Source organism: Oncorhynchus tshawytscha, linkage group LG08 (genome assembly GCF_018296145.1).
Source record: "Oncorhynchus tshawytscha isolate Ot180627B linkage group LG08, Otsh_v2.0, whole genome shotgun sequence".
NCBI lineage: Eukaryota > Metazoa > Chordata > Actinopteri > Salmoniformes > Salmonidae > Oncorhynchus > Oncorhynchus tshawytscha.
Genome location: NC_056436.1, coordinates 48,711,406 through 48,855,584, shown reverse-complemented (window position 1 = coordinate 48,855,584; position 144,179 = coordinate 48,711,406). Strand labels below are relative to the sequence as shown.

General features: G+C 42.9%; 1 protein-coding gene across 7 annotated transcripts; it reads left to right on the top strand.

The window, feature by feature from the left end:
* The first annotated feature begins 40,682 nt into the window (after positions 1 to 40,682).
* On the top strand, positions 40,683 to 118,289 carry LOC112256387 (protocadherin-19). Of its 7 annotated transcripts, none has more exons than XM_024429611.2 (5): positions 40,683 to 43,968; positions 47,657 to 47,771; positions 87,073 to 87,128; positions 89,292 to 89,464; positions 115,646 to 118,289. In XM_024429611.2, exons 1-5 carry the CDS (start codon positions 41,822 to 41,824, stop codon positions 116,227 to 116,229), a joined length of 3,075 nt encoding a protein of 1,024 aa, XP_024285379.1. In that variant the 5' UTR covers positions 40,683 to 41,821; the 3' UTR covers positions 116,230 to 118,289. The 7 variants fall into 7 exon arrangements, with proteins under 7 accessions (XP_024285379.1, XP_042181525.1, XP_024285377.1 ...); XM_042325591.1 differs by having other exon boundaries at positions 89,292 to 89,476; XM_024429609.2 differs by having other exon boundaries at positions 47,657 to 47,993.
* Positions 118,290 to 144,179: the final 25,890 nt, after the last annotated feature.

Genomic DNA, 144,179 nt, shown 5'->3' with positions numbered 1-144,179 from the left:
TTTGACCGGCAACCCCCAGAAAGGAGTGGTACAAAACGTGCAACCCACGCGCTCGCGTGCAAACACGAACATGCGCACACATTCCCCTGTCATTACAGTCATAAACAGTGATGCATTTTCAAAGGACAAGATATGCTACAGAATTATGCTGCCTTTTACACCTGCATTTGGAGTTGAAAGTCATTCATTTTAAGAGCCAATATCAACTTGGGATATTGTGTATAATGTCACTTCTCTGGAGTGCAGAGAAAGCAAAATCATACTGGGTACTTGTAGCGGAGGTTGCAGGATCGTATGGAAAGCATGTTCTGTCTACGTGGCACCATCACGTTGGAGGATAGTCTGCCTGCAGAGTGCTCGTTGCCAGCCAGGTAGCCCTGTTCTTCCTTACAAATATCCTAATACATTTGCCAGAATGTTACATCTTCATCCCATAATATTGAAGCAAGTGCAATGTTACAGCTGCTTAACTTTAGACATATATTCAGTAGCCACCCAAACTAGGCCAATCTGAAATATGAAAATTAGCAATGAAATAGCCAGGCAGCTTATTGCTCTGGCAAAGATGAGTCAGTAAGTAATAGAGTAATAGATTGCTAAACTGTATTTAATATGGATGAGAAACATAGGCCTACTCTGTTTTTGCCAGGCAAAACTGGAGGTTGTGAAATAATAATAACTGGAGGTCACTGATCTGTATATGCGAACACGCCAATGCTGATGAATGGTCAACAATCAAGACGAGCAGCTTTTTCGTTTTTTCGCACTGATGAGAATTTGACGACGAGTTGCGGGCAGAACAACAATGTCAAAAACATTTTGGGAGGAAATTATACCACCACCGAAAAGGACACTTTGGAGGATGGAAGGTCAAAGGGGCATGTGCTCTGTACAGGTCCAGCCCTATCTGTGCACATGCCTGCCTTTGCCCTGTTGGGTGTATGTCTCTGGCTATTGAAGCCTTGAGTTGTCGCTTGAGCTCCGGAGTTTCTAATACTTGTACACTACAATTGCGTCAGTAGTGCACTGTAAAGGTAATAGTGTGCTATTTGGGATACAGCCTAGGGCCTGCCTGGACATATTCCCCTCAGGCTATCATCACACTTAAGTGAAGCGTCGTCTAGAACCCGCAGCTCTGCCGGAGAAAACTGCCAGTGGTGAAGCTTCCCCAGTACCTAGCCCTCGGGGCCAATAATTCTCTTTGAAGGTTTGCCTGACAATTTGCTAAGCAGTTTGTAGCTCAACCTCAATTCACTGAACTGGGAGTTTTACTGACAATCATTCCATGCACAAACAGCTGGAGATGCTTGCCATCGTCCATTTATGTCTGTCTATAGGAAGACAGGCGTGCTTACACTCACACAAAGAGCTGTGTTTTGTGTATAGATTTTCAGATTACAATTAACATGGCCAAGGATTGAAACCTCAGGGGCCAGTAGAGTAAGGATTGGCTTCAGGTGACCTTGAGAGGCATCCATTTAATAATACATGGCATAATGATCAAAACAAGGTGGAAGCAAGTATACGCCTGGGAAGGCATGAAACAGGGACCGACTCAAGCTTGGCTCCAACTAGTGCCTGTCTGTTTCTTTTTGGGTAACCCAGATTTAACACATCACACACATTAATCACTCTGCCAAGTGGAAAAATTATAAGTGTGTGTCCGCCTTCGCTATAAGCCAGACCCACACGTATATACCACAGGCATTTACTCACAGCAGCTGATGCTCATGATAGGGAAGGAGAAACTATGCAAACCAGTCCATCTCTGTCTGATGTAAAATGTTCTCCTTTCCTCGTCAGCTTAGAAACATTTTAATGAAGGATGTCATTCATCAAGTCATCTGGATAGTCATTCTATGAATATTTGATTCATAACAAATCAGTTACAGTGCGATACACTCACTTACACTGACATGAGATGACGCATAATAAATAGAGTGTGTGTGTGTTTGCCCACATTCACACACACAGGCACACACGCACGATTGTGCATGCTCTCACATACAAATAAGTGTGTGTGTGTGTATCTCTTTCAGCAAAATAATCGCTCGTAAAGGGCACAATTTCCCAGTGGATTGAAAATCATAATTTCATATTTTCTCTCGCCTTTTTCTCTCTCACAGTGAATAATTCCCAATTAACCTGTAATTGATTGTAATAAACGAAATTGCCTCTCAGCGCTAGACTGAGAAATAGGTGAGTGGGAACTGCTGAATATTCAAAAGATAAGCAATGGATCAAAGACCACTTTTAATTCACCACAACTGATTTGAATAATTAAAATAGCATTAAGATTTCACGGTACTGGTGAATTAGATGTCCTTGGTGGAGTTTGAATACTATTGATAAACACACTCACAGTCCATCCCTATAGAATTGCTTGTAGTACATTTGCTATGGAGTGGCTGCAGTTCTGGATTTTCTGTAAACCCGAGTAGCTCCTGTTTTAAAAAACAGTTTTCTGTGCAGGATATTCTCTCCCATAGCTGCTGTACACTACGATGCCTATGTAGCTGCTGTACACTACGCTGCCTACGTAGCTGCTGCTCAGTGCCTTTGTCTGTTGTAGCCTGCACAATTCATGTTGTACACAAAGGACATGTTCAAACTATATAGTGGTGATTGGGTGAAATCACAGGGGATGCCAAGCCAGGAAAAAAAAAGCCATAATACTGTATGTTGTGATAGTAGTAATGTGTTGTGATAATTGCGTTAATTGCTCTACAACCTGTTAGTTCATATGCCTTGCCACCGTAATATATAAGCCTAAGGCCAAGACAATAAGAAGACACAGCGGCAGAATAAATTCAAACACACCTTTATTTCAGCACAATACCGAAGAGCAACATCTGTCCGTTGGAGTTCACAAAGCATATTGCATGTAAAAATCATTTACATGACCTACAGCATGGTCAATCAAGTTAATGTTTCCAACATTTTGGGACTATTAAACAACTACTGATTAAGAACACCGGAGAGTTACCCCAAGTCGCTAAGAAAACTTCCTCCACTATTCCAGCACCATTTCATCTTCAACATTTCAACATCATCAAATCACCTATGCTTAGTCTAATATAGTGACAACTAAAAGATACCAAAAACAATTTAGTCCAGTCAACATGAGCTAAATATCATGTGGCTGTCCATTGTATTGATTTCTGTGTGTGTGTTTTAAGTAGAGAAAAAATGTTGACTCATCCTACGTGTAAGGAAATGCCAATCCCATCCTCCTATCTTTCCTATCATACAGTACATCATTTTAGTTTTAGTTGTCCTAGGCTACCTGGCTAAAATACTTGCTCGCTAGCCTAACTTCCTTTCATGTGCAACGATGGGCCAGCTAGTTAACATAAACCTACTACATCTAGCTACATGTTGAACTTCTAGTCTCTCAGGCCTGGGGCACAATGTGTGAATTATAGTTGGATCAGAATCGCGGTTATAATCATTGGCCAATATGGCGTATTATGTAAAACCAGAATTCCAAATCCCTATCTCCATCCATGGATAATTTAGGAAAGAGACAGTTTTTCCTAGCTAGCCACCGGAGGACAACGAGATTCAACAATTAGTTTTTTTCTGTCAATGATGTTTGGCTTTTAATGTGATGTGATTGGTGTGAAGCCAAATTAAATAGTTAAACCTCAATTAAATAGTAGCTTTGCTTAACCTAGCCATAGCTCAAAATGACAGTAACAGGGTAGAACTCCAACCGTTACTCTGTGCCAAGCCATTTTAACCCACTAGAGAGAAGGCAAGAGTGGGGTTGACACTTTTTTTTGGTGCACCAGGACCATTCACAGTTGAGCTCACTCAGTGCTGATTGGCTACTATTATTAATTATTTTTTTATCAAGTGAGACCAAATGCTTGCTGGCTTCCCTTGCCTTCAATAGTCTACAACTGCAGCCCGCAATTCGGGGCATTCCTTGCGTGTGGGCATTCCTGCATTGCAGGAACTTCCCCTCCTCGAGTATCCCAACAGTTCCTTCATGAATACCCCCCCTCCCCCTTGAACATCTTCATGCTTGTGTGATCCTTTTGAATGTGGGTCAAAAGGGGATTAAAAGAATTATCTGAGTTTTTTCACCACCGCCTGCTGTGTACCGGAGTCCTCTTTGCTAGCTAGCGGCAGACAGTGTCCTTCGCACCCGCCTGCCAAACATCTGCCCTCACCATCATTAACAGAACTGCAGGAAAACAGTGCCCGACAGCTAGCTTACTCGTTAGTTCAAATACGGAGTCGCCCCTGCCTCTCACCTGCTGTGTACCCAAGAAAACCGTGTCCAACAGGTCGGGCCAAGGACAATGTCTACCGGTCACCCCCGCATCCCGCTAATATACAGCAGGCGGAAGGCTGGGGCAACATATTCTTTATCCCCTTACACTTGTGTCTGTAAGGTAGTACTTTTGGAATTGTTAGCTAGATTACTTGTTGGTTATTACTGCATTGGTTATTACTGCATTGTCGGAACTAGAAGCACAAGCATTTCGCTACACTCGCATTAACATCTGCTAACCATGTGTATGTGACAAATAAAATTTGATTTGATTTGCTAACTGGGTGGCTTGTTAGTTAGCAACACTGTGTGCTAGCTTACTCGTTAGTTAGCAACACTGTGTGCTAGCTTGCTCGTTAGCTAGCACACAGTGTCGCTCCTGCCTACTGTGAACCGGAGAAAACCATGCCCGACAGGCGGTGGCGAAGGACACGGTCTACCAGTGTCGCCCCCACCTATTGCTAGCTACTGCAGTCGGGGGCGACACTGTGTGCTAGCGACACTGTGTGTTAGTTAGCTTGCTAGCAGTACTAGCAAACGGTGTCGTCCCTGCCTCCCTCCTGCTGTTTACCTGAGTCATCCTTAGGAGTAGCTGGCAAAGCTAGCACACAGTGTCCTTTGTTCCCACCTGCCCTCGCCGTCATTAACAGAACTGCTGGAAAACAGTGCCCGACAGGAAGAACACTCTACCGGTGTGTACTAGCTGTAGCTAGTTACCGTTGTCGTCTTCTGTGGAGTTTATCAGCGAACATTATGGTGCATTACCGTCATCTACTGAAATGGAGCGCCCCTGCCTCCCGCCTATTTAATGGAGTCATAGCTTAAAAATGGAACAGTAGAAGTACAAAGAAGGGTTCCTGCAGATGCATGAATGCCCACATGCAGGAACACCCTGAATTGCGGGCTGCAGTTGCACCCTTTTCGTCACATCCAATGCTACCGGAGGAAACAATATCATACTCTTTTTGACCAAACAGCATCAGATATCGATCAGAAGTCCCATAGGGCAGTGCACAATTGGCCCAGCATCGCCCGGGTTAGAGGAAGGTTTGGCCGGGGTAGGCCGTCATTGTAAATAAGAATTTGTTCTTCACTGACTTGCCTAGTTAAATAAAGGTTAAATAAATCAAAATAAAAAGATAGATGGGCTACACATACAGCGACAGAGGGGCACTGTTTCGTTCGCTCCGGTGAGATACATTCAGCCTCTTGTGACTTGAAGGAAAATTATGAAACACAAAAAGATAAATGATTATAATTTTTTTGTGAAATTTTAGGACAAGCCCGGCTTTCCTTGGCACCTATGAATACACACCACTGTAGGCTAGGCATAAGTGCGATTTTGTGTTATACACGAAGAAAGACATGATCAAAATGCTTGTACGAACTCTCAGATCGTTTTTTGTCCCACTGCAAAACTCAAGTGGGGAGTTACATGCAGTTATCTAGGCAGCATATCAAACACAAGCAAGACACAAACAAGCAGTCTAATTAGCGATTTAATGTTATTTTTTCGTCATTATTGCAAACATTGGCTAAGCACGAGGCAGACAGGCAAACAAAGTAGTAATGCTCTCATTCAGAAACTCTGGGTAGTGGCTACGATATGGCAGCAACTACAAAGATTAGCCGACATCATCACACAAAATGCTGATTGTTTTTGCTCAAATGTAATGGTGAAGGGACTGCGTCCTGCTTGTGCAACTGCAATATCCATTACGACAGAGAAGGTTGTCGCCTTCATAATGGCCTTGAATGTTTGTTCAAATCGCTGCTGGGTTTTTATTTCAGCTGTCCAGAAGTATGAGGCATAGACCTTGGCTACATCATCAAGTGTGAGCAGCAGCTACATTAAAAAAACGTGTGTGTGTAAAAGAACACCTGCACAAAATGTGATCTGGATCTGTAGCTTTGAGAAAGAGGTCTCCAGAGTGGTGGGGGGAGGAAACTCTGTTCACAACCAAGGCCTATTTTCGAACATAGGCTCCAATTCAATTAATTATAATGTTTATGTTTATGCTATATTGGATGTTAACCACGTTTGAACTGACACGCCCCACAAGCTGTTCATCTAGCGCACTTTGTCATTGGATACTGACTCGAAACCACCTGTCCTTACAATACAGAGTAAAGTAAACAGCCTATATCTGCTAGTTGTTGAATGGGGACTTACTCTTTCAAAAGTACTCTAAACTAGCTATTATCTTGGGAGACAAACTATATGCTCGTTTATATATATTTTTTTCTATGGGAGGCTCTCTGGACTAATTATGTAATACAAAACACATAAGAGAGTTCCAAGGTGACATGAAACGTGAGTCAATTCTTCATCGAGGAAGGCCTAATTAATTAGGATGTCAAATTCAAGGAGCGCCCTCACTTAAATGTTTCTTCTTAATTGGGGAATCATTTGGAAGTCAGAGAGGCGTTGGATCGCAGGTAATGAAAATTGACACCTGTTATTACCTTGACAACCTCTTCACAACCACAACATGAGTGGCTCTTTATTGACGGCTGGTGGTGACCTTCTGTAGGGTCACCTGGACTCCTGTGTTCGCTTTGAGGTCACAGAGTTCAGAATAATAGTGACTTGGTCCCACCTCTGCTTTGTTTGTCCTCAAGCATTTTTTACTGTTATTTGGCATGTTTTGTTGCTTGACAAGAACATGTGGTAGCTAACTAGCTTGTTCGTTGTATACAAACAAATTAGTGAATGTGCTAGAAAGCTGTGGCTTGCAACATTTGTGATTTGTTTGTTCACATGAAGTGTGGAGCTGCCAACCCTTGTCATATGAGGAAGCTGTAAAGTCTCAAAGTAACATTTTGCTTGGTTGCAATGTATCTTGTTTAAATGCAGTGCCAAACATTGGGGTGCTGGAAACAAGCAGGGATGATGAGTGCAATCTAGATGAGATAGTCGATGTATCAGCAGTGGGCACAGAAAATCGGAGAGGACTTCACTTTATCCATGTGAACTCAAGGAACCTGCTGCCAAAAGTAGACAAATTAAAACTCCTCGCTTCCAACACATGGGCTAGTTGCTGTGACTGAGACATGGCTCAATAGGTTAATTGAGGACAATGAGGTTGAGCTACCGGGTTATAGCATTCATAGATTTGACCCAAACCAACACGGTGGCGGCGTGTGTGTTTTTGCTAGGAACAATGGGCATTTTAACCCTTGTTCAGATCTGAAAATGGATGGTCTTGAGGTTGCATGGATAGATATACTTCTTCCAAAATGTCGTCCTATACTTGTTGGTGTGTGATATCGGCCTCCTAAGTCAAATAATTTACATGATTTACTTCAATTGAATTGCTGTGATCACAATGTATTTGCAGATAGGGAATGTATTCTGCTTGGCAGGTTTAAATACAAATGTGCAGTTAACACCTAAGAAAAGTACACTAGTAAATGCCCTGTATAACTTGAATCAGTTAATTGGACTAAAACAACTGATTGTTGAGCCAACCTGGGTGTGTATTGACAGCAAATCAACTTTGGATTTGATTAGTGTATCAGACCAAGAGAACGTCTGTCAGTCAGGAGTCTTAAATATTGTTTTTGTGATCATATGGTAACCTACTGTACCCGTAAGAAATCCAAAATGCTACTTGAGCCAGGTAATAACTACACGAAGGGATGGTCTATGAAACAATACTCAAATAAACGTTTTGTAGAAGTACTTGGAATTTAAAATTGGTCTCATGTATTAAACTATGATGGTGTTGATCAAGCTGGGTATCTTTTTAAAGATCTGTTTCTGTCTGCACGCGACTCTGGCTCAGATGAAACAAATTTGAATCAAACGGCGGTCAGGGAAATGGATCACTTCCGAGATCTCAGACCTCATAAAGAAAAGGGATCGCTACCTGGCCAAATTAAGAAGGACAAATCTAAAACAAGATTATGATGGTTATATTAACTGTAGAAACCAGGCAAGATACAAAATGGATAAGGCCAAATCCCAACCTTACATAGGTGCTGTGAATGAAAATGTATATCAGCCTCATAAACTGTAGAAAATGTAGCATTGCATTATAACAATTTTTGTTTTACTGCTATAGCCTATTCTCTGGTTAAGAAGTTACCAACCTGCTCTGGACACTATGGCCAGTCCTTCATTAAGAACTTTTAGCATAGCAAAGGTATCAAATTATTTGTTTGAGCTGTGCATGGTAACAGAGGACAAAGTTTCCAATATACTATGCTCAATGAGCACAAACCAAACAAACAAAGCAATTGGATAACCTTCCTGCAAGATTCATAAAGGATAGTGCTTGTGTCACTGCTAAAATGATAACGCACACTGAAAACATTTCTATTGGTAGTGGTACATTTCCCAATTATCTCAAAACAGCCCGGGTGGTTCCGCTCCACAAGAAGAGCAGTAAAACAAATGTAGAAAACTACAGGCCTGTGTCGATCCTCAGAACCTCATCCAAAGATGTTGAAAGATTAGTTTTAATCAACTTGAGGGATGCCTTCTCGAGCACAAACTTCTTTATGAACTCCAATCTGGCTTCATAACAACTCATTCCACTGATACTTGCCATATCCACCTTTTTTACCACATCAAGCATGAAAGTGAGAAGGGGATCTGTACAGGTAAGGTCATTTTAGACTTGCAAAAAGCTCTTGACACTGTGGAACATGATATTCTCCTGAAGAAACTGAAATGCTTGGGTCTAAATGATGTAGCAGTAAATTGGTTTAGGTCTTATCTGACCAACAGAACACAAGTATGTAATGTTGGTGATGTCCTGTCAGAGGCCAAATAAAGAGTACCGCAGGGATCAATTTTAGGGCCTCTTATTTTTTTATATACGTTAATGAAATGCCAGATACAGTAAAGTGCAAACTCCTGCTTTATGCTGATGACTCAGGCATACTGGTATTAGGGAAGGATATAGTTTACATAGAGGAGACCCTAAGTAAGGAATTGCATTTAGTTAGAGATTGGTTAACTGACAATAACTTGTCGCTACATTTGGGAAAAACTGATTCGATTTTGTTTGGAACAAAACATAGATTGCTTAGGGCTGACAAGATAAAGGTAAACTGTGCAGTCAAGGAGATTTAATCTAAAACAAGTGTAACTTATCTTGGTGTGTCCCTAAATCAATCCCTTTCTGGAGACCTGATTGCTGCTAAAATTGTTTCTAAAATGGCAAACAAATTTAAATGTTTATATTGTAACACTAGATATTTTAACTTTGATTCATTGTCATTTTGATTATGCCTGCTCTGCTTGGTATAGTGTGCAATCAAAAAAGCTTAAAGAGAATGCAGGTCATGCAAAATAATGTTATCCGGTATGTGCTGAATGTCGCCCCTAGGACCACACATAGGGGTACAGGAATTCCCGGTGGGCTTGTTGCCTTTGGAGTCCAGAATAGACCAACTTAAACCTAATCATATATTTTACATCTTAAATGATCGTGCAACAGGTTACATGAAAAACCACATTGATATGGTCTACAACCAACACAGTCACAATACCAGAGCTAGTGTTATGTCTTGTAAATTCCCAAGAGTAAACAGTAATGTGAAGAGTACGTTTTTCTATACAGGCATTTGTATACCGAATAGCCTCCCCCTTGAGATCAAGCAAATAAAAAGTAAAATTAGCTTTAAAAAGCAGGCAACGGTCTTCATTTGGACAAGTTTGTCTGAGTAAAAGAAGCCACTCCACTGCCCCTTGTGCCCCCTACTGCTGGTCAGGTGTATTTATTTGAAGGATCGGTATGATGTGCAATTAATAGATTGTTTTAATGTGAAATTAATATGGTTGATTTTTAAGATTAGGGAAAAGTGCAGTGACTACTGCAAACTTTTTACGATGTCAATAAATTTGGGTATTTTGTCTTGCCTTTTAATCATTATATGTGTTATTGTTTTTACCAGAGGGCCACTTGGGAAACAAGTGTTATAATGAATACTTTCAAGTGATATCCTCTGGGTCCACATTGTACATGTCTGTTACCCAAATTAAATTAAATTAATAAAAGCTAAACAACTACCTAGCTAGGACTCATTTTGAGGCTTTAAAAGTGTTGTTACACTATGATTTTGAACATTCAAAGAAACTGGGAAACGTCCATGGCGGGCATTGTTGGCATCTTAGCTTGCTCCATAACTAGGAAACATGAGCACCACCACCAATCAGCCTACACCACTGCACATACACCCGTCGTTACTATGACAGCCAACATAGCCTTGTCAGTAAATGACTGCTGTCTGAACACACGTGTCCGATGGTCACTTTTAACTTGCTGTTTGGGTAGTCGAAAATGGATTTGAGCATTGAGACCTGCCGTGTGAACAAGGAAAAATAATCATTATTTTGCAAGGTGGCAGGTTAGGAAACTTGATAAGGGTTAAGCGTGAGTGGATTGAAAATGCAGGCACACATCCGTTTCCATACACTAATCTTCATAGTGCCCACTCCTAATACGTTTTTATATCTCTCTTGCCGAGGTGAAATATCAGATTAATGTCCCGGCTTTGAGTATATCATATTACATTCTTATCTAACATTGAGGGACTGACTGAGTAGTGGGGTTGAATTGCAGGGGATGGGCACAAGCATCAACTTTGGCAAGTTGGTCGTTCTTTAGGAATATTGAAAATGACAGTTTGTCTCTACAAAATTGTTTTTTCATATCCTGTGATTTGCTGGCATCGGGTGGATTATGTTTCCACACATACCTTGTTTACAATGCTGTTGACAGAAATCATTCCCTTCCCACCACTGAGGTGGCAGTTAGGAATGAATCACTCTCCATTTGTGTGCACATATTGTAGTTTTCCAATGCGCTCTGCGGTAGAAGCGTTCAAGGTACGGCCAATCAGGGAGCCCACCATGCTACGCTAGCCAATTAGCCATCCCCCTGAATATATGGCAGGCAGGGTTGGAGAGTAACTGATTACTTCTTGGATTACCTTAAATTCAGAAAGTTTTTTTATGAATTTTTGACACCTTTGTTTTCACAATGATAGGGGAGAGTGGGGTAAATTGAGCCAAAGGGTTAGTTGAGCCATCCTTTGTTTCTGGGAAACCATACACAAAACAATTAATCATGATACCAAATATTTAGGAAGAGGTCATGATTTCATGGTGTCTGAAGGAAGAAACCACGTAAATAGTGGTAAGCAAGTTAGGTCCAAAAAACTGTACAAAAAAATACTGTAGGTTTTGCGATACTTGTATCTTAACCAAAGTACTGTAGATAGTTTTGTACATAAGTTGGGGTCTCTATAAGCTACAATATGCGGTCCTAAACCTAGCATGAAAGTGCATCCTTGTAGCAGTGTGGTCTAATATAGTCAAAATGTCTGCCTTGAGGTAAGTTGAGCCATTGGCCACCACATCCCATACAAATTATGATTGCATTTTGTCCTTTTTATGCATATTATGCATAGTATTTATGCATTTATGTGTCATGCATATAAACTCATTTTTATTGTTACAGAGAAGACATCATGCCAAGTGTCTACAAAAGTAAAACAAGTAGGGACCCCACCCCTTTAAGATTCAATTAAGTGATAGAAGGGAATAAGTCCATTTGATCAACAACAAGGGATGAACAAATAAACTGAATTACATAGAGGTACATTGATGCAAAAGAGAGGCTATGATAGAGTAGCAGACGCACACAAGGTCTTATCTAATGACATGGACTTTGATATTGCTAAACATATCAATCATCTTGCGAACCAGTTTCCTGGGCTTAGTAGCCTCAAATGCAGAGAACTTGCCTGCGAATTGGTACATCAAACAAATATCCCTGGCCCGGACAACTGGTCAAGAAATGGAAGGGTAAGTGATATTGATCAGAGAGATCTACAGATAACTGCCAAAATAATAGAAACACTTCCGTAAATGAAGGATACAAAGTACATTGAAAGCAGATGCTTTCACACAGGGGTGGTTCCTGAGTTAATCAAGCTGTTAACATCCCACCATGCTTCGGGTCGTGTATAAAATGCTGGGCAGGCCATTATTGTGGCTGCCATGGCTATTCCCCCACAGGATGACAATGCCCCCATTCACACGGCATGGGTGGTCACTGAATGGTTTGATGAGAATGAAAAGGATGTAAACCATGGCCGTCTCAGTCACCAGATCTCAACCCAATTGAACACAATTGATTTTGGTGGTGCCCCTTTTCCACTACTATCATCATCAAAACACCAAATGCTTGAATTTCTCATGAAATAATGGTATTACGTAACTCCAATAGTTCCAGACACTTGTATAATCTTTGCCAAGGTGCATCGAAGCTGTTCTGGCTCGTGGTAGCACTTTACGTTGGTGTTTCCTTTTATTTTGGTTACCTGTATTTCTTATTACTTTAACTAAACTTTGACCTACAGTCACAGGACACCATCAACCACTTACCCCAAGGTGGCTCAACTTACCGTGTCTCAAAGCTCAATTTACCCTATTCCTTTGTTTTAAAAACTGCTATGTTTACATTAATTCTGATTATTTCCAGGGATAAACAACACCCTGAAATATATGTAGATATATTTGTTATAAATAATACTATATTTCCCTTGAAGTAGTGATGCTGAATGTAAAAAAAAAGAAGCTCAACATACCCCACTCTCATCAATCCAATTCAGCATTGAAAAAAAAGGTGCAAGTTTGTTCCACAAGTTAAGACACCACTATGATCACACACACAACGCATTTGATGGATCCTTTTTGTCTTCTTCTAATCCCTCTTAAGGGGAAAGTAATCAGATCATGTTACTGAGTTTGGGTAATCCAAAAGTTATGTTACTGATTACAATGTTGAACAGGTAACTAGTAACTGTAATGGATTACATGTAGAAAGTAACCTACTGTGCCCAGCCCTGATGGCGGCTACGTTTGTACCATATCTGACACAGGGAGGGATGCCTGCATGCGGAATCTCTGCATTACACATTGACCATATACACACAGATAGACACATGCTCACAAGTGTACACACACACTGATGCGTGCATCTAGGCCTAAACACAAACAGTACACAACACACACACAGTTTGGTGATCCATCTTCCACAGCTTTATAGGCTTTGGAAAGGTAGCATTTTGAGCAGAGGGAGTACAGATACAAACATCTGGCAAATAGGCCACGGAGCTCTTCATCGGGCACCTCGTCATCTTTGATGTTCACGGCTCCTCCTCCATAGCTAGGTTGGATTGTCCACTACTGAAATGTAGCGCCCAACTGGGTGATGCTTTCAACGACTATAAAAACAAGTCAAAGTCAAAAACACATGTTCACGTGTGAAATAGCTGTTTTCACACATTGAGCTTAAATCTCACAAGTGGAACCATATTTTCACATGTACTGTATTAAATTTAGACTTCACATGTTGACACAACCTTTTCACGTGTCAATTGCAGTTTCACATATAAAATGTGCATTTTCACATGCTAATCTTTCACATGTGAAAATCTCCCTTTCACATATGGAATTGCAAAATCACATAAATCAACCACGTCAAAAACAATTATCTAATTTGCCAGTCCATAGGTGAAACCTTCACATTTGATTGTTTTTCACTTGAACGTCCAATTCCACAAGTGAAAGTGAAAATGAAATTAGCAGTTTCACATGTAAGATAACTCCACATTTACTTCAATGTTTGTAAAATAGTGAATGTAAACAAACACGGTATAGCCTAAAAACATGATTAAAACTATAATTTTGATATCATGGATGGTCAGTCCTTGCATACATATTGTAGTCTATGGGTTTGAGAGTGGTTGCATTTCTCCAGCCCCATCCCTCAGCTTTGTCTCAAAACTGTGGCAGGTTAATGTTGGTTAATGTTAATATTTCAATTAAGGATTGCTGCTTTAAACAACTTTAATAGAGTAATAGTGTTGTTACTTTACAATGTGTGCAAAACATTAATAACACTTTCCTAATATTGAATTGCACCCCCGCCCTCAGAACAGCCTCAATTTCGTTGGGGCATGGACTCTACAAGGCGTCGAAAGCATTCGACAGGGATGCTGGCCCATGTTGACTCCAATGCTTCCCATAATTGTGTTAAGTTGGCTGAATGTCCTTTGGGTGGCGGACCATTCTTCATGCACAAAAGAAACTGTTGGGCGTGAAAAACCCAGCAGCGTTGCAGTTCTTGACACAAACCGGTGCACTTGGCACCTACTACCATACACTGTTCAAAGGCACTGAAATCTTTGTCTTGCCCATTCACTCTCTGAATGGCACACATACACAAACCATGTCTCAATTGTCTCGTCCTCTTGATCTACATGGTTAGAAATGGATTTTACTGGTGACATCAATAAGGGATCATAGCTTTCACCTTGATTCACCTGGTCAGTCTATGCCATGGAAAGAGCAGAAGTAATTAATGTTTTGTACACTTAGTGGTGCAATCCTCTAGTGAGTGAGTTACTTTTGTACTATTAATTAAACACAAGAAAAACTTCTGAAGTCGAGAACAAAATGCTCAGTATTGCAAACAAACATGATGCTATTGAAAGCAAGCAAACCCAGAAGTTTTGATAGCAAAACAAAATATTGCAAGGAAATCATTTTTAAATGCGAGAGCAAATTAATTGTAAATGGATGCAAAAATGTAATTTCGTGATACATTTTTATGATAATGTATTTTTTTGGTTATGTTATCATGGCCTTTGCCTTCGCTGCCTTTTTTCCAGTTGAAATGTTTGGCACATTGATTCCAGCAACATAGAACCCTGCATCCCATTGCTGGTTAGCCTCTGAAGCTAACCAGCGTTGATCCTGGTCGTTCCCTGGATAGAAGACCAGATGTAGCTGAAAGATATTAATATTTTTTTCACTTGTGGGTGTTGTTTTTTCCACAAAGGAAAGACACCTGAAAAATTGACATGTGAAACTTCACGTTTCCGCAAACCACCTGTCTGACTCGTTAAACTTTCCCATGTGAATGTATTTTTTTTAACCTAAGAACAAAAGCTCACACCTTGTGTTTTTTTCACATGTTTTTTTCATGTGGTTTTTGTGTAAGGGTAGGACCACCACACCTCAGCAGTAGTCCAGAAAAGCCCCCTACGAGGCGAGCCTCTGCATCCTCTCACATCCTCTCACACCGCAGTCCACTTCCCTCTAGGAACCAGAGCAGGTGCCCAAAAAGCCAATGCTGTTTATCTTGAGTTCCTGCATCATACAAATCGAATTAGCTAGCCAAGTCAAAACATAACTAACTAAATTTGACTTATTACTCACAGCCGTTCCCACAAAAATTCACAATTCCTTTGTTAGGGCCTAGATTCAATTTACACGTACCGTCTTTCCCCTGAATTTCTCCTCACACTTTTATGGAAGCAATTTTTTATTTTTACAACAGTTAATAATGAGAAATAAGATGCCGTACGGTGTCTATCAATGATTTTGTCCCCACGGCGGATTCTCAAAGGCCATGAAAACACGGAAAGTGTGTCTCTACTGAATACTGCATCATGTACATTATGCCGGGATCGCTATACTCGAGTGTACTCCTTTTTGCTCCTACGCCAAAATATCACAATCATTATTTATCTCACACGACTTCATGTGGGCTACTTTACAATGTCTCTGCACCTGTTTCAGAGTCCATTGATAAAACATTACTGTACATTTCCATGTCCTCTGTGAGAAAAAGACACATGCAAATAGACATTACACAAAACAATGAATGCATCCACTGGGTTTACACACCAGGAATACAATGTATTTTCAAATCTGGTAAATCCACAGGGTTTCGATAAAGAAAGACCCCCTTAAGATGTGCCTTGCTCCTGAGTCCTGTCTTATGTGAAGGGAAGATATCAGGGCTGAGGCAGAGTAGAGGAGAAAAGCAAAGGAGTATTCGCAGGATCTATGACCAAGGTCACCCGCGCGTCACCTCTGTGGCTTACGAGTGTGCGGGCGGTTGCTAGTTGCGCCGGTCTCCACCTTTACAAGCGTTCCATCATACTATACAGAGCAGTCAGCTGTCACGCCCTGACCATAGAGAGCCCTTGGATTCTCTATAGTGGTTTAGGTCAGGATGTGACTACGGGGGTGTTCTAGAATGTGTATTTCTTTGTTGGTGGTTTGTGTGGTTCCCAATTAGAGACAGCTGGTAATCGTTGCCTCTAATTGGGGATCATATGAAGGTAGGCTTTTTTCCCACCTGCATTTGTGGGATATTGTTTGTGTTAGGGCACTACGACGTCACCTTCTTTGTTGTTTTGTTTCTAGTTTCACTTTGTATTAAAAAGATGTGGAAGTCAGTGCCCGCTGAGCCTTGGTCCGCTCATTTTGAAGAACGTGACATCAGCTTAGCATCCTGACAGCGGCATAAATGTGTATTGAGTGGCTGCAGGGGAGAGGCCATAGGGGAACAGTTGTTTCCATTCGGGTTAAATTGCCCATTGGCCAAACTTAATGAGGTGGCTAGTGAGGAAGTGGATGGGGGCCGTGGACTTAACTCATGTGTTGCAGGCACACACAACCCTGTATGTGATAAAGCTCATTCACTTCCATAATGAAATAGATTTTTTTGTAGTGTGTTTGTCTTGTGTGGATGTCCATGAGAATACACAATTTCTTAGTGTTTGCAATACAAATATACTTTAATGCAAACCCAATTGTGGTTTGTGGGTTGATATTGCTTATCATTTGGGGTGGAAATCATTAACAGCCCTTGTGATCCACTGAGATGTAAACAAACTACTTCATATTAAATTGGCATGAAGCAGAGCAGTCAACAATGTCCTTGCTTACCTCCCAGCCCTGCCTGCTACAGTTCTGTTATGTGCAGACAGCCAGCCTAACCTGTATATTTTGGAACTGTGCCAAAGCCAAAAAACTGTGAAACAAAAACAGTGAGCAAAAGATTTGAGAGCTGCCGTCTGCTTAAAAGAAACGCTTACAGTGGCTATATAAACACAGCCTGACTTGAATAGTTCTCATAAATGACTGGAATTGCAAATGCATGTGACTATCGGGGAGAATGCAAATCCCAATAAGGTTTAAGCCTATCGTAGAGCATCCTTTACAGAGAGAGAGTGACAGAGAGAAAGGAGTATTGGAGTGTGGGTCCCTCTCTCTCAAGTCTCCAGTGTTACTCTAGCCTAGGTTATGTGGCTAGTGGTGAGGGGAAATTACCCATGAACGAAACAACTGCTTACACATGGAGAATTATTCTTCCCTGCCTCCACGAATGGGGCCACTGGATTGTGAAATGCTGTGATACTGCCCCGCTCTCCCCGGTCCCTCAGAGTTTAGTAAACATTAGCTGACACATGGGGCAAGGAATCCTCATAGCCCTGGGGATCACAGGAGGTTGGTGGGCTCGTGGTAATGGCTAGAGTGGAATGGTATCAAATACATAAATCACATGATTTTGGTGCCATTCCACTGCCGAGGAAAGCTTTCCTCCTGGCTCAATATGCAGTGCTGCTACTGACTACCTGTCGAGGCTCGATTTTTTAATTTATTTTACCTTTATTTAACCAGGTAGGCTATTTGAGAACAAGTTCTCATTTAGAACTGTGACCTGGCCAACATAAAGCAAAGCAGTGCGACACAAACAACCACACAGAGGTACACATGGAATAGAGAAAGTTTATATACATTGTGTGCAAATGGCATGAGGTAAGGCAATAAATAGGCCATAGTAGCGAAATGACACTATGGCAAATTAAACACTTGGGTGATAGATGAGCAGAAGATGAGTGTGCGAGTAGCGGTACTGGTGTGCAAAGGAGAAAAATAAATAACAATATGGCGATGAGGTAGTTGGATGGGCTATTTACAGATTGGCTATGTACAGGTGCAGTGATCTGTGAGCTGCTTAAAGCTAGTGAGGGAGAAATGAGTCTCCAGCTTCAGTGATTTTTGCAGTTCGTTCCAGTCATTGGTAGCAGAGAACTGGAAGGAAAGACGTCCGAAGGAGGAATTGGCTTTGGGGGGTGACCAGTGAAATATACCTGCTGGAGCGCGTGCTGTGTGTGGGTGCTCCTATGGTGCCCAGTGAGCTGAGATAAGGCGGGGCTTTACATAGCAACGACTTATAGATGACCTGGAGCCAGTGGATTTGGTGACGGATATGAAGTGAGGGCCAGCCAACGAGAATATACAGGTCGCAGTGGTGGGTAGTATATGGAGCTTTGTTATTTAGTTGTTATTGATAGAGTCGAAAGCCTTGGCCAGGTCGATGGATACAGTCTCTTATCGATGGCGGTTATGATGTCATTTAGGACCTTGAGCGTGGCTGAGGTACACCCATGACCAGCTCTGAAACAGGATTGCACAGCGGAGAAGGTACGGTGGGAATCGAAATGGTTAGAGATATGTTTGTTAACTTGGTTTTTGAAGACCTTAGAAAGGAAGTGTAGGATAGATAGATAGGTCTGTAGCAGTTTGGGTCTAGAGTGTCTCTAGGGGGATGGCCGTGGCAGCTTTCCAATCTTTGGGGATCTCAGACAATACGAAAGAGAGTTTGAACAAACTAGTAATAGGGTTGCAACAATTTCGGTGGATAATTTTAGGAAAAAAGGCTCCAAATTGTCTAGCCCTGCTGATTTGTAGGATCCAGATATTGCAGCTATTTCAGAACATCAGCTATCTTGATTTAGGTGAAGGAGAAATGGGGAGGCTTGGGCAGGTTGCAGTGAGGGGTGCAGGGCTGTTGACCGGGGTAGGGTTAGCCAGGTGGAAAGCATTGCCAGCCGTAGAAAAATGCTTATTGAAATTATCGCGGATTTATCGGTGGTGACAGTGGTTCCTAGCCTTAGTGCAGTGGGCAGCTGGGAGGAGGTGTTCTCATTCTCCATGGACTTTACAGTGTCTCAGAACCTTTTGGAGTTAGTGCTACAGAATGCAAATTTCTGATTGAAAAAGCGACTGTTTGCTTTCCTAACTGCCTATGTATATTGGTTCCTAACTTCCCTGAAAAGTTGCATATCGCGACGCTATTCGATGCTAATGCAGTACACCACAGGATGTTTTTGTGCTGGTCAGGGGCAGTCAGGTCTGGAGTGAACCAAGGGCTATATCTGTACCTGGTTCTAGATATTTTTGAATGGGGCATGCTCATTTAAGATGGTGAGGAAAGCACATTTAAAGAATAACCAGGCAATATCATTCCAGGATACCCAGGCCAGGTCGATTAGAAAGGCTTGCTCGCTGAAGTGTTTTTAGGGAGCGTTTGACAGTGACGTGGGGTGGTCGCTTGAGCACAGACCCATTACGGCCGCGATTGCTGAGATCCTGGTTGAAGACAACAGAGGTGTATTTGGAGGGCAGGTTGTTTAGGATGATATCTATGAGGGTGCCCATGTTTACGGATTTGGGGTTGTACCTGGTGGGTTAATTGATCATTTGTGTGAGATTGAGAGCATCAAGCTTAGATTGTAGGACTGTCGGGGTGTTAAGCATGTCCCAGTTTAGGTCACCTAACAGCACGAGCTCTGGAGATAGATGGGGGGCAATCAATTCGGATATAGTGTCCAGGGCACAGCTGGGGGCAGAAGGTGGTCTATAGCAAGCGGCAAGAGACTTATTTCTGAAGAGGTGGAATTTAAAAAGTAGAAGCTCAAATTGTTTGGGCACAGACCTGGATAGTAAGACAGAACTCTGCAGGCTATCCCTGCAGTAGATTGCAACTCCGCCCCCTTTGGCAGTTCTGTCTTGTCGGAAAATGTTGTAGTTAGGGATGGAAATTTCAGGGTGTTTGGTGGTCTTCCAGGATTCAGACACTGCTAGGACATCTGGGTTGGCAGAGTGTGCTAGGGCAGTGAATAATCAAACTTAGGGAGGAGGCTTCTAATGTTAACATGCATGAAACCAAGGCTTTTACGGTTACAGAAGTCAACAAATGAGAGCGCCTAGGGAATGGGAGTGGAGCTAGGCACTGCAGGGCCTGGATTAACCTCCTCATCACCAAAGGAACAGAGGAGTAGTAGGATAAGGGTACGGCTAAAGGCTAAAAGAACTGGCCGTCTAGTACGTTCAGAACAGAGAGTAAAAGGATCAGTTTTCTGGGCACGGTAGAATAGATTCAAGGCATAATGTACAGACAAAGGTATGGTAGGATGTGAATACAGTGGGGGTAAACCTGTGCATAGAGTGACGATGAAAGAGGTATTGTCTCTAGAAATATCATTTAAACCAGGTGATGTCACGTGGAACTAAAGTGTTAACTAAGGCAGGGCTAGAGGCTCTACAGTGAAATAAGGCAATAATTACTAACCAAAACAGCAATAGACAAGGCATATTGATGTTAAGGTGAGGCATGCGTAGCCAAGTGATCCTGTGAGTGGCTTCAGGCAGCTAGCGGGCCGGGGATAGCAAGCTAGCAGAAGGGCCTTTGAGGGACGTTGCGACAGAAATAAGTCTGTTGTGGCCCCCTCGTTCTGTGACATCGGCCGATGGATCAGTAGGGCTCCATGTGGTAAACCAGGCCCATTGACAAACTTGGTATAGTGGCCAAAGAATTTGTTCCCAATGGCCTCTTAAGCTAACAGTTCGATGTGCTCTAGACAGCTAGCAGTCTTGCAGATGGGCCTAGCAAGGCCCAGACTAATTGGTTCTTGCTTCGGGACAGAGACGTTAGCCAGGAGTGGCCACTCGGATAGCAGCTAGCTAGCCAAGTGATCATAGGAGTCCTGTGAGTGGCTTCAGGCAGCTAGCGGGCCAGCGCTAGCAAGCTAGCGAAGGGCCTTTGAGGGACATTGCGATGGAAGAAAGTCTGTTGTGGTCCCCTCGTTCTGTGACATCGGCAGATCAACAGGTCTCAGTGTGGTAAACCAGGCCAATTGGCAAAATAGGTATAGTGACCAAAGATTTTGTCCGATGGGCCTCTTAAGCTAGCGAGCCACGCCTACCAGGCTAGCGGGTGGGCATACAGGGGAAGTCGCGACAGAGGAGTTGAAAAGAACCCTCGACCGGAATTACCTCGGCAGTCCAGTCGTGATGGGTCGGCAGGGGTCCAGGTATTGTAGCCCAGATATTGTAGCCCAATGAGTGGCTGATGGGCCTCTACGGCTAGCCGGGAGATGGGCCTAGCAATGGCTAACTGACTACTAACTAGTAGACGAAGAGTTTATTTCCAAGATGCTATATCCACCAATTTTTCACATTTGTATTATTTTCACTAAAAATCAATCCTAGTGGGTACGTTCATGTGTGTGTAATATATAACTGTTCTCAGATGTTTTTATTAATAGAGTTTAGATGTGTATTTAAATGATTGTTTTTTTGCAAAACACTATATATCCATCGTCTAAATTCAGGAGAGAACACTTTAACTAGTTGCATTGAATGCAGCTCCCTAGCAACTCAACAAGTACAAGCTGTTACTAATTGCCAATCATCCTCCACACCTGTTTGCAACACTTCAACTAGTTGTCTTGAATGCAGCTCCACAACAAGCATCAGCTGCAAGTTGTTGCTTATAAGCCTCCACGCCTGTCCTCACTCTCCTGAGCACCACTGCCGCCCTACTTTAACCTGTCCAAATTAACATTCCTCCTCTTTGTTCTGCAATGCATGTTGCGTTGCACGGCACTGTGTGCTACGAGTCTTATCAAGGTTTGTAGCCCATCTTTTGTCATTTAGGTTCTTCCAAGCTTCTCCTGTGGGGATTGTCATCACCACAGAAGCCTAACAACCACAGCCTGACAATGATGTCTACTTGAGATTCCAAGCCAAACTCTACAAAATCAACCCCCTGGGTCCTTTATCAGCAGCCATCATTCAGTCCATCCTCATTCTCACATCCATTCCATTTCCTCAATAAATATTCTAAACCCATTTCAATGTCTAGTCCTTAAACATGGGAATGGTATATTTGATTGTGATATGTGGTTGTCTCAACTAGCTATCTCAATGCACTAACTGTAAGTTGCTCTGGATAAGAGCATCTTCTAAATGTAATATTTACATACAGATCTCATTTTACTGTATTGATTCATTAACTATGTTTTATGTCATAAATGTAGTTACATTTGACTGTAAAACCTAGCAGTACTACTTATTTCTCTGAGGCAGATATACAGTACCAGTTTGGACACACCTAATCATTCCAGGTTTTTAATTTTTACTATTGTCTTCACTATTATTCTACATGTAGAAATAACACATATGGAATCATGTAGTAACCCCAAAACTGTAAAACAAATCAAAATATATTTTATATGAGATTCTTCAAAGTGACCACCCTTTGCCTTGACAGCTTTGCACACTTTTGGCATTCTCTCAACCAGATTCATGAGGTAGTCACCTGGAATGCATTTCAATTAACAGGTGTGTCTTGTTAGTTAATTTGTGGAATTTCTTTCCTTAACGCATTTGAGCCAGTCAGTTGTGTTGTGACAAGGTAGGGGTGGCATACAGAAGATGGTCTTTTACCAAATAGGGCTAAGTCCATATTATGGTGAGAACAGCTCAAATAGGTAAAGAGAAATGACAGTCCATCATTACTTTAAGACATACACCACAAGATGAGTCAATGCGGAAAATTTCAAGAACGCTTAAAGTTTCTTCGAGTACAGTCGCAAAAACCATCAAGCGCTCTGGGCCTCCCGGATGGCGCAGTGGTCTAAGGCACTGCATCACAGTGCTAGCTGTGCCAGCAGAGATTCTGGGTTCGAGCACAGGCTCTGTTGCAGCCGGCCCCGACTGGGAGGCCCATGGGGCGGCACACAATTGGCCCAGCATCATCCGCGTTAGGGAGGTTTTGGCCGGCAGGGATATCCTTGTCTCATCACGAACTAGCGACTCCTGTGGTTGGCCGGGTGCAGTGTACGCTGACCAGGTCGCCAGGTGTACGGTGTTTCCACCGACACATTGGTGCGGCTGTCTTCCGGGTTGGATGTGCATTGTGTCAAGAATCAGTGCGGCTTGGTTGGGTTGTGTTTCGTAGGACGCATGGCTCTCGACCTTCGCCTCTCCCGAGTCCATACGGGAGTTGCAGCGATGAGACAAGACTGTAACTACTACCAATTGGGGAGAAAAAACAAAAAAACATCAAGAGCTATGATGAAACTGGCTCTCATGAGGACCGCCACAGGAAAACCAGAGTTACCTCTGCTGCAGAGGATACGTCCAGTTACTGTACCAGCCCAAATAAATGCTTCATAGAGTTCAAGTAACAGAATCACCTCAACATCAACTGTTCAGAGGAGACTGGGTGAATTAGGTCTTCATGATCGAATTGTTGCAAAGAAAACACTGCTAAAGGACATCAATAATAAGAAGAGACTTGCATGGGCCAAGAAACACGAGCAATGGACATTAGACCGGTGGAAATCTGTCCTTTGGTTCCAACCACCATGCCTTCGTGAGACCCAGAGTAGGTGAACGGATGATCTCTGCATGTGTGGCTCCCACTGTGAAGCATGGATGAGGAGGTGTGATGGTGTGGGGGTGCTTTGCTGGTGACACTGTCTGTGATTTATTTAGAATTCAAGGCACACTTAACCATTATGGCAACAACAGCATTCTGCAGCGATACATCATCCCATCTGGTTTTCGCTTAGTGGGACTATCGTTTATTTTTCAATAGGACAATGACCCAGCACACCTCCAGACTGTGTGATGGCTATTTGACCAAGAGAAGGAGAATGATACATCAGATAACCTGACCTCAACCCAATTGAGATGGTTTGGGATGTGGAGGAAAAGCAGCCATCAAGTGCTCAGCATATGTGGGAACTCCTTCAAGACTGTTTGAAAAGCATTCCAGGTGAAGCTGGTTGAGAGAATGCCAAGAGTGTGCAAAGCTGTCATCAAGGCAAAGGGTGGCTCAAATATAACACTTCTTTGGTTACTAAATGATTCCATATGTATTTTTTCATTGTTTTGATATCTTCACTATTATTCTAAAATGTACAAAACAATATAAATAAAGAAAAGCCCTTGAATGAGTTGGTGTGTCCAAACCTTTGACTGGTACTATATATAGCGTTAATATATATTAGTCTCTCTGAAATGAAACCATCAAGTGATGTCATTGAACAACCCCATGCCATGATTAGATAGTGAAAATACACACCAATCTCTGACAATAAAAGCAAATTTACCAATATTTCTAAAAAATGAATGCTTATGTTCCTATCTCCAACAGTGCTGTTACGTGCCTCCTAAGAAGAGGTAGGTACAGGAGTCAGGAGCAGGAGAGCAAGGAAGTCCCAGTAGCACAATGTTTATTTGAAAGTCCTAACAGAACAACAACAGGTGGGGAAACACACCCAACGAAGTCGTCACACACAGGGAAATATCGTAACACACGGAGGAGAAACCTCTACTCCTAATTACAGTCCAACGGTACAACGACCGTGAGAAAAAAAACTGTGGCGCAAACCCCTAACAGATCAAACAACAGCAAAATAATCCCGCACAAAGCATAGCAGGCAGCGGAGGTTAATAAACCCACCGAAATTAACTAATAGGACACAGGTGTAAACAAAACAGACATATACACAAATGAAAAAGAAAAATGGATCGGTGGCAGCTTGTATGCCGGCAACGATGACCGCCGAGCACCGCCCGAACAGGGAGAGGAGCCACCTTCGGTGGAAGTCGTGACACGTGCAGTAATAACAGACAATACATACAAATCCCAAAAATGTACAGAAAGGAAGTAAGAAATATAGAAATATTAAAACGAGCAACGTCAGAGTCCAGAAAATGGGGATTATGTGAATAGAAAATGTGTGTACAGCAGTAGTTTTATAGTACAGGCCTTGACTAAAATACAGTATAGACATGAAGTGGGTAAAACAGTATGTAAACATTAGTAAATTGACCAGTGTTCAATGACTATGTACATAGGGCAACAGTCTCTAAGGTGCAGGGTTGAGTACCGCATGGTAGCAATCTAGAAACAGTGACTGAAGTTCAGGGAAGGGAACTGGGTGGAGTCCGGCTAGTGGTGACTGTTTAACCGTCTGATGGCCTGGAGATAGAAGCTGTTTTTCATTCCCAGCTTTGATGCACATGTACTGTCTCCGCCTTCTAGATGGTAGTGGGGATAGCAGCCCGTGGCTCGGGTGGCTGAGGTCCTTGATTATCTTCTTGGCCTTCCTGTGACACTGTAGAGCAGGCAGTGTGCCCCCGATGATGCGTTGGGCTGTATGCACCAGCCTCTGGAGAGCCTTGTGGTAGTGGGCGGTGCAGTTGCCCTACCAGGTGGTGATACCCGACAGGATGCTCTCAATGGTGCATCTGTAGAAGTTTGTGAGGGTCTTAGGGGCCAAGCCAAATTTCTTCAGCCTCCTGGGGTTGAACATGCGCTGTTGAGCCTTCTTCAATACACTGTATGTGTGGCTGGATCATTTCAGGTTGCCGTCACTCTGCACGTCGAGGAACTTGATGCTTTTTACCCTCTCCACTGTCGCCCCGTCAACGTGGATGGGGCGTGCTTCCTCTGCTGTTTCCTGAAGTCCACGATCTACTTCTTCATTTTGTTGATGTTGAGGGAGAGGATATTTTCCTGCCATCACTCTGCCAGAGCCCTCACCTCCTCCCTATAGGCTGTCTCATCGTAGTTGGTAGTCAGGCCTCCACTGGAGAGTTGTCTGCAAACAGGATGATTGAGTTGGAGACGTGCATGGCCACATAGTAATGGGTGAGCAGGGCGAACAAGAGAAGGCTGAGCATGCACTCTTGTGGGGCCCCTGTGTTGAGGATCAGTGTAGTGGAGGAATTGTTGACTACCTTCACCACCTGAGGACGGCAGTCCAGGACCCAGTAGTGGTGTAAAGTACCTCAGTAAAAGTACTACTTAAGTCGTTTTCTTGGGGTATCTGTACTTTACTTTACTATTTATATTTTCAAAAATCTATACTTTTACTTCACTACACTTCTCTGCATTACTAAAGTAAATAATGTACTTTTTACTCCGTACATTGTCCCTAACAAACAAAAGTACTCCTTAGATTTGAATGCTTAGCAGAACAGGAAAATGGTCCAATTCACACACTTAACCAGAGAACATCCCTGGTCATCCCTACTGACTGATCTGGCGGACTCACAAAAAAAGGCTTTGTTTGTAAATTATGTCTGAGTGTGCCCGTCTATCCGTAAAAAATTAAGAAAATTGTTTGATACTTAAGTATATTTAAAACCAAATACGTTTAGTCTTCTACTCAAGTAATATTTTACTGGGTGACTTTCCTATTTACTTGAGTCATTTTCTATCTTTACTTTTACTCAGGTTTGACAATTTGATACTTTTTTAACCTCTGAGACTCAGGGCCTGAGTTTAGTGATGAGCTTAGAGGCTACTATGGTGTTGAAGGCTGAGCTGTAGTTGATGAACAGCATTCTTACATGTCCAGACGGGATAGGGCCGTGTGTAGTATGATGGCAACTGCCCTATCGGTTAACGAGCCTCTCAAAGCACTCAAAGGGATAGGGAGAGATTGAATATGTCAGTAAACACTCCAGCCAGCTGGTCTGCACATGCTCTGAGGGCATGAGTAGGGATGCCGTCTGGGCCGGCAGCCTTGCGAGGGTTAACACGCTTAAATGTCTTACTCACGTCGGCCACGGAGAACGAGAGCGTCGGCGGTACTGTGTTTTCCTCAGATAATGAAGCCAGTAGGAATGGGACCCAGCAATTTCCAGAGGGCCCAAAACCAGGGAGATGGGTATTAGTGAGTTTAGCCATTTAGAAAATGCCTCAAGGATGCCGAGCATCACACCGTGGGCGTACTAAAATGCGACTGGGAGAGAAAACGGGATAAAGAGGTAGAACAATCTAGCAGAGCAGGGTTGACTTTGTGGCATTCTGACCTATTTTTGAACTATGCATGCAAAAATGGGATGTTTGCCTCTTTTTAACGTATCAAATACAGTCATTGTATCTGCTTTACCTCATCTGGCCTGGCCATATACATCCCCATGCAAACAGAAATTAGGTCAAGGATGCAATTGCAGTGGAGATAAAACTGTGTGGACCATATGAGTTCAGACCGAAGCATACGTATATTAGAGCTAAGCTGAGCCCCGACACATCTAAAAAAAACAATGATATAACATACAATCTGGCCACCCCAGACTTTTTCAATATACTGCATGTGCAATTAGGTTACACTAAACAGAATGCCATGCCTTTCATATGCTATTTCCTTAATCCCCCAGCACTTCAAGGGAGGAAAAATGGGTCTCCCAAGGAAAGCAATCTCCCCGTATCCTCCTGTTTTCTACACCTCAGATATCTGCAAAGGGAACTGCCACCTTTTCGGGTTGCTCCCTAAACCACCTTTTAATCGCCAGCTGCATTTCAGGGGGCAAATTTCCATACTAATTTCTTTCTTCTCTCCTCACTTACCTTAATTCCGGCGCCGGGTGCCAGGCTAGCAGACGTGTGTGTCTTTCTATCCAATGGCGAAAGACTAATTGCATTCTGGGATACACGCTCGGAATTCAGAATGTCAGGGAAACGCAGGCGGCATCTCTGCAGGCAGACGACATACAACATAGGGACAATTAATAACCCTCCTTCAGGGAAGACAAAATGGGACTGTCCAGCCCTCCCAAAGACTGCAGTGCTGCTGGGGCTAATGCTGTTACGAGGCCAAGTTAGCAGACCTGTGCCAATCATAGCAGCGCAAACAATCCCCACCAGCGCCACTGAATGCTAAGCCAGATCAGTCTCTGGGGATAAAATAAAATGACATTATTTTCTGTGTGCTCACACACACATCTCCCATAACCAATACTCTGTGAACCATCCATTATTGCCATAGTGTGGGAGGTCTACATTGCTTAGAGCACCAATAGGCTCTTAGCAGAGAAGTGAAGATGCGTGGTTGGTTCATAAGGTGCTGTAGAAATAAACAGGGGTTCCGATTCATCCTGCCTTACGGAGCCTGTCAGAAGTGTACATTCGAGCCCTGCTGGAGTCCGACGTCAAAGGTGATGAAGTGAAACATTTAAACCTGGCACAATCATAGCGCATTACCGCCTAGCCCGGTGGCACATTACGGAAAGCAATAAATACGAGGGCCTACTCGCGACCGCATTTATCAAAAGTGCTAAACATATGTGTGGCCCAAAAGCGGGGGGCGTGGGCCCCCCCACACTTGTGTTAACCACAGTGCTGTGGACAGTGGAAAGGTGAAAGTTCATCATTCATCAGAGGTATTATGAGGCAATAAAATATCAACAAAGCTTTTCCCTGGTTTCCACTCTCAATATTTCGCTAACAATCCCCGGTGTCAAAGAGAAAGGGGGGGTGGGGGTTATCCCCTGTCACTATAACCTCTTGTCCTCCTGATAAACCACACAATAGCCAACTGAGACTAGGGAGGGATTTAGAGTATTACTGGGGATGTAAATCAGCCACAGCAGCTGCTCATGAACTAGATATTTAGATATTAGATTAGATAGAGACAGATTTAGGGAGGAAAATAAACACAGTCAATGTGTTTCTCAGACTTAAGTCCCCCGGTGCCGTAAATACATATCAATTCACAAACACACTTACACATGCTGGCGGATATAGCCACTACACAGTATACTTTGCTCTTGTACTGTAGTTAGGCTCATGTCAATGACCTCTTTATCCTTCATTTCCTGTCTATGGCCTTTAACTTGTGTGGCCTTTAAATGAACCATTAGCTCATGGATCAGTACAGATACATAGAGAGACTATAATAGTATCTACCTTCCATAGATTTAAGAATAATGCAATATTATGAAATGTATCTCTATGCTACCAACATCCGCCTTTCTGCATCTAAGAGGAACACAATTGATAGCGGAGCGCTAATTTGTCTTGACTGGAAAAAAGCTGTAAACACACCCGAGGGGATGCGGAGATAAGCGCTCTCGTGGTGGGTCGTGGAGATGCTATCAGACAGAGAGGCATGCCCCACCCAGGCCTGATTCTGTTTTAGGTGTTACCATGCTCCATGTTACCCAATTAATCAGGGAGGGTGACATTGAATACACACACAGAGCACAAAGCTAATTGAATTGTGCGTGCACCAGGTGTTCAACGCACCCTATATGACTATAGAACCGGGTTGTTGTGCATTCAGGATGTTGTGTTTGTGTGGCTTTCTTTTCAGGTGCCGTGTCCCTCACAACAAAGCCTACTGATTTTGCACATAGGGGTAATCTGATCAAAATCTAAATCTCTGGGACTGCATTGTGTGTGTGATTGGGCCTATTGTGCTAAATGCTACGGAACCGGTTGGAGGAATGCAAAATATCAAGGTTCAAATACACAGGCAAAGCAATAACATGAGGTCTATTCAGGGCTAGCAGACATCAATAGGGCAACTCATTCTGAGTTGGGTCCTGATTCATGGCATTATTGACCTGCACTGCAAACAATGAAATCTAAGCCAGACGAAATATCTTATATTGAGTGATATTTCACTTAAAATGTGTTCGTTGTTTTTTTCTTACCAAGCTAAATGATCTAATGTCAACGGCAGATCAATTTAGGTTATTTTAACCTAATTATCATCTAACGCATAAATATTCTGACGAATCATGCACAAATAGAACATATTTCTCTTAAACATGTTTCATTTCAGAAGCAAATAGATTTTTTCGGTGACTAATTATTAACTGCTTATATATTGACAAACCAGATACAGTATTTAATCATGGAAGCGTTTGATGACCAGGAACCCTACCAACCCTCCTGGACATTTCAAACACACCGACTCAGCAATATTTCTTTATTCATTTGCATCCCATTCCCATACAAATCCCATCTGCACATAATTCCCATCCAGTGCCAAAACAATAGGGGATAGAGGGGATAACATTTGGGTCATTAAACCTGCGAGAGCACGGTTCCAGAAATCCTTTACATATTTGATAAGAGAAACATCCAAATCAAACGGAAATGCAAATGTGCTGGTTGCCGTGCCAATGACGGGCAGAGAAAGCCACATTGTGTGTCAACGCCAGCCATTCACTGGGTATTAGACGTCATTTCAACATATAGTTTTGATGTACATTTGGCGGAGATGTCAACTAAGATGAGTTCAAAGTAAAAAATAATAATAATAATGTATTACATGGAAACAATGCTGACGCAACCAGCTTTTGCCCAGTGGGATGGGATGTTAACAAACACCTGGATAATAGGGAATAAGGTTCAAAGAGCAGAAAGGGATTGCATCACATACAGTGGGGCAAAAAAGTATTTAGTCAGCCACCAATTGTGCAAGTTCTCCCACTTAAAAAGATGAGAGGCCTGTAATTTTCATCATAGGTACACTTCAACTATGACAGACAAAATGAGAAAAAAAATCCATAAAATCACATTGTAGGATTTTTAATGAATGTATTTGCAAATCATGGTGGAAAATAAGTATTTGGTCAATAACAAAAGTTTATCTCAATACTTTGTTATATACCCTTTGTTGGCAATGACAGAGGTCAAACGTTTTCTGTAAATCTTCACAAGGTTTTCACACACTGTTGCTGGTATTTTGGCCCATTCCTCCATGCAGATCTCCTCTAGAGCAGTGATGTTTTGGGGCTGTTGCTGGGCAACACAGACTTTCAACTCCCTCCAAAGATTTTCTATGGGGTTGAGATCTGGAGACTGGCTAGGTCACTCCAGGACCTTGAAATGCTTCTTACGAAGCCACTCCTTCGTGCCCGGGCGGTGTGTTTGGGATCATTGTCATGCTGAAAGACCCAGCCACGTTTCATCTTCAATGCCCTTGCTGATGGAAGGAGGTTTCCACTCAAAATCTCACGATACATGGCCCCATTCATTCTTTCTTTTACACGGATCAGTCGTCCTGGTCCCTTTGCAGAAAAACAGCCCCAAAGCATGATGTTTCCACCCCATGCTTCACAGCAGGTATGGTTTTCTTTTGGATGCAACTCAGCATTCTTTGTCCTCCAAACACGACGAGTTGAGTTTTTAACAAAAAGTTATATTTTGGTTTCATCTGACCAAATGACATTCGGTAGAATGTTCTTCTGGATCATCCAAATGCTCTCTAGCAAACTTCAGACGGGCCTGGACATGTACTGGCTTAAGCAGGGGGACACGTCTGGCACTGCAGGATTTGAGTCCCTGGCGGCGTAGTGTGTTACTGATGGTAGGCTTTGTTACTTTGGTCCCAGCTCTCTGCAGGTCATTCACTAGGTTCCCCCCGTGTGGTTCTGGGATTTTTGCTCACCATTCTTGTGATCATTTTGATCCCACGGGGTGAGATCTTGCGTGGAGCCCCAGTTCGAGGGAGATTATCAGTGGTCTTGTATGTCTTCTATTTCCTAATAATTGCTCCCACAGTTGATTTCTTCAAACCAAGCTGCTTACCTATTGAAGATTCAGACTTCCCAGCGTGGTGCTGGTCTACAATTTTGTTTCTGGTGTCCTTTGACAGCTCTTTGGTCTTGGCCATAGTGGAGTTTGGAGTGTGACTGTTTGAGGTTGTGGACAGGTGTCTTTTATACTGAAACAAGTTCAAACAGGTGCCATTAATACAGGTAACGGGTGGAGGACAGAGGAGCCTCTTAAAGAAGAAGTTACAGGTCTGTGAGAGCCAGAAATCTTGCTTGTTTGTAGGTGACCAAATACTTGTTTTCCACCATAATTTGCAAATAAATTCATTAAAAATCCTACAATGTGATTTTCTGGAGAAGAAAAAATCTCATTTTGTCTGTCATAGTTGAAGTGTACCTATGATGAAAAGTACATATTTTTAAGTGGGAGAACTTGCACAATTGATGGCTGACTAAATTATTTTTTGACCCACTGTATACTACTATACTAATATAATAGTCACATGCCATCAAATACAAATACATCCATTTCATTCCCACCCTGAGTGCTACACAGAGAAGTGAGAGAAGGGTGGTATTACAGTTGAGTGAGGGACACCAAGCGAAGATGAACTCCCTGTGCCTTTCATCATCAACGAGCTTCCATCCAGACCATGGCTTATTGTCAACCTCATAATACAAAAAAACATCATAAAATTGACAAAGGACAACATCCCAGTTATAGTGACATATTGAGAAGAAAAAAAAATATTTTGTTATCTAACTGGATTCTGTGGCAAAACAACATCACTGTTCTGCTGACATACACTGAGTATACCTAACATTAGGAACACCTTCCTAATATTGAATTGCACCACCCCACCCCCATTTTGCCCTCAGAACAGGCACAATTCTTCGGGGCGTGGACTGTTGAGTGAAAATCTTTTGACTTGCCCATTCACCCTCTGAATGGCACACATACACAATCCATGTCTCAATTGTCTCAAGTTTTAAAATCGTTTTTTAACCTGTCTCCTCCATTTCACCCACACTGATTGAAGTGGATTTAATAAGTGACATCAATAAGGGATCATAGCTTTCACCTGGATTCACCTGGTCAGTCTATGTCATGGAAAGACAGGTGTTCTTAATGTTTCGTGTTTATAGTTTCTGACTGGAATCCACCTAGCAGTGCTTCTAAGGCTGTGGCAAACCAACAACATGCTTGGTTATATTAGCATAAGAAAAAAAACATTGTTATCCAACTTATACCAGTGCTTTTAGTACTGTGCCCACTGATAAAAAAAGAGTAGAGGACATATTAACGGATGTATCATCACAGTCGCCATAGCGTGGAGTGGAAGGCATAACATTATTCATGGACAGGGCCCGTAGACAGAATAAGCCTGTCACTTCCTTTGCCTTCAGCATCTGGCCAGGGCAGTGAGGGGGAATACATTTCTCGCTATGCCGTGTGGTTGAAGACTAATAATAAGGTCGTTCTAAAAGCCAAAACAAGCACAACCATCTTGCTCGTTCCGAATCAACGCTCCATTGTCGGTCTCTGTCTTCCGCTAGCTACCTGTAAGGCGTGTGTCTGAGTGCAGGCCAAGCTTCAGCGGGCAGACCGGCATGGACAGGTGGGGTGGGCTGTGCAGCGAGGGGTGACAATAGTGCCAACGCAACGTCAGAGGGACTCAGCTATTCCTTTCGAACCAAGCAGCAGGGACAGAGGAGTCCGACTACAGAAGCGTGTGCCATGCAGACATGCCTTGGTGGAGAGAAAAATATTGAGAGAGACAAAATCAATCATTCTCTCTGTACTTTGAACTGTGGAGGTTCAAGTCTTCTGGGCAAAAAAAGTATAAATATGCTCCCCTTCACCCTAACTAGCCTAGCTTTTGCTACCATCTGTCCATCGCCATACTCCTCCACAGTGCCGCACTTCACATAGGGTTAGAAAGAGGTGATAACAGTGCAGAGAGCAACAAACAAATGTCAGCAATGGTGGTACACTATAAAAGTACAAAGAAAAACTTCTGAGCTGCCTCAAACACTTCCAACCCTTTGAGAAGGACCGTAACAGCCTTTGTCATCTCTGATTAGCAACTTTTCTTCTCCCCGACTTCAAAGCATCTAGGTGCAGTCAAGTCTCTGCATTTTCTGACAGCGAGCCATCTCATCTCCCCACTTCAGTCTATCGTCACAGCAGAACCCGTCTGACTGTCTCAGTCTCCGCACAACAGCAAGTGTGCCTCGGTCCCATTTCTGTTCCATTAAAAAGAATAGAGCCAAGATAGATTAAAACCCAATTTCGTATACATCACTACATATCGCAAGCTCAACAAAACCCTTGTCGTCTGTCTGTCAAAGGTAGAGCACATTTGTAAGTATGATAGAGAGAGTACACATTTCTAAATGTGTTTTTTAATACAACAGAGAGAGACAAATACCTATAGCTATCTCTATGAAAGCCTGAATGGGACTCAAGGTATGTATTCCAATCTATTATTAGCACAAATTAATTAAATCTAGGTGTGCGTCATGACTCATAGGTAAACAGAACCCAGGACCATCAGGTATGGTTCCTTTAACTGCAAACAAGTAACACCCCCCCACGTGCACTGTAGGGGTGTGCCAACTGTGCTCCACATGTGGTCCAATATCTGTGGCTGTGGAGAAACATATTTTCATGGCCACTTTGTTCATGAGAGCTGAAGGTTTCTGGGTAATTATACTTTGAAACAATAAAAAGTCATACTAATAATGAAGGGAGAAGTAGCCTAGTCAATCACCATCATCTCCTCTTAGATGATAGACAAGGATATACAGTAGATTAGTAGATTAGTGTCTGAAATCAAAATATTGCTTTGACCAAATTATACAGATAAAATGACAACGATACTTAGCATAGAAAATGTAAACAGTTATGTTTACAACCACTAAAAAAGCACTCAAATCATTTAAAATCAAAAGGACAAACAAATGAATGTAATTTGTCCAGTAGTCTCCTCCCCTCTATTACTCATCACCTATGTTATATGCCACCACTTTCATGGAGACAGAGTGGCTAGCCTACTGAAATTATTGATTTGTTTCCCTTCCACTCTCCTATGACATAGCAACTTTGTTTATCAACCTGTGCACAATTTCAAATGGAATATTATACAGTATAAAATCCTCTGGCTGATTTGCAGACCTTTACTATGCAACATGTTTTAAATAAAAGCCTTGAGTAAAAAGCCCCACCATCACCGATGGTTGTTTTAATTCCCTGTCCATTAAAAATGTATTGTATCTAGCTTCAGAATCCACCCAGTGTCTTGTAAAAGCACCAGCAACTGGGTGGTTTGGGTGGTTTGAGCCCTGAATGCTGATTGGCTGACAGATTGGCTGACAGCCATTGTAGATGAGACCGTATACCACGGGTATGGCAAAACATGTATTTTTACTGCTCTAATTACGTTGGAAACCAGTTTATAATAGCAATAAGGCACCTTGGGGGGGTTTTGGTATATGTCCAATATGCTACGACTAAGGGCTATATCCAGGCACTCAGGGTTGCATCATTTCTAAGAACAGCCCTTAGCCATCATGGTCACAAAGAGTGATTATTGGTCGTCTTAATCAAATCTACTTTGAAACAAAAGTATACACCTGTCACAGGCTGGCTCAATGAGGGGACGCGAACAAAAGGTATAGGCCAATCAAAAAGGTTCTTTATTTAAAAAAAAAACTTAACTTTAAACCAAGAAAAAGGAATGAGGCGTGAAAGTATCATAAAGTGGGATGTATGTAAAGTGCAGGGATGCGTGAATCTGTGTGTGTGAATATGACTGAGTGAAAACTAAGTAAAACTACAAAAGAACAAACAAAACAGGATCATACCTGGAGGAGCAGAGAGAGAGAGACGAGTGGTTAGTGAAACAGTTTAAATACCCTGGTAGCCCAGGTGGCTACAATCACTAACGACCCTCCTCTGCCTGCAGGAGGAACCGCCCCTGCAATGCCGTGACACACCTCACACAAAAGGTTATGGGCTTGAGAAAAGAAGACACCTGTAACATGTCAGCTGTATGTATTGAAGTGTACTAAATTTAGAGTTTGCATCCCAAAATTACACTTTATATGCATCACAGAAGACTGAAATATAAAGAAAATAGTTTGACATAGGAATACTGGGTTTTACTTGTTGTTTTTTGTCAATAATCTTTATTAATTATGAAACATATTAATAACATGCCACCCTTGAGGCCAAATAGGTCATTTTTGGTGATTGACTGCAGGAAAGGGCTACTAACCTGCATAGTAAGTTGGTATGGACTCACTGTGTGCAATAATAGTGTTTAACATGATTTTGTAATGACTACCTCATCTCTGTACCCAACACGTACAATTATCTGTAAGGTCCCTCAGTCGAGCAGTGACTTTCAAACACAGATTCAACCACAAGGACCAGGGAAGTTGTTCAATGCCTTGCAAAGGGCACCCATTGATAGGGTAATTGATGGCAACAAAAAAAATATTTAAAAGCAGACATTGAATATCCCTTTGAGCATGGTGAAGGTATTAGTTACACTTTGGATTGTGTATCCATACACCGTCAATACAAAGATACAGACATCCTTCCTAACTCAGTTGACGGAGAGGAAGAAATCGCTCAGGGATTTCACCATGAGGCCAACGGTGACTATAAAACATTTGAAGAGTTTAATGACTGTGATATCAGAAAATAGAGGATGGATCAACAACATTGTAGTTACACCACAATACTAACCCAATTGACAGAGTGAAATAAGGAAGCCTGTTCAGAATAAAACTATTACAAAACATGCATCCTGTTTGCAATAAGGAACAAAAGTAAAACTGCAAAAAATGTGGAAAATAAATTAACTTTATGTCCTGAATAGAAAGCGTTATGTTTTGGGCAAATCCAACACAACTCATCACTGAGTACCACTCTTCCTATTTTCAAGCATGGGGGAGGCTGCATCATCGTATGGGTATGCTTATCATCGGCAAGGACTAGGGAGTTTTGAGGATAAAAAGAAAGTGCTAAGCACAGACAAAATCCTAGAGGAAAACCTGGTTCAGTCTGCTTTCCTACAGACGCTGGTAGACACATTCACCTTTCAGCAGGAAAATAACCTAAAACACAAGGCCAAATATACAGTTGAATATATATACGCTTTTGTTGGAGTCATTAAAACTCGTTTTTCATCCACTCCACTCAAGGCCTACCTTCAAAGTCAGTGCCTCCTTGCTTGACATCTTGGGAAAATCAAAATAAATCAGCCAAGACCTCAGAAAATAATTGTAGACCTCCACAAGTCTGGTTCATCCTTGGGAGCAATTTCCAAATGCCTGAAGGTACCACGTTCATCTGTACAAACAATAGTACGAAAGTATAAACACCATGGTACGATGCAGCCGTACCTATATCTATATCCACAGTAAAATGAGTCCTATATTGACATAACCTGAAAGGCTGCTCAGCAAGGAAGAAGCCACTGCTCCAAAACCGCTATAAAAAAGACAGACTTCGGTTTGCAACTGCACATGGGGACAAAGATCGTACTTTTTGGAGAAATGTCCTCTGGTCTGATGAAACAAAAATAGAACTGTTTGGCCATAGAGCCATTGGAGGAAAAAGGGGGAGGCTTGCAAGACGAAGACCACAATCCCAACTGTGAAGCACGGGGGTGGCAGCATCATGTTGTGGGGTTGCTTTGCTGCAGGAGGGACTGGTGCACTTCACAAAATAGATGGCGTCATGAGGAGGAAAATTATGTGGATATGTTGAAGCAACATCTCAAAACATCAGTCAGGAAGTTAAAGCTTGGTCCTCAAATGGGTCTTCCAATTGGACAATGACCGCAAGCATACTTCCAAATTTGTGGCAAAATGGCTTAAGGACAACAAAGTCAGGGTATTGGATTGGCCATCAAAAAGCCCTGACCTCAATCCTATAGAAAATTTGTGGACAGAACTGAAAAAGCATGTGCGAGCAAGGAGGCCTACAAACCTGACTCAGTTACACCAGCTCTGTCAGGAGGAATGGGTCAAAATTCACCAAACTTATTGTGGGAAGCTTGTGGAAGGCTACCCAAAACGTTTTACCCAAGTAAAACAATCTAAAGGCAATTCTACCAAATACTAATCGAGTGCATGTAAACTTCTGACCCACAGGGAAGGTGATGAAAGAAATAAAAGCTGAAATAAATCATTTTCTCTACTATTATTCTGACATTTCACATTCTTAAAATAAAGTGGTGATCCTAACTGACCTAAGAAAAGCATTTTTTACAAGGATTAAATGTCAGGAATTGTGAAAAACTCAGTTTAAATGTATTTGGCTAAGGTGTATGTAAACTTCCAACATCAACCGTACACTGCAGTTGCTTACCAAGACCACATGGAATGTTCCTGAGTGGCCTAGTTACAGTTGATTTAAATAGTCTAGAAAATCTATGGCAAGATTTTAAAATGGCTGTCTAGCAATGATCAACAACCAACTTGACAGAGGTTAAATCATTTTTTTTCATAATAATGTTCAAATATTGTACAATTCAGGTGTGCAAAACGCTTACAAACGTACCCAGAAAGACTAACAGCTGTAATCCCTGCAAAAGGTGATGAAAACATGTATTGGCTCAGGAGTGTGAATACTTATGTATTTTACAGTAGATATTACCGTATTATATTTTTTTTATTAATTTGCTAACTTTTCTAAAAAATAAGTTTTCACTTTGTCATTGCGAGGTAATGTGTCTAGATGGGTGAGAAAAACAATTTATTTAATCCATTTTGAATTCAGGCTGTAACACAACACATTGTTGGAATAAGTCAATGGGTCTGAATGCTTTCTGAAGGTACTTTTTTCAGAAAGCTTGTTTTGCTTATCAAGACTAAAAGAGAAGAGAGTAGCCTACAGTTGGTGGTTTTGTTGTGTAAAATAACTCAAAATCAAAAATAAAATCTATCCATCAAGCACTTTCAATATCCACATAATGTTACACATCCATAGGGATTAGTGTGTTAGTAGAGCCTCTTTTTTTCACATGACTGTGAAAGGTACTGTGATTCGTACTGTGTTTCACATCCAACCAGTGTTTTGGCAACTTCCACAATGGAATGTACATCCTGTAATTCGAATATAACAGTTATCTCACTCTGGAATCGGATGGCTGTTTGAGGTTTGAGAATAATAAATATGAAAATAAATGTAAAATAGCCACAACTGTTAGGGTGTGTTGTATTCCAGAAATATGGTATAATAGTTTTTTGATGTTTGGCTATTTTTAATTTTCAGAACATCTCAAGTAAGATATGAGGAATACAAAACATGTCTTTTCAAGCATAACTTATGGACAAATATGGCGATGACGACAAAACAATAAACACCTGTAGGCCTTATACAAACAATAAATGAAACAAATTACCTCCAAACTGATTAAAACACTGAAAAGCAAAATAACCGTATATCTCAGAGCAAGTTGGTCTGCGACAATGAGAAAATTATGCAGCAATTTAACAATGGGCAAAATGTTTGACATACATGTAGTTGGGTCAATGTCAATAACTGAACCAAGCAGCAAAAGGACGCTAGGTGTCACCCTTGTGACTTTGAAACCTGTTAGCACTCGATATGGCCTGGGTTGTCTGCAACCATGTTTACTGGAGGGGAGGAGTGAGCTGAGGAGTGAGAAGGCAGCAAAACACACGAGGGACAAATATGCCTTACAACAGGCATGCAGGGCCTGCCTCTACCCCCCCACACACACACACACATATATAAAAAATATATATATATATATATTGGCTGCATGACCAATTCAAGTAAATATCCTACATTTTTGTCAACGGATAGCACGCAGTCTATCGTATCCTCAAACAAATTGTCATTTCACGAATAAGACCTGGCCAATTTGTATAGACATGATGCAAACAAAAATATGTGTGCTTTCTGTGCTGTTAATACAACAATCAACTACATTTCCACGGAATGACGTGGGAAGTTATATTGCTGTTTGCACCCAAAGGCAGATCGAAGTAGCCTAGTCTTATCAGAGATATACTGACATAAAACATAAAAAGTGTTCCTTTCAGGAGACCGAAGGACTGCAGTATCATAAACAATAATTGCAAATGATTTTAATTAGAGCATGCCATGTTGCTACATCAAAGCAATCGCATTGTTTTGTTGGCCTAATTATACATTTTAGTGACCATGTCATTTTATTCACATCTAAGGAATGCAGTGTAGTGTGTGTGTGTGTGTGTGTGTGCGCGTGCGTGCGTGCGTGTGGCGCGCGCTCTGACAGAGGGGGAGTTCGCAGGCTGCAACTAGAAGCACATTTGTTTCATTGTCCGGCAATACAGACACGATGTTCCACAACATGACACTTATCCTCATTATATTGTTAACAAATTGTCCTCGTTTTACATGGCAAACTACACCTACCTGATTCTCAAGAAAGGTTCGTGTTACATTTCGCGCATCTAACGCAGTCTGAAGCCGCCAATAATGAACCGCTTTACAGCGTTTCATGATCAAGTCTATCCACTTTAACAAAATAGGCTACAATAAGCTATATGCTACGTCCATTATGTAAATAAAGCTTATATCTTGATGTCATCAGCAATCACGTGTAAATCAAATATTATTTCGATACATAAAGTCATAGCATCATTGAAGGATTGGACTCAGATCCCAATAGAAAATGCCGCTGCATTTTGGCAAAGCCTCAATTACACACCGGTATTTCAAAAGAAAGCATGTAAACACTCCGATTGCATTGAAATGACAAGAAACACAAAGAGAACCTGAAATATTAAATATAGTAAACATACCAAGAGGTCTACCCGTTATATATATGTGCGTGTCTGTGTTAGTTAATTAGAACTACGGTACTAGGCTTGGATCCTGTTCAATCTCTTTAAATACATAATAAACATCGAGTGATAAGTAAACAAATGTAGCCTATTTATATCAACACTACTTAACCCATTCCATCTACAGCTGTACAAGTGTGCAGGTAGTCGGCCGAGTTTTCGTTGCTGTAGTTTGCCCCACCCACCAGCAAATCCAAACCTCCTGTGTAACCTCTGATTGGTTGAGGGGATTGCGGGTCCTGAGACTGAGCGCTCGGCGCTGAGCTGTGCATTGGGGCAGTGTGTACTGTTGATGCGAGCGGAGCCGGGAGCGCGTATTGGAGTCAACTAGCAGCCTACTGACAACGAGTGGTGCTTTTTAGCTCATTCAGGCCGGATATTTTCATGCATTTTGCTCTGCTGCAAGCTTGAAACGAACTGCTTCTTATTGTGACGGTATAACATCATTTTATCTCTATATAGTTTCACAATGGATTTGATATGGACCATATCTCGCCGCGGAATGTGTTCGGTGTCTCCATGTGTGCGATCCAAGGAAATTAATTAGTAAAATAAAATAAGCTACAATACTTTGAGAGAGAGAGTAAAACCTCTAAATGCTTGCCTGGAAATAAAAAGGTAACTGTGGTCTTCAGTAATAGCATTATAAGACTAGTTCCGACAACAGCATCCTTGGTCTACGTTCGATAACTGGACTTTGGCTATTCAGGGCTTTTCTCAATACGGATTCATTTTTACGTTTCAATCGGATATCTGGCGTGATATAATTGCCCAGTGAAGAGGAAAAGTCATTACAACTTGAAAAAATCGTCAATATGAATGAATGGAACGCATGCGTAAAATCCAGTTTGTCTAAAATGCGCCTTGTGGTTTTGGTACCGGAATCATGACGCTGGGAAGAATTTAACTGGAAAATGTTTTAGCCAATTATTTTATCTCCATTGAACGTTATCCTTTGATATACCTGTTCATCGGATTGTTCATCCCTTTTGATTTTTAAATTATTATTTTTTTTGCATGGTTTTTCACCCTGCATCGAAATGGTTGGGTTTATCGTGTCAATCGCTATAGTTGTTGCTTGATATGAACTGCTCAGATTTACATGGGTAAATCAGTGTTCTGAGATCATTCAGAATGTTTTCCAAGCTCTATCCTCCCCAAAATCTCACGCGTTGCAGCAGATTGGAGAATGTGTTTTTTATCAGAAGAGTACAATGAAGTAGACGATATCGATATAATCAAGTAACATTTATGTCATATACGAGCCTTTTCTTTTATCAAAACGTATTCCCTGGATAACTTTTCGATGAGAACTGGATGATTTTTCCCGTTATCTCTGACATGCATAGGTGTGCGTGATCATACAAGGTCCCAATTAAATATAAGGAAAATCAACAGGTACAATGTACGCCAGGGAGATGGATTTTATACAAATTATTTGGATAGTTATTTTATGCTGGACTGGGGTTGATTCTGTTATTAATTTGAAATACTCGATAAACGAAGAGCAGAAAGCTGGGTATATCATTGGAAACGTGACAAAGGACGCACAAACGCAAGGATTTGCCATTGCACCGCGAGCGCCGTACTTGCGGGTCATCTCGAATTCAGAGCCGCGATGGGTGGAACTCAGCCCTGCTGGACTTCTCCTCACACATCAGAAAATAGACCGGGACGTGGCTTGCCGACAGACGGCAAAGTGCACTGTCTCTCTGGAGGTGATGTCAAACTCTATGGAGATATGTGTCATTAAAGTTGAAATAGTGGATTTGAACGATAATGCGCCCAGATTCCCCACAAACCACATTGACATTGAAATCTCAGAGAACGCCTCCCCTGGTACCAGGTTCCCCCTAGAGGGGGCAAGCGATCCGGACTCGGGGATCTTCGGTGTGCAATCATATTCGATCACCCCGAATGAGCTCTTCGGGCTGGAGATTAAGACTAGGGGGGACGGGTCCAAGATTGCCGAGCTCGTAGTTCAAAAATCTTTAGATCGGGAGACTCAGTCTCACTATTCATACGAAATCAGTGCAGAAGACGGTGGAGACCCCCCAAAGATTGGCGCAGTCCAGCTCAATGTTAAAGTAATAGATTCAAATGATAATAATCCAGTTTTTGACCAGCCTGTGTATACAGTGAACGTGATGGAGAATTCTCCTATTAATACACTTGTAATTGACTTGAATGCAACGGACCCTGACGAGGGAACTAATGGTGAGGTTGTGTACTCGTTTAACAGTTACGTCACCGAGAAAACGAGAGACGTATTTAAAATTGACCCTAGAACCGGTATTATCACTGTAAATGGCCCTTTGGATTATGAAGTAACCCATATTTACGAGATTGATGTCCAAGCCAAAGATTTAGGTCCCAATTCTATTCCGGCTCATTGTAAAGTCACTGTCAATGTGATGGATGCGAACGATAACCCACCTGTCATTAGTTTATTGTCGGTGAACACGGAGCTGATTGAAGTTAGTGAGAACGCGCCTCGTGGATACGTTATTGCATTAGTGAGGGTCTCAGACAAGGACGCGGGCGCGAATGGTAAGGTGCAGTGTAGACTACAAGGCAACGTTCCTTTCAGGCTCCAGGAATACGAGAGCTTCTCAACCATCCTTGTTGATGGCAGGCTAGACAGAGAGCAGAGGGACACGTACAATCTAACTATCCAAGCAGAGGACAGTGGTACCCCCCCTTTACGCGCCACTAAATCGTTTGTAGTGAAAGTCACAGATGAAAATGATAACCCTCCCCACTTTCTAAAACCACATTACCAAGAGATGGTCCTAGAAAACAACCTTCCTGGCTCATGTTTGCTGGCTGTGTCAGCTGTAGATCCTGATTTGGGCATGAATGGCACAGTTTCATACACCATCGTGCCCAGTGAGATTAAACACATGGACGTAAACACATATGTCAGCATAAATCCTTCAGGGCGTATTTATTCCATGAGATCATTCGACCACGAGTACACTAGAACATTTGACTTCAAAGTTTTGGCCAGGGACCAGGGGAATCCGTCCTTGTCCAGTAACGCGACGGTGCGCATTGTCGTTTTGGATGTGAATGACAATACACCTGTTATGACCACTCCAACCCTGGTAAATGGCACCGCGGAGGTATCCATTCCAAGAAATGCAGGAGTGGGTTACCTGGTGACCCAAGTCAAGGCCGACGACTATGACGAGGGGGAGAATGGAAGGCTGACCTATTCCATCTCGGAGGGGGACAGGCTTTTCTTTGAGATAGACCAAGTGAATGGAGAGGTGCGGTCCACCAAGATGTTCGGAGAGCAGGTCAAGTCGACATACGAGATCACAGTGGTGGCACGCGACCACGGGAAACCGTCGTTGTCGGCCTCGGCATACATTGTAGTTTACCTCTCACCGGACCTGAACGCTCAGGAATCTATTGGACCCGTAAACCTGTCGTTGATCTTCATCATTGCCCTGGGCTCTATTGCTGCTATCCTGTTTGTCACTATGATTTTTGTGGCAGTAAAGTGCAAAAGGGATAACAAGGAGATCCGAACGTACAACTGCAGGTACTGAAAACAGCCCCTTCATATCCATCTCATTAGTTTGGTGTTTCAGTCGGTCATGGTTATAGGCCTGTTGTTTTATTTTATTCCTACATATAGGCCTACATGTACGCATTTTGGTACCCATTCAGTGGTGCGCATAATTGTTGTGTGTGTGTGTGTGTGTGTGTGTGTGTGTGTGTGTGTGAGAGAGAGAGAGAGAGAGAGAGTGAGTGAGTTCAGGCTGGTACTGAGTGCACGTAGCTGTATATCTAGTGCATGTCCAGGGGCCCGAATGTTAGGCGCTACTAAGGAATGCAGGTGCTCCGAATTGGTAAAGCAAAAATGGCTTATGGACTCCTTGACCAAGCGTCCTTGGCTTACTCCTTTTTTTTTTGCAAATCCTCACCATTACCTAGGACTAATAATCTTGGCTAGATTCGGACAATTATCTGAATTTTACAGCTATTGAATTTATGGCGCATGTTATTCCCAAGGGTTCAAATGGATGTTCTAAAGGAGACAGCATACCCTACCATTCTGTGAGAGCGATGACATAATAATTATCATTATCAATATTACTGTTACTAATCACAATGATAAACTCAATAATGATAGCCTAATAATAATAATACAATTAATGCTAGAGGGATCTACTACTAAAACTAATGTCATCCACCTTTGAACCCACTATGCCTCTGAAGGAGACATACATTATTATGTAGCACATTATTATCTTGATCATCATAATAAACATATGATTTTCTTCTGTAAAGCATCAGCTCCCACTTTGATTTCCTAGTGATACATTACCACTTAAAATGTCCAAATTGCATTTGTGGATTTAACCTGAAGCTATTATCATATATCATATTTCATATTTTACTCTGAACAGCATTTTAGTTGTGCTGCTACATCAGGCCGTTTCAAACGTATGGCAATTGGCTGACCTTGTATGGTTCTTCCATAAAGTAAGGCAAATGCACATCTCTCAGTCAGCTCTAGCGGATAAAGGACTATTGACAAAAATGTTGGGTTGAGATCCATTAAACACACTGTGAAGCAGGGGTTCCCAACTCAGGGGGCATGCCCCCCAAACGTGGCGCCAACGTTTCATGGGATGCTCGGGACCTTCCTTGACCTTCCTTGATCTAAAACTACGCATAAATCTGCAATGCATTAGGCTAGAAACAAGCTGTACAATGCCAGACGAAGATGGGACTCTGATGCACATGGGAGTATTGGTTTGTCTCTATGACAATCAGAAGCTGAGCTATGACCTTCTAAAGTCCAGGAGTCAAAGAAATTGGACTTTGCTTGGGAAGTCATTTTATACAATGTGTGACTCTGTCACTATCAATTGATCAAATCACTTTCTGTCAAAGAGAATACATAAAATCAAGTTGAGGGTTCATAAAAATTATAAAACACATCTGTTAATAGAATAATATTTGGGGAAATCAGGTCTATACTTTATTTTCCTTATTTGTTATTATTATAATCATTAAATAACCTTCCTAAAATATGTCACGGGTCATGTTAAACTATGTAGAATTGCAGGAAATGAGTTTCAAAACAACATTTTCCTAGGTTCCTCAAATTAAACCAAATTAGTGTTGTATTTAATATAGGCTATCTCAATTAACAATAATTATTGAGGGGACCCTTGGGGAAAAAAGGTTGGGAACCCCTGCTGTGAAGCATAGCCTACAAGAATGGACATTGTGTTGTACTTTCTTTTCCTTTATTCACCTAGAAATACTTAAGGTGTGCAGACAACTTTATTTTTCAAAAAAAGTGTGGACTTTCTCAGGCACACATGATCATGGTTCATATTGGTCACTGTTGATTTAAAATCTAAAGCACTCATGGATTTGCATCATGTTTTCCCAATCCTTATTCTTCAGAGATGTAGATTTGATCAGGGGTTCACATAGTAGGAGATCACTTTTACATTCAATATTCTATGTACGGTATGGATAGCACCCCTAGGGCCTCACTTGTTATGTCACATAGCTTCTAGTTTCAAAGTCACCTTGTTGTCAACACAAACAGCACACAGACAGTAATTAATGACATTGGAATAAAAACATCTGTTTGTTTTCTGAAAAAACAATGCTCTTAGAGAGTGAAACAAAGGACTCTGGACATAAGTAATTTTATTAAGCCAACTTTAAGGGGATTTAGGGCGTTTATGTGTTGTTGTTTTTTTTCAAAGATGTCTGTCATTGCCACATTGAAAAACATAGCCTACTACATTTCCCAGCACGCTCTTTCATTTGGATGTGACCCACAATGCTCTATTTCTGTAAGAAAAATACACAACCAACCAATCAAACAAAAAACTAAGCTAAATAAAATAATATCTGCCCAACACTACCTAACCTTCATCTTAAAAAATCCTGTTTTGTGGCATAAAAATCCTCTTCCTGCCGGGTACTTTAATCTATATTGCCGTGCAGTGCTCCTGAGTAGCTAGCTACCACCTCAAACCTATGCAGTACTTATCTGCAATTTATTACTAATTTTCTTTGAGTCGGGAGGATTTCTCCTGTCCATTTTTCGATTTTGGGCACAGGAGTACTAGAGAGAACAATGACAGAACGATGCACTCTTTTTTTGATCCTCACAATCTCTTCTCTCCCCTACTCAGACGAGAGAGCACACACGTGCGCGAGAGAGAGGAATAACAGTTTTGAGATGCCCCGAAAAAGATAGAGTCCAAGGCTGCTATTGACATTTTATTTTCCAGAATGAAGGCAGGGAGGAACAGACTCGGAAAGCATCTTAAATGAAAAGGAGAACCCATCCAGTAAATACTAAGGATGGGGGGAGTTCTACATGTGCATATGCAACCAGGGCCTCAAGTTTTATTAGATGCACGGTAGAAACAAGAGTAAATAACACAATCTATCCAACCACGGCTAAAAATAGATTATTGGAGAGTGGGAGTCCATGCAAATGTTTGACATGTTAAAAACTCAGAGGAATAGGCTCGGGTCAGGGGGGATTCAAGGGATTCTGCTTAAAATAAAAATTCCCCTCATAAGAATTTGCAAGCCTGGATGGAGAATGGAAATTGTCTTCTTCCAGCCTGAGCATCAGCAGCATCCTTTCAATAAAGAATCTCCGGCTTTCTCATTTAGGCTGATTAGAATCAAAATGCTCTGCTCCAGTCAGGGAACAGCCACAGACACTAGTTTCTAAATGAATTTGATTTTCCAGTTTTCCTGCACTCCATATTGCCAGTGGGCCTCGCTTGGTAATGAAAGAAAAAAGGGAATTAACGTTAGCAGTGGGGCTGTGCTTTAAATATGATTGCAAAATTTGGTTGGTGCTCTTCAGTATTGTCTGTTGTCTTGTTGTTGCTGTGTGTGCGTACGTGTGCTTTTGTGGTTTGGCATGTTTGCATTGTGTGTGCTTGTTGTTTGTGAGACATGTCGACTGTGCCGAGCATGCAAACGCAAACAAATGAGGGATGATGGCTCCATTGGTGGCATGGGGAAGGCGGTCAGGCTTGGGATGACTTGAGCATGGCTCCTCTCTCTCTACCCTGAATGCCCACCAATGAGCTGGCCACCACCATGGGAACTTTTGGTCAGCACCCTGGCATGGCCGGGCGGGGCGCCTCTGACTGAATGGCGTTTGCCTGTGGGCAGATACAACAGAGCACTGCTTTATTGAGTCTGTTCAGTTTCTTCTACTTGCGCAGGGTGGCGGAGTACTCATATGGCAGCCAGAAGAAGTCGAGCAAGAAGAAGAAGCTGAGCAAGAACGACATCCGCCTCGTGCCGCGCGACGTGGAGGAGACGGACAAGATGAACGTGGTGAGTTGCTCATCTCTCACCTCCTCCCTCAACTACTTCGACTACCACCAGCAGAGCCTGCCGCTGGGCTGCAGGCGCTCCGAGAGCACCTTCATCAACGTGGACAACCAGAACTCACGCAATGCTGCACCCAACCACGGCAGTTATCAGCAGCACTCCTTCGCCAGCGGGCAGGGCCCCCAGCAGCCTGACCTCATCATCAACGGCATGCCGCTGCCTGAGGTGAGACCACGCTTAGTTCGCTCTGATCTGTCCCTGCGGCTTGTTGCTGCTGTGCCAATCTGTGCCAATGCCCTTGGGAAGAGGGGGGGACAGAGGGTGGATGTACGGGGTTGGGTGTATGGGACAGGGGAGAGTGATGGTTAAGACATGTCCGGTCAACTCTTACATAGTCTCACTAGTCATTGTCATGACTGCGCTGTGCTTCAGCTTCCAGTGGGAGTATAGTCATTTTGGGGTATAAAATAGTAGTTGTAGGGAGTACAGTCGCTGTGGGTTCACCTGGTGTATGTGAATGAATTGTCACGTTGACCAGGTATGTTCTCTCAACAGAAACGTACCAGATCATACTTCTATACCCTCAGTGTAACAGTACATTTCCTACTCGTTTGAAATAGAATCTGATCCGCCATGTGTGGTCTTGTGTGTTAGTAGCTGCATTTGAGAGAAATAAATCAAAGGCATGTCAGAGGTTTACCCAGGTACAGGGATTGACCTGTGGATGAGAGCGAGCCGTGCCAAGCGCGAATTTGGAGGCCTGACAAAATGGATTATTTGGCTTCCACCTACCTGCCTTGTTTTTTTGTGAGCTGAGCTATTGCAAAAGAACAGGAGTTTGAACACCTGCCAGACGCATTGACCCGGCTAATCAGCTCCACCACATGTGGTAGAAGAAAGAATAATCATTGCTTAAATGCTCCATGTGCAAACAGTGCGCACGGCCCAATAGGCTCCAGTGTTAGTCATGCAGTCAAGGCCAAGGCTGCAGCTTTGCACCCCACGCAGCCAGCTATTATAGAGCTATAGTCAACTCACTATGCATAGGGTTGATTGTATTGACGTAGCGATGTATGGCTGAAGACAGCAAAGGCCTCGCTCGAGTGGGCTATTTAAGCTGACAAGAGTGTACACCGACTAGCTGGTCTTTAGAGTATAGATTTTTGCCTCTATGCCATAGTCTATTGGATTCCTTGGACATCCTCTCTAGCTTGACCTACTTCTATGGCCCTCAGTGGGGTAGGGGGTTCTCACAATCCTGTTCAGTCCAAATAAAGCAACCCCAGCCATCACATATTTGATGACTCCAATCCTCGTTTGACATTCAGTGAGAAGAAGGGTGGAAAAGCCTAAAATCAAAACCAGAAACATAAGAACAGTTATTGAGCCATTGATTGGCTGATCCACTGAGGATCTGAGCTCCTATCGGATCCTGCGGGGTCGATGAGGCCCCACTTACAGCCACGCTGATTTACTGCAGACTGTCTGGGACGGATGGAGCCAGATAGAGGGTGAGTGAGAGGGAGAGGAAGAGGGAGAGAAAGAGATGTCCTGTAAATTCAAGCGCTGGTAGGGGGGAACAAGTGCATGCCACCATGCCGTGCCCAGGCCTTTATGTACCCGCAGGTAGCATTCAGGTCACAGACCTCTCCATGAGCAGAACACAGGAAAAAACTTCAGTCCGGCGGGCACAAAGAAATGACTGTGTGGTTGTAAAATCCAGGTGGAGTAGCCTGTCTTGAAGGCTTAAAGCATCCAATAAAAAAGCACATTTTCTGGGGGATTAGAGAGGCCTTTATTTGTTTATGTTAATGAAAAAGAGAAGAGAGGGAGACAAATAAGGTCTGAGGTTCTGATATGCAAAGCTTGGAGGTGTCTGATAGGGATGAGTTAGGGGATGGAGGAAAGGAGGGAGGGAGAGTGTCTTAATGCCAGGTGTCTGGGCTCCACCACATTTTTACATGTTTTTTTTCCGTTTGTGATTGGCTTGATAAAGGCAGAGGGTCTGCTTAACATGCAAGCTCTGTCGCAGCTCCGCGTACCACATGACGTTGACAAACATCCCTTTGACCGCGACCCTGTGCATATTTCCTGTGGACAGACGGAGAGAGGAGATGCTGATTGTTAGTCAATGGGAGAGCGGGAAAGAGGGAAAGAGGAAAAAGGATAGATGAGCTGGGTGAAGAGAGAGAGAAGAGGCGGGAGGGAGTATGTTCATGTGCCTGTGTGTGTTTGCATTCTCCCCCTCAAGCAGGCTGCAGCTAAAGCCAAATATTTATTCTCCATTCTGACATTTAGAAGACAGTAGCTAAATATTCACACATTGCTGTTAAATTACAAAAAGTGTTGTCAAGTGCAATTGCATAGCCATTAATGTAGACCGCAAACAAACAGTGCATCTGTGAAATGACCAATAATAGCTCTGTCACGGTGAGCAAACCCACTTGACTCCACAAGTCCACATTTTCACGAGGTTTAGCTAGGACACAGGGGCACTTTTGTGATTAGTGAGGTTCATGCTTTATCCTCAAAAACGTTTGTCTTCACCCTGGCCTGAGGGCGCTCCTGTAATCGTCTGTGAGTCAACCACCGTTTTACAGTTTTACACTAGGGCATCATATTTGTTTATTTCCAACTTATTGTATGAACTCTAAGCTGAGCCACATGGAATAATGGCATTAGGATTTGAATAAGAGAAAAAAACGAATAATCGAAAACAGGAGAGTGAAAGACTTCATGTGTAATAATGAGGATTTTATTTTATGAGATTCATTAATGTTATAGGATTTGTGTTATTGGTGTACAGGTATATGGGTCTCATCAGCACCCAGTACATGTATTAGGTCGTTTTTGTATTTTTCCACCTTTATTTAACCAGGGAGGCCAGTTGAGAACAAGTTCTCATTTACAACTGCCACATGGCCAAGATAAAGCAAAGCAGTGCGACAAAAACAATGACACCGAGTTACACATGGGATAAACAAACGTACAGTCAATAACACAATAGAAAAATCTGTATACAGTGTGTGAAAATGAATTAAGGAGGTAAGGCAATAAATAGGCCAATAATGTTGAAGTAATTACAATTTAGCAATTTACACTGGAGTGATATATGTGCAGATGATGATGTGCAAGTAGAAATACTGGTATGCAGAAGAGCAGAAAAACAAAAACAAATATGGGGATGAGGTAGGTAGTTGATTGGATGGGCTATTTACAGATGGGCTGTGTACAGCTGCAGTGATCGGTAAGCTGCTTTGACAGCTGACACTGAAAGTTAGTGAGGGAGATATTAGTCTCCAACTTCAGTGATTTTTGCAATTCGTTCCAGTCATTGGCAGCAGAGAACTGGAAGGAAAGGCGGCCAAATGAAGTGTTGGCTTTGGGGGTGACCAGTGAAATATACCTACTGGAGCACGTGCTAAGTGTGGGTATTGCTATGGTGACCAGTGAGCTGAGATAAGTCGGAGCTATACCTAGCAAAGACTGATAGATGACCTGGAGCCAGTGGGTTTGGCGACGAATATATAGCGAGGACCAGCCAACGAGAGAATACAGGTCGCAGTGGTGGGTAGTATATGGGGATTTGGTGACAAAACAGATGGCACTGTGATAGACTGCATCCAAATTGCTGAGTAGAGTGTTGGAGGCTAATTTGTAAATGACATCGCCGAAGTCAAGGATTGGTAGGATAGTCAGTTTTACGAGGGTAAGTTTGGCAGCATGAGTGAAGGAGGCTTTGGATTGGAGATGCTTAATGTGAGTCTGGAAGGAGAGTTTACAGTCTAGCCAGACACCTAGGTATTTATTGTTGTCCACATATTCTAATTCAGAACTGTCCAGAGTGGTGATGCTGGGCAGGCAGCGATCGGTTGAAGAGCATGCATTTAAGAGCAGTTGGAGGCCACGGATGGAGTGTTGTATGACGTTGAAGCTCGTTTGGAGGTTAGTTATCACAGTGTCCAAAGAACAGCATCAGGGATCAAAGAATCACCCTCAGCAAGAGCGACATCATTGATATATACAGAGAAAAGAGTCAGCCAGAGAATTGAACCCTGTGGCATCCCCATAGAGGCTGCCAGAGGTCCGGACAACAGGCCCTCCGATTTGACACACTGAACTCTATCTGAGAAGTAGTTAGTGAACCAGGTCATTAGAGAAACCAAGGCTTGTTGACATTGGTTGTATTATCCTACTTCAGAGAGAGAGAGATATTTAATAGTGCTTTATTTCAAGCTAGGTGTACTAAGAAACTACATGGTAAAATGGTAGTTAAACAGGAATAACCTATGTATTACCAGCTGAGAGATGTTTGGTTGACCTGCCTGTGGTTGTGGTTGCAGATTAAAAGACTACAGGTCGCTGGTTTAATTTCTTCTTCTTCCATGGCTTAATTGTAGCAGATCAGTTGGTGGGGTAGACAATTAGACAGTAAAGGAATGGCCTTTGGCTATAGTGTGTTTTTGAATGGGTAATGTGTACTACTGTGGCTTTATTATATCTCCACCTGTGATTCCAGATAATGAATATGGCAGGGAAAAAAATAACTTATCTCTGGTATTGATTTCAGTTTACGCTCATCCTTATGCGGGAAACAGATTGCATATTTTTTATTTTATTGGGTTTCATTATGGTGTTCAATGAAATAGAAAAAAGGGAGGCAGTCTTTGTGCTCCCTGGTGTTAAAGTGTGAGACTTTCTGTGGAGAAACTGTAAGCAGATATTTTTTGCCAAGTTTAGTTCAATGCTAATTGAGGTAAATTCACATCCAGATGTTCCCATTCTGTTACCTGAAAGAAAGCTACATAACTAGCTATTGTAAGCATATGGCACATGTCGTACAGTTCAATTTCGGGCTTTCTGCAGTGTGACGAGTTTAGGCACTTGGAGCATTTGGCAAAACCAAAGGCATTTCTGTTACTGTGTCTTGAATTTGTTCCTCTCACAGTCAACAGCAGAACTCCATGCTGTAAACAAAACCAAGGTTGCTAGCTACAACAATTTGTTAATCACTAACTGTTTTCTAAGATAGCCTACATTTTGATATTGCTGCAAAAGAGGCGATGGGGAGCGGTACTGGGTTCCATATTATACATGCCTGCACATCATCCCACCCCCCATGCAATCACTTCACATCAGGACAATATGCACAGAACACATTCCAACATGCCACATTGAGGATGCAAAGTAGATGTCGTGCTGTCAACATACTACACATCTGCTGTGCCTGAAAATCACATTCAACCCCCCCCCCATCCGTGCCTATACAGTGCACTACTTTTGACCAGAGGCCTATGTGCCCTGGTCAGAAGTGGTGAACTTTAAAGAAATTAGGGTGTCATTTGAGACACAGACAAAGACTGCAGCTCTGCCATAAAAAAATATAATTACATTACCGATGAAAACCATAGAGGAATCAAGAAAAAAAACTCAATTCCAAGCACATTGTCGTGTCTCTGGTCATTCAGGCTTGGATGCTGGATCAAATGCTACTTAGTCAGTGTGCTAATTTCAGTTAGCAGTCTTGATCATAATCTTGAGCTATTGCTAATCAGATTGTGCCTGACCTATTGCCTTTTACTGGAGTGTTGGGTCTGGTTTGACTGGCACAACACAAACTCAAGCCGCTCTACGTTTAGTCTTTGATCTTGTGATGTTTCCATTGTAATTGGACGATCCAAGCCCCCTGTTTCCCTCCTTCCATCTCACTTAGCTTTTTCTGAGAAAAATGTCTGTCTTCTCTAATCTGGTTGCCTTCCTCTTTAAGCCACTGACTAATACATGTGACAACACATATGGCGGGATAATATGTTGCGAACTACAGAATTGTACATTTTCTATGACTCCCATCGAGGCAACAGACTAGGGCTTTTGTATTTCTCTAAATTTCATCAGGCTAATCCAATTAATCATCCCTAAATCCATACGATAAAGTAAAGGTCAAAGCATGCTGTCTCGTTGAGGGGCTTTATGCTGAGAAGAAATCTCAGTCAGGCTCCAGGAAAAAGCTCTGATGAGGGAGTACCATTTAAACAATTTCAAAAGGGGATTTTCGAAGCTCAGGAAGAAGAAAAGAGAATAATCAGGTGGTGAAAAAGCGAAACAAAGATTTTACAGAGTGGCAACTGATGGATTCTTGGCTGCTTGAACTTGAAATGTTGAAATGCTAGTGTGTTTTATCTGTTGAAGGAGTTGGGGGCGAACCTTTGCGTGCTTTAATGTCTCCTCTTCAGAGGGATATGAGAGAGTGAAGCATCTTATCTGAAGCCCCTGATTGAGTAACTGGCAGATGAGCGCAGGAATTATAGCGAGAAAGGTTTGATTTGTGAGTGAGCCATGGATTTGGGAACGCTCTTGCAAAACCATCAGTCAGTCTGACAGTCAGTTAGTCAGTCAGCGAAACAAACAAATATTTCAACATTCATGTGCAGTATGGACACACCTACTCATTCAAGGGTTTTTCTTTATTTTTACTATTTTCTACATTGTAGAATAATAGTGAAGACATCAAAACTTTGACGTGACCAAAAACGTGTTTAACAACTCAAAATATATTTGAGATTTTAGATTCTTCAAAGTAGCCACCCTTTGCCACGGTGACAGCTTAGCACGCGCTTGGTATTCTCTCAACCAGTTGCTGGAATGCTGGAATGCTGTTCGAACGCTTTTCGAACAGTCTTGAAGGAGTTCCCACATATGCTGAGCAGTTGTTGGCTGTTTGTCCTTCACTCTGCGGCACAACTTATCCCAAACCATCTCAATTGGGTTGAGGTCGGGCGATTGTGGAGGCCAGGTCATCTGATGCAGCACTCTCCTTCTTGGTCAAATAGACCTTACACAGCATGGAGGTGTGTTTTGGGTCATTGTCTTGTTGAAAAACAAATTATAGTCCCTTTAAGCACGAACCAGATGGGATGGCGTATCCCTGCAGAATGCTGTGGTAGCCATGCTGGGTAAGTGTGCCTTGAATTTTTAATAAATCACTGACAGTGTCACCAGCAAAGCACCATCACACCTCCTCCTCCATTCTTCACGGTGGGTAACACACATGCGGAGATCATCCGTTCACCTACTCTGCGTCTCAAAAAGAAATGGCGGTTGGAACTAAAAATCTGAAATTTGGACTCATCAGACCAAAGGACAGATTTCCACCGGTCTAATGTCGATCGTTCGTGTTTCTTGGCCCAAGTAAGTCTCTCCTTCTTATTGGTGTCCCTTAGTAGTGGTTTCTTTGCAGAAATTCGACCTTGAAGGCCTGATTCAAGCTGTCTCCTCTGAACAGTTGATGTTGAGATGCAGTTAACTCTAATGAATTTATCCTCTCCAACAGAGGTACCTCTGGGTCTTCTTTTCCTGTGGTGGTCCTCATGAAGAGCCAGTTTCATCACGCGCTTGATGGTTTTTGCTACTGCACGTAAATAAACGTTCAAAGTTCTTGAAATGTTCCTGATTGACCTGTCTCCGGATTACATCTTCAAACTAAGAGAAACCATAGCATCCGACAGGAGACACATCCATCCATGATGTATATGGGTAAGATAGTCTAGCTAGTTACATTTTCAGATATTACACACTTCTAATTTTGACAGAAAATGGTTTCATTTCAAGTTAAAGTGTACTGTTAGCTAGCTAACGTTAGATGGCTGGCTTGCTAGCTAACGTTACATGTATGATCTTATTTTTCGCATCTCAGAGACATTTGCTTGACTAGCTAGCTAACATTAAACAATGTAGAAAATAGTAAAAAATAAAGAATCTTTTGAATGAGTAGGTGTGTCCAAACTTTTGAGTGGTACTGTATATGTGTCAACCAATAGCCACGTCGGGCCATTTCATTTTCGGTGACTGAAATTATGCTCTGATGAAGACTGAAATGGGTTGCACTTGAGCCTTTATGGATGAGTAACATTAACCCATGGGATGCTTTAATTCCCAGGGATAGGCCTACCCTGTTTCTACTACATAGTCTAGCCAAGTTGACCTGTACTGGACTGGCCTGGTTGCGCATCCACCATAATTCCTGGCAACTTGCTGCAAATAACAATGTGAAAAGAAAACATCCAAGCCAGCACAGTACGGTTCAGGTCAACATGATTGTCAAGCCAATGCTAGTTCAGTGTATATATATATATATATATATATATATATATATATATATAGCCTTGCCCCTGAAACACTATTCCTTGCTTCGTATGTAGAGGATGTACAATAAATATGTCACATTAGCAGCCAATGGTAGCCTCCTCAAGCCCCAGGCTGCTGCCCTCTTCTCAGGATTGGGGGGTGCAGGCAACAGCTGAGGTGTCAAAACATACAGTACATGAGTGAGAGGGCCTGTCATATGCATGTCACTGAAGCCCGCCTGTAACCACATGTGATGGCTGAGCAGCCCCTCTGTCGGGTGCATCAAGGCCAGGGAAACTGTGGACACGGAAAAAGGCTGGAATTATGATGAGAGGAGGGAGGAAAGAAGAGAGAGAGAGCAACACAGTCTCCAAAGACGGAGAAAGAGAGAGAACCTCAGCTTTATCTGTAAGTCTATTTATAGGACCCCGAACGATTTTCCATAACCTGTATTAGTCTGACTCCAAAACACTCTTTCTCTTCTTCCCTCTGAAATGTAATTCTATTGTGAAGTACAGATAGTTATTATACTGAAAGCCACATCCTTTGTTCAAAATATAACCCAAATGAAACTATAGAGCAGGAGGGAAAGAAAATGGCTCCCTTTTAGTGTTGGTTCAGCATGCACTACATCTGCTAAAGAAAACATCCATATCAAGCACCTCCATGAAGTTGTGCATTGTACATGAAAATACTGTAGTCATTCACCAAAATGTTTATTTTTGCACATGTACAATTTGCCTGGCAGCAATGGCAGTCCAAACAGTAAACCTTAGATGGTAGACAGTACGAAGAGGTAAGCACCAATGTGCTTTGAGCCGAGTCCAACGTTAAAAATAGAACGTTGAAAAGAAAGTACATTAATTCTCTTAGTGGGTTATAGTCCCAGTAATTTAACAATAGGCCTGCTACACGATCTTGTGGTGTTCTTGCAATATGACGCTAATAAATAAATACTATCATCTTATAAATCTGTACCCAACCCCCGCTGTAAAACAAAATAATATGCACTAATATAATGATACATCCTACCACACATCCCAAAATGCAATTCACCTATTGAATCACTTTCTCACTCTTCAATGCATCATCCAGCAGTCGTGACCCACAGAACAAAAACAACAACCTCACTTGTAAATCCAAAGCAATGTGAAATATATTACACTTCTCAATTAAAGCTGAACTTATACTTACTGTGATCCAACCCGTGATCCATTGCTGACAACAAAACATATTTTGTGCGCAAACAAAATTAGTTTCACAATGGAATCAGAGCATTACGAGCCGTACATTAGCAACATAAACCAGCCAAGCTTGTTCATAGATCCCAGGAAGGCAATAAGGAGATAATGACCTTGGGTCTGGACTGAAGGTTGTAGAGGGGTAAATGAGAGAAGGCGAGACCGAAACCACCACAAATAAATGGAGTGAGTGAAATGGACAGAGAGAGAGAGGGAGAAAGGGCGAGAGAAGGGTGAGGTTTATCCCCGGGGAAGGGGGGGACATCATTATGCACCTTGTTAAGCCCTTCCAGCGATGCCGAGCCTCGGACGTAATTACCCATTTAAAGGACTTTCCTCCAACCACTGTTTGAATTGTTTTTTAAATTAAAGCCTGTGACACAAATATGCCACACTCAGTTTCCGTCCACCCTGCAATCCAATGGACTATACTGGATAGGCCTATACCTCCCACATTTGTACTTTGCGTACGTTGTGGAATTATACCTTTGAGCATGTTTAGTCAGGGATCTGTACTACCACTAACTGTCAGTAATGTTAGCAGTTTTAAGGTACATTGATTTAGCAGATCCAACTCTATCGTTTTCACTCTATTCTACTGTCTGTTATGGAACAATACATTTAAGCATATGTATTCTGCATATGTAGGCCTACTGCATCCAATGTTGGTAATATTGGCAGTTTGAAGTACATTGATGTTGAAGGTCATTGAGGTACTATGTCAATAGTGGGCAATCAAAGATATACAGCCCACTATGTCTTGCATGGAACCGGGCAAGGTATTCCAACACAGTTTGCCACGGTTAGAAAAAAAGAAGATGATTTTCACAAATCCATATGCATTAAATATCTTAAATAATATAGACATGTTTATCTTCCTACAAGCATCGTTGTATCTTTTAAAACCTTTTACTGCAGTGGGCTAAATCAGGGTCAGACAGAGTGTGTCTTTGTAATCTTAAACAAATCTACTTTGAAACAAAAGTATATACCTCATACACATCGTTATGGCCGTAGAAGAAAGAAGACACCTGTAACATGTCATAGAGCTGAAATGTATTCAATTTTGAGTTCCCAATATTACAGTTTATATACATCACAAAAGACTGAAATATATCAAAACCTTTATATGAAATATTAATAACCTTCCACCCATGAGGCCACTGGGTCATTTGCCTGCAGGAAAGGGCTACTCTCATCTTAATCTTGGGTGAGATTTTAAGTGTAGCATCTCCTGTGGATGCCTGTCGGTGTGAGAGAAGTCCAATAAACAGCAGGCTTCACATCTCCTCTAATTTTTAAGACAAGCCTTTGGAAACCATCCCTGAGGGTTGCAAGAAACATAACACACTTTTTTCATATCATACACAATTCATATGTGAGTTTTCTTACTGCCTTTGGTGGGAAACAATTCAAAGGAAGGTGGCTGCGGAAGAACACCTAATAAAATACCACTGGTCTTGGTTTGGTGTCTAACGCTGCAGGAGAGAGGGAGGAAAAAATAACTTAATTAAATTATTTTTGCCTCTCTTAGCCTCTTCTCTCATTAACACAGATTTGGCTGCCAGCTTCCTTTTTTACGCCTGCAGTTCAATTAATGGGATAGGAAAGGTCGGCCTACATTCTTCGACACAAGCTATACCACTTGTTATTGCCGTGGGTTAGGGAGGAAAGGCTATTGACTTTCACATAGTAGCTTACACTCAGTTGAAATCAAATCAACCTGCTCGTTGATCTCATTCCAAAGTCATGGGCATTAATATGGAGTTGGTCCCCCATTTGCTGCTATAATAGCCTCCACTCTTTTGGGTAGGCTTTCCACTAGATGTGGGAACATAATTCCAGGGACTTGCTTCCATTCAGCCACAATAGAGTATTAGTGAGTTCTGGCACTGATGTTGGGCAATTTGGCCTGGCTCACAGTCAGTGTTCCAATTCATCCCAAAGGTATTTGATTGGGATGAGGTCAGGCCTCCGTGCAGGCCAGTCAAGTTCTTCCACACCGATCTTGACAAACCATTTATGTATGGACCTCGCTTTGTGCACAGGGCATTGTCATGTTGAAACAGGAAAGGGGCTTCCCCAAACAGTTGCCACAAATTTGGAAGCACAGAATCATCTAGAATGTCATTGTATTCTGTAGCATTAAGATTTCCCTTCACTGGAACCAAGGGGCCTTGCCCGAACCATGAAAAACAGCCCCAGACAATTATTCCTCCGCCACCAAACTTTATAGTTGGCAATATGCATTAGGGCAAGTAGCGTTCTCCTGCCATCTGCCAAACCCTGATTTGTCCGTCGGACTGCTAGATGATGAAGTGTGATTCATCACTCCAGAAAATGTGTTTCCACTGCTCTATAGTCCAATGGCGGTGAGCTTTACACCACTCCAGCCAACGCTTTACACGCTACGTGCTTCAGCACTCAGCATTCCCCTTCGGTGTGCTTGTGTGGCTTACCACTTTGCAGCTTAACCGTTGTTACTCCTAGACGTTTCCACGTATCAAAACAGCACTTAAAGTTGACCCGGGGCAGCTCTAGCAGGGCAGAAATTTGACGAACTGACTTGTTGGTGGCATCCTATGACGGTGCCACGTTGAAAGTCACTGAGCTCATCAGTAAGGCCATTCTACTGCCAGTGTTTGTCTATGGATATTGCATGTATGTGTGCTTGATTAAACAGTGCATTCAGAAAGTATTCAGACCCCTTGACTTTTTCCACATTTTGTTACATTACAGCCTTATTCTACAATGGATTAAATTAAAAAACATCCTCAGCTATATACACACAATAGCCCATAATGACAAGGCGAAAACAGGCATTTAGAAAGGTTTGGAAATGTATTAAACATAAAAAACAGATACCTTATTTACATAAGTATTCAGACCCTTTGTATGAGACTCGAAATTGAGCTCATGTCCATCCTGTTTCCATTGATCATCCTTGAGCTATTTCTACAACTTGATTGGTGTCCACCTGTGGTAAATTCAGTTGATTGGACATTACTTAGAGAGGCACATACCTGTCTATATAAGGTTCCACAGTTGACAGTGCATGTCAGAGCAAAAACCAAGCGATGATGTCGAAGGAACTGTCCGTAGAGCTCCTAGACAGGATCTGTGTCAAGCCACAGATCTGGGGAAGTGTTCCAAAACATTTCTGCAGCATTGAATTTCCCCAAGAACACAGTGGTTTCCATCATTCTTAAATGGAAGAAGTTTGGAACCACCAAGACTCATCCTAGAGCTGGCCACCCGGTCAAACTGAGCAATCGGGGGTGAAGGGCCTTGGTCAGGGAGGTGACCAAGAACCCAATGATCACTCTGACAGAGCTATAGAGTTCCTCTGTAGAGATGGGACAATCTTCCAGAAGGAACCCAATCTCTGCAGCACTCCACCAATCAGGTCTTTATGGTCGAAGGGTCAGACGGAAGCCACTCCTTAGCCCGCTTGAAGTTTACCAAAAGTCATTGAAAGACTAAGACCATGAGAAACAAAATTCTCTGGTCTGATGAAACCAATATTGAACTATTTAGCCTGAATGCCAAGCATCCGGTTTGGAGGAAACCTGGAACCATCCCTACGGTAAAGCATGGTGGTGGCAGCATCATGCTGTGAGGATGTTTTTCAGTGGCATAGACTGGGAGACTAGTCAGGATCGAGGCAAAGATGAATGGAGCAAAGTACAGAGAGATCCTTGATGAAAACCTGCGCCAGAGCACTCAGGACCTCAGACTGGGGCGAAGGTTCTCTTTCCAACAGGACAACAACCCTAAGCACACAGCCAAGACAACACAGGAGTGGCTTCGGGACAAGTCTCAGAATGTCGTTGAGTGGCACAGCCAGAGCCCGGACTTGAACCCGATCGAACATCTCTGGAGAGACCTGAAAATAGCTGTGCAGCAACGCTCCCCATCCAACATGACAGAGCTTGAGAGGATCTGCAGAGAGGAACACCCCAAATACAGGTGTGCCAAGCTTCATACCCAAGAAGGCTTCAACAAAGTACTGAGTGAAGGGTCTTGATACTTATGTACATGTGATATTTTGGTTTTTGCTTTGTCATTCTGGGTTATTGTGTGTAGATTGATGAGGGGAAAAAACAATTGAATCCATTTTAGAACAGGGCTCTAACGTAACAAAATGTGGGGTCTGAATACTTTCAGAATGCACTGTGTATACCTGTCAGTAATGGGTGTGTCTGAAATGGCTGAAACCACTAACTTGAATGGGTTTCCACATGTGTATATATAGTGTATGTATTATAGAAATCATGGGGTAGGAAGAGTGTAGCAATGGAGCTAGCTAAGATATCTTGCTAGCTAAATTGCCCCTCATAATATAGGCTGACAAATATTGAGTGATGGGTGTTTTGTTTGGGATTTGGGGAAGTAGCCATCCCTCCAATATGTTTGTCCCTGTTAGTGATAAGACTGACAAGGGACTTACAGGCTCTGAGTCCTCTTTGGGGAAATCTTTGTAAATTCTCTACTAAAGTGTGAGGAACAACAAAACCTAACCGTGGATGCATAACTACATGTGGCTCTTCTTTCGGGGTCCCACACTCTTAGCTGAATTGCTAGTTACACCACCAGACTTCCCACTGCGCTGGCTGACAAGGTTTCTCACAACCTCAGCTTGAAGTGGTGATACTGTGTGGTGGCTAGAGTGATTGAGTGATGGGGGAGGGGCGTGGTGAGAACACAACAATACTCATTGTGAAGGAGGGTAATTGAAAACACTTTTTCCAGGCATCCAACTCAGACAACTAGTAGAGAATGACCTAAAACAAAGAGGAAGTAGGGAGGATGCTAGTTAGTTAGCATTTCCCACCATCCGATTAAATGTCAACTTCTGCATGTGTAATTGTTGGATGGTACAGGAGAAAAAAAGAGAGAGAGATGAACCAATTTGCTGGTGAAATTGATTTTTTGTCTTGTTATTCTCGGCAGTGCTAGGAAAATAGCACTGTAGTGGATAACGTGATCAATTATCTGCATCGTTATATTATAGTCATACACTTTAAGCATGACTGGGCCCATGTTAATCTCATTGAATCTGCATATAATAAGAGATAGATGTCATTTGGCTGTCCATTCCCTAAGTCAATTGAAAATAAAGGAATTAGAATCACATTTACTCCTCACATGTCATCTTACTTTAATGTCTGAATTTGATATCTATTAATTAAAGCTGAAATATGCAGCTTTTTGGGTGACCAAACCAAAATCACATAGAAATGGGAGTTATAGATCTGTCATTCTCATTGAAAGCAAGTCTATGAAGCAGTAGATCTGTTCTATGTGCATGCTTCCCATTAGGCAAACTATTAGAATTTTAGCAACCAGGAAATGGTGGAGCAATTTCTGCATAGTGCATATTTAAAGATCGAGCTGACCAAGAAAAATGAAAGAAATCATATGAAAAACCACACGATAAAACACAGCACATTCCTTGATGTATTACTTTATTATCTATTTGAATGGTACACCATACTTCATAGTAAGCCATTTATACCTCTTCATAGATGTAGCATTAGCATAGCTAGTAGCTATAGAGGTAGTTTAATGAACACAGAAGCCTGTTGGCATGCTATAGCCACAGCAGTAGCCTCAGAGGCAGACAGCGGTAGGGCTGTGGAAACAGCAGGCCGGCGTAATTGTGCATTGTTCATCCCCAGAACAGGAGTCAGAGCATGTAATGAGCTGTAGCACTCTCTCTCCGCGCCGGGTTAATGGGCTATGACCGGCCATAGGACTCACAGGCCTTTCAGAGCTAACCCCCACATGCATCTCTTTACCCCACATCACAATGCCTCTTTATCTTTCTGTCTCTGGGTCTCATCTCTTTCTTTTGTGCGTCTCTTATCTTCCCCTGCCCTACCCTCTCTTTCATTTCCTCCCCTTCCTCCTCCTACCCTCATTCCTCTCTTTTACTCCCCTCTTTTCTCCATCCCATGTCGCCAATGCCTCGGTCTTTACTTCTCAGGGCTTTATCTCCCTTTCTCATCTTCCCCTTCCTCTTGCCCCTGCCCCTGTCCCTACCCACATTCCCTTCTTTTCATTCCCCTTTCGCTCTCCTCCCCTCCTTTTGTCCCCCTGTCTAAAGAGATGGGGGGACCCCTAATGTGTCACAATGCCTCTAGTGCTTTTGTATTCATAATGCCTGGAAGGCCCCAGAGCAGGCAATCCTCTATTCTGCTGGCCATAAAGAGACTTCAGATAGATGTAGTACATTGACTGGTAGGGTCTGGGATACTATATTATACTACATTAAAAAAACAGATGACTACAAAGTTTATGAAGATGAATGCAGATGTTATAGGTATAGGGATTTGCACTAGATCTCCAGTGACTCAACTGTTTTGAATTTTGATTTTCCTGTTTTCTCTGAAAACGATTCAGGTGGGATTGTTTCCTTCCGATTTGTTTTGCTTGGATTAGGCGACCGACCCACAGACAGACCGACAGACAGAAATTGATATATAGTATATACATTTCAACTCAGAAAAAAAATGTCTGTGGAACTTGTTCAGTTTATGTCTCAGTTGTCATGTTTATACAAATATTTACATATGTTAAGTTTGCTGAAAATAAACGCAGTTGACAGTGAGAGGACGTTTATTTATTTGCTGAGTTTATAAAATACAATATAAATATATAAATGTTTAAAAATATAAAATATAAACTCAGCAAAACAATAAAATGTCCTGTGTCAATTGCCAGCAAATTTAACATGTGTAAATATTTGAATCATAGTTTTCAGCTGTGCTAACATAATTGCAAAAGGGTTTTCTAATGATCAATTATACTTTTTAAAATTATAAACTTGGATTAGCTAACACATCGTGCCATTGGGACACAGGAGTGAAGGTTGCTGATAATGGGACTCTGTACAGCTATGTAGATATTCCATAAAAAGATCTGTAGTTTCCAGCTACAATAGTCATTTACAACATCAACAATGTCTACACTGTATTTATGATCAATTTGGTGTTATTTTAATGGACAAAAAAGGGACCCCAATCTTTTGAACGGTAGTGTATATTAAATTGGGCTATATACTCTTAGCTGAGCACTCAAAAGAAAACAATTAATAATGATAGTAGCTATGGTTGTGAGTTCGTCACTATACCACCATTACTCAGTCAGAAAATGATGTTCATGGGTCCAGCTGCCAGTGTTGGTGGAAACACAATAGAAGTAAAGCTTTTAGTTTCCTCTCATGTCCAAAGTTTGACATCCCGCTGCACAAGTGGCCTAGTTAATGTATGAAAGCACCGGGGCTCTGACACGCTGGGTCATTCTGGGGTGTTCTGAGTGCAGTTCCTACAGCAGGAGCCTTAAGCTCACCTACTCCTATCTGATCACCAGCTGTTGCCAGACCTGCCTTACGGGAGAAGGAGTGGGGGAAGATGTGGCGCCGCCATGGTGGAGGCAGTGGAAATTGGGACTTGTTTCGCTTGCTGTAATAACAACTGGGATTGAATATTCCCTATGGGAGAAGGGTCACCATGGAGTTGTGTTCAGGTGCTCTGATCACACCCACTAACACTGAATGATCATTATCCTAAAGCAGCCTGACAGGGACATTAATAGCACACACAAACACACACACACACACATACACACGACACACACACACACACACACTACACACTACACACACACACACACAGAGACACAAACACGTACAGCTGTAATGTAGTTGAGGAGAAAGGGGGTTCATGTAGTTTTTACTCACAACTGTCTTAATCTGAGCCACATCAGATTCTAATAATTTCATTTTGGGCATGTCATGACATGAGTCAAGACATTGTGTTCTCCAGGGTTTTTACAAGTTGCATGAGTAATGATTTTGCACATTGCTCTCACTTTTTTTCCCCAGCAGCGGGAAGAGATAAATTACAAATCATTGCTTTTTGCTCTTTTCTTACTGCACAGCCATGGTTGATGTACAGATGTTGGATCTTAATTTGATCACTCTTTTATTCCTTAGAATTATCCTGCACCGCAGGAAATGCAGATGAGTTTTGTCATTTACACATTATGGACAAGACATTAAAATACTGTTGCTGCAGGATTATTTTCCTGGGACAATACAGGTCAATACTGAGGGGTAGGGTTAGGATGGGACAAGGTTTAGCCGACCCTCCATGTACCTGGGTGTCCGGGGCCAGTGTCAGACAACAGAGCAATATCATTTGAATATTCTAATAATAGCCCTAACACTTTTTCCGATTTCCTTGTTGTGGTTGGTTGGTGGGACAAAGGCCATCAAGGGAAAGCAGCAGCTTGCAAGAGCAAATGGCTAGAAAGCTGACTTTTGGTTTAATTTGGAAGGACTAGACCTAATCCAGACTAAGTCTTTTAAAGCTGCAGTTTCCCCTCGGCTGGATTACCGGGTGGTGTCTCTAAACGGATAAGGGGCTGCTTATCACTGCCTCCCTCAACTCTTTGTATGCCTCCCAAATTACACCCTATTTAGTGCACTACTTTTACCAGGACCCATAGAGCTCTGGTTAAAAGTAGTGCACTATATCGGTAATAGGGTACACATTTGGGATGTAACATTCTAACAGCGACTTTTCAAATAGGGTGAGAGATAGCGACGTCATAGAATGTTGGCAGTTTTATTTGTTGTGTCTTCTCGAATATGCCACCTGACAAGTAATATGAACGATAATCGGGATATTCACAATTTAGTTTTTTTTGTTTTGTTTTTTACCTGTGAAGTTTTAAAAAGGTATATGGATTTTAATATAAGCACAATCATGTAAACACACGCGCGTGCACACAGACACGCCCACGCATGCTCACACCCAACTAACGCAGCAAGTCAAATCTGTTCCATTTTGCAGCAGAGTGGCGTGTCCAGCTGTTCTGTTTAAGCTGTATGGTTCATGCTTTTATAATCACATTCAGCGCATGCACTTTCGTAACTCAATTGGACACGATTGCCTGAGTGTTAATGAAAAGGCAAATATGGATGTATTAAGCCCAAATGGGAAGGCATAAATAGTTAAATGTCAGAGGCAAAAAGGGTAAAACAGCGTTCAGAAATGAGCACATTTGCAGACAGTTTATCTTGTTATTTCTCTATATTTACACCCGCTGTTTTTTTTTGTAAACATCTCGCATTTCCTTTCAGGAAATCAATTGATCTAGAAAAAATATATGATCATTTACTTTTTTTCCTTGTAGAAATGACTTTTCAATCAAAGTTTATTGGTCACATACGCAGTTTAGCAGATGTTATAGCAGGTGCAGTGAAACGCTTATGTTACTGGCTCCTGACAATGCAGTAAAATGTCAGTCAAGTACACAAATTAAAAAATTATCAAGAAATGTTGGAACGAATCCAATTAACAACCCAAATAGGACTGTAACAGTAATCTAAATGCAATCTATACGTATGTACACGGATGTACACTAAAATGGTACAGTATGTCGCAGTAGATACTGTACTGAGTGAGCTATGTCAAGAACTCAGTGTATGTGTGTAGTCTGTATAAACAGTGTAACTAAAATGCAATATACAGTAGTAGAAGTATTGGAATGAGCTATGTTGAGAATACATTATTTAGATAAACAGTGTGAAACAGGAAGTGTCCTGTGGTTTCACGTCTCTCTAACATGGGACAGCAGCATTGGCTGTGTACAGCGTGTGTGCATGAGGTGTGTGTGTGTGATAGCTTGTGTGTGTGCATCACCTGGTAAACGGATAGTGTTGGCTATTCAACAGTCTGATGGCCCGGTAATAGAATCTGTTTTTTAGTCTCCCTGTCTTAGCTCTGATGCACCTGTACTGTCTCAGTCTGTCAAACGGTAGCCGAGTGAACAGTCTGTGGATCGGGTGACTGAGGTCCTTGACTATCTTCTTCTTTGTTCATGGCTTTGAGGTTTTTCTTTTAATTGTTCTCCCCTATTTAAAAAAAGAGGGTGCCAGGTGGTGATGTGTTATTTTACGCCGCTAATAAGCACAGCAGTAAGAAAAACCTGTTAAATTTAGCAGCAGAATGGCGTGTCCAGCTGATCTGTTTAAGCTGTACGGTTTACGCCTTTATAATCACATTCAACACATGCACTTAGTTACTCGATTTGACATGACTGCCTGAGTGTTTATGTAAAGGAAAATGTGGATTTAAGCCAAATGGGAATGCGTAAATACTTCAATGTCAGAGGCAAAAAGATCAAAAAAGCATTCTGAAATTAGCACATTTGCAGAAAGTTTATCTTGTTATTTCTCTACTTTTACAGCCTACACTAATAAGCACAGCACATTCAGTGAACTATAGCTGCTGTGAAGTTGCTATCGCACAGATCTGGGTGTTTTCTAGGAACAAAGAAGATTTGTTTTAAGGAAATGGAGCAGGAATAGGAGTGATAGCAGTCTTCTTCCAATTTAAGCCTGTTTGTCTCACTACCTTGCTAATGAAGTGTTGTTTTTTGGTTGGCTGACTGGCTGTCACACAGTTGCCAAGGGAATTGGCACCAATCTAGCACTTGCCACCTGATGTGTTATTTTAGATTCCTCTGAAAGTGCGAAGCCATCATGCATCTCATTAGGGAGAAAGAGAGGGAGGGAAGGAGGTGCTGGACTGGATCCCTTGTGGGTACAGCCTGAGAGCCTCTGGGTCTTGGGTGAGGATAGAGGGAGGGATAGAAATAGAAGGTGCTCCTGTGTGTGGATACTTGTTTACGGTGTGACACCATTTCTGTCTCTCTTTCTCTCTCGTAAACCACACTGCTAATTAGGTTTGATCAAAGGGGCAATTCTGCGATTCCTCACCGGCTTTGTCATGGTCTACGTCCAAAATGGCACCCTATTCCTTACATAGCCCTATCGGCACCCATCAAAAGTATTGCACTATAAAGGGAATAGGGTGCTATTTGGGACGGACCTGCCGTCAATGCGGGTGATCTACACCCCGGAATAGGTTAAGTTGGGTAATACAGCAACAGTAATTAGAGTTACAATCATTAACATGGGTAGTTAGAACAACAATAAGGATCATGCTATTAGCTATTAGTAATAGAGCCCGAATTAGCCTGGGTACACGCATTACAATACTAGATGCAAATGAGGGGAAAATGTACTGCCAAATAACGAGAGAGAGAGAGACACAGACACAGAGAGGGAATGTGAAAACATTGTTTTGTAATGCTCATTCTAATGACCTTATTACTGAGTCAGATCGTTGTCTTTTTCATCTTTACTACCTCACCACCACGCCATAGATGTTTTAAGAATGGGATGGTATGAAAGAGGCATTTTCAAAGATTTGTAAAATTGCCCATCAACATAGGGTTAGAATAGCGCCTCCCGCAGGTGACAGATCTGTTGCATCTCACAGTGAGCAGGTTAGTGCAGGAAGCAGTATTTTCAAAGCGTCCCACATGAATGAACGGGGACAGTCGGAGCACTCTTTTGGCTGGCGTGCCACTCATGTAAAGAGTCTGAGGCCCAATTATTCTACTTGCGATCAAAAAAATAGAACCAGAATACTTCTCTTCCCCTTTTTTTCTCTTTCTTTCTTTGACATTTCCCACCGTAATATCTTCCGATAGGAACAGGGAAGGATGAAAAAGCATCTATTTTCTGAGTGCCGCTTGATAGTCTCGAATGAAGGAACTCCGACAGTGTTTTCTTTTTCTGTCAGAAGGACCCTCCAAATGCATTTGTAGCTCTCCCAAGGTTTTTCTCTCTTTCCTTTAATGTTGTTTAGATCTGCCTTGTAATAAAACAACTTTTCCCAGTGCATGGTACATTAGCTCGCTCTCATGGAGCCTGTCACCTGAGCGAGAAGACATAAAGGAGGCTTTTAGACCATCATGCCTTTGGGTTTTAACAGACTATATGGCTACACAGCATTGACATATTTTTCACAGCACACTATTGTAGATGATCAGGCACTAGGATGTCTACTTATTCACTGGAATAGCCCACGTACTCCGCCTACTCTCTGTTGTTACTCTCCGGCTGCTCGGTTTTCACTTTTCATTTTACTAGGCCCGCAGTTCAGCTCCACAGTATCCTTTTTTCTCTCTCTTCTGCTTAACATTGTAAGTCATCGTCTGTCGACTTCGCCAGTCGTGGACAAAGGAGAATGTAAAATGATTATATTGTGTGCAGATTCCTAGCTCCTTTTCATTTAATTAATTCCCAAGATAACAAATAAAAGCACATTAGATATCTACGGGGTAAACAGAATGATTCTTCTATCCGCTATAGGATATCAAACTACATCAGCCTGCAGTGAATAAAATTGCCTGTTAATCAGAAGCCATGAATAAGGATAAGATGAATTGCATTATCCTGCCATAGCTGCCGCATTGAGACACAGACTAACTTCACCCAATCTGCATCAGAATGGATAAACATCAACCCCCAAGATATGTTTTCATCAGATAACCACTGAGAATGTTTGTGTGCAGTGTAAGTGCGCACACAAACGCACACACGCGCAATTACACACACATGCACAATGTCACTCACACACACCTACACACACAGACAGCTCAGCTGATAAGTCAACAACAATTACGACAAGTTGTTTACAATGGCAGAACAAAAGGGTTTGAGCTTTTCATTTCAAGGAAGTCAAGGTGTGTATTAAAGGCAGGCGAGCAATTTCATTATGTCAAAGAGGTAAAGCACTGGCAGCAGACCTATTCAAGCCACAAACAAGATGCTATCCGGCATGCTAGGGGCATCAGAACACTGTGTCCTGGCGACTCCTGCCTCCCTGCAGTGTGGAGCAGACCACGCGGCTCCAGGACTGCAGTATGGAGACATGGAGTTTGGGAGCACCGGAGAGATGGGCCTTCTGTTGTTGTTGTTGTTTTCAGTGGCCCTGGTGTTCCTCTCTCTGTAAAAACCTGTTTGCCCCCAAAGACAGGGCCTAATACAAATTAAATCAAGACAGTGCAGGCCAGGGTAATCCCTTTGTGTATCAGCAGTTTGAAACCCCCCCCCCTTGAATTAGTGGGTCAAATCCGCTGTATCTGGCCCGCTCTCTGCCCTGGCCCCGCTCTCAAGCTGCTCCGCTGCTCACCGTTCGCTCCCTGACTGGAGATGACAGCAGGCCCCTGCTGAACCCCCACCCCACCACTGAGAGTGTGTGTGTGTGTGTGTGTGCGGATGTGTGTGTGTGTTGGTGGTTGATTGTGTATGTGTGTTCTTCTATGTGCGTGTGTGTTTCTCTCTACATGCATGCATGTTCCTATGTATATATTTACAATATTTGCACTCTTATAGCCATGTTATTGGGCAACATTGGCAGACTCCTCTATTCTATCACTTACATTCATTAGCTTCCTGGGGGGAAAAAATGACACTTGCTTATCGAAATAAGGTGGTTGAGCTAAACCAACATCACAGTGTGAATTACATTCACCATAGAGTTGTGAGAGATAGAATGTTGTTATGACTATGATTACCTGATGGCAGCCTGTCATGTCCCCTGTTGACCAAGCTGCTACTCCTGGCTGTACAGATGTGTGAGTGACGTGCTTGAGGTGGTAACGTGGCTCCCATCAATCCCACCGCTAGCTGACAGCTGCCTAGAAAGACCAATCTGAAAAACTTAGACCAGATGTGCCCCCTCGGCAACAGGGGGGCTCAAAGCTAACTAGGGCCTTCCATTACTGGATGGGAGCTGTGATTGGAGCAGCCTTGCTGTGGTTAGCAGCCACCGATACATGCCCATCTGTCTATTAACCTCCTCCCCCCCCGTCTATGATTCATCAGTTAGTGAGCCTGCCCTATCATATCCACCCAGTGCTTTGAGCACGTATATAGGCTTTCATTTCTGTGAAACGAAAGAGCATCCGTAGTGGTGTGGTACAGCTAGTGTGTGTGTGTGTGTGTGTGTGTGTGTGTGTGTGTGTGTGTGTTGTCTTTGGAATGGGAACTGTGTACTGTAGGTGTATACGTGTGTGTGTGTGTATGAAGCTCTTAGCACCTGCATACATGCCTTAGATCAAATCCACCCCCGCCACCCCTCCTGTCACAGTGGCCAGCCCAAGCCCATTGTGTACATGTGGTTTGTTTAAGTGAGTATTCAGGGCTAGAAGGATTAATAAGCACTGATGAAGTTCCACCTGTATCCAAATCAGACGCAACCTCTGGAGGCAGAGAGAGAGAGTGTGTGTGTATGTGGACTGTTACTCCCTTAACCAGTGTGTGTGAGACTCATCTTTCAGCAAGTGTCAGATTAACGCATGTCAATAACGAGACCCACTCAATCCATCTCAGAGTGAGTGCATCCTCTCGCCGAGCCCCAGTCTGTAATGAGCTGCCGCAAATCTTAAAGGCACTGCATGGTCAATCCGACGTCTGCCATACATCATTTACCGTGATGCAGCCTCCGACAGAGGTCTGAGCAAACATACGTTTTGTGCTTCGCAGAGCAGCAAAGAGCCGTTGTGAAGGAAGTTGTTTGTGTTGATACAGAAGCTCCCACCATCACCTACCGCATTGTTTAAAAAATTGAGAGACGTACGACGATGCGGTACGGAGCTCAATTTGGCCTCTGTATGCCTCCGGAGGTTCCGCAATTGCGTGAAACCATCCATACGGTGCTTCAGACCACATTTTCGGATCAAGCATGAATTGGCTTTTAATCCAACAAAAAATGTCTGGAAAGATGCCTTGTCAGTCTCCCGAGGACAGGAGAGCGAGTGAGAGAGGGGGGTGGAATCTGAAGAGACAACCCAACATGGCAGCCGCCTGCCTGCTAGATATTTCTGGGGGGGGATATAGCCACCGATGAACCATTTCATCATTACTTCACTTTGTTGTGTCAAGCGATCACAACAGTGTTCACTGTCTTCGATTGATAGCTCTCCCTATGCCGATAGGACCCGGAGACGTCGAATGTTGTGTCATAGGGAAGTATTTAATGCTCACAGCTTTTGCTCATTTGCATAGTTAATTGTTTAATTCCAGCTTTCTAATCCATTTACAAACTCTCTCACATTTATTTAGAAACTTTTCCTTGGCAGAATAATTATTCTCCTCTTCGACTGTGCATTTTCAGCAGTTCTTACTTCCACCACTAGAGGGCAATCTGACGATTTATAGGGGTCTGTACTTCCAAAGTTGTTGGCTGTTTTCATTCTTGCCAGTTAGCCAGCAGTTCTCAGCCGTTAGCATCCAAGCTGTTTCTTACTGGTGATAAAAAGTAATGATTAACTTTTTTGTAGTCATTACTGAATTATTTCATGTAACAAATCAAACAATGAAACTTGTAAATTATTCATGCTAACTTCATAAACAATAAATTTAGTCCCAATGTTTATTTGAAGCAGGCGTTTATTTGCTGAAATAGTGATGTTATATATATATATATATATATATATATATGCAGGCCTCAACCACTACCCCGAGAGCACTTGATTCAGTGTATCATGCAGCCCTCAGGTTCATTACAAATCAGAAATGTCTAACACATCATTGTGATCTCTACAGCGCTGTTGGCTGGTAGTCATTGACCTTGCGTAGGCTTAAACACTGGTATACACTGATTTATAAGGACATATTGGGTAAAATGCCATTTTATCTCTGTTCTTTTTTAGTCAGGTCGGTAAATAAATATCAATTACGGTCCCATTCTCATTTGCTTCTAACAGAACCAAAATATAGAATAGGTCGTGGTATAAATAGTTTGTTACTTAGCTCCGTGTTCCTGAAATTCTCTTCTGAACATTTTAAAATGTCATGATCTAGTTACGTTGGAGTTTAAACACTTGATTGATGTATATATCATAGAAGAGTGTAATTGTTTTTAGTCAAGACTTTCTGTTTTTTTTTTACATACAACGTTTTGTTGTCCTGTATGTGTGTTTATACACTGCTCAAAAAAATAAAGGGAACACTTAAACAACACAATGTAACTCTAAGTCAATCACACTTCTGTGAAATCAAACTGTCCACTTAGGATGCAACACTGATTGACAATACATTTCACATGCTGTTGCGCAAATGGAATAGACAACAGGTGGAAATTATAGGCAATTAGCAAGACACCCCCAATAAAGGAGTGGTTCTGCAGGTGGTGACCACAGACCACTTCTCAGTTCCTATGCTTCCTGGCTGATGTTCTGGTCACTTTTGAATGCTGGCGGTGCTCTAGTGGTAGCATGAGACAGAGTCTACAACCCACACAAGTGGCTCAGGTAGTGCAGCTCATCCAGGATGGAACATTAATGCGAGCTGTGGCAAGAAGGTTTGCTGTGTCTGTCAGCGTAGTGTCCAGAGCATGGAGGTGCTACCAGGAGACAGGCCAGTACATCAGGAGACGTGGAGGAGGCTGTAGGAGGGCAACAACCCAGCAGCAGGACTGCTACCTCCGCCTTTGTGCAAGGAGGAGCAGGAGGAGCACTGCCAGAGCCCTGCAAAATGACCTCCAGCAGGCCACAAATGTGCATGTGTCTGCTCAAACGGTCAGAAACAGACTCCATGAGGGTGGTATGAGGGCCCGACGTCCACAGGTGGGGGGTTGTACTTAAAGCCAAACACCGTGCAGGACGTTTGGCATTTGCCAGAGAACACCAAGATTGGCAAATTTGCCACTGGCGCCCTGTGCTCTTCACAGATCAAAGCAGGTTCACACTGAGCAAATGTGACAGACGTGACAGAGTCTGGAGACGCCGTGGAGAACGTTCTGCTGCCTGCAACATCTACCAGCATGACCGGTTTGGCGGTGGGTCAGTCATGGTGTGGGGTGGCATTTCTTTGGGGTGCCGCACAGCCCTCCATGTGCTCGCCAGAGGTAGCCTGACTGCCATTGGGTACCGAGATGAGATCCTCAGACCCCTTGTGAGACCATATGCTGGTGCGGTTGGCCCTGGGTTCCTCCTAATGCAAGACAATGCTAGACCTCATGTGGCTGGAGTGTGTCAGCAGTTCCTGCAAGAGGAAGGCATTGATGCTATGGACTGGCCTGCCCGTTCCCCAGACCTGAATCCAATTGAGTACATCTGGGACGTCATGTCTCGCTCCATCCACCAACGCCACGTTGCACCACAGACTGTCCAGGAGTTGGCGGATGCTTTAGTCCAGGTCTGGGAGGAGATCCCTCAGGAGACCATCCGCCACCTCATCAGGAGCATGCCCGGCCATTGTAGGGAGGTCATACAGGCACGTGGAGGCCACACACACTACTGAGCCTCATTTTGACTTGTTTTAAGGACATTACATCAAAGTTGGATCAGCCTGTAGTGTGGTTTTCCACTTTAATTTTGAGTGTGACTCCAAATCCAGACCTCCATGGGTTGATAAATTTGATTTCCATTGATAATTTTTGTGTGATTTTGTTGTCAACGCATTCAACTATGTAAACAAAAGTAGTATTTTATAAGAATATTTCATTCATTCAGATCTAGGACCTGTTATTTTAGTGTTCCCTTTCTTTTTTTGAGCAGTGTAGTTTAGTTTAATGTTGTGTTAGTATATGTAAGTTGTTTTGCCTGAAACATTGTTCCTCCTGCTGCTATTGGACCAGGTCTCTCTTGGAAAAGAGATGTTATCTCAATGAGAAAACTCTGTATAAATAAAGGTACTATATGTGCCATTGCCTGGCTATTAAAAGGGACATGAGGCTATTTTGATATTATTTTCATAATTATATATGCCATTTGATACTTGGTGTTTCATTGAAGTTTTACAGTAGTATTCTGTATTGGTACAACTGTATCCTACAATAGGTATTTTTCTACTCTACTGTATATTTACATTAGAGTGTAAAGGAGCACAGTTTGAATGTCTTCTGACTGTGTTAATCATGAAAGCTCAGCCTACTTCCAGTGCCACTTTTAAGTATGTAGGATTATTAGACCTAAGAATGTGGGAGAGATACTGCAAAGGGGCTCCTATTTGAGACTTGGGATTAGTGACAGGGAAGTAATGTTCACCAAAAGCGGTGGGAATGATAAGAACATTAAATTACAGTCTCCCCTCTCCCCTTTTACATTGGTGAACAGAGAAAATCCACAATTGAGACGAAGCCCTCCGAAATCCTCACTAGGTTAATTAACCTGGAAAGCTAAAATGGTTAGTAACCACACCGGTTTCACGCCTACCACCGGACGAATGGAGAACTGAGGAAATCTGCATGGATTAGACATTCTGATTAGATGTTCCGACTTCCTTTGAATGATCATTCTGGAATTCCAGGACCTGTTCAGGGAATTTCGATGCAAATGTCCACCTGTCCCAGTTGACATCCGAGCAGACTTCCCCAGTTTGGGATGAGGGTGTAAAAGGTTGTTTTTTTTTTTCTTTTTTTTTTTATCCTGACATCCAAATGAAGGAAAATCCCATGGGACTGCCTCAGGGGAAGTTCCTGCTATTTGAGTTTGATTAGGTTTCGCAGGCTTAAGAGGAAAGTAAGCCTATTTACCCCTTTGAAAAAGCTAGCATGTGATAGCCAAGAGTTTTTCCCTCCCCTTTTTAGTATGTAAAACCCCAAATCTTAATCTTGACGCATCCCTTCAGTATTTCGCTCAAAACAGACGGGCAGATAGGTAGCTTTAAAAAACAATGCACACACTGACATACACAAACAGGCACACACAGTTGTGAAATGTAACCACAGTTCCCCATACTCCCTTCTCTCTGTGTCAGTGGTGTGAATCTACTGAGCGGGATGTTACACTGATATCCTGCTACTCTCAGTGGATACATTGTCTCGGTCTCATTTGCATTTTACCACAAAGGCAGATACACTGACAAAGCACAACACAGGTGCTATTCCGATCCTTTCCGACTCTCTCTGACTGACACTTTAGGAACAGGGGAGCGGTGGGCTTGAACAATGCTCCTCTCTAGTAAGACAACAACAACAAGACCAGGCTAAAACCAACGCTCTCAGCCCCGTCCTCCAGAATGCAGCAACAGACATCTCGACGTGGGCCTATTATTTAAAATATTTTAATCACACGGAAAAGGAGGGAAAGTAGCATTAACGTTTGACGACCTCATGAATTATGAATGCTGTTGCTATTAATGTATGTATAATTAATCACATCTCCACTCACTCGCACACAAATGGAGCCGAAGGAGATGATGCCTATAAGGGCCTGACTGGGATGTTATAGCCTAGGATTGGCTATTGAGGCTATTACATTATTGCTGGTTCAAAACTCAAGGGCATGAGAGCCTCCTCCTCTCGCTCTTTGTAACTACAGATGCCAAGGCAGGAAAAAAGTACTCAAAAAGTATCCACACACCGTTGTCTTTTCTTTTCCTCAGTTTATTAAAACAAGCAGATGGCAATTGTTTCTGAACAGAATGCAAATGTTTGTTCCGTTTCACACGGGAAGGCGGAGAGAAAGAGACTGAACGACGAGAGAAAGACTGGAATCAGGAAGTAGGAGGATTGTGTTGACATATACTGTTTCATTGTGTTTCCTCCCTCGGTGGACAGGTTGTATAGTCGGGTTCAAACAATGCCGACGACACCAACACGTGGTCAAGGGCAGTGGTGTGATCGCGTTTGATTCACTCTGTCTGCTATTAATGTATCTGTGCTTGTGACCCAAATGGCAACCTATACCCTGCATAGTACATTACTTATGGCCAGAGCCCTATGGGCCCAGGTCAAAAGTAGTGCACTATATAGGGAATAGAGGGCCATTTGGGACACATTCTCTGTGTGAACATAGTAGCACTACCACAGTGCCTGCAGACACAAAGAATGGGGAAAATGCATTTCTTAGCTCTGCTTTCAGAACGCCGTTACTACATTCCCTACTCGCAAAAAGTCACTCACTTTCATAATAAGTTTGATTCCAAATTGGGGGCTGAATTGACAGGTGATAAAGTGAAATGATGCCGAGAACTTTACACGTGCCCACGGATCGGCCGTAATTAGAGTTTGCAGGGTGCCGATTGATATTAAATGGTAACAACTCCCTCGTATTCATCGTGGGGAGGGCTCCAGAAATGGAATGTGTAATCTCATCCACTAGTTTCATGGGTGTGGTACCTTGAGCGCTTTTTCACCCCTGTTTACTGGTTGAGCCTCCTGGCTGGGAAAAGGGACATCTATAATCTAGCATATGTAGAGGATCTATAGGACATTCTATCGGTGTGTGTGTGTGTGTTGGGAAATAGGAGGAGAGGAGAGTGGTGAATGTGGGGATATTGTCTACCCCATACAGGCTAGTTGAGCATTTCTACCCTCTCCCGGTGGTAAATGCTGCATACATCTCACTCCGAGCAGGTACTGTGCTGATCTGGTGTGCTGTCATGGGTAGTGCCACACAGCGCGAAGCCGAGCTGGTTAGAGAAGTGGGTTATACAGTGGCAGGTCTGGTGTGGCGGCCGTGTTAGCAGTAGCAGTTGTGGCGGGGGCACCAGCACAGGCATGCAAATCAGAGTTTGTCAGAGCAGCATTTTTTGGAAAGAGAGAAAGATGTGCGTGACAGAGAGAGTGTGAGAGGCTTATGGGTGAGCGTTTCTATTCGCGATCGGAATGTGCAAGAGCGGGATGTGGGATGATAGGCCACACACACACACACACACACACACACACACACACACACACACACCTCCTCTGCAGCTTCACTGAAGCATTATACAAGGAGGAATACATACGTGTGTAAACAGATGCTTCTTCAGACACTAAGCCTTCCCTCTGCTGCCCCCCCCCCTTCCCTCCCTCTCGCTCACTGAGCCCTAATATCTGACCCCTTCCTGGGGAAGAGTATAGAAACAACATGGCTCATTATGGGTAACATTTCCTTCCCAGGACTCAAGGGACCGTATGAGTAAGCCCCGCTATAAGATGACTCAAGACTGCAGACTGAGAGTGTGAAAGACCAAACCAGGCATGAAAATACAGTCTGTTTTAATCGTGGGACTTTGTGTTTTTTTCTATGTTGATGATATTGTGGACTATTTTCATATTTAGTAGCCTACAGAGGGAATGGTGTAGCCAGAGGCTGTGTGGCTGACTTAATTGATACAGCCTCGGCTGAGTGTTTCTGCAGAACAACTTAACATGATTAGAGGCCTGCATCCACGACGGGCATTGAGTTCCTCTTTCCAGACCTTGTTTTTTCCCCAGTGCTTATTTTTCCAAACACGTTTTTGTCTACCACCACTAACTCACTTCTTCCATTCCAACTACATTTGTGGAAGGTTTTAGTCATTTAAATGAAGTGTTCCGCTCATCTTAAATGATTTAAAACGACAAACTTATAGGAGTTTTATCTTTGGAAACTGAAAACAAGGACACGGGCACGATAATTAATCATTTGAGTTTTAAGCGTGCTGCTTCAATTAGTCAATTACTTTTTTTGCATCCCTCCTCTGTAAATGCAAGTTGATGTATTGGTTGATATATCAGGCCACGGTGGAGATTTTTTTTAAAGAAACCAAAATTGTGACTTTGTGTCAATATTTTCTTCTCCTTTTTTTCTTATATTTTCCCGACAACTCCAGAACTTGCCTGGTGCTTGTGTTTGCTCCCAACCCGTCCTCTCCTACACACAAAAAATCACACACTGGGTGCCCCTCTCCACTCCCATATACAATGAATACCTATTGTCACGCTAGGTAGGAAGGTAAATCAAATCTCATGGCAGAGACTAAGCGAGAAGATTGCTTTTCCTCTCTCTGCTGCGGCAGGAGGATCCCACTAGTGCCCCTTTCATGGGAGGAAGAGAGAAGGGGAAAGGGGAGGCCTTAGAGCTGGGGCTAGAGGGTGAGTAAGAAAGAGAAGTCTCACCTATCTCCCCCTCCCTTGTACCCTCCCTCGTTCACCACTTTCATTCGACCCATCTTCTTTTTTACTCCCCCAAGCGCTTTAACCCTCCTCTTCTCCAGATGAAACGGAACAATAATTATAGGGATAGAGTGACTCTGGCTGACAAACTGGGGCCACTCAGATCACAACAACACATTGTCCAACTTGATTAAGTAGCCATTTGAAGTGGCCTAGCGATAGTTAAGAAAGTCTCTCCTCGTCCTCCATCGGCCTGAAACTCGATCTCAGCGCAAGAAATATCGACATTTCCTCCTCCGCTTTTTAAAGTTGGTCAGATAGATAAAGGCGGACGTGGGCGGAGGGCATTTCTTTACAGGAAGCCGCCCTGCTAATTTATCTGGCCATATTCTCCCTCAGAAAAGCCATCCTCTCCAGAGTGCCTCCTCATGAACGCAGTAGGCAAGTTTGTGCCCTTTTCTGGTTTGTGTTTGCTCATTGCCATTGACTATGTGATAATAGAGAAAATGTGCTCGCTTTATTGCTGCTCTGATTTTACTGATGACTAGAGTCCCTTGGCGGAGCACAGGTCCATTGAAGCTACTCTACTGAACGGTTGAATGGTAGTTCAAATCATTATAAGGGCAGAAAACCAAGAATATAAGGGGGCATTAGGGTGTCTTGAAGGGATTTGGGGATTTGGGGATCTGCATTTGGGGAAATGCAGTCCTGATGACGTAGCCCAGTGTGTAGACTACTAAACCACTATAGTGCCTAAGCATCATCCCTCCCACCATCGCTACTCCCAGGGGGACTGACGACACTCAATGCTGAGCTTACTATTCCAAACCAATTACAGGGCTTGAGCCAAAGTGAGATTCATCAGGAAATTTATATTAAGTTTTCCCCTTGCTACTCCCGCCATGCACTTTCATTAGCCTCTCACTGAATGCCTGGGCTAGATGGAAATCCTGGCCATAGAAATATAATACATTCATTATATTTCTGTGATCCAGGCATTATAATGATTGCTCACTGGGACCAAAGTGGAGCACAGGTGGCACGCTCCACCAAAAAAAACACACGATACAATATATGTCTATGTACAGTGCATACACATCCAACCACAAAATAACTATCAACAATAATTACAGATGGGTTAAGGGTGGCTAATAAAATGTTAATTAAAATAGCTTTTTACAAATGATCTCCTTGATAACAATGAGTTAAGGTTTAATGAATTAAGATTGAAATTTGTGAGATTTGTGAGACGATGCAATCAGGAGGCCGTCTGCCCCGCCGTCGTCGCTAATTACAATATTATCTTGTTACGGATGTAATTAGCCGGTGTGGAGGTGAGACGACAAACAATGGCCTTGCTTGGTCAGTGATTGAGGTATTTTGGCGGGCCTAGTCTACTGGACAGAGGGGGTGGAGGAAACACCATATTTCAACCACAATAACAACTGTGACTTATATTGCTGGGGGGAAAGTGATATTTCAACCACAATTACGTCTCTGATTTACATTGGTCTCATTTTAATTTGTCAAAATGTTGACATTTAACCATTGCAGTATAGCTGGTATGTAAGTTGTTGGGGGGAACATGATATTTCAACAATACTTCTTTAACCTATAGTACAGTACATTGCTAAAGCTGATGAAATTATTATATATTTGATCGCATTGTGTTTGTCCTTGAAGCTAGGAGAGAAAATGGCAGGTCTACTAAAGAGTAAAACAAACACAGACATGCATTTCCCTAGCATTAATAAACAGTAAGCACACACCCATGAGGGGCTACTCTCACCGCCTGGGGGCAGCCCGTCAGGAAGTCCTGAATCCTGGACTTCCTGATGTGCCGCCTCCAGGCGGTGATGGTAGGCATCAACACATCTGCCACACTGTCCATCAACACAGGCCCCTCAGGGGTGTGTGCTTAGTCCCCACCTATACTCCCTGTTTACCCATGACTACCGCACAAGACTCCAATACCATCATCAAGTTTGCTGATGACACAACAGTGGTCAGAGACCTGGCAGTGTCAGAGACCTGGCACTGCCAGGACAACAACATCTCCCTCAACAACAGCAAGACAAAGAAACTAATCGTGGACTACAGGAAACAGAGTGGCGAGCATGCCCCAATCCACATCCATGGGGCTGTAGTGGAGTGGGTCAAGAGTTTCAAGTTCTTTGGTGGGGCATGCGGTTCATCTTCGGTTCATCACCAAGGAATTAATAACATGTTCCACACACAACCGCACAGTTGTGAAGAGGGAACACAGCACCGCTTCTCCCTCAAGAGAGGCATGGCCCCTCAGATCCTCAAAAATTGTCAGCTGCACCTTTGGGAATTCTTGATTGGCTGCATCAACGCTTGGTACAGCAACTGCAAGGCACCCGACAACAAGGCGCTACAGAGGGTGATGAGTACAACCCAGTACATCGCTGGGCCCATGCTCCTTGTCATCCAAGACCTCTAAACCATGCTATGAAGGCCGAAAAAATTACCAAATACTTTTTCCCACCCAAGCCATAGCCTGTTCTCTCTGCTACAGCACAGCAAGTGGTACCAGTGTACCAATTCTGAAACCAACAGGACCCTAAACAGCTTCTACCCCCAAGCCATAAGAGTGCAAAACCAGACTGCTAAATAGCTAATCAAATGGCTACCCTCTGCTGCTACTGTGTACTACCTATCATGTTGCCTAGTCACTTTACCTCTACCTTTAACTCTGCATAGTTGAAAAAGTACCAGTAAGTAAGCATTTCACTGTTTTAAAATGTTGTTCCATTGTTTCAAAGACCATAGCAGGGTGCTATTTGCCAGAGGTAAACACAACTCTGGAAGGCCGCATCAACCTGGTCTCAAAGCAAAACGTAATAATATTTGACCAAAATCCACAACACTTCATTTAGAAAGATATGTTACATAGGCCTACCGATGTAATACAGTGCCTTGCAAAAGTATTCATCCCCCTTGGCGTTTTTCATATTTTGTTGCATTATATCCTGTAATTTAAATGGATTTGTCTTTAGATTTCATTAACGGACATGCACAAAATAGTCCAAATTGAAGTGAAAAAAAAAAGTTGTTTAAAAAAAACAAATAAATTGGAAAAGTGGAATGTGCATACGTATTCACCCCCTTTGCTATGAAGACCCTAAATAAGATCTGGTGCAACCAATTACCTTCAGAAGTCTCATAATTGGTTAAATAAAGTCCACCTGTGTGCATTCTAAGTGTCACATGATCTCAGTATATATACACCTGTTCTGAACGGCCCCAGAGTCTGCAACACCACTAAGCAAGGGGTACCACCAATAAAGCGGCACCATGAAGACCAAGGAGCTCTCCAAACAGGTCAGAGACAAGGTTGTGGAGAAGTACAGATCAGGGTTGGGTTATAAAAAAAATCTGAAACTTTGAACATCCCACAGAACACCATAAAATTGAAAGAATATGGCACCAGAACAAACCTGCAAAGAGAGGGCAGCCCACCAATACTCACGGACCAGGCAAGGAGGGCATTAATCAGAAAGGCAACAAAGAGACCAAAGATGACCTTGAAGCAGCTGCAAAGCCTACAACAGAGATTGGAGTATCTGTCCATAGGACCACTTTAAGCCGTACACTCCACAGACCCGGGCTTTACGGAAGAGTGGCAAGAAAAAAGCCTTTGCTTAAAGAAAAAAGTAAGCGAACAAGTTCTGTGTTCGCCAAAAGGCATGTGGGAGACTCCCCAAACATATGGAAGAAGGTACACTGGTCAGATGACACAAAAATGTAGCTTTTTGGCCATCAAGGAAAACGCTATGTCTGGCACAAATGCAACACCTCTCATCACCCTGAGAACACCATCTCCACAGTGAAGCATGGTGGTGGCAGCATCATGCTGTGGGGATGTTTTACATCGACAGGGACTGGGAAACTGGTCAGAATTGAAGGAATGATGGATGGCGCTAAAGACAGAGAAATTCTTGAGGGAAACCCGTTTCAGTCTTCCAGAGATTTGAGACTGGGACGGAGGTTCACCTTCCAGCAGGACAATGACCCTAAGCATACTGCTAAAGCAACACTCAAGTGGTTTAAAGGGAAACATTTAAATGTCTTTGAATGGCCTAGTCAAAGCCCAGACCTCAATCCAATTGAGAATCTGTAGTATGACTTAAAGATTGCTGTACACCAGCGGAACCCATCCAGCTTGAAGGATCTGGAGAAGTTTTGCCTTGAAGAATGGGCAAACATCCCAGTGGCTAGATGTGCCAAGCTTACAGAGACCTACTCCAAGAGACTTGCAGCTGTAATTGCTGCAAAAGGTGGCTCTACAAAGTATTGACTTTAGGAGGGTGAATAGTTATGCGCGGTCAAGTTTTCATTTTTTTCTGTCTTATTTCATTTTTGTTTCCCAATAAAACATATTTTGAATCTTCAAAGTGGTAGGCATGTTGTGTAAATCAACTGATACAACCCCCCCAAAAAAAAAAAAAACCTCTATTTTAATTCCAGGTTCTAAGGCAACAAAGTAGGAAAAATGCCAAGGGGGTGAATACTTTTGCAAGCCACTGTAGGTAGCCCGGTCACCCGCTTATTATGATGTAACTTTTGACTGCTTTAGGTAGCTCGGTCACCCATTTAGTATGATATGCTATGTTTGACTGCTTTAGGATGATATGTTGAGTTGGACTACTTTTGTAGGTCAGCAGTTAATGTTAGGGTTAAGGTAACAGGATGGCTTGGCTAACATGCAAAGTAGTTAAAATGTAAGTGGTTGCAAAGATGCTAATTAGCTGAAATGCTAAAGTTGTCTGTGATGAGATTTAAACACACAACTATTCGCTTGCTAGACATTCGCGACCATTCAAACCACCCTGCTTTCGCTTTTGCTCTAAATCAAATCCAAATAAAAGTTTGTTGGTGACATACACATAATTAACAGATGTTATAGTGGGTGTAGCAAAATGCTTGTGTTCCTACCTCCAACAGTGCAGTAGTATCTAACAATTCACAGCATTACACACAAATCTAAAAGTAAAAGATTGGAATTAAGAAATACATAAATATTAGATTGAGCAATGTCGGAGTGGCATTGACTAAAATACAGTAGAATAGAATACAGTGTATAAACATTAGTAAAGTGACAACAGTTCCATTATTAAAAGTGGCCAGGAATTCCAAGTCTATGTACAGTATATAGGGCAGCAGTCTCTAAGGTGCAGGATTGCGTAACCGGGTGGAAGCTGGCTAGTATTTAGCTTTTTAATGTTGTTATTTCTTACACTGTTACCCCAGGAAATCTTAAGTCTTATTACATACAGCCGGGAGGAACTATTGGATATAAGAGCAACGTCAACTTACCAACATTATGACCAGTAATACGACTTTCCCGAAGCGGATCCTCTGTTTGGTCCACCAAACAGGACAACGGATCGGATCCCAACAGGCGACCCAAAGCAACGGCGCCTCAGAAGGAGCAGACGGAGCGGTCTTCTGGTCTGGCTCCGTAGATGGGCACATCACCCACCTCTCCCAAGTATACTCCCAAGTATACTACTCGCCAATGTCCAGTCTCTTGACAAGGTAGACGAAATCCAAGCAAGGGTTGCCTTCCAGAGAAACAGAGATTGCAACATTCTCTGTTTCACGGAAACATGGCTCACTCGGGATACGTCATCAGAGTCGGTACAGCCACCTGGTTTCTTCACACATCGCGCCGACAGAAACAAACATCTCTCTGGTAAGAAGAAGGGCGGGGGTGTATGCCTTATGATTAATGAGTCATGGTGTGATCATAACAACATACAGGAACTCAAGTCATGTTCTTCACCTGACCTAGAATTCTTTACAATCAACAATCAAATGGTAACCGCATTATCTACCAAGATAATTCTCTTCGATTATAATCACGGTTGTGTATACCCCCCCCCCCAAAAAAAATAAACAGACACCTCGAAGGCCCTGAAAGAACTTCCTTGGACTCTATGTAAACTGGAAACCACATATCTTGAGCCTGCATTTTTTGTAGCTGGGGATTAAACAAGGCTCCCTAAAGTTTATCAGCATATCGAATGCGCGACCCAGGCTGGTAGCATTCTGTATCATTATTACTCTAACTTCCGCGAGGCATACACAGCCATCACTCGCCCTCCTTTCGGCAAATCTGACCACGACTCCATTTTGTTGCTCCCAGCCTATAGACAGAAACTAAAACAGGAAGCGCCCATGCTAAAGTCTGTTCAACATTGATGTATACTCTGATTCGGTGAGCGAGTTTATTAGCAAGTGCATCGGTGATGTTATACCCACGGCAACTATTAAAACCTTCCCCAATCGTGGATTGATGGCAGCATTCACACAAAGCTGAAATTGAAAAATAAAATGAAATACAGCCAAGTTGCTTAGGAGCTAGAAGCAGAGCTTCCATATCAGCCGGTGCTATCTTACAAAAAAGTAACTCTGTCTTATGCAAACATACCAAATGTAAAATATCATACTAAAGGAGTCAAATGTAATACTGTATATGTCATACTAAACAGGTCAAATAATGTAACTTAACGTATCATACTAATTGAACTACTAAAACAGATTTTAGTAAAATATAATACATTTTGCTCTGAGACCAGCCTGCCTCCTTGCTCTTGTGTAGTGCCTTTTAAAAGCCACATCAACATACAAGAACACAAGGGCTAGTGTTGCATCTACATTCCCTTCTCCTGCCTCTCCTTCCCCTCTCTCTCACACACTCTTGCCTTTTTAATGAGGGGGGGGGGTGTTTCATAGGGTGTTTAAGTCAGGATGTCTCAATAAAAAGCATCAATAGCCTCTCTCTCGCTCTAACTTTTACATTGTGGTTTTGCATTTTGGTTTCTGCCTCAACCTACACAGGTTGGAAAAAAATAGGGTGGGGATGGGGAAGGATTTCACTTTTCAAAAAAGCCAACCCCATCACCAGTTAACAAGCTACATTTTTTATACAAATGCATTTGGTCACCCTGCCTCACCATCGCACACAACTCCCCGCTCACCGCTCCCCCAAACAGCAGGACCAAGCTGGCAAATATTGTCCCTCATTTGATAATCAGTGAGTTCGTGCTACCGCCTGCATTAACGTCTCTTATCATAGAGGTGACTCTTTTGTCAGAGGAAACACTTCATCACCGGATGTGAGCCATTGGCTATCCCTCTATCCCTTATCCTTTATCTGAGATAGCATATCATGAGTCTATGAGAGTGGAATTTAAGAGGAGTGATGTCCTTTTCTCCCTCTTCCCACAGGAAAACACCTGCAACAAAGTATGTTGAAAGGGTCGGATCATGGAGTTTTCATGGGCAGGCTGGGGAAGTCCTTTGAGAGTGCCTTTGATACCCTCTTGACATGTTATCTGGGCGTGAGTGGATGTTGGCCAGGCACAAGGGACTACCTGTTCAATGTCCCCTCTCTCCCCTGTCACTCTCCTGTCTAACTTACTATAACAGTCTTTCTATAAATGTTGGGGGATTTAATTTTTTATGTTGAATACAGGATGCCTTTGACTGAGTAGATGCTCACCAGACACGAGGGGATGTCTCAATGTACCTTCTCTCCCCTGTCATAACACCCCTATCCAAGAATGATGCACAATGCCTTTGAACTATGTGGGTCAGAGATCCATCGAGATCCATTCCTCCATGCTTGCTTTTAATCTGCAATTGCTAAAAGTTAAGATTTCCCCTGGTACGCTCTCAATTTCTTCTTCTCCTCTCACACTTTTATTTATTTCAAATGTATAGATTCAGATCTTCTCAAAAAGGTTGAGGAGAAAAGAGAGATTTGGAGAGGAGAAAAACTTTTCTTCCTTCCCTCTGTCATTTTATCTCTGCATGATGCACTGTCATCCCTAATGATCACATTTTTGTGACTTTGGTCTGATGGAGAGGACTGAGGGAGGAATGAAGGAGTGTCTCTCCTCACTGCAGCACTCTCCTTAGTTCTCTCAGCTCCTAGCCGGTCCTCTCTCTCTTTCTCTCTCTCTCCTTGTCTCTGTGTAGGTACTTTGAAAGAGAATGGCTTCCACCTTTGAAAGCTGAGGCTTGCTCACTTTGTGTAACATAACATTTCTATTGAAAGGCAATTAACGTTGTAACATTATTTGGTTCCCTACGAAATTAAATGCATCTCTTCTGTTTTTTTCTCTACTTTCCTCCCCCTCTTCCCCCTCCTCCCCCAATCTTCTGTTACAGACGGATAATTATATCGACTCCAGCTATGTGAACAGCCGAGCACATCTTATCAAAAGGTATGTCTTGATTAGGCAATTTGATATTTTCCGCTGTCACCCGTTGTGATCCGTAATTGTCATATGCTATGGGCTGCAAATGCATGAGTGTGCATGTTGTGAAAACCCGTGTTTGTTCTGTGTATTCACTACAAATTCACACAGTCAATAATCTAATTTGGAATTAGACTCTCAAATGATCCCTCACTACTATATTAGGTACATTTTTTTCAAGTCTGTGTCTTCAAAGCACATATTTTAACATTATCATGAATAATTCCATCCATTCCCATAAAAACATAAATCAAGACACGTTGAGCAATATGAAAAACTCCTGCTAAAACACGGCTCGTAAAACGACTTATACATCGTGAATAAGATTTAAAGAAATCAAATAGAACTTTGGCCGGGAACGTGATTTCAATATTGCAAGAGGTTCGTAGCACAGTTGGATCTCAGTGTGTCATTTTTTTTTTACATCAGCTCAATGCTAATACCAAAGTACCAATAATTAAGTTCATTTGAGTCGCCCATTTTGAGAACATTGAGCAGGATATAAAGGTATGGGGTATGGGACTAATGGTGCATTCCTGATTCCACCTGAAGCAGGATATAAGGTGAGCTCGTGGTTCCGGCAGGGTAGTGTAGACAACTCTAATAACGCCCTGCAGCAATTTCTTTTTTTGTTGTTGTGGCCAGGCCTATAATTTCTCACTTTTTACCTGCAGCTGCTGAACATTCCAACCTCCCTTTGTTTGAGGCCGTCCCCGGCTTTTTGAAAAGCCATTATGGCAATTTTACTCCCCCAAAAATCCCTATGTTTATGTAAACAAAAGCACATTTAAGCGAGGGGCCTCTGCAGCACACTACAAAGCTATCCCCTAGGAGCCTGTGGGCCTGTAGTCTGGGACAGGTGCAATTACACTGATAACATCAGAGAGAGGTAAAGCCAGCATTACCGTCACTGCAGTACCTCTCTCTCTCCCCCTTTCCCAGGCAAACCTCTCAAAGGAAAGCTGGGAACTGCTGTTGCTACTGTTTTTTTTCTTTCTTTCTTTATGTCTCTTCTCTTTCCTTGTCTTATATTTTTTCTCTTCTCCTCCATTCTCCTCTCTTCTCCTATGTGAGGTTCTTGATGTATACATTCGCCTCCTGCCTCAATAGCAGTCTTGTTTGTATAGCACAATTTGTTCCAGTGGGGCGGCAATCAAATGAACGGAAATCATGCATACACTATGAAGCTGTTGATTGACTTTAAGCCCCAAACAAGACAGATTCAATCTGTGCACATACGTACATGCTCATAGCATTTTCTATATTCCTTTCCTTCCTGGAAGGCTTGATTATCATCTGATTGTTGAACAGTAGAGTGTAATTGCAAGGCGTTTTAAAAGCTCACTCTGTTATTTGAAAAACACAACGGCAGTCTCCAACTCTTGGTTTGCTATAAAGCTGAGGGACAGGGTTCATGAGGCATTTACGTCTGATATTCTTAATTAATCAATGGGTATATAATTACATACATTTAAATGATAAAAAAACAGGATATAAATATCCGGACAGGCCCTTTATAGCCACAACGGTTCACACTAGAGATGCCCTTGAAGTCAGTGCATCGCCATCCACACGGTCCCTTTTAGAAACAGACTAAAACAGCCTGCAGCCTCTTTGCTCCACTATCAGCAGAGTTTGAAAATGGCCTCTTAATCCCAAAAATCCCCAACAGAGTTAATCTGTGCCTCCACTACCACAACCCTCCGATTACTACAGAAGTAGCAAGGTTCGTTTCCCTCCAGAAATAAAATGTGGAACGCTGTGAAGTCGTGTCCTTCTAGACAGCTGAGGCCAGAGTTAAGAGTCCTCCTGAAGATTCCCATCAACCCTCTCCTTGTCTCAAGATTCCGAGTGCTGTGAGAAATGTGTGAGAGAGGAGGATGTGGAGAGACACACATGTTAGAGAGTCAAGGATGAGATAGTGAAAGAGAGACAATATGTCAATGTTTAGATTTTTTTAGAAGAGAGCTAAGAAGGAAATAGTGAAAAAAAGATGGACACAGGAGAGAAATGGATTGAGGGAGAGAGGTGATGAAGGAGAGAGGAGAGAATCTGATAGAAGTTGATGTGACAGTAAATCAACATTCTCTCCTTTCTCATCCCCCTCTCCCTCCCTCCTTCCCTCTGTAGCACATCAACATTCAAGGACCTGGAGGGCAATAGTCTGAAGGACAGCGGGCACGAAGAGAGCGACCAGACGGACAGTGAGCACGATGTCCAGAGAGGCCACTACATAGACACGGCTGTCAACGACGTGCTCAACATGACCGTACCCCCCAACGTCTGCCAGCTGCCTGACCAAGGTAGGAGAAAAGGTTTGTGGAAAGCTGTGTGTGTTACTCATCATTCATCCTTTAGTGTTAGAATTACCCCATCAGATACTTGGTCAAAGCTTGTGTATGTAAAACGAAGCTTGTTTACACCTCCAACTAGAGCAGCTTCAGCAGTCCATTATACCCACTCCTACATAAGGCCTCAGACCTGTGAGTGTGTGTCTCTCTGTGTCTCTGTGTATCTATAGAATTTGAATTAATTCCATTCCTGTGTGTGTATTCGTGTGCTTACATCAAGCAGAACACATTTAGCGGTAGCATTGTGCCCACTCTCAGATAAGGCCCCTCAGATCTGTTTTTGTGAATAACAACTTAGTACATTCCCTTTGATGTCCCGGTGCTAAGGCTGCTAATGTAGAGGGATCTCCCCCTACCAAGGCTACCCTTTTATATGATGCTCTGGTAACATTATTGACTGATTGTAGGCCTAGCCATGTCTGTCTGGAAGTATTTGGTGGCAGCCAACTTCTGATGCGCTTGAATGGCTCACAAAGGTGGGTTGAAATCTACATATCGCGTTGTAACCACTCTCATACATTATTCAGCAGGAACATTTAGCAGAGGAAATAATGTTGATGTTTCTTTGCCGACTTCCAACGTTTAAGAGGACATCCGATTCCCTGGCAGGGGAAGTGTAGGTGGTCATGTTAGTGTTTCCTGGTTCCATGGTTTTAGAGTAGTGGAGAGGGGGAGCTTATGTGAAGAAGTGTCATGGAGAAAGGGAGGGTGAGGGGAGAGAGAGAGAGAGAGAAAGAGAGGGTGTGTATTTGAGGAAAAGGTAGTGGGTAGAACTGGCACCGACCTGTGAAGAAATTGAATTGAATTGAGAGAGAAGGAGAATTAAAGATATGCCTGTAGATGGAGATAGAGCGAGTGAGAGAACAAGAATGAGTGAGAATTAGGTGGATAGAAACTGGCACAGACCTGTATGCTACCATTGTATGCACATGGGGGTGTTTATCCAGCTCAAAAGGAAACACACACAGGTGCTCAGACTTGGGAGAGCATAGAGCAGTGGATTCAGTGCATGAACTCAAAATGAACGGCAGCCATTTCACTGGCTTGCCTCCTACTCCAGTTAACAATTGCTTTATTTTCTGAAGAGACAGGAAGCTGGTGAATTGCCTTGCTTTGTTCAGTCTTGATGACTAGGCCTCTCATCTTAGCAATTTGAAACAATCAAACAGCTCCATTGGTCAATAGGGAAAACTACATCTGCATATTACCCAGCAGGCTTCACGTCGCAGTGTGTCTTTGTATGGTTTGAATTCGCCTACTCTTTGGTCATTGGCTTCTGCTATAGAGGAAAATTTAGGACAGGTTTGGTGAAATATGTTGAAATTCTAGTCGAAGTGTGGCGTCTAGTGTTAGGCACTTTCTTAGCCATAACCCTAGCCTTTACCCCTCCTCCCAAACAAACACACCTTATGCTAAACCTCTGTGATTTTTCCCTCCAATTTTCTCAAAACCCCTCTAGTGATCCTCTCTAGCTATATGTCCACATTTTCTGAGTCTTCCATTTTAATGCTCCCTGCTCACTCCTCTTAGCCTTGCTCCAAAAAAGGGAATCTAATGAATGAAGGACTAACAGATGAAGAAAAATTAAACAATCACACTTTAACCCAAATTATTTATGAGGGATTTTTTTCCTGGCAACATTTTCCATCGTGGGGAATGAGCTGCGGAGCAAATTAGAAAGTTAGCTCGGGATCACGTGGACTCACGCACAGATGTTGAATTGGGCTAATTAGCCAGCCATTTTACCGCAAGGCATTATGGGTAGGGGAAAGAGACATTATGATGTCATGATAGGAGGAGAATAGGTAAGTTCAGTCTCTTCTACTTCCGTTTTCATCTGGGAGCGGATGCTGCTGTAAAGGCATGTGGATTGAAGCGGATCTGGTTCAGTTGCTGGTGTTGAACTCGAACATGTCTTGTGATGTTGTGATGACTGCTTGGTTGGGGGTGGGGGGTTAACAGATAGTGTCAGGGAGTGTTTGCATGCGTGTCTATGTGTGTATCTGTATGTTAGCTGCATGGGGAGGCTAGCTGTGTCCCAATCCAAAGGCCTCCAAAGGCACCAACTTTCTAGTAGGTAACTGCCATTTGGGATGGGATTCAAAAGGCAGCATCACGTGACAATGCATTCGCATTCCACTGAGCGCTAGACATTTGTTTACCTTGTAGGCACTGTAGCAGAATGAGCAACTAGTGCTAGCAATTCAGTGAACAACTATCCCAAAATGGAAATACTGTATCTGCCACGAATAGCAAGTAACAGAATCGATCTCCTCAGTACCTATTCATGCATGAAGTTAACACCAACTAGAATAGTTATCCTACGGTATAGGGTCCTCCTTTCACATATTGCTTGGTCTGCAGCTCAACTGTGGATATGATAGGTAAGCTTGCATGCAGGATACAGGAATTTTTGAGATAGCTTTTATACTGACTGTTTAAGAATGATTAATAACAAGAATAGTGGTGTTTCACTGTGAAAGGTGATTTGAAGGCCTAGGCTACTTCATCCTAATGTAAGCTAAATGCATTGGATAAAAATACTGGCATATAATAAAGGATAACAAAATGTCCAATATAATTATATACAGTAAATACAGTAAGCTTATTTAGTCATGACCGCCACAGTTTTTTTTATACACAATTTTTAGTTCCAGCCCTTTACTAACACCTCATTTCAACGAATTGTGGACTACATTGAAGACTTCCCCTCTAAGTCTGTATTTTAGAATGAGCTTCATAAGTTACAAATGTTCTGACAAGTCTGCGTGATAAACAACAACATGGGGGGAAATCTGGTTCTATTTAAGATTGTGATTTTGCCCATTTCAAAATGAAATCCCTGGGATATGGTGATTGTCCTGGTGGCTGGGGAAGTTCCCAACAAAGGCTGTCCCATCTTCTGGATGTCAGGGTGATGTCCTTAAAGCTGGAGCGAGTGGAGACAATGGAGGTTGAAATGAACCTCGCTGCTCAAATTTCAGTGCTGGATCAAGTCAATGAAGCTACAACTACCTTTATTAATGTGCAAATCATTTTGTCAACAGTTTAGCATTTTTTAGGGCTTGTTTAGTTACTTACTGTAAGAGTTGAATAACTTAAACTCTAATTTTAAACCCAATCGTGTAACACAATAGGGGAAGGAAAAGTGACAAGAGAAAGTTAGCTAACTTTAACGTAAGGTAAACCAAATGCACAATCAACTTCACTGGCTAGCAAGCCTAGAATGAACAAAACACAGCTGGCTGCATTTTCTACAATTTTCAACAGATGAAAAAAAAAGTATGTCTTACCTCTAAACGAGTCAGGCGGGACTGTTTTCTGCCAAGTCAGTATAATGCAATGGAGTGAAACGTGATCAGACGCCCACTTTATTCCCTGAAAACAAATGGGGGAAAAATATTTTCTTAGTTTTTAGCTGGCTAGCAAGTTTACCAATTCATGATTTAAAATCTTTTTCACATTTGACACATTGCTGAATCTATGATTAGGCCTAGTTAGTTTAGTTGTTCTTCTCTAAACAGCCAATAACCTGTACAAGTCTGCCTACTAACATTAAAATGAGCTATCTATTGCGTAAGATGTGCTAGCTAGCTAGCTTGGCAACAGGTTGAATAAGAACAATACATCTGATGAATTAACATTTTAATTCAAAATCATATGAAAGTAATTTGTTGAACATTTAAACATAACTTGGTGAATAAATAAGTTATAAACTCTGCAAAAAAAGAAACGTCCTCATTGTCAACTGCGTTTATTTTCAGAAAAATGTGTAAATATTTCTATGAACATAAGATCCAACAACTGAACAAGTTCCACAGACATGGAATAATGTGTCCCTGAACAAAGAAGGGGGGTCAAAATCAAAAGTAACAGTCAGTATCTGGTGTGGCCACCAGCTGCATTATGTACTGCAGTGCATCTCCTCCTCATGGGCTGCACCAGATTTGCCAGTTCTTGCTGTGAGATGTTACCCCACTCTTCCACCAAGGCACCTGCAAGTTCACAGACATTTCTGGGGGGAATGGCAATAGCCCTCACCGTCCTATCCAACAGGTCCCAGATGTGCTCAATGGGATTGAGATCTTCGCTGGCCATGGCAGAACACTGAAATTCCTGATCAAATCATACACAGAACGAGCAGTATGGTTGGTGGCATTGTCATGTCAGGATGAGCCTGCAGGAAGGGTACTACATGAGGGAGGAGGATGTCTTCCCTGTAACGCACAGTGTTGAGATTGCCTGCAATGATAACAAGCTCATGATTCGTCCGATGATTCTTTGACACACCGCCCCAGACCATGAACCCTCCACCTCCAAATCGATCCTGCTCCAGATTACAGGCCTCGGTGGAACGCTCATTCCTTCGACGATAAACGCAAATCCAACCATCCCCCCTGGTGAGACAAAACCGCGACTCGTCAGTGAAGTGCACTTAATGTCAGTCCTGTCTGGTCCAGGAACAGTGGGTTTGTGCCCATAGATGACGTTGTTGCCGGTGATGTCTGGTGAGGACCTGCCTTACAACAGGCCTACAAGGCCAGCCTCTCTCAGCCTATTGCAGACAGTCTGAGCACTGATGGAGGGATTGTGGGTTCCTGGTGTTACTCAGGCAGTTGTTGTTGCCATCCTGTACCTCTCCCGCAAGTGTGATGTTCAGATCCTGTGCAGGTGTTGTTACACGTGGTCTGCCACTGCGAGGGCGATCAGCTGTCCATCCCGTCTCCATGTAGTGCTGTCTTAGGCTTCTCACAGTACGGACATTGAAATTCATTGCCCTGGCCACATTTGCAGTCCTCATGCCTCCTTGCTGCATGCCTAAGGCATGTTCATGCAGATGAGCAGGGACCCTGGGCATCTTTCTTTTGGCCTTTTTCAGAGTCAGTAGAAAGGCCTCTTTAGTGTCCTAAGTTTACATAACTGTGACCTTAATTGCCTACCGTCTGTAACAACAACTGTTCCATAGGTGCATGTTCATTTATTGTTTGTGTCATTGAGCAAGCATGGGAAACAGTGTTTAAACACTTTACAATGAAGATCTGTGAAGTTATTTGGATTTTTACAAATTATCTTTGAAAGACAGGGTCCTGAAAAACAGTTTACTGACATTTCTCAGCTATTCCTTATTCTTCTGGAAAATGTTCTCCTATGCTGGGACTTGTGTCCTCTATTACTTCAGAATTGTTTCGAATTTTCAATGCGCCGCAAGGTTTTTTGGTACAGCCTGTCCAGCAAAGGATACATGGGATGCCAGCTTCAAAAATGCCTGAATGAATGCACCTTAGAAGGTAGCATTTTAAGGTTCGTTAGGATTGGGACATGCTAATTGTGACGTCCTGCAATGAAATGCTGCCTGAAAAGGCCTTGGACTGCTGCCTTGGCAGTGTCAGACAGTAATGAATAATGATTAGTGGGTTCACTGCCTATTTGGTTGGCTGGCCGTAATTATTTCACAACCCTCTTCAAAACATGCTTACTGACAAGTCCAACAGTCTAGCAAAGTCATTATTTGAGACAATTAGAAAATATGTACATGAAGAATATGACAAGTGGAGAAAAAGGGATAGACAGAGAGGAATGGGGGAGACAAAGAAAGAGAGAGAGGCTTTTTTGATTATCACTCGCGAGATGGATGCTAACTCCTAGAATGTATGTAAACAAATAAATGCTACTGGTAAACAGAACGACGGGGACTATTTACCACTACCAGGCAGACGTCCACTGCTTGCTTTGACCATAGCAGCAATAGATAAGTACAAAATATCTATTTGGATTTGCAATTGGATCCTTGTTGCTATTGTTATTGCATTCCCCTTCTCCAGACCAAGTTATAATATGGTCTTGCAACAGGCCAATTTCTCCCTCTGTTGAAAAAGAAGCAGTGAGAAGCACTGAACAAAATGGCTTAATTTTTCTCTAAGCTTCAATCCCAAATGGCACTTTATCCCCTATATAGTGGGCATATGGGCCCTGGACAAAATTAGTGCACTATGTAGGAAATAGGGGGCCATATGGAATGCAGGCAATGTCTGTCTTCTCTCCTGTCTTTAAAGGGAGTCTGTGGCAGTAAATCAGCATGAGGGTTTGTCAGTATTGAGGGCTTGTTCATAATTATTAAATGAATTGACCAAAAGACCCTTACACATGCATGAACGTAACGACATAGCCAAATGGAATTGTCCTTTCATTCAACATCTCAGTATTCTAATTACACAGTTAACGAGTATGATGGGGCCGGGGCTAAGCTCGACAGAATCGGCACGGCCACACTATACTATACTTCCGATACCCCACAGACAAGGCCCTTGGTTGCATCCTCCTACCTTTTTCAAGAGGATATTAGCTATTACTGAATACTCATTTCTGATTGGCTTGAAGGGCGTTCTAGAGTGTGCATTATTTACTTATAACGCACCATGCATTTGCACAGTAGAATTCCATGGCAATGTTTCATTCTTACATGTTCCATGTTTGAGCTAAGTCGAATTGAAAACATTATTTTTATTGTTTGTTTGATTATATTGTCATAATAGTAAGCTAGGACTGGTGGTTTGGTTAGCTAAACTAGCAAGTTTGTTTGGTTACCAAGGCAACTACTATCGCCATCAAGTAAACTTTCTAGCTACTTTAGTGGATGTTGAATACATTTCTCGCGGCAAATGTGTTAAATTATAGTCGTAGTATGAAAGGGATATGTAATTTGCGGCTCTATGCGTTCTCTGGAAAACAATGCACTCCGTGGAAGGTTAGTTCCACTCCGCTAGCATCAACTAATAATGATTGTCCCTAACTTAGCTAGCTAGCTGAAATCGCTGCTATGTATTTGCCGAAGCTAATCAACTTGCGGGACAGAGACACAAGTCAGACAATTGTAGCTTGTGTGAATTGTGACAGCCCTAAGAAAATATGAAAGGCAGAGAAGATACTTTGCTGAACCAATACTGTGTCTCAAAGAGCACCCTATTCCCTACATAATGCACTGCTTTTGACCAGAGTCTCCACAGGCCCTGGTCAAAAGTCATATAAAAACATTTTGGTGGATGCTTAAATTTGTCCCGTTTCAATGGAAATGTTTTTCTTGCATCGCTCTCGATGCCCTCGGGGAGTGCCGTTATCAATGGAGGCTCTGGAGCAATTAGGCTTAAGTGCCAAGGGCACATCAACACATCCCCTCCTTGTCGTCTCAGGGATTCAAACTAGTGACATTTTGGTTAGTGGCTCAATGCTCTAACCACTAGGCTATCTGCTGGCCAAATAGCGCACTGGGTAATATGGTGCCATTTGGGATGGATCCTATATATTTACAGAAGTAGGAGCAGATCAGGATAGCTCAGTTACAGCAGCAACATATACTAGATGTGAGAGCCCCGATGGTTCGGAGTGAAGTGAAAACGCGGTTTGTTCGGACACATCCGTCTTAATTGAATGTGAGCGGGCACCGACCGGGCACCGCCCATGCAGTAGCCCTGTTTGGCGAAGGGAACTGTGTGAACAAAACAAATAGTCTTGTTCGCAAAACACCCTGCCATTTAGATACTGTATGTTCTATAGGGAATAACTTAGATCTGCAGTTTGCCTCTCCTTCTGGTACTACAGCAAAAAAAAAAACATAACACACTGCAATTGCCCCAAAGGACAGGCTCTGGATACAAAAGTGATTTTATTGTGATGTTTCCTTGTGTTCGGAAGTGAAACGCAAACAGGAAGGAATGGAGGGGGATAGATGGAGTACAGTAAACTCCCCTCATGTGGGTTCCCTAAGCTTTTTACAGTACAAATGTTTACCATTCTCATAGGCGCCATGTAAAGGTGGTGTTTGCACAGTGGGACGTACCGTTACCTTTGACAAAGAGGAACACACACACAACCCTCCCCCCCCCACCCCTCCTTAAAAGTCTCAGTGTGGGAATCCGCTCATATGAGACATGGAGCTCTCTGCGGCGAGGCTCTGGGTTTCTCTCGCACAATACAAAGTTCTTCCTTTGTTACAGGCTTCCGTTTTGCACTTTTTGATTATGTTACCGACTTGTTTGTCCATTTCCTGCGTTTCTATTTATCCTTCTCGATTTGAAATGTGATACTCGATAATGGATTGTGTCTCTGGAATCCAGCAGTAGCTAAACTATTGTCTGACTTCGTGGAGAGGTATTTTGTCCATAATCAACAGAGGCTACCTGAGTGACACTGAGACGAGACCAAACATTGTAAGAAGGTACTCTTCTTGCTAAGAATGCCTTGGTCTGAAATCTACTCTGCCAATGGATTACACTAGGGAAATATATAAAATATCTTAAAAATCACATTACATTAAATATATAGGCCCCATATCGTCAAATATCTTCAACTATTAATGGTTTCTCTTGTACAGTATCTGGCTATGGAGTGACTATGGATGATATCGCCCAGCTATAAACGGTTGAGGGAAGGGAGAGGAGCTGGAGAAAAATGTATAAAATTACCTCTATAGGCGTGACTGTGAACGTCAAGGGGATTTTGTTGAAAAAATATACAATGTGCTAGCTTTGGCTCTAGAGAACCATTAGTGTCTCACGGGAGAAGTGGGCGAACAGCCGCACAGGGCTCTGGTAACAAACAGAAGCGGCCATTTTTTTTACCCCCACATCCTTTGATTATCCAACCTCTTACTTAATTCCTTGCAGACACGGATGAGCCATGGGTTTTTTAAGGGCTCGAGATTCTCTAGTTAAGTGCAAAAATGTTCAATGCACGGAAACTCAACTTTTCCATGTCCTTTTTTGCCTTTTTGTGTATTTTTCTTGGTGGCCATTTTGAGGGTTTAGTTTACCAGGGGTCTTTGGTTCTTGGATTATGACTCTAGGGGTAAAAGTGTTGGTCAGAAAACCAATTTTTCCAGTCTTTAGCACCACAGGGACTCTTGTCAGCTACATTTGCAGTCGCAGGGCAATAGTCTCTCTCATTCCACACATATTCCATATCCTTCACCCCTGAGGGGGTTTTCCACTCATTAATCCCATCCACGCCCCGTGGGTGTGTTCCCGAAGCAGAAGCCCAGGAATGAAGCTCAGCCAATGGAGCACAGATCCACCAGGGTCCAACTGCTCTTAATTGATTAATTAATTGATTTCACGAGGCTTCCCCCATCTTAACTTCACTGCTCTCCTAGTCTCTCTCTCCATATATCTCAACACACGAAACCCTCATCTGCCAAGTCAACTTCCTGCCAGTCAAGCACTTCCCTTCCCCTGTTGAATTAAAGAAACAGTAAAGCAGTGTTGCGTGTTCATGCCGCAAAACATGCCCAAAATTCAACACAGGGAACATTTTGAGTTTGCTACTCCTCTGATCTACTAATGAAAATGCTGACAGGTGTCAGAATCAGGACAGCAACAGGAACGGGGTTTGTGCTGACAACCTGAGAGAGGGGAGGGAGGGAGAGGAGTTGAGAGTCTAGTAAGCAGACTTGACGAGGGAAAATAAAAAATCTCTGACAGGTAGGAGTATTTTTTTCTCTCCTCTTTCTCGTTCTCTCTCTCCTTCTCAGAAGGCAAAATACCCCCATGAATGTGTCAGAGGATCCGACGGCTTCTCAACCAAATATTAACATTTGATTGAATTAAACATAAAACTCAAAATGTGCAGTTGTTTATGGCCACCCACAGTCCATGTCGTCTGTTGTTATATTAACATACATAGACATGAAGTGGGAGCGTCCATTTTGATTTTCCTAGTCTGTGTATCTTTTTTGAAAAACTGTAGACAAAATGGCTGACAACAAGCCAACTGAATTAATATAAAAACTAGAATTACATAAATGTCAGAGGAAAGGAAGTCAGAAGAACATCCAATATTTGCACATTATTCTTTTAAAAAATTGTTCAAGCTCTGTCAAGTTGGTTGTTGCTCATTGCTAAACAGTCTTGCCATAGTTTTTCAAGCCGATTTAAGTCAAAACTGTAGATAGGCCACTCAGGAACATTCAATATTGTCTTGGCAAGCAAGATTTGGTCTGGTGTTTTAGGTTATGGTCCTGCTGAAAAGGTACATTTATCTCCCAGTGTCTGGTGGAAAGCAGACTGATCCAGGTTTTCCTCTAGGATTTTGCCTGTGCTTAGCTCCATTATGTTTCTTTTTTATCCTGAAAAACTACAGTCCATAACAATTACAAACATATCCATAACCCGATGCAACCACCACTATGCTTGAAAATATGGAGAGTGGTACTCAGTAATGTCTTGTATTGGATTTGTACCAAACATAACACTGTATTCAGGACAAAAATGTAATTGCTTTGCCACATTTTTTGCAGGATGACTTTAGTGCCTCGTAAACAGGATACATGTTTTGGAATATTTTTATTCTGTACAGGTTTCCCTCTTTTCACTCTGTTAATTAGGTTAGTATTGTGGACTAACTACAATGTTATTGATCCATCATCAGTTTTCTCCTATCACAGCCATTCAACTCTGTAATTGTTTTAAAGTCACCATTGGACGCCTGTATCACAGGAAGGATGCCTGTGTCTTTGTAGTGACTGGGCGTATATTCAATGTTGTCTTTCTTTATTTTTACCCCTCCCTGGTCTTTTTGGTTGAATCTGTGTTTCAAATTCACTGCTCTACTGAGGGACTTTGCAGATAATTGTATGTGTGGGGTGCAGAGATGAGAGCAGAGATGAGGTAGTCACTCAAAAATCATGTTAAAAACAATTATTGCACACAGAGTGAGTCCATGTAGCTTATCATGTGACTTGTTAAGCAATTTTTACTCCTGAATATATTCAGTCTTGCCTTACAGGGGTTGAATACTTATTGACTCAAGACGTTTCAGCTATTCATTTTTAATTAATTTATCAAATTTTCACAAATACATTTTTCCACTTTGACATTATGGGTATTGTGTGTAGGCCAGTGACACACATTCTCAATTTAAAATCAATTTACAATTCAGGCTGTAACACAACAAAATGTGAAAAAAGCCAAGGGGTGTGAATACTTTCTGAAGTTACTGTAGCTGTTCTAAAATTGGTCTGAGGCAGGCATTAGATTACGAACATCTTCAAGTGCATTGTTAAAAACAAGGGTTTTGGGAAACAGCTTGGATATTTACAGATGCTGCTACGAAGGTTCTAACGATTAACTTAACCTTAAGATGCTTTTGGGAATGCAGGCCCTGGTGCGTTCGTGTTATTATCAGTATATGCCTCAAGCAGGCCCCTCAGTCAGTCAGTGTGCCATGTAGGTAATTACAGATTCCGTTGGGAAGAATAACGGCTTCCACTCAGGCTTGAGGCCCTCTCCTCTCTTTCTATACCCCTGACATAGCTGCTCGCTCTGCACCACGCACACACACAAAATATTTCTCTCCGCCTCCCCTCCACTCCATCCTGTGACTCACAAGACATCGCTCTAATGTTGTATCAACTTCCCCTGAACCTTCGGCTTTACATTACCCTAACGTTCCAGCCCTCCTCAATAAACCTAATGTACTTAATCAGCTCGAGAGGGATGACTGCTTATCTCCCCTGCACTTGTCATGGATAGGAGCATATTGAACGTATGAGGGAGAAATGGTGGAGTCCTTCATTATTTCCTAGGGCTTCGCCAATGAGCCCGATGTATCTCCTCCACTGACAGCTCATTTTCCACACAATCCCTTGCATTCATTGGGAGCGGGGGAGAAAGAGAGAAAATACGGCTCTTGGATACTTCTTCCCATTGCTTATTCATGACCCCGCTGTAGCTACTAGGCATGCTAGGCTAGGTGTGTTAATAATCTCCTCAGAAACCAAGTAGAATCACAATTGTTTGTCGAACACACAGCTAGTAGCCAATGGAGGAGGGCACAGGGGGGAATCAGGGCAGTGCTGAACAGAGGGGGAGAGATTAAGAACAGGTCATGTGACAAGTTGATAGGGAGGGAAAAAGAGAAAAGGAGAGTGTGTGTGTGTGTGTGTGTGTGTGTGTGTGTGTGTGTGTGTGTGTGTGTGAGAGAGAGAGAGAGAGGGCAATATGTCTGGAGGGAGAGTTTGCCTGTTTCTATGTGCATGCTGGTGTGTGTATGTGTCTGTTTGTGTCTGTATGTTAGATCAAGCGAATGAGTGTGTGTGTTCAAAGGTTAATGAGAGAGAGAGAGTGGGGTAGAGCGATAAAGCGAGAGAGGAGATAACTGTGCTTGGAGGAAAGAGAAAACAGACTGAAATGTGAGTACCCCATCCCTGGCCTCGTGCTAGCTGTCTGCAGTCTACCGCTTGTGCAGGCTATTGTGGTTCGGAATGATTGTGTTTTTGGACTGTGGAAGCCTGTGACAGCACTAGGTACTCCCCTTTCCCCCTTACTCCTGTCCTAGTACCTCCAGAGTCCTCGCTTTGGCAAAGCCCCATTTCCATTCCAACACAATCTCCACTGGTAACAAGGCTCAGGGGGTATAGCTAGAGGTCTGCAGGCTAGATCTCTGTAGTCTAATCAGACACTAAATAAAGGCCAGGAAACCATAGACTGGAACCAGGGGCTGAGCCCAGTAGAGATGACCTGACCATCTCTGCTCTGTCTGGGGGTAAATTCCAGACCCCTACTGGATGCTCTGTCCTGGATCACTAATCGAAACACATTGGAAATGGCATGATTATACACTGAATGTACAAAACATTAAGAACACCTTCCTAATATTGCGATGTGCAGATATTGCGGGTCAGAACAGTCTCAATTCGTTGAGACTACAAGGTGGCGAAAGCGTTCCACAGGGATGCTGGCCCATGTTGACTCCAATGTTTCCCACAGTTGTGTCAAATTGGCTGGGTGTCCTTTGGGCGGTGGACCATTCTTGATACATGTGGGAAGCTATTGAGTGTGAAAGACTCTGCGGCATTGCAATTCTTGACACTAACCAGTGCTCCTGACACCTACTGCCATACCCCTTGCACTGAAATATTTTGCCTTGCCTATTCACCCTCATAAAGGCACACATACACAATCCATGTCTCAATTGTCACAAGGCTTAAAAATCCTTCTTTAACCTGTGTCCTCCCCTTCATCTACATCTTTGCAACTTTGATGGGGGTGGGGGCTACAAAAGAACTGAACTCATCATGAGGGGCCACACAGTTCATCATGGGTCTGCGTACACACATCCATCCCCCCCCACCACACACACACACACACACACACACACACACACACACCTTGTGAGCAAAACATTTCAGCGGCTTCACTCGTGACAGCGGGTGTTCAACTGCGATTTTAATGTTCAATTCCTGCGATTCTACACATTTTTTCCATAGGGTGGAGGCAATTGTTTGCAGTTTTTTTTATACGATAGCTGATCATCAATTGTAATTCGATCATGCTTACTACAAGTTTCTATAGCTGTCCGCTAGATAATTTACCAATACATTTTTTTTAGCTGACATGGGCTAATTAAGTGACTTCACAACAAAAATGTATAAATTGCACCTAATGTATTCTATTATTCTAACTGAATTGAGACCCGACTGAGTTCCCCCCAGATTGAAATTGGTCCTACAAAAGGGGGGCGACCGGTTGGTCATCCTTGATCTACACTGATTGTGGATTTAACAAGTGACATCAATAAGGGATCATATCTTTCACTGAGATTCACCTGGTCAGTCTATGTCATGTCCTTAATGTTTTGTACACTCAGTGTATATTGGCTTGATTGAAATACCATATAATCCTAATCTTAGAATGACACTCTGAGAGAATTTTATTTTTGAATTGAGGATGATGATTTGGAACTATAATAGTGGGACCTGTGTGTGTGGCAATAACTGAGCAGACAGGACAGATATCTCCTGGAGCGGCTGTGTGTGTGGCAATAACTGAGCAGACAGGACAGATATCTCTGGGAGCGGCTGTGTGTGTGGCAATAACTGAGCAGACAGGACAGATATCTCTGGGAGCGGCTGTGTGTGTGGCAATAACTGAGCAGACAGGACAGATATCTCTGGGAGCGGCTGTGTGTGTGGCAATAACCGAGCAGACAGGGCAAATATCTCTGGGAGAGGCTGTGTGGGGCAATAACTGAGCAGACAGGGCAAATATCTCTGGGAGAGGCTGTGTGGGGCAATAACTGAGCAGACAGGACAAATATCTCTGGGAGAGGCTGTGTGGGGCAATAACTGAGCAGACAGGACAAATATCTCTGGGAGAGGCTGTGTGTGTGTGTATGCTTGCTTGCGTATGCGTGTGTATGTGCGTGCGTTGCTGCCAAAGCAAAGCTGGGCCTCGTATTACAGGGATCCCTGGGTATCAGACACGAGCCTGTATGCGCTCGGTCTAGACCGGGCCAAGCCTGGCAGCTAGCCTGCAATGAGCCAGCTCTAATCAACTCTATTTGCTACACTGTAGACTCCCATGTAGGAATACTTTACAGTACTACAGTCGGAACGTCTCAATAGGCTATAGAGGCACAAAGATATGAACAGCCATGCAGTCGCAACACTGATTTAATATGCTACTCTCTCACACAGACATGCATGCACACACTCGTGTGCATACAGGCAAGCCCATAATATGCTTACGCACGGATACATACACACTTACATGCGCACACCACACATGCACACACACACGCAATGAATGGGGTTCGATTTTCTGGGCATTCCAGTCCTTGGCAATAGGCGATAGTTTTATCTCCTGCCTTCACCAAAGGGAAAGATTAAGCATATACTGTGCTCTGTTTAAGGGAGAGAAAATGAGCTGTCTACTGACAAGTACATTGTAGCCCTGCAGTTTTCTGTCCAGAATACAAAGAGACATTTATCACTGCAGCAGGGGAGGAGAAGAGAAAAGAGGGAGAGGGAGCGAGAGAGAGGCACATCTCTCCACTGCTGCAATGTGTGCAGCTCTGCTTTTAACTGGGTCTCACACTTCCTGACAGATATGAGAAAGCTTTTCTCCTCCTCTAACTGTGTGAGATATCCCTCAGTCTCACCTTCTCTTGTGCTTCCCGTGTGTATCAAGAATGGTCCAACTTGACTCAACTGTGGGAAGCATTGGCGTCAAAATCATCCAGTATCCCTGTGGAATGCTTTCGACACCTTGTAGAGTCCATGCCCCGACAAATTGAGGCTTTTCTGTTTATCTAATTATTAGGAAGGTGTTCTTATTGTTTTGTAAATTGTTTTGGAATTTGTTGTAGAAGCCACTTCCTTCTCCTTCTATGGTAATTACAGTGGTTACAAAAGGTTACTACCCTGGGCAGCTGGCATTTCCTTTATCTCTCACTCTGCTTCATGTATATTCAGCAGCAAATTATTTATTCTTTAAACATTCAATCATTTGGAAAGCAGACCCCATTTTTCAATGAAGAAATACTAGCACACCAGCCCAGCCAACCCACCTATAAAACATGCATAATAGCAGGCGGTGTTTTCGCTTATCTCCTTTGTAGGGGCCACAGGTTGAGGAAACTGAAACAAACCTCTTTTCTCCCTCTTAGCCTCATTGATTAGTGTCTGAAGTCCCAATGATGACCTCGGCCGGATAAGCTCACAGTATTTAAATTAAATTCACCCAGTTTAAACAGGATGAAAAAATGTAGGTAGAGGGAGTTGGGAGGGACTTTCCCTTGGTACAGAATGACCGCAGCTATAGCAAGCCTGTTGGCCAGCTGGGGTGAATAGCAGATTAATAGCTATTGATGAAAGATTAAAGGGACAGACAGAGGGAGGGGATCAGAAAATGGCCTGTGGACACCTGTAACCCCCCTCACCTCCCCAACCTTGCCAGAAGGCCTCTGGCCGCTATTGATAAACTAGTGGCCTGCTGAAACTGATGACTCCACCTCCACCACACACACACAGCCCAGACCATCATTTGCACATGCCTCCCTCTCTCCAATCAAGATCCCTTTGTCCACTCTGAATGCACGCAACCTCCATTCCTCCACGAGAACTAAGAAAACAAAAATCCCAAGAATATTCAAGGTATGCCAATCAAATAGCTATCCCTTGGAAAGGAAGACATTCCATTTAATCAGTTAATTCTCCTTGGTGAGCCAATTATGATTTTTCAGCCCTTACTCGTCTTCCACCCTTCCACCCCTTTAAAAAAGGAGGATAAAAAGTAATGGGAGAGGTTGGCTGTTAAGTTTAATGGCAGACAGGAAACCCACAAAATTGCTTTTTTTATGATGCACCGTCCTGTTCTCATGCATTCCCCATTAAATCTCCGAGCCAGACTGCACATAGACAGCAGAGAGACTGATCGCCATACCCCAGACAATGAACAAGAGCCGCTGAATATAGGGGACTTAAGCCCCTTATTAATATGGCCTGGAGAAGACTGACACACATGACCACATGACCATAATGGGAATCCTGTGTTTCCCTGGTTGCGTCTCAAATGGCACCCTATTGCCCATATAGTGCACTACTTTTGACCAATGCCCATATAGGGCTCTGGTCAAAAGTAGAGCGCTATGTAGAGAATATGGTGCCATTTGGGACGGACACCTTCTCCTAGTTTGGCTCTCATTAGCATCACAAAGAGATCTTAAACAACTTAATAAGTCTCAGATGACACTGATATCATTCAGCACTCACAGGTGACGTCTAATTTAATATCCCACCACACACGATTATGAGTTTAATGACATGGGTTTCCTTGAGGATATGAATGGGCCTATCCTAACCCCACCCTCATGCAACAAACCTTGTTATGTGTGTGTGGCCCCATCCCTAAATGGGGCATTCTAACTTGCATAGGGGGTGGCAGCGTGCCAAGCTAAGCGCATGCTTCTTTGCCACATATAGGCCATTTAATCATAATGAGTATGCTTACATGCACACTAATAATTCAATATTAAACTGATTATGGCAGTAGGAGGAGTATGGCATTAGTCATGTAAATAACTTACTCTGTTTAGCTTAATCGGAGTAAAGTCACAATCGAAGTAAGCATACACCGATTAAAACACCTGGATTTCTGATCTTCCAAATTATTAGGACATGTAAACACCTTAATCACAGTTCCAGCCGAAGGAGCTTCCCTCTTTTGTTTGAGTAAAGTGTTCATCATAGAAATAGTTTCACAATAAACGTTATATGTCCAAATCCAGAATCAAACTAGTCTTCCCAAAAATAACATGGTCGCTGTGGTAGAAAGTTTATTTTGATTGGCAATTTTCTGCATTTATCAAAGTCCCATCAAGTTGCCTGATTTTAGATCTGCCCATGTAAACAGGATTATTAGGCAAATCTTCTTGCAAAGCATGTAAACCAAACTAGTTTATTAATCTGAGTATTCACAATAATCGTTTTATTGTGTGCATGTAACCGTACCCAATGTACGATACACGAAGCATCCAGTAAGGAGCCCCCACCCCTCCTCCCCCACCTCTACCTTATGCCATAGTCGAGAAAATACATAACTATTGGTTCCCTCTTCCTTTCTTACTTCACTGGTTTTCTTTTCTTCACCCACTCTGTCTGCTGTGGGTGATACCAGCCCACCGCAGTTCTCTGGGATTGCTGTACTACTGACAATCCCCTCTCCGCCGTAGAGGCAATGGCTAGAGAAACAGAGTGGTGTGGAGATGGGCTCGGACTCAGTGCTATTAAGTGCCATCACAGCCAGCGCCCTCTCAGCTGTGAATAATGGAGACCCTCTGAGAGAAACAGCAGGCCTCCAGACACCAAACAAAAATGGCCTTTTTGTGACTGGAGAAAATCACAACAAGCCCCTGTGCAACATTAGCCTCTATGCGTCACCTGCACTTTACTTTGGCTAGGGGTTGCTCCGGTGACCTGCGCCAGGCCTCTTATCAAGGCTTTCTACTGGACCGCTAGGCTCTCCCCAGGGGGGCCATCCCCTGCTTCACTGTGTTCCTACATGCACAACCAACCTCACCCACATGGTTCTACTTCCATAGATTGTTCAAGCGAGCATGAAGAAAAGGGGACGTGGAAAGAAATGGAGGACAATGAAAGAAATAATAACAGGAAGAAAGAGGGAAGGGTGAGAAAGAGAGTGAGATACAGGGAAGAAAGAGGGAACCAAGAGAGGGGGGGGAGGGAGAGAATGAATGCTCTGGCGTCTTTTCTGCTGGGAGATAAAACGGAATATAAAACACATAGTCCCAGCAGACACAGAGTGAACATGACTGAATGAGAAGGCACATTACATTAATTATGTAAGGGGGCCTCTGTTCAAGCAGTGCCGAGTCTCACTGGGTAGAGACAGAGATGGCCTGAGTGCCAAATCGCACCCTATTCCCTATTTAGTGCACTACGTTTGACCATGGCTCATAGACAGAGCCATAGAGCTCTGGACAAAAGTAGTACACTATGTAGGGAATGCCATGGAGTCTAGCGATGTTAGTATATTCAATGTCTCTGCATGCTGGGCCCAGCTGTTTAGAGGAAGACGCATTGATTTGTTGAACTCAGGCTGCCGGATGTCCAGGTGGGTTCGTGGTCAGATGGGAACTGAGCTATTGTGTTGGGTTTCCTGAGTGAATAAAACACCACACTTGGAAATAAAAAATACAAAATGTAAGGGACGTTGGTTTATGGTAGCACTGGGGTGAGAGTGGGGTGGCTTTTTTGAAGAAACCTTATTGTCATATATGGCAGAGCACCCAGCTGTTAAAGCAAGGTAGAGCATCTTTTACCCTTGCTACTCTTCTAATATTCTCAGACTCCAACTCTGATTCTACAAATTCCACAAATAGACTCATTTGAGAACTGTCCCATAAGGGACTCCTTAGCTAAGACTGCTTCCCTGGAGATGGGTAGAAAGCCTCAGCGATGATTATATCCTGCTTACCTCGTCGAAGGGACTTGCGTCTTCCTGCCTCTGCCTACTCCCCCCTCTCCATCCCTCAACCCCAAAAGCCCAGCTCGTCCCTGTCCCCCTATCACAGATGTAATTTACTGTCTGCGTTTGTCCCTCCTCGATCCCTTTCCCAGACTCAAGGGTTTTTGCAGAAGCAAATTAGCTCGCTAGCTCGGTCAAGCTTAAACACAGCAGAAATGCAGCATTTGTTACAATGTATTTAAAGATGCCATTACAAAGAGAGGAAATGAGAGAGCCAATGGCAGGTCAAGGATTGGGACTGTGGAGAAAATGAGGATCGAGTGTTCTGGGGGTGCGTGCCACTGTTGCTGTTGTGGCCCTGCAATGAGCCAGGTTAATTTGAGGGTCTGCCAATAGGGTGAGCATCACCCCTAGAATGGTATCCTTCATCTAATTAGCCGGTCGCCTAGGATGCAGTACAGATCCTACTCTTGTTGATATGTTGGCCTGAGCTGGCTGTGTGTGTGTGTGTGTGTGTGTCAGGCTGTCGTTAAATCAGAGCCTTGGGCGTGAGCCGACCCCTACAACCCCTGGAATTATTACGCTGTGATCAAGTTGCCTACATCCTACATCCCAGTAGCTCACACAAGATCAGTCATGATCACTTTGAAACCTGCCCCTCTGAGCATTCCCTATCTCCCTACGCCATGTTCCCAGTAAAGGCTGAGCCCCTGGAGCCAGTGATGGCATTTTTAGAACCTTTAACCAGGCTTCTGTGACCTCTAGTTGCCATTGATGGTTATATCTCCTATATAGAGCCACTGTTTGATAGGGTGCGGAAAGGTGCCTCCCAGCAAAATAGAATTAGTCTCCTGCCAGGGCACTTGGAAAAAACGTCCCACCAGCCCACTTGGGCGTATTTCATGATGACAACCAGCTCATGTTCGTTACCACTATATAAAGCAGTCCATTGGCTCGCCACTTCTGCCTTTGTCATCGCTGCCTACTGCAGCGTTTTGGTCAAAGTGATTTATGAAAACAGCATAGCAAAAAATATTATATATATTTTCTTCTCCCCATCGCAGTTACACAGCTGTTAAACAAATGGTGTTTTTACCAATTTAGAAGCCATTGCATTGTTTGTCAACACCAGTTTGGAGATTCATTCTTTAAAAAAAGAGGAACCTGCGATGGAATGCACACACGCCAGGAGTTGATGGGGCAGTAAAACAGAGACTTGGGAGGAGGAGATGGAGAACGTTCTCTGGAATTTGGGATGATTTATAGTTTAGCTTTTAAAAGAATTAATGAAAGAGGTACTTGTAAAATAAACAGGCTGTAAGGGTAGTGGTTGGTGGTGTTGACCAGAGATATAAGATAACCTGTCAGTTTACGTTAGCCGCCAACTAATCACACAGCCGGGGCCTTCACGGAAGAGACTGGCCTGTCAGACACACACCCGGCCGCTCGATGGACTAGATAGCAAATCACTTCCCTGATAAATTTACTGGTACTAATGCTCTGAAATGGAGGCAGCTTAGGACCCCCCGCTCTCTCAGTTCCCCATCCGTATGACAGTCTTAACACGGCTTCCCAGCGACTCTAATTTCCTCCATAATTAATAATCTGACTGACGGTAAAGAGGATGAGAGGAAGAGAGGAGAAGGAAGTCTGGAGGGGTCGGATAACGACACCAAAAAAAGAGGTAGATTTAATAAAAGTGATGTGCTTTATGTAAGATGAGGGAAGACAAGAGACAAGTTGAGAGGAAGAGGGAGGGAGAACAGGGGATGGGGAGGAGGGATAGACTCACGGTTGGGAGGAGGAAGGGGGTTGAGTGAACCAGATGCTGTTGGGAGTAGGGCAGTGGATGGAGAGAAGGGAAAGGCCTCGGCTGCCGTGGCGGTGCTGGGAGAATGATGGGCTTGCACGGCACGGTAAGGATGCCCCTCCAATGTTTGTAAAAACAAGACCATCACACTCCATCTTGCACTCCCGCAGGAACCAGGGCTCACGGCTGATTAATGGCACCGGCCGACTGAATTGGCTGGCTGGGATGACAGCAGCGCTTGGACTCTCCCTGGTGGGTAGTAGTGGAGGAGGCTGCCTCACTGGCAGGCCCCGCTCAAGCCCAGTAATAGTGGATGGCAAATAGCATTAGCCCTAGAGCTAGCTAAAGCATGACCAGACTGTAAAGCCCCTGACCCACTATGTCTGGGTAAGCCATGACCAAGTTAATCAGGGTTGTGTTCATTGGGGCACAGGGTTTAAACATTTTGTAAATGGAAAATGAAAATGTGCATATATTATTGTTAAAGGTAGTGCCTCCCTGTTTCAGTCCCCTTTCTTTCACTTGGTGCTTAATATACACAACCCAGGTTTTCAGCAGAGCCCAGGGTTGCCTGAGAATTCAACTTAGCTCTAGCACCAAGCAACCACACAGACACTAAATTCCCCATTTCTGAAATGTCTCTCTCAGATTTTTCTGCTGAGGGAGCTTCTGCATCAGCAGTTGAGCATTGAGAGACTGTGGGACAAATTAGATGTAATCTTGGTAATTTAGTCTCTGGCTGGTAGAATGGAAAATTAATATGGAGAGCAATTACAAAACAGAAATTCCACTGCCACAGATAGGGACTGGCACCTCAAGTGCAGCAACGTGTGGGCTTTGTTGTGGTGCATGAGGAGTGATGACAGACAGACATGGAGGAGGAGAGGCGGTCTTTTCCTGCAGTCAATGACCATATGCATCCTCTTTGGCCTCATGGGTGGAATGTTATCAATATTTTTTTCACAATTTCATCATTAATATGTCTATGTCTTTGTCTACGTCATATTTCAATCTTATGTGATGTATATAGTGTAATATTGGGATATAAATGCAAAATGGAATACATTAACTCTATATCTGACATGGTACAGGTGACTTCTTCTTTAAGCCCATAACCATGTGTGTGAGGTGTATACTTTGTTTCAAAGTAGATTTGTTTAAGACTACAAAGAATCACTCTGTGTTACCTTGATTTAGCCCACTGCAGTAAAAGGTTAAAGGGGTCAGTGGCTGGATAACTGCTCAGATTTCGTACCAGTCAGCTACAGGCAGCACCTCTCTTGCAGCGAAGTGAAAGAGACAAAACAGAATATCAGCCATGGCGGTTTGGTCTTTCGTTCTCCCAGAGCCAATCACTTTTTCTTCTCACACAAACAAGCTGTAAATTCATTGTTTCAGCCATTGGACACATAGACCAGTACCGAAGATGACGGGGGATGGGGGTGAAACAACAAACAGAGTTACAGTAGAAAAGTAACGCTTTTGGGGCAGTAAATAACAATAAATAAATGAAAAGTTGAAAATCTCTCCAAATCATGTTTTTGCCAGTGTAGCGTCTGATGAATGATCTCAATATGGTATCGTCTGACAAGTTTCTTTATTTTGGGACAGCACAGTGTTGTTACGGTATTATTGGGCTATCATAATCATTATCAATAGCACTAATCATTGCTAAATAAAGTGGAATAAAATGGTACATGGTCCTAACCATAGGGTATATGACTATATACAATTATCTTTAAGAATATATCCTCATCCACCTTTTTCTAATACCAATTTTTAAAGAGTCTTACTGCTCTAAATAATTTTTAGGGTTCATAGTTCAGAGAACCCAAACTGACTGAACGATGTCATACAGAGAATCTCACAGCCCCATGGCTGCAATTAAGCCCCCCAATAGAAACCGAGTGTGAGTCGTCTCCAGAATTTGGGCCTGCATCGAGTCACCCCTGGCTTTCTAGTCAAAGCCGCCTTATTCGTTAAGACATTACTCTGCCCTCTTCCCCCTCATTTTATAGGAAACAGTGTTTGTTTTCCAAGTGAAAGCACATTACCCTGCCAAACAAGGCAACAGATATCTGGCGCAAGCTCTGAGTTATGGGGGTAGAGTCTTTTCTACATATGAGCAAAATACTTATATATATAATATAAGTATAATATAAGTATAAAATACTTAATATATTTCATCCTCAAACATTTGCTAATTTAGCCGACTCTCTCACTTTTGCTACATTTAACCACAAACAAATAGCACCTCCAGGTGATCAACTAGGGTGGATCATTAAAGGTCTGCTAGCAACGGTACACTGAGGGATGGCTGTGAGAGGCTCAAAGAGCTACCCGCTGACTTCCTATCTGCCGTGACCTAAGGTTCTGGCACATTACTGTGAATGAGGAAGGGGGCAGAAAGTGAGGTGGCAGAATAAGCGGAGCTCCAAGTGAACGAATACAGCAGAGAAAGCAGGAGCGAGGGGGAAACAGGTGGGCTCCCTTCTTCATGCTGATGTAAAACCAATGTTGTTCTATGTAAAAACAAAGGCGATATCTACCAGGAGATTTTGGCTTTTGCATTTGAAGTGCCAATATGTATTCTTCGCCTACACTATGTGTTACGTTTATAAGGGCATACATATTTAAAGTGGTCCCCAAAGCCTTTGCTATTCTGTTGACGCCCCAATGCTGAATTAAAGGCACAACATTTCTGAATTGTCAGCAGTACTGAGGGACTTGGATCGTTGTGATTTATTTTTCCCCCTTCTCTCCATTTAACTCGATTTCTATTTCAAATCTGGAATGACTGAAAAACACAGGCGAGCTTCCGACTCCCGACGGAGTGCCCTCAGTAATTAATAGGTATTAAATCCTAGATAGGAAATGATATAGAACGAACGGCTCTGTCTGTACTCTAAGTTTTTTTCATGGAACTGATTGGCAAGCTTATTTTCCTGATGACTTTCAATACGCATTCACAGCAGGAGGGTGCCTCCTTCTTGCTCTTCCTCTCAGCTTGTGGCGTTTCAGATTCGGCTATAAAGAGCATTTAATTGCTTCATTTGTGAGCATTAGATTTAGCTTCTTTAGATCCCCCCCACCCCCCACCCCAAGAGATTCGGCTTTGTCAAGGGTCGACCGAAGACCCGTACATCTTAATTTTTCTTTATTTTCAATGTTGTTTTGTCGTCTTTGGGGGGGGGGACCTTTGAGAATGACATCTGCTTGTGTTGTGAACCACTAAGCAGAGTCAGGATGTGACAGTTTCGTTAATAGCGCTCAGGCTTTCAGAACCGCTCTCTCTCCGGAGGTCCCCTAAAGGAAGTGGGTGAGAAAGGGTATATTCACGGCATGTTGCATGGATGGCTCAGTATAAAGCATAGGCTTTAAATAGGTCTTCTTTGTGTTCTGAGATCTTTCAGTCAAATCTAGCTTCCCTGGAAAAGGAGGAAGATCCTCATAGGAGAGCAAAGGTTCTGAAGAGGAGATTGGGATTGTACAATATGCCAGGTGCTCTACAGCCAGTCTCTGCCACAGAGAGCAGTATGGATAATGGTAAAGCTCAACCACTCATTTCCATGGTGATAACATTGACTTTAGGTGATTTGTGTGTGTTCACAGGCCCTGGTAATTACAAACTAAATTTGAGTCACCAGAGTTGATCCAGAGCTTTATTTTCTATTCCATTTTAATTTCGCCATGTTCCCTTGTGCACATCAGAGTGTGTGGGCGGGAGTGTGTATGGACAAGCGTGTGAATAGAGGGAAGGAGAGAGGGTGTGTCTGTGTGTGGTGTCTGTGTGCATATTGCAGACACAGGCAATATGTGTCAGGGTACACAAACCCCTCCACACACACACACTGCAAAGCTCAAGGTAATCCTTCAGCACAGCCCTTCCATGAAACATTCATGATGGAATTGACGTCGGTCACCCATGGTCATGGCTGCCCGTTTGGCCTCTTGAGCTCCAGTGTCCCTGGCCTTGAGCAAACCCACTTAATCCTCCACTGAGATCAGCCATAGCATGGTTTAAATGGCCCATGAACCTAGCCAGCCAGTTAGCCAGCCATTCAGTCATCTTTCAATCTCATAGGATCACAGTTTAAGTGGGAGACAGTTCCGGCAGCCTTGCCCCTGGAACGCGATCTTTAAATATCGATCTGATCGCCCAAAGCAGAGGTGTTCCTCAGAGTGCAGAAAAGAGGGGAAGGAAACAGTAATTAGTGATTTTAAATAGGTGATATGTAAATGTGTGGCGCGCTGCAATTTCTACCCACAATCCCTTCTTGTCACCTTGGGCCTCTCGTGTGGGAGGAGGGCCCCTTGCCCTTAGGAGGCGAGGACCAATCGGGAGGCTTAGAAACGTGGTCACGGAACATCTGCGTGTCAGTTTCTTTTACAAGGCCGAGGCCAACAGAGAGAGCTCGGAGGCACAGCAGTGGCATACTGAATGGTTAAGATTAATGACTGTGTATATTTGGGCATTAACATGGTAGCTCTACTGTAGATGTTATTCAGTCTTTTTTCACGAGTGCGATTGTAGTGAGATGCTACATATCCACAAACGTCCTTTTCATTCTCATAACAGAACTTGCTCTTCACTTGCGTTCAATATGTCAGTATAAAGCCATCCTTTGCCTGCTTTATGATGGGTGTGTGATTTGGTGAGAGGCTCACACTCTTTGATAGTATTCGTAAACACGAGGGCATCCTGCATGTGCCCTTGTTAGGTTATCTGTCCAGATGGCCAATAATGAATGTATGGATTCAAAAGGCCTCAGCATCAAGAACTCACTCGACTGGAATATGGATTAAAAAAAAACATCTTAAAAAAGAAAGGTAATGTCAAAATGACAGACAATTTTCACTTAGATAACAAAAAAACAGAAAATGAGGACGACAGCTCAAAACTAGAGCGCTTGGCTCTTTTATTGTTTTTATAATGATACAAAAATCGTCTTGAAAGCCCTTCACTTCGACACAAAGGATATGTAGTTATGCAGACTCAGCCAAATATTATTTTCAGCATTTAAACATCATTATATATTTATAACTCGGTGCCAGATGACAGAGACTGGGCTAGATGAACTAGGCAACAATATGGCAACATGGCTGCTGTCTCTCTTAGTGGGAATATCTGATTGCATTTTTTAAACCCTGGCATTCATCAAGTGTTGCTATAGAAAACCTGATGGTGCATGATCTGGAAATGGACTTTTGATTTAATAATACGTCCTTTAATTGGCGCATTAAAAGTGCCTCAAACTTGCAGATCTCGAGTCATCTGGAAGCAACGGCAAGGCAGCAGGAGAAGAGTCTTGTGTAGATGGCAGAAACGCCATACATGAAAGAGAAAGCAAATTACCCACGAAAAATATAAACTGGGGCTGCCACAAACTTTTCTTCATTTTTTTCACGTTTCTGACACCTTTCAATAAGATGAAAGTACCATAAACAAACCATGGTGAAATCCATGAAAGCAAAGCGTGAATGAGTTAAAGCGCTGGAAAATAGGCCAGTTCAACAGACAAACCTAATGATTTCCCTCTCCCCCCTTCTTCCCCCTCTCTGCAGACTCAAGCGAAGGCTTCCACTGCCAGGACGAGTGTCGCATCCTGGGCCATTCGGACCGCTGCTGGATGCCCCGTGTGCCCGGCCCAGCCCGTGGCAAGTCTCCTGAGCATGGCCACCCACGTAATAACGTCATTGCCCTGTCCATCGAGGCCACCACCGTGGATGTGCCCCACTACGAGGACTGCGGCACCGGCACCATCAAACGGACTTTTGCCACCTTCGGCAAGGACGGCCCAGAGGACCCAGAGCGGGGCGAGCTAAAGGGCAACAAGCGGACAATGATGGAGGCATACAGCCCCAAGGCCAACGGCGGCGCCGTGCGCGAGGCAGGCAACGGGCGCGAGGCAGCCAGCCCCATCACCTCCCCTGTGCACCTGAAAAGCCCGCTGGCCAAGGCGCCATCCGGCTACAACACGCTCAAGTGTCGCGACGCTGAGCGCATCGCCAACCACAGCATGCTGCGACAGCCCGAGGGAAAGGACAGCGAGCCGGCCGTCCGGGAGATCAACACGCTCCTCCACGACAGCGTCCATCTTGAGAAGGAGTCTCCCAGCAGCAAGCGCCTGAAGGACATTGTGCTCTAACGGGCCTCAGGGAGTCTACACACACACACACACACACACACACACACACACACACACACACACACACACACAATAAACAAACACGTATATATATACTCCGCCATAGCTGTGTGTACGCAGGAGAAACTCAAGCCGAGGAAAGAAAGAAAGACACCTTGAGCATAGTATACGGTACCTAACGTCCAGGTCTGACACAGCCCAGATATGGAACCGTACTGGAATATGCTGAGCTTTGTGTTGTGTTCCTCAAGAAAAGTGAAGGCCTTGGATGTGGCTTTGTTGTAGTCGCAGTACTTTTGTTTGCTTTTCCGTTTGTTTGCTGCTCACCCCGTCTGTAGCCAGTGGACAGGCAGGTTACTGTTGACTGTGTGACTCGCCCAATCATGCCCCTTTGGCCGGATTCGGCCTCTTTCCCCGCCCGAGGCTGGCACCGTTCGGATTTTTGTGGATTGGACACCTACACTGACAGATATAAAAGTATAGTTATGCCTTTTGAACTTTTTTGTATCACTAACTGAGATTGCCTTCTTTGGTTTGCAGTTTGGCTCGGCTGTCAAATCAACTTGTTTCCTTTGTAGAGTGAGCTCACCACAGTGCAACAGATGGCAACAGACAGACATACATCTTCTTTGAACAATTGCCTCCATGCGCGTCTTGAACAGTGCTCAGTAGTAAAGACGGAGAAAGGAATGGAAGGGAGGGAACAGTATTTATGGCTTATCACTGATGGAGCTAAATGAACTCGCTATCTGCCCAGGCACTCCAAACACTGGGACACGGGACGACCGAGAAGTATGGAAGAGGGGGAAAAAAACATTGCTTTAGAAATCTCCTGTGCCCAATCTTGATTGTAGCCAGTGGAGCACAATTAGAAACGTTGTGCTCTGGTCTTGTACTTTTTCTGAGTTTTGACTATGGGGCTAGAATAGAGGGATCGTCACTCACGTCTTGCTATGTGAAACTCTGTATAGGGTATACTAGTATAATTTTTAATAACCTGTTGTTATGTGACAATCCCTTTAATGTTTTGTTTCAAGAGTAAAAAATAATAATAATAAACATTGGTGTTCAACTGAAGCTACAGTAGCATTTGTTACACAAACACAAAAATAAAAAAACATATGCCAAAATATATTTTATAAATAATTTAAAAATGTATAATGAGAATATTTAATGCTGTGTAGTTATTTTAGTTATTTTATCAGTAAGTTAAACTTGAAATTAACTGGCTTTTGTTGATTCATTTATTTTAGCTTTTTTATTGATCATGATTATTATCATTTTCATTAAACTTGGATTATTTTGTTTACTGTGTTACCCCTGGCAACTGTTGACTTGCAGTCTACCTTGTTGTAAAGAGTTTCTTATTGGTCAGTTCTCGTGCCATGAAGTTTCTGTGTGGGCAAATAGAAAATGTAAAAACAAAAAAAGCAATTTCAGCAGCAACAGTAGTGTGCCAGTTGAGCTTAGAATGAGATAGCAAAATAAACCAAAAAGGACACAAACAAAACCTTTAAGATTGCTTAATTTATTTAAGTGAGATGAAGAGGTTTAAGATCGTTTTTTTTCAGCTATTAAGATGATTCCAACTATTTCTGTGTGTCTGTTTTTGGACGAAGGTACCCCTCCGTAAATTCCTCACCTCAGCACTGGTGAGAGCCCTGTTGACACTTCAAGTAAGAGACTAAGGATGAAGGAATGCTCAACTGTTGTGTCATCAGGTACCATCTCATTTGAATTGAGTTTGAAAATATAATGAAGAACAACAAGTCAAATCTTACAATCACAACCAAACAGATTTGTTGGAATTGTATGTTTGGAGGAAATTAAGGTCTTTGAAGAAGCGTATTATAAATCAGCGATGCGGTTTTCAGTTGCTTTGCAGTTAACCTATGTACAACATGGAAAATTGTAGATGAAAAAAGGACACATTTGCATACAACGAAATAGATCTTGTAGCTGAATGTTTTTTGCTGGTCTCACCCATGGCTTCTGGCATCATGAACATCTGAATAATCACTGAATGTATACAGCAGCTTATTATTAAACTATTAAATGTTCTCCACTTTGTTTCCTTGTTTTTCCTGAATGTATAGTATGAGAGAGAAAGTCGTCTTTGATAACACTCCACAAAATTACCATCAAATGAAATATGTGTGTTGTAAACGATACGAGAGAGTGTGTGCGCATTGTTGTAAATTAATGAGCATGACAGCATCCCAGCATATTGCAATTATCCATTTTTTTTAATTGATCTTTTGTCTTACCATAATTCATTCAAATGTATAAAGTGATCTGAATATCGTCTGGAAGCCTTTCTTGAAAATGGCATGCCAGTGCAATAGAGTGATGACTAGTATGTCTATCACGATGGAAATTCATAGTTTCTGTTCAGGCTCACTCTAGTCGCAATTAAGCATTTCAGGCAGGTGCTGCTCTCGTTATAAGTACTCTGAAAAAGTACTTTTTGTTTGTTGATATTTTGATTGACTCATTTGAGGAAATAAATGAGGAAGGCCCACCAGTATAGGGCGACGGGTGGTAGATACACCTCAAGCTTGCAAAGCAAACCAGTCTTTTGGGACTGCTCCAGCCAAAGTGCCCATTTCTAATGGCAGAGCCCTTTTCATTTGCAGGAGTGGGTCACCCATGCCATTTTAGAGGCATTTAACATTCACCAACTTCTCCTTAGATGTCACGAAACAGACATTGAGGCATGTGAAGCCTTGCATGGCCATTCCTTTTGCATTAGGTGAGTGAGTAATGCACATTCGTACCCAGCAACATAATATCCTTTTGACAGGATTTTCTCCTTACAAACCTTATTAATTGATTAGTTGCCTTTGATGCACTGAAGAGCCTGAAGCGATGAAATAAGTGAAAAGCTATGTCAGGACCTCACTCATCTACCACTCCTACTCTTTCTCTATCCTTGACATATTCACTCAATGGTGCTTCCACTCTTCACCTCCCCCATAGGTGCAGATGACTCCCTTGAGCGAGTTGTAATGGATTGATGCTCCAAATGAGAAAATGCAGGTTGACAAGGAGACATTCTACAACTACAGCTTAATGGAAGAGGAGGAGGAGGAGAAAAAAGACAAAGAAGAGAACCCCCAATGCATGGAGATAAAATTGATGCCACACAGCTGCCCTCGCAGATAAGTGTGGAGAACGGGGTCGTTTTTATATTCTCTAATTAATTTGCCATTGCCTGTCTACCCTCTGGTCAAGCCAACATGAAAGTAGTTTAAAACGTACTCGCTTACAGTCCCATTAATCTATTAGGAGAATCTTGTTTCCTCCAGCTAACTTTTCCTCCCCTACGTCACTAGGAGTAGCCCTGCCCCCATTAATTTAGATGATTCATGCCGTTCTAATACTGTTTAGACCCCTGGGTTCTTCACATTTACAGTCCTACTCCAGTATCCCTTTCAGCTCATTCATCAACCGATTTACTTAACAAAAGACATCTACATTTTTGGTGTCCTCTGACAGCAGGGTGGGAGGCCTTTCTTCTTTGTTCTTTATTGTTCCTCAAGCATGGAGGAGGCTGATGACACCAGAGGGTACCATCAGGCCAACTCAATTAAGTTTATTTTTTAATATTTTTTATTAACTAGGCAAGTCAGTTAAGAACAAATTCTTATTTATAATGACAGCCTACTTCGGCCAAATCCGGACTACGCTGGGTGTGATACAGCCTGGAATCAAACCAAGGACTGTAGTGACGCCTATTGCACTGAGATGCAGTGCCTTAGAACGCTGCGCCATTCGGGACTTGTGTCTAAGGAAACTCAATTTTGCTCAAAACATATTTTTGTGTGTACATTACTGTGTTCATACATGGGATATTGTTTTTCAAAAGGAAAAGTTCAAAAATAGCTGGAGTGTGTCTTTAACCTGGAGCGAGCCAGGTTTTACTTTTACTGCAGTGGGCTGAATCAGGATCGAACGGAGTGTTTCTTGGTAGTCTTAAACAAATCTACACCTCTCACACAAGATTATGGGCTTAAAAAAGAAGACACCTGTATGTATGTGTCAGATATAGAGTTGAAATGTGTTCCATTTTGAGTTTTCATTCCAATGCTACACTTTATATACATCACGGAAAACTGAATAATAATGAAACCATTTGACACAGAAACACAGGATTTTGGGTGGTAAAAAAAGTGTATTAATAATGAAGAATATTAATAACATTCCACCCATGAGGCCACTAGAGGGCATTTTGGTCATTTGACTGCAGGAAAGGGTTGTAACTACGGTCAAAGGCAGTGCATATCGTCATAATTTCCATTACAAACCAGCTAAAACCACAATACAGTAGCACACACATACTGTATACACTCAATGCCTAATAGGGTCTACCCTGGGATCCCATAACAGTACCTTTAACTAGGAGCTAGCAGCTATTGTCTTTAAGGTCAAAGTATGAACTTCACTGAGTGCACAAAACAGTAGGAGCACCTTCCTAATATTTAGTTGCACCCCATTTTGCCCTCAGAACAGCCGCAATTCATCTGGGCATGGTGTTGAAAGTGTTCCGCAGAGATGCTGGCCCATGTTAACTCCAAGGCGTCCCACAGTTGTGTCAAGTTGGCTGGATGTCTTTTGGGTGGTGGACAATTCTTGATACACACAGGAAACTGCTGAGTGTGAAAAACCCAGCGGCTTTGCAGTTCTTGACACACTCAAACCAGTGTGTCTGGCATCAACTACCATACCCCTTGCAGATAAATATTTTGTCTTGCCCATTCACCCTCTAAATGGCACACACACACAATCCATGTCTCAATTGTTTCAAGGTTTAAAAATAATTATTTAGCATGTCTCCTCCCCTTCATCTACACTGATTGAAGTGGATTTTACAGGTGGCATCAATAAGGTCTCATACTGTACACATGCTTAACAGATGTTATTGCGCATAGCGAAATGCTTGTGCTTCTAGTTCCAACAGTGCAGCAATATCTAACAATTCCACAACAGATACCTAATACACACATCTAAGTAAAGGACTGGAATGAGAATATAAAAATATATGGATGAGCAATGACAGAACAGTATGTAATGCAACATATTCAAGCATTATTAAGAGGCATTATTAAAGTGACTAGTGCTGCATTTATTAAAGTGGCCAATGATTTCAAGTCTGTATGTAGGCAACAGCATCTCTGTGTTAGTGATGGCTGTTTAACAGTCTGATGGCTTTGAGATTGAAAAACAGATTCTGTCTCTCGTCCCAGCTTTGATGCACCTGTACTGACCTCGCCTTCTGGATGTTAGTAGGGTGAACAGGCAGAGGCTTGGGTGGTTGTTGTCTTTGACAATCTTTTTGGCCTTCCTGTGACATCAGGTGCTGTAGGTGTCCTGGGGTGCTGTAGTTTGCCCCCAACACCCTCTGGAGAGCCCTGCGGTTGTGGGCAATGCAGTTGCCATACCAGGCGGTGATACAGCCCGGCATGATACTCTGAATTTTGCATCAGTATAAGTTTGTTAGGGTTTTAGGTGACAAGCCAAATTTCTTTAGCCTCCTGAGGTTGTAGAGGCGCTGTTGTGTGTGGGTGGACCATTTCTGATTGTCAGTGATGTGTACGCCGAGAAACATTAAAAAAATAACTTTCCACCTTCTCCACTGCTGTCCCGTCGATGTGGTTAGGGGGGTGCTCCCTCTGCTGTTTCCTGAAGTCCACGATCATCTCCTTTGTTTTGTTGACGTTGAGTGAGAGGTTATTTTCCTGACACCCCACTCTGAGAGCCCTCACCTCTTCCCTGTAGGCTGTCTCGTCATTGTTGGTAATCAAGCCTACTGCTGTTGTATCTTCTGCAAACTTGATGATTGAGTTGGAAGTGTGCATGGCCACGCCACCATGGGTGAACAGGGAGTACAGGAGGGGGCTGAGCACGCACCCTTGTGGGGTCCCAGTGTTGAGGGTCAGCGAAGTGGAGATGTTGTGTCCTACCTTCACAATCTGGGGGGCGTCCTGTCAGGAAGTCCAGGACCCAATTGCACAGGGTGGGGTTGAGACCCAGGGCCTCAAGCTTAATTATGAGATTGGAGGGTATTATGGTGCTGAATGCTGAGCTAGAGTCAATGAACAGCATTCTTACATACAGTAGGTATTCCTCTTGTCCAGATGGGGTAGGGCAGTGTGCAGTGTGATGGCGAAATGCATCGTCTGTGGACCTATTGGGGGGGGGTCATAGCTTTCACCTGTATAGTCTGTCATGGAACGAGCAGGTTTTCCTAATATTTTGCACACTCAGCGTATATCATTACCATTACAAATAAGCTACAGTATGCAGCACAATACAATAGCACACACACACACATGCACACACACAGACTCACAGCCTTGTGTGAAACCCGTGCCCTTCTCTATCAAGCGAGTCCCGAGTTTATTAGCTGTATTTGCAAATCGCCGTATTTGTAATTTAAGCCATCCCCAAATGGCACTTGTCTCATATTTAATTACTTCTGATTCCCATTGGTCAGGGTGAATTGTCCCCCAATACGGCGCAGAGATTTATATCAAAGGTTACCGGGACACACGTCCTATTAATGTCCTATTAATGTTTCAATTATCATTTAGCGAAATTGCGAGAGGGGAAATCATTGAACAATTAAAATGATTTAATTCTGACACAGCCATGCACTGTAGAGGGGGGCACCACCTTCGACAGCCCAGAATTCCTCCAATACAAAACAGTTTGTCGCCTGTCCTTTTGAGTGCGCTAGCCCCTCCCCCCTCCTCCCTTCCCCAATCACAGCCACCAATCTCCATTTCTACACCGACCTCATTCTTTCAAAAGGAACTGCAGCTGCTTCTCCTGCAGAGGGACAGGCCTTATTGTGGCCCCCTATTCCTATTAACTGGATCCTATGGGACCAGTTCAGGAACCCCACAACACTTTCACAGGGGGATTAATTTGGAAGCTAACAAAATGTCTGCCCAGAGAGTCCAGCACCATCAAATAGCAAAGGCTTGAGTTGCCACTAAAGCAACGTCAGATCTCAGTTCAGACACATGAATTATGGACTGAATTAGGGATCATGAATACAGTATATATGCTTTTGTAGAGACAAAAATGGGTGTAGACCTCACGTTTGTCTTAAGCTCTGGACAATGGAGGCATTTAGTCCATTGAAATGCATACACTATTCAAGCTGACTTGAAGGCCCAAGCTGTTGCCAGTCAACAGTGCACTACCAGTGGCACCATAAGTTGTTATGGGGAGGTGTCTGGTCCATAAATATCAAAGGTCTAATGTGCTTTTTTCTCCACTTCTCTACTTATCAATTGCCAAACTCATTCAGTCTAATGGATGCAAATGAGGTGTTGCTCCGGCTTAACTTCAGGCGCTTCCCATCCCACATCTCTTATTTAATTCTCCAGTCACATCTCAGGTGGAGCTCCACCAACCACAACCGGCAGAAAAGGTACTCAGCCATGACCAAAAGAAGGACAGTAGATGTTGGTCCATATCAAGGACAAAGAAAAACAACACCACGTTCCCGCTCTTTTTTGGCAACCATTCTATTACACAAAAATGATCACAGATCTAAAGCTAATGCGATGAATCACAAACAAGCCCCTCGCCCCAACCAAGTCGTTTGGAGGGCCCTCTGTTGTCACGTGTAACTTACAAAACTCAGAGGGTGACTTTGAGAGTGGCGAGGGGATCAAATAAACCCAACAACTTCGGGATACACTCTTGATTTGAATGATGCAATTCATGTTCCATAGTCCAGCAATAAAACAGGGATTAAATTCAAAGTAACATATTCCCCATGTTGTTTTAGAGGATATTAACAATTAAACATTTAAATTGGGAGGTATTTCATTTACTGCATTTGTCACGCCTCAAGATCAGATACAAACAAATGCGCACTGTCACGCCCTGACCTTAGATAGCTTTTTATGTCTCTTTTGGTTTTGGTTTGGTCAGGGTTGGCATTCTATGTTTTGCATTTCTTTGTTTTGGCCTGGTATGGTTCTCAATCAGAGGCAGCTGTCAATCGTTGTCCCTGATTGAGAACCGTACTTAGGCAGCCTGTTTTCACCCTTGAGTTGTGGGTGATTATTTTCTGTTTCGTTTTCATTTCGTTCTCTTGTTGGTTTTGTATTTTAGTTTCTGAGTTCTATTAAAGAATATGAACACTTACCACGCTGCGCATTGGTCCTCACCTTCTTCCACCACCAACGGCCGTTACACCTACACCCTCAATGATTTGGAACGCTTGTGATTATGGTAGAGGAGCAAGTGAACGCACAAATGGTAATGGTAAAGGCACCGGAAGGGATAGCTGCTGTATTACGGGCTCCTAACCAACTGTGCTATTTTGTAGATAACATTGCTGCTGCCGAGCTTCTGGTCATCAGAACAGCGATTATTGACCTCGAACTGGACAAATATTTTTCTTTAACCAGTCCTACGCTAAGGATATACTGCTTTCTCGAGACCATGCCCAAATCCCCTCATTTACGTGAAGAGAAAAAGGGGGAAGAGGTTGGGGTGCCTTGTGATATTTCGGAGGCAAGTGAGTAAGCCTCCACTACCATACATCTTTTGGCCAACGTGCAATCATTATAAAATCAACAGTCTTAATCGTAGATCTTCCAATCTTACCAATGGGACATTAAAAACTAACATCTTATGTTTCACCTAGTCGTGGCTGAACAACGACACGGATAATATAGTGTTGGCTGGATTTTCCATTCATCGGCAGGACAGAGCAGCTCCGTCTGGTAAGAAAAGGGGCGGGGGTGTGTGTCTGTCAAAAACAGCTGGTGCGTGATGTCTAATATTAAAGAAGTCTCGAAGTATTGGTCGCCTGAGGTGGAGTACCTCATGATAAGCTATAGACAACACTATCTACCAAGAGATTTCCCATCTATATTAGTCATAGCCATCTATTAACCACCACAAACCAAAGCTGGCACAAGCTTTATAAGGCCATAAGCAAACAAGAACATGCTCTTGCAGAAGTGGCGCTCCTAGTGGCCGGGGACTTTAATGCAGGCAATCTTAAATCTGTTTTACCTCATTTCAACCAGCATGTCACATGTGCAACCAGAGGGAGAAAAAAACACTCTAGATCACCTTTACTCCGCACACAGAGATGCATACAAAGCTCTCCCTCGCCCTCCATTTGGCAAATCTGACCATAATTCTGTTCTCCTGATTCCTGCTACAAGCAAAAACTAAAGCAGGAAGTACCAGTGACTCGCTCAATACAGAAGTGGTCAGATGAGGCGGATGCTACTCAACAGGACTGTTTTGCTAGCACAGACTGGAATATGTTCCGGGATTCATCCAAGTGCATTGAGGAGTATACTACCTCAGTCACCGGCTTCATCAATATGTGCATTGACGATATCGTCCCCACAGCGACGGTACATACATATCCTAACCAGAAGCCATAGATTACAGGCAACATCCGCAGCAAGCTACAGGGTATAGCCGCTGCTTTCAAGGAGCGGGAAACTAATCCAGATGCTTTTAGGAAATCCCGGTACACCATGAAACAGGCATAGCGTCAATACAGGACAAAGTTTGAATCCTACTACACCGGCTCTGAAGCTCATCGGCAGGACATGTAAAATTTTACGGACTACAAAGGGAAACCCAGCCGCGAGCTGCCCATTGACGCGAGCCTACCAGACGAGCTAAATGCCTTTTATGTTCACTTCGAGGCAAGCAACACTGAAGCTTGCACCAGCTGTTCCGAACGACTGTGTGATCATGCACTCCGTAGCCGATGTGAGCAAGACCTTTAAACAGGTCAACATTCACAAAGCCGCAAGCCAGACCAATTATCAGGAAGTGTACTCAAAGCATGCGCGGACCAACTGGCAAGTGTCTTCACTGACATTTTCAACCTCTCCCTGACCGGTCTGTAGTACCTACATGTTTCAGGGAGACCACCATAGACCCTGTGCCCAAGAAAGCGAAGGTAACCTGCCTAAATGATTATCGCCCCTTAGCACTCACGTCGGTAGCCATGAAGTTCTTTGAAAGGCTGGTCATGGCTCACATCAACAACATCATCCTGGAAACCCTAGGCCCACTCCAATTCACATACAGCCCCAACAGATGACGCAATCTCAATTGGACAAAAGGAACACCTACGTGTAAATGCTGTTCATTGACTACAGCTCAGCAATCAACACCATAGTGCCCACAAAGCTCATCACTAAGCCTAGGACCCTTTGACTAAAACACCTTCCTCTGCAACTGAATCCTGGACTTCCTGATGGGCCGCCCCCAGGTGGTAAGGATAGGCAACAACACATCTGCCACGCTGATCCTCAACACTGGGACCCCTCGTGGTGTGTGCTTAGTCCCCTCCTGTACACCCTGTTCACCCACAACTGCGTGGCTAAACACGACTCCAACACCATCATTAAGTTTGCTGATGAAACAATAGTGGTAGGCCTGATCACCAACAACGACAAGAGAGCCTATAGGGAGAAGCTCAGAGACCTGGCAATGTGGTGCCAGGACAAGAACCTCTCTCTCAATGTGAGCAAGACAAAGGAGCTGATTCTGGACTATAGGAAAAGGAAGCCTGAACAGGCACCCATTAACATCAACCGGATTGAAATGGAGCGGGTCGAACTGTTATGGTCCATACACACCAAGACACACCTTTTCCCCCTCAGGAGACTGAAAAGACTTGGCATGGGTCACCAGATACTCAAAAAGATCTACAGCTGCAGCATCAAGAGCATCCTGACCAGTTACATCACCGCCTGGTATGGCAACTGCTTGGCATCTGACCGTATGGCGCTATAGAGGGTAGTGTGTACGGCTCAGTACATCTTTGTGGCCAAGCTTCCTGTCATGCAGGACCTATATACTAGGCAGTGTCAGAGGAAGGCCAAAGAAATTGTCAAAGACTCCAGTCACCTAAGTCACAGACTGTTCTCTCTTCTGTAGCATGGAAAGCGGTACCAGACCACCAAGTCTAGGACCAATAGGCTCCTTAATTGCTTCTACCCCAAGTCATAAGACTGCTGAACAATTAATCAAATGGCCAGCCGGACAATTTACATTGACACTGCTGCTACTTGCTGTTTATTATATATGCATCATCACTTTACCCTATCTACGTGTACAAATTACCTTGACTAACCTGTACCCCCCCCCACCCCCGTATATACCCTCGTTATTGTTATTTTGTTGTGTTAGTTTTTATTTTGTAAATATTTTCTGAAATCTACTTCTTGAACTGCATTGTTGGTTAAGGGCTTGTAACTAAGCATTTCATAGTAAGGTCTACAACACCTGTTGTATTCGGCGCATGTGACAAATACATTTTTATTTCATTTTATTTGAAATGGAGGGCCGAAGGGGCGTGGGAAGGGACTGATTTGCGAGAACAAACGGGAGGTGTTTTATTTATTCTTCCTGGACTCTCCATGATTTGTATTAGCACTATTTAGCTTCAGCCTAGTGTCAGGACCTAAGGACCTCAGATTGGGGATAGAAAGGTGCAAGGACGAAGAGGTGGGGGGTGTCAGGCAGATAATGGTCTTGGTCTGAAGATCCACACCTTTAAAAAGAAGCCATTATCCTCACGGCAGGAGAGTTATCAGATCGACCCAGCGCCGGGGCTCTGCACACCTGCATGCGGCCCACACACAGCCCATCTACATTGGACTCAGACTTGGCTCAGCGTGGGGCCTGGATGAGGCCTGTGGAGCTCAGAAGCACCACACAGGAGTAATGGATAAGGAATCTCCAGTACCGCTGTTACATGGTCACATTTATTTGGAGGTGACGGGGCCAAAGAATGGCAGATTATCTGACAAGAGACATTCATTTTAAGAGAGTGTTTTGCTCTAGAGGAGGGTTACTATTACTTTCTGACAATAAACTGCTAAGATTTGAGCCTGTAATTGTGGAGATACAATGTCAAAGAAAGGGATGTGCATTTTGCTTGTAATACAGCAAAGAGGTGGGCTGGTCATTGCTATCAGTGAGATTGTGAGAAACTCATTACCCTTTCCATCTCCCGGCCACCATTACATATCTAATAGACCCAGCCGCTTCCTTTTGTGGTGAGCACAATCGAACTTTGATCGCCCTTCTGAAATGAAGAGGACAAACAATGCCTTGCATTCATGGTGCGTTGCTGCATCCTCAAGAACCAGATACCCTCCACCCCCTGTAATTGGCATTGATGCTAGACAGATGATATCCTAACCATTGGAGATTCCCGGATAACGCTGACCTGGGAACAGGGCTCTTTGAGGATCCTCTGTCTGGACACGAGCCCCCTTGCCCTCAATCTGCTATCTCCAGCAGCAATCAGACACTGACCCCCAGGCATCTCTCGCAGCCCTCAAAGCCCCAAAACGAGGTTCTGGGGCTGGGGAACAGATGCTATTGACCCTCCTCTCTCTGGAAGATAAAAGCGCTAAACGCCGGGACTAGAAATGAAAGAGTGTGGGGTTTCAAAGCCTCCATTATTGTCAACGCTAGCACGGGAATGAATCTCCCCGGGCCTCTCCATGGACGTACATTATCGGAGGGATGATTTGTTGACCTTAACTCCTTGCCCGCCAATGATTTATTTTATGCTGGCACAGATAAGCTCCCTGACCTCTCAGATCCCGATGAAGTTTTAACCTGTTAAACTCTGAGCGGTTGTTTTGGGTCCCTGTACAGGGCCTGCAAATTTTGGGTAAACAAAAACAAAAGTAGTACATTTCAGCTTTGTTTTGAGCTCTGCAGTAAATCACATTGTTTCTGATACCTTTATAACAGTACGAAGCACGTGTGTTTGTAGGACGTATAGTTTTGAAACCGAAATGCACTTTGAGGGTAGAAAGGAAAGTTGTACAACTGAATGCCTTCAACTGAAATGTGTCTTCCACATCAGAGAGGTGCGGGGAGGGCTGCCTTAATCGACATCCCATCTTCAGCGCCTGGGGAACAGTGGGTTAAACTGCCTTGCTCAGGGGCAGAATGACAGATTTGTACCGTGTCAGCTCAGGGATTCGATCCAGCAACCTTTCGGTTACTGGCTCAATGCTCTAACGACTAGGCTACTTGACGGGTAGTATACAATGTTGTGTGTCATTTAGAAAATGCCACCAGAAGGGAGTCACAGTTTAAGTGGTTTAAGAAGAGCGACAATAGAAGGCCAGTTGATGTATGATACAAACAATCAAAAGTAGTTCCTTCAACAAGGACTACTTAATGAGATCTACTTTTTTAATCCGTCTTTGGATCAAACTCAAATGTTTCCCTGTCTTGTGCAAAGCCTTTTAGTGGAATATACTAGGGGATTTAAAATGATCGGATCAATTGTTCCGGTACTACAGTAATTCGGAAAGATGGATCACAGTCCAAAGTGAGACCCAAAATGCGCTGTGGATAGTTAAAATCAGAGGAGCATGTCACTTTAAATGTCAGTTCCCATGGATACTGAAGGTATGCTCTGTAACATGGGGGTAGAATTTTATGAAATATGCAGTATATTCAATAACCTGGAATATCAGTTCATTCCACTCTTTCTCTATAACAGCAGTGATTTGAGTTGTTTTGACATTGGCCCCATAGCCAGTTAATTGCAACATTTTATTATTGTGTAAATGCCAATATTAAGCCTATTACTCAAAACTTTAATGACTCAATAATTATGCAATGAAGACTTGTGTTATGGATAGTACTGTCTTCCATCCATGCATGTTATGTAGGTGCTCCATCTTTATATCAAGCAGTGTTGTGTGCTGTATCATAGTACACAATGCATGCAACAGTGCCAACATAATTGACCCTGATAAAGTAGGGCCCATATTTTTTTAAACATTTTAGTTATTTAGCGTCGCTCTTATCCAGTGAGTGCATACATATCCGTACTGGTCCCTTTAGGAATCGAACACACAGCTGAGCCACTGGTGGCTTGGAGACAAAACACCCAAGGTGAGCTCGAGCTGAGGGTATTATTCTCATTGTGTGTAGGAGAGCCGAATGTCACCCACACGTTGAACAAAAAAACCTTGGATTGTTGACAGTGGTTTTGGCCAGGTACTTGAGCACTTTACTGAGAGCTGAACACATGACAACGAATGCAGAGTAGCTCTTATGTTGAATAACGGCTGTCATAAATCTGAGGGATGAGGAGGTGGAGACGTAGGCGTGGAGGTGCGTAGGAAAAGTGGTTATACTCTCTGATCAGTTGGCATATAAATTGAACCAGAGGGTGTCAGCGAGAAAGCTGCTACTACCTTCTCGAAAATGGCTGGATATGAGAACATACAAAATTCTATGAGAACATACAAAATTCTCACAGCTTTTCTCTACTTAATGTTTTTGCTGTATGTACAGTGACTAGTTCAAGTCTCCACACCCCTTACATAGTCTTCACATTTTGCTGCCTTTAAATTAAATTTGACAAAATTGGATTAGAAAGAAGTACATATAAACAATACACACACATTGACAGCTTTCTCCTTCCACTTATCGATAGGCGCAGTGGGAAAGTTCTCTAAATAATGCAACCCCCCCCGTTTTCCTATTTCCATACCAATTCCAAAAAGGAAAATTAGCTCCAAAAGAGAACATCAAGAGGCGCAGGAAGCTACAAGGACACATTTTTACACCAGCCAGAGAAAGCGTTAAACCAGTGGGAAGATGACACACAGGCTGCAAGAATAACACTCCTCTGTTTAGACCTGTTTAATCCTGCTTTTCTGTGTTGTCCAAAACAATATTTGTTTATTTTATTCGTGAAAATCAGTTCTCTTTAGTGTAGGGAAGTTGTCCTTTCGCCTCGGGAACAAACAAAAAACGTCTAATGCCGAGGAACTTGAAAGATGACAGTGATCTATGCTATCTCTCCCTGAAGATAAACAGGTGGCTCGGATTCACAAGAACAAGGTATGAACGGTGGAGTGTGATTTAACAATAAAGGAGGGAGATCTCCAAATATTACATAAGGCTGTACTATAACATTTCCTTGACACTGTGTGCCATGATTCATGGTGAAATGTGACAACGTAACTTGCAGTTGTCCATCAACTCCTGTGCAGCCATCTTTTACTGTGGTATGGCAAAAAGAGATGGCGAGTGAATACAAGGTCTTGTCTCATAACGAGCAAACTTGCAGATCTATTGAACAAATATGATTGACAACACCACTCTAGCGCTAGCATACTTACTCTGACTGGCTACATGTGCATACACTGTGCAGTTGTACCATCAAACACACAGAGCCCCATTAAAAATTACAACAAACCTGGCAATTTCCATCCAGTCACCCTATTCGAGCCAAGTAGAGTGATCCAAACACTAGTCAAATCCCAATCACACACCATTACATGTTCTCCCTGTAATGCAAATAATTAGAGCTTTCCAATCAATTGCATGCTTCTGCATCTGTTGGACAGACATTAGTGAGCTTACTCACAGAGAGCCATTGTTGTGTAGAGGGGTCAATTTGGAACCATGCGGATAGATTTTACCCTATTTCTGAAGAGTTCAACAAAGTGGATAGTTGACCAAGCATATTTAGCTTCATTTAAGACGACAGGCGTAAATTTGCTCTATTGCTAACTCTGGCAGATTTCTGTGGATGTGAAGTAATATTTCTGAAGGTGCGTATAATATAGTTGTCCTGATATACACAAATGTGTTTCTTACATATCCCATCTCCCCCTGAGACACCCGCAGGGAGCTGGGTGACAGCCACCGCCCCTGGAGCAATCAGGGTTAAGTGCATTGCTCAAGGGCACAGCTACCAAATTCTCACTTTGTCAACTCTGGTATTCAAACCAGCGACCTTTCATTTACTGGCCCAACACTAACCTCGAGGCTACCTGTCGCCCCAAACAATTTGATTAATGTGCACTGTCACTGTCAAATTAATTCCATAAATAAATACAACTGGATAGTTCCAACCACGCAATCTGATTGGTCGATGAGATTTCACAATTGTGTTATATTCCTTAAACACCTATAATGCATTTTCCAGTATAACAAGCACTGTGCAAACATTTGTTTACAGTTTGCTTTCTAAGGAAGTGTTCCTCAGAATGACGTCACAAATGTACGAGACTGGTTCAGCGTGAAGGAATGTGTCACAAATTCCTCTGAGCTATAACTATGAAACATAAATCTGCACATACATATACATGAACACTTTGTTGTGCAGATCTGCACATCACAATGGCACAGGCTATGCACACATGCATTAATGTACTGTATTAAACATGCGTGCCCACACATGTACTGTATATGTCGAAGAACATGCAAATGCATGTTCATTTTTGCTTCATTCTTCCATATAATGAAAAGTTAATGTGTTTGAGTGTTACGAGTGGTATAGAGAGGCTTTTCTACAGGCTCTTAGATTTGAACAGGTTGACTATCGAGATTTTGAAGGAGTATGTGTGTGTGTGTACCTGTGTGTTTACGTGTATGACTGTGCGCGTGTGTGTTTTGTCACCACCTTTATTTCTCTGATGTTAATTAAATCTCCCAACAAACGCAAGGGAGAGCTTGCCAGGAACTTTGAGGACAGGTGTGTCGAGCTTCCAGTGCAGCAGGTGGAGGAAATTGGATTTGGTTTCTCCTGAGCCTAACTTTCTGGAGATTGCCGAAGACAGATTTCCCCACAACGGAAAAAAAATATTAAAAAGCCACCTAAAACAAAACAAACATTAAAAGTGCAAAAAGCTAGGTGTGGTGAATTGTGAATATATCAGAACCATAGAACGGTATCTCTGAGGGTTTGATTTCTGATTCCTTGGTTTCCTTTTTAAACTATAGCACCTAATGTATAGGCCTACTGCAGATGTGGCTGAGCCTAGCAATACAGCTATTGTTGGAAGTACTAGATGGAACTGATATAGAAAAACCCTGGGGATGAGCGCCATTGTTTGATGTGGCCTTGAAAACAATACTGGTGGCCTGGATGATACCAACGACACGGGTGAGGAAGAACCACACAGAGACCCGACATAGCCTGGATCCACACAGATGGAAAGAACCACAATCTCTAGAAGCCCTCCCCCTTTCCAACAGCGCTTCCTGTGGCCTCTACCACCACTCCACTGGAATGGCCAATGGAGGGTGAATAGATTAGGGAAGATGGCGATGTCTCTGTATATGCAGAGGTAAGAGGTTCTATGTAATGTTAAATTATGTAATGTTAAATCTAATGTCTTTGATTCTCTTGCATGATTTCTCAAAAATAGGACAAGTTGTAACAGTTTTGACTTGAGGTTATTATTTATAGGGGTGCCAGGTAGGTTGTGCCTACCAGAGAAAACATTGGTTTCTCCTTTTGGTTTGGGAGGGAATGAGTCCCATCTGGTCCATCAAGTCTACACCAATACAAAGGACTTATGTAAAAGTCAGGATGGAAATAAACTTTTCATAAACCCTTAAAACATTGGAAAGAACTTCAAAAACAACTATTTTATTTTGCGTGGGTTGTATTAGAAACATCAATGATTACACACACATATAATATTATCACACACATATAATATTATCACAATGAGTTCTGGTTCTTCTAGAAATGTCCTGTACCTCGGGCCTAAAAACAGTCCAGCCCAGTAAAGGAGTTCAGGGAACTCCCGTGACCTTAGTCACGCAATGTTTGTCCGTTCATTCAAGTGTAGCATAAACCCAGTATTAATTTTTACCTCTATTTAACCAGGCAAGTCAGTTAAGAACACATTCTTATTTTCAATGACGGCCTGGGAACAGTGGGTTAACTGCCTGTTCAGGGGCCAGGTGTGCGTAATGATGAATCCCAGGACCGGTGGTTAGTATACTGGCGACGTCGAATGCTGGAGGGGAGGAGCTAGAGTCAACCGCTATTGTAGCAGTGGTTGTTATGGTCTTGCCTTCCTTGATGGAATGTAAAATCACAATAGGAATGTCTGTTTGAAATCTACAATGAAAACCAACTTAAGTGTCTGTGCTTTCTCTGGGGTGAGGCAGACAACAGGTCACAAACCAAATTTCAAAGAAGGGACTAGATCAAGTATTCAAAATAACACCTATAGTAAACACCACTGAACAAAAATATAAAAGGCAACATGCAATAATTAACGGTTTTACTGAGTTGCCGTTCGTAAAAGGAACTCAGTCAATTGAAATAAATTCATTGGCCCCAATCTATAGATTTCACATGACTGGGCAAGGGCACAGCCATGGGTGGACCTGGGAGGGTATAGGCCCACCCACTTGCGATCAATGCCCAAACACTGAGGAGCCAGGCCCAGCCACTCAGAATGAGTATTTTCACACAAAAGGTCTTTATTAAAGACAGAAATACTCCTCAGTTTCATCAGCTGTCCGGATGGCTGGTCTCAGATGAACCAGCAGGTGAGCCAGATGTGGGGGTCATGGGCTGGCGTGGTTACACGTGGTCTGCGGTTGTGAGGCAGGTTGGACATACTGCCAAATTCTATGGTCAGGGTGTGACACAAAGGTACAATTCCAAAGAGCGAGGAGACCGGGATCTTTGGGAATGAGTAAGCAACTAAAATGAAACCTTTTGTGGGCTCTTTCTTGGATAATACCGCACATTTTAGAAATCGTAGGTCCATTACACAGATTTTAGTGACAAGAGGTCTTGATAAGTCTACTGGAACCTGCTCACTGACTACATCCACTGCTCCATTTCATAAGACATTGTCCCATGCAAGACAAATATTATGCTAATTTCAATCCGCTTCATTTGTCATACTGCAGAACACTAACTGAATCTTTCTAGTACATGGATCGTGACCAAGACTGCTTCTGTTATTCACAAGCTTTTGTAACCCCCGAAACACGCTTACCTGCCCTGTGTATTCATGTATTCATGTATTTGTACAGCACTCCCCCATGGACTGTGCATTCAGCTGATTGGATTATAAAGAAAATCCAAACACAAAATATATCACAACCCTGGTCCATATTTATAACTTGAAGTGTTACAGAGGTGAAAGCAGGACTATTCGTGTCTATACATCATGGCTCTGACCCATGTCTCTTTGGAATTTCAGATAGAGAGACCCGACCGCCACGGCTTGAGTGATTCCTCCTATTCTCTGCCTGATTTGGTTGCTGTCGAAGGCCAGACCAACTGCCTAAGTCACTATCTATCACCGAGCAACGGGGAGACAGGAGTCCTGCTGAAGTTGCCATAGCAATATGATCTCTTTAATGATGGCAGATCAACCAGTAGAGCGTATCCTTAACGGCGTTCCTCTGGTCACCGTGCTGCTCATCACCCGGGTGACAAATGCAATATATATTTAGATAAGACAGCCCTGGCTTCCGACATAACAAACCTCCCCTCACACCACGATTGTACATTGTCATAGCATTCCATCTTTGACATTCAACTTAGTGTAATTGTGTTTAGCTGAAAAGAAACTGAAACTAAGGCTGTCACCATGATAATACCAACAATAATAATAACGGTCATTATTAGAATCAATATTATAGAGACATCAATCCACTGAATTACACACCCCAGTCTTGCCGTAGAGCTCCATACTTTGTTTGGGAAACAAAGAGGAGCTCCGCCAGGCTGATGTGAGCCTCCGTTAAAACTGTAATTGGTATTTGGTGTGATTAATGGATACCGGCAACTCACTATAGGAAAAAAGTTACCTGCAGAGAAATCTTGTGAAGAAACTTTTGCCTCATGAGTCGTGTTCGGGCATGGGGTGCCCTGTCATGTCGCATTGTGTGCCCGCATTGTCTCTTTGGGTTTGGCCAGCTCTTTGGGAACGAGATGGGGAGTCATTTAACTATTTCCATTGTCAAGTAGTCGCTTACATTTTTTTCCTCTCGTCGCCTGATCATTATTTTCCCATTTCGCATCCATTTAATCTGAGATAATGTATCTCTGCCCGCTTTAATGAAGTGATAATTCCATGATAATTAACATAACCTTGCACCAAAGCAAATTTGCCTAATGACTGTTGTTTTGATAGTCAGAGTTGGTGGAGGGGAGGATGGGATGCTGCGATGGGAGGAACTGAGGCAAAGCGCCAGACAGAGAGAAGGAAGAAACAGAGAGGAGAAGTGCCTGGGTGGCGAGGGGTGGAGAAAATATGCTTTGTGACCTGGTGGATTGGAGATTGGAGGAGCCCCTGGTATGTTCCATTCAGCAGTTCAAATAATGGGGTCCTGACGGGTCAAATGGATGCCCATTTCCATGCCTGGGAGAGTGCCCATTACTGTGCCCTCGCATTGCCTAACTAAAAATATGACTGGCTGGGAATGATGAGGCCAAGTGAGAGGGGCCACAGACCGAGGAATTGTCCCTGACATTTTATTTGTGCAAGGTATCATCTTTGACATTTCATTTGTTTGATATTTGTGTGACTCACACCTCACTCCTATTCTGAGACCTCAGTTTAATTTGCCTGAACCCTGCATTTAAACATCCACAATCCCCATCTTGTCAATCAAACCCGATCGGGTCACACACACATGCGCACACACATTTTTGTATTCCCAGCTTTGCTGTACGAAAGCGGTAAATTTTATAACCCAGTCTGAATGAATGTTTGCGACATCCATTTTTGCCCCACACAGCGAAGCTCTTCCAGGACTCAGGAGATTAGTAATGCCATTCAGAGCAGGACGCTTTCATCGGTAGCACACAGGTCAGCGGCCATACCTGATCTCGGTTTTCTGATAGCTTTAGTCAGGGTTTATCACCACCACATTCATTGGTTGAAAGTATTCAGCTCTGTGGAGGATGTCAGAGCATTTGTGTCCGTACTGGGCCCTGCCGTCGGCAAAAAACTCCATCTGACTTGATCTTGAGTAGTTTACTGTGACTTTACTTAAGGTCAAAATACATTTCCTACTATCACTGCACCATTACAAAATATCACACACGTCACATAAGAAACTGTCTACTTGTGGAACAGAGGATGAAAGAGAGTAACTTGATATAACCTCTGGGGTTGTTGACTTATCAGTGCATTATGTCTGTCGGAGTGATTACATAGCGTTTAGAATTAACATAGCCAATCAGACTGCAGTAACAAAGTACTGTATTACTGAATATGCCTGCTATACACAAATCAGAACTTAGTAGTAGTACATGGAGATGTATTAGTGTCCGAAGTCCCACCCAGGTGACTACTTCAAAATGGTGAAATCTGTACATTGCGCTGTCCATGCTAAAACAGGTTTTGGGCCAAGTTTTATCAGTAGGCAAAGTGTGCTATTAAATGCTTCTAATTTCACTGGCAACCACATTGAGGATGTGGCTTCATAAGTGTTGATAAAGAATAGTGTTGTTTTCTCCAGGAACAGTTTCAAATATCTACCTACAGCTACTGCTAAAATACACATTGGCTGTAGGTTTTACACCTCTCCTTGAAGGCTCTGCCCATCAAACCAGATAAACAGCTTTTAGTCCATGCTGTATTTTGAGGTATGGTATCAGAGCAATTGGGGCCATAAAGATTTTCAAAAAATGTCTATAATGTTATTCCATATGCACCATGGAGTTGATCAATTACATTGTACTCACAGCTTGGCTTGCCCATCTTCACAGTGCAACTTCAAATAAAATAGTATTTGTCATATGCGCTGAATACAACAGGTGTTGTACCGTAAACTGATTACTTACAGGCCCTTAACCAACAATACAGTTCAAGAAATAGAGCTAACAAAATATCTACCAAATAAACTAAAGTAAAAAAATATATTTTCAATCAAAAAGTAACAATACATTTACATAACAATAACGAAGCAATATACAGGGGGTACCGGTACCGAGTCAATGTGACAATGCTTAGATATTAAACAGCGAGTAGCAGCAGTGTAAAAACAAAAAGGGGGTGGGGGGTCAATGTAAATAGTCTGGGTGGATTAATTGGTCAGCGGTCCTATGGCAGAAGCTGTTAAGGAGCCTTTTAGTCCTAGACTTGGCACTCTGGTACCACTTTCCTTGCGGTAGCAGAGAGAACAGTCTATGACTTTGGTGACTGAAGTCTGACAATTTTTTGGGCCTTCCTCTGACACTGCCTAGTATATAGGTCCTGGATGACAGGGAGCTTGGCCCCAGTGATGTACTGGGCCATACGCACTGCCCTCTGTAGCGCCTTACGGTCAGATGACAAGCAGTTGCCATACTAGACGGAGATGCAACCGGTCAAGATGCTCTCGATGGTGCAGCTGTCGAACTTTTTGAGAAACTGGGGACCCATGCAAAATCTTTTCAGTCTCCTGAGGGGGAAAATGTGTTATTGTGCCCTCTTCACAACTCTCTTGGTGTGTTTGGACCATGATAGTTTGTTGGTGCTGTGGACACCAAAGAACTTGAAACTCTCGACCCTCTCCACTTCCATCCCGTTGATGTTAATGGGTGCCTGTTCGGCCTTCCTTTTCCTATAGTCCACAATCAGCTCCTTTGTCTTGTTCACATTGAGAGAGAGTTTGTTGTCCTGGCACCACACTGCCAGGTCTCTGTCCTCCTCCCTATAGGCTGTGTCATCATTGTCAACGATCAGGCCTACCACTGTTGTGTCGTCAGCAAACTTAATGATTGTGTTGGAGTTGTGTTTGGCCACGCAGTCATGGGTGAACAGGGAGTAAAGGAGGGGACTAAACATGCACCCCTGCCACATCCAATGAGCATCAGAGCCGGTATAGTAGGATTCCATATTAGTAGTGTATTGACACTTTGCCTGATTGATGGTTCATCTGAGGGCATAACGGGATTTCTTGAAAGTGTCCTGATTAGTGGTCCTGCTCCTTGAAAGCGTCAGTTCTAGCCTGTAGCTCGCTGCAGCTGTTGCCTGTAATCCATGTCTTCTTGTGGGATATGTACGCACGGTCACTGTGGGGACGTCGTCGTCAACGGACTTATTGATGAAGCCTGTGACTGAGGTGGTATACTCCCCAATGCACTTGGATGAATCCCGGTTACATATTCCAGTTTGTGCTAGAAAAACAGTCCTGTAGTGTAGCGTCATCCGATCACTTCTGTATTGAGCGAGTCACTGGTACATTGCGCTTTAGTTTTTGCTTGAAAGCAGGAATCAGGAGAATATAATGATGAGATTTTCCAAATGGAGGGCGAGGTAGAGCTTTTGTATACATCTCTGTGTGTGGAGTAAAGGTGGTCTAGAGTGTTTTTTCTCTCTGGTTGCACATGTGACATGCTGGTAAAAATGAGGTAAAACGGATTTAAATTTGCCTGCATTAAAGTCCCCGGCCACTGGGTGCACTGCTTCTGGTTGAGCATTTGCTTGTTTGCTTATGGTCTTATACAGCTCTTTGAGTGCGGTCTTAGTGCCAGGATCGGATTGTGGTGGTAAATAGACGGCTATAATTTCGATGATCTCTCCTGGTAGATTGTGTGGTCTACAGTTTATCATGACAATACCATGCGACTTTAATATCAGACATTGTGGACCAGCTGTTATTGACAAAGAGACACACACACCCACCCCTCCTCTTACCAGATGTAGCTGCTCTGTCATGCCAAAACACAGAGAAGCCAGCCAGATCTATATTAACTGTGTCGTCGTTCACCAAAGTGTCGGTGAAACATAAGGTATTATAGTTTTTAATCCCATTGGTATGATAGTCTTAATCGTACATCTTCCAGTTTTTTTCAAATGATTGCACTTTGACCAATAATACCGACGGTAGTGATGGTTTACCTACTCGTCGTCTAATTCTTTTCTTTTTTTTCTTACCCATTTTTCTCCCCAATTTCGTGGTATCCAATTGGTAGTTACAGTCTTGTCTCATTGCCGAGACTCCCGTTCGGACTCGAGAGAAGTGAAGGTCGAGAGCCGTGTGTCCTCTGAAACACAACCCAACAACCCCTCACTGTTTCTTGACACAATGCCCACTTAACCCGGAAGCGACCCGCACCAATGTATCGGAGGAAACATAGTACACCTGGCGACCATGTCAGCATGCCAGGCCCGCCACAAGAGTCACTAGTGCGCACAAGTTACCACCCTCCATCTTTTCTTCATGCTGATGATGTGGATTTGGGCCTCGTCTCGATGAAGCAGTATATCCTCCAATTCAGACTCATTAAAGGAACAATCTTTGTCCAGTTTGAGATGAGTAGTCTCTGTTCTGATGTCCAGAAGCTCTTTTTGGTCATAATGGTAGCAGCAACATTATGTCCAAAATTAGTTATAAACAATGCGAAAAAACTAACAAAATAGCACAGTTGGTTAGGAGCCCGTAAAACGACAGCCCCCCCCCTCCGGCGCCATTATTATATACTGAAACAAAAAAATTGTCCGCAATGTGAAAAGATCAGATAAGCCCAAAGCCCCTGAGGGAGAGGGAGAGTATAATTAATAGCATCAGGTTTGAGGAAAACAAAATTGATGTTTTCTTGTGGAGAGAAATTATTTCCCTCATTGCTATAAGTTTGCGGCTGGGGTGCGGACTTGGTGATTGGACCAATTTCCCAAGCAGAGGAACTATATTGTAATTTCCTTTCTTTGTTATTAAAAGAAATACAGATCCTAAATGTGCACAACAAATTATTGGTCTCAAATGTAGCTTAAGTTACAATACAACAATGCAGACTTTGTATACCAAAGAAAAAAAGACTGACAGGAAAAACAAAACAAGAACAGAAACACAGCAAGACAGAAAAAAAGAGGAGAGAGTTACAGCAACATGAAAAAAAGAGTTTTGCAAAAGGTTGCCTGTCGACCAAAGGGCTGCAAAAAAACAACAACGTTACAGCTCATCCCATTTACGTCAGAGAAACATCTTTCAGCCCCTTCGGTCCAGCTGTGGCTGATTGTGCCGAAGACAATAGTGTGAGACAGGGTGGTCGCTCATTAAAACTCCAATTTGCAGGAAGAGAACAATGGACATTGGGCCCAAACATCGTTACAAAGCTTCACAAAGCGCAGGCAGCCGCAGGTCCCTTTCACTCAGGGTTTTGTATTAATTAAAGAGCTTATCCGTTTTTTCCTTTAAAAAGGGACTGAATAATTTAAACATCTGGGGGTCAGATCCCATTAACCAAGGTGACATCATCAGGTCTCCATTATGGTGGCCGTTTTATAGAGTTTCGGCCAGCCGCTTGGGGAGTTCAAGGGGGCATTTCAGGGATGGGGAGAGTGTGTAGAGTATAGTTTACCATGGGAAATATAATATTAAAGGGCATGCCCTGGTAATTTACTGTAAGAGCACGTTTTTCAGTACAGTGACTGCCTTTATCCACATCACACCTGAATAATTAATAAAAGTAGTAAATTAGTAGTACTCAAATATTCGAGTCCAGGACTCGTGACTTGACTCGGACTCAAATATAAAACACTAGGGACTTGACTTGGATTCGAGGTTTAGTGACTTGACTACATCACTGCTTCCAGGTACCTCCTACTGATTTCAGCACAACCTTTATCAGAGGAAGATGATCAAAGATTGGACCCCTGATGGTTAATTGAAGACTTATTAACTTTGCTCAAAGACGATTACGAGAAATGCTCATTTGACCGTGGGGCAAGTATGGGTCCTTCACATGTCCTTCAATGTTTTAAACCAATTATGGGCATTTTCCCTGTCTTTATTATTAAATAGATCCTGTTGAAACCTATTTAATTTGACCTGCTCCTCCCCTGCGTGATTCTTCTCCGTGGATACAGCGAAGCGCTCCTGTGGGAATTCCAGTGTATTCCGACATATTTTATAATTAATGATTAACTGATGTCTAGTGTTGGGTAAAACAAAGTGGAAGTGACACAGTTTTGGTTGGAGCACTTCCTCCATCTCAATCCCTAATGAGTTGTTCACGTCGGATTATGTAACATAACCAGATTCTTCTTCTATTGCATGTATAGAGGCAACCGCTCCAGCTATATTTTTATGCCATCGTTTTTGTAACTTAAAATCCAGCGACTACATTCTCACCATCTGCATTTATCGTCACAATCTTTAATTCAGCTTGATGGTTACTCACAAATTCTTCAGTATTATCTATATCATAACATTGTACTCAGATATTGATTATTGTTACAATCCTCTTCAACATGACCCAGGAAAAAGAGAAATACCACTTTAAAATGTAAAGGCTTTCATAATTGATTGCTGGACTGACATCATTTCTTATATAGCACGAGTCAGACAAAGATGGAATGACTTTGTTTCCTGCTCATGTAAAGTGTTGTATACTTCATTCTTATTGCTAGAAAAGATCAAGAAAACACAATGCTACTCTATGAACACATTCATATATTTCAAAAGTTTATCATTTTTGATAATAATTTTGTCATGTACTAAAATAATCCTGTACAAGATTAATCGAAACTACTTCTTTCCAAGGGACTGAGGATTGGCGATATGGCAAAAAGCTGTTAAGTAAACTTTAGTTCGGAAGAAGTCCAATTTAAATTACAGTATGTAGTATAATGGAGGAAGGATTTGCCTGATTTGAAAGCCTTTATGGAACACATTTTCATTACTGGGACAACACAACCGGTAAAGTAAAGTTAAAATAACGGTAATGGCTACTGAGAAGACCTTGCTGACTGGGCCTTCCTGCAGGGGAAAGTTGCATGGTCCTATTGCAGATCTGATAGCCAATGAGTGTTCAGGATGTGCTCTCTAGCACTTGTTGGAGTGTCCATTAGATAGCATACAGTACACACTCTCTTACAATATGTATAGGCCTGGGTCAAATCATATAAAAATGCTTGAGCTACGCTTGAGTAACCAAGTGAACCAATGATTCCAATAGAATAGTCCCAAAAGGGAAAACTCAGTGAAGTATACCTCAAACACCTTTTGGAACATGTCTGGTATGACTATAGGACTATAATCTATTATGCATGCCCAACATCTTTTGAGTTACTTTTAATACCTCTTCAAGCATTCACGGATACATGTGCTTTAACCAAGGTCTGGTTCTGTGCTCCATCTTAACAACCATTGACTCTCCAGACAGGCGAATTAGGGAGGCAACCCTCTTCAAATCGCTTTGCATGTTGATAGAGGCCAAGTAGACACTGCCGGATTGGAGCATCCATCTATTGGTCCCCTGAAAGCATGACAAGAAAGCTCAGTAACAGGCTATTAATATGAATTTTTTTGGTTGCTAAAGAAGCAAGGCTGCAAGGAGGCAAAGCAGCAACAGGCATGGGGCACCCCGGGTGTGCAGCGTTTAGCAGCAATGACTACGCCATCAAACAGTCCAACACAGGGGAGGAAGCTGGCGGTCTCCATCCCCTGGGCTCCATATTGATGAGACGGCACCACACGGCAGCCAATTACAGCCACTCTCAGACAGATGCCTTCGGTCCACCACAACCTCCCACTGTAGATTCATCCACCCCCCTCCATCCCTCCATCTATTAGTCTCAATTCCCATCTCTCCTCAACCAGTATCCATTCATAATTTCCTGCTGACAAAATCTATACTATAAACATTAGCTTGTGTGTATGTCTCAAAGTTCAACCATTACGGAATAGGCATAGATAGACCCACTCAGAAGTGTGAATCTAATGCATGTCTGCCGTACACCCAACAAATTGCTATTGTTACCACCCTCGAGTGCTGCAATTTCAATCTGTTTGTCCACCCAAATCAGGCCTCTGTTTTATTGCCTGGTTTCTTTTTCATATGCAACACAACGACAACTCATTTATTTTCAGTTGACCCATTATCAATGGGCAAACAGAACCCCGGCGGGTTGGGGTCAGGGCTTCCACTAAACATGGTGTGATAGATCCCTAAAGAGAGTGTGTCTGATGCATCAGCAAAGGGCCAGCTTATTGCCACAAAAGGTAGCAAATGAATCCAGTCAGCAGTGTCCAAATGCATTTTTTTTTTAAAATAACACTCGATTGAAAGGGTAGACAAAGACCGTAGAGGGACTTTCAAAATAGCCACTAATTTCCAAATGTGTCACCCATTGTAGTGCCCTTTACTTGCATTTGAAATGATATCATGTTGGAATTTGCTTCTGACTGCA

What these genes read in the sequence shown, in the direction of transcription:
- LOC112256387 (XM_024429606.2), top strand. Translation starts at nt 41,822, where the DNA reads ATGTACGCCAGGGAGATGGATTTTATACAAATTATTTGGATAGTTATT. An exon ending in ACGGCATGCCGCTGCCTGAG is followed by an intron (nt 47,994 to 87,072) that starts GTGAGACCACGC and finishes CTTCTGTTACAG; the next exon opens with ACGGATAATTATATCGACTC. An exon ending in CGAGCACATCTTATCAAAAG is followed by an intron (nt 87,129 to 89,291) that starts GTATGTCTTGAT and finishes TTCCCTCTGTAG; the next exon opens with CACATCAACATTCAAGGACC.